This window comes from Tauraco erythrolophus, chromosome 13, assembly GCF_009769465.1.
Source record: "Tauraco erythrolophus isolate bTauEry1 chromosome 13, bTauEry1.pri, whole genome shotgun sequence".
In the NCBI taxonomy this organism is placed as follows: domain Eukaryota; kingdom Metazoa; phylum Chordata; class Aves; order Musophagiformes; family Musophagidae; genus Tauraco; species Tauraco erythrolophus.
In genome coordinates this window covers 1,942,762-2,048,581 of record NC_141477.1, presented here as the reverse complement: position 1 = coordinate 2,048,581, position 105,820 = coordinate 1,942,762, and the positions used below count along the sequence as shown (strand labels likewise).

Genomic DNA, 105,820 nt, shown 5'->3' with positions numbered 1-105,820 from the left:
AAAGTCCTTTGACTGCAGCTTTGTTGCAGTTTTCTAAGTAGGCATTAGTAGCACATCTGCAGTATTCTGCTGTTTCCACCAGTTGCACGTGTTCTTTTTGTTCTGCGATATGCCTTTCAGCAGCACAGCAGCAGCGCAGGCCAGTTCAACTCCGGCATTTTTGAGCTAATTTAATGGAATGCCTGTTTAAAATGGGAATTCTTTTACCCCAGCCGTGGCTGCTTTTATGTTACGCACTTCCCAGTAGCACATTCACAACAGAATAAAAGGAAAGCACTTCTCCTTGGGAACGTTCATCGTTGTCAGTGGGAAGTTCCATGTGGAGGAGACGGTTTTCGAGCTGAGAATGTGCGTGTGTGGATGCAGGGAGTGGAAATTAGTGTTCACCATACCACGGTCTGTTCTCTTAACAGAAAGAAAAGGCAGCAAATGATAAAAAGGAGGACAAAAAGGCAGCAACAAAAGGGAAGAAAGGAGCCAAAGGCAAAGATGAAACTAAACAAGAGGATGCTAAAGAAGAAAACCACTCTGAAAACGGAGATACCAAAACTAATGAGGTACTTTAGCTGCAGTAAACACGGGAGTAAACACAGAGGTGTTGGTAATACCTCTGCAGGAGCTAAGGATTGGGCCTCCTGTCAGAAGGTGGTGTGTTGCACTGCCATCCTGTACAGACAGACCAGCTGCAGGTTCTGCACAGGGCAACTCCCAGGGAGAGCCCCAAGGAGTAGCACTCTCCTTCAAACTCATTCCTGCTATTGTGTGAGGTAGAGCCCTGCCACAGGTGTTCTGTGCTGTGGTGGTGTCCCTCTCAGGGGTGGCACAGGAGCAGTGCAGACCATTTGGGGAACAACAGAGCTCAGTAAGATTGCTGTCCAACCCTGAGCTGGCTTTGCATATCCTCTCTGGACTGCTGGATTGCCTCTTCTGCTCAGCACGGGTTGGTGCTGTGCCAGAAATCTGGTTTTAAGTTTTACACAACTCTTTAAAACAATTCTTTGCCTCAAAACAATTCAACAAGAGATCTGCAAAATAAACTTGGTCTTGTCTCTTGATCTGCAAGCCTCCTTCTTACAGGTTCTTAATGCATCAGCTACTTACCTAAGAGCTGCCATTGGCCAGGACTAGCTCCAAGTGTCAGTGGGCTCCTGATGGCCTTTTCCTAGCAGATTTCATTTGCCACGGGCTCCCTTTGCCCCTGTCGGCACAGACCAGCCTGTTGTGTTCTCTGCTGCTTTTGATTTACAGTGATCTCTCTTCATGTGTTGAGTATCATTATCCAGCTAATGGGTCGTTTATTCTTTCGTTTTGAAAACTAATCCAGGAGCTTCTTTGCTAAAAATTAATGTGGGGCTAACGCACTTCAAAGCGTCTTTGATGGGAGCTTTGCAATTTTGATATGTTGACTTAAAAAATAATGGCAGATATTTTTGTAGAAAGCAGGTGAGAACGAATTTCCCAAAGTTTGGACAATAGACAACTGTCACGGTTTTGTGTGTAATTCTCACACTTCCCTGTGACTTACAGAGACGAGGACTTGAACTTTCCCTAGCGTATGATTGATCCTAATCTAAACCACGTTCTGAACTTCTGCCTCTTTGGAGGCACTCAACATTCCCAAATTAACTCCATCGTCACTTAACGCTCGTCTGCGTTTTAGTTTTCAGAATTATCAGCTGACCTGTTGTCGTGTTGGTATTTTCTGTAGTAGCTGTTCGTTCCTGTCCTTCTACACAGAACGTGGTCCGTGTGTGTGCTAACAAACCAGTCTCTCTTTGATGCTTGTTCCAGTGGGATCTGATTAGCATCACGAATAATATTTCTGTTCTTCCCAAACACTTTTGTAGGCACCAGCTGCTGAAGCATCTGATGATAAGGAAGCCAAGTCCGAGTAACGTTAACCCTGCCCTATATCTCCATCATTTGGTATCCGTACCTCCATGCTGTATTGTTAACAGAGAGGAATATTTTTATCAACTATTTTATAAATGCAGGTTTTTTTAGCATGAATTTAATTATGGAACATCTTCATCTCGGTTACTTGGGAATTAAATCCCTAACAAACAAAACAAACAAAAAAAAAATCATTGTTTTTAAATTTTGTGATTGTAATAGTTTGTATGGTACATGGAAAGAATAAGTGGTGGTAGCTTTTGACTTCTGTCAGTGTGTCCCTTTTTGTGTAAGTCATGCTTACAGACTTCAGATTTTAATTTTCCCCTTGTATGTGTTGTATGGTTTCTTAAAGTGGGGAGGTCTCAAAACAAATAACCGTGTTAAACATTCCAGTGGTTCTGTGGGTTGCTTTTATAAAGAAGGTGAGCTATTTTCATGAAAAACCTAAGAGCTGGAAATCTGTTGTTTCCCAAATGTAATTTTATTTTGTCAGTTTTGAAAAGAAAAAAGATAAATAAATAAAAGTGTAATCATGTTTTTAAATGAAATACAAACATTTCTTTTAAAAGGGCAGGTTGGTTGTATGTACCCACTGTTAGGAATTTTGCTGGATTTATCTTAATAAAAAAGACTCCTCAAAAGCTGATTGTGGTTTGTTGCTTGTGCTGCAGACGTGCTGCTGGAGAGCTACCAAATTCCAGAAGCGTTGCAGCAGCTCAGGGCCTCGGGCTGAGGGAACCTGTGGAGCTGGAAAGCTTTGGGCCACAGCACGGTTAGGGCTTGAGCCCACAGCCTCTTCGGTTGTGCCAACAAAAATGAGTTTGTGGCCGGCCCCTCGGCAGCCCAAGCGGGAGTAGGTGATTTCGGAGGAAACGTGCTGGCTTGTGCCAGCTGGGAACTGCAGCCAGCGCTTCCAGGTGGGGGCTGACCTGGTAAACTGGTCCTTCCTCAGGTGAAGGTGAGGTGCTTGGTGGTGTCCAACATGCCTTCAGTGTCGCTACAAAATGCTCACGGGTATAATCTGGTGTTCCTTTGTGTGCCCGTTGCGGTTGTGATTCAGAGGGGGGTTCTTTCCTCCTCGAAGTTGTGCAGAATCTTGGAGACTGCCACGTTTACATCAAACCCTTAACAGTTGGAAATGGTTTTCTGTTGATGCAGGAATGTTTGCAGTCCTGGTTAAAGTGCAATACTTCCATAACTGTTGTTTTGTCGTTTTCTTCTTATTGCTCACAAAATATTTTCGTGAACTCGTGTAGCTTCTCCTGGCATGACAAGGTGTGTGTGTGCAGAAGTGCTTTCCACGAATTCAAGCTCCATTATTCTGGGAAATGGCAGCTGGACTGGACAGTGGTTAAATGGGGGTTTAGTGGTGGTTTTCTCCAGCTTCATTTTTGTTGCTGCAGCTATTCTATGCAACTTTATCAAGGCCACTTCAAATCTTCCTCTTAAAACCTCCTTTTGTATGAAGGCTCTGCCCATTGATGGCCAAATACATTACCTATTTAATAAGAAGAAAAATGTCTGCAATGCAGAAACCTTCTCTTTTGCATTAACTTGTTTCGCAGCCCAGAAATGGGAAATTCCAAGAGCTTGCATATTTGACCTCACACCCAAACTCTACCTCAGCATCTCGGAGCACAGTGTCTCGTCTGAAGTGTGAGTTTCAGGATCAGCACCCCAGGGCGCTGCCTACTGGGTGATGTTTAACGTGGATTTAATTTTCAAGGCCCGAAGCACCGGGGATTTCTGTTCCTGCTGCACCACCGTTCGTTCTGTAGAACTGCTCTAGAAAGCAGCGGGGTGAGCTGAGCCAGGTCTTCCTCAGCAGTAAAGGTGACGGAGTATTTCGGGAGTTTATCCTGCCTTTTCCTTGGCAGGATGTTCCCTGAAGCCAGCGCAGCCTGGATACAGCGGCCGTCAGCCGTACTCTGTCCCGCAGTGAGAACTGCTGGAGAGAAGGAGCTGGGATCCCCTGCCTGGTGGAAGCGTGGTGAGATGGGGGTGTTTTTCACTTGCTGCTGGGATTTTTTGGACGTGTGTCGTGGACATCTGTCTCGATGTATCTATCTCGACCGTATCGCGGGGCAGCTGGGCTGAGGTGCGTGTTCAGCTGGCGTTTTTCCTCCTGGCATTGCTTTCCACGGGATGCTCAGATCGGTGTCTGGAAGATTTAGGGTAACTTGGTAAAACCAGGGAGACTCTGAATGTCCCAGTTTGAAGAGGATCCAGGTCAGATGTCATCCTGATGTTTTCACACGTAAAAATGACTGAATTTAGCCTGCTTTCGAGTGATAAAAGCTCGCTGGCAAGCGCCGCAGCGTGCTTCAGACGCATGGTACACTCATTTTTAGGGTCTGACCGAATGCTGCTGCTTGAAGTCGATGAGAAATCCCAGTGGGCTGGTACTGCTTCAGGGAGCAAACGCATATTGGGATGAAATGTTTTAGATTTGCGTGTTTCCGCCCCCCCCCAGTGGTTTCTCTAAAAGGTTTCTGCAGGGAAGGTGAGCTCCTTCTCCAAATCTGGGCACCGTCGAACCATTTCTCCTCGACTTCAGCCTCTGGTCACTGCGTGTTTCGAGTGTTGTTATTTAAATAACATCAGACACTACCAATATGGTCGATGTTTTTCCCGTAGCAAAGGACTCGTCCGTATGCCAAGGTGTAATCAGCCCGTCATACACTAATTGAGGTCATTCTGTACGTCAAGTCTCGTTTCTCCGTTTTAATACAGAGGTTGTTCTGCAGAAACATACAATTGAGTGTTTGGTTTTGTTTATTTCTTCTTCTCGTGCCAGGGCGAGAGTTGTTCTTAATTCTATAACTATTGTTATGATCGGATTCCTGTTTCAAATAAGTACAGAAAATTGCTTAAGAACTTTCCAGACAAACCCCCTTGCTCAAATTCATAACTTCTCTGAGCAATGGGGTATTGAGCGAGTTGCACAACGAAATAGATTGCCTGTCTCCTGCCAAGTCCTCCTCATCTCCTGGTCCGGGTGTCCAGGCGCTGAACCAAGGGCTCGCTCCGCGTCAGCTCACGAGCTTTGTTTAGTGTATCGTTGACCAAAAAGCAGAGATTTCAAAGGGAGAAGAACCTTTGTGGGGACCAGTCAATTGGGTGAACCTGCTTCCAGGTTCAGCTGGGATACGTGGAGAAGCTGCCTTCACCGAGATCCTCGGCTGACCGTTCAGCAGCGCTCTGGGTGCAAGAAGAGTGACTTTGGTTATTCTGATGGTGGTTGGGGAAGACTCAGAGGATTGCTCAGCAGGCAAAATCATCTGGAGTTCGATTGTCGTTACGAATAATAACAATTACGGACCTGAGAAGGCGCGACGTGGCGACTGCATTCATGAATCTCAAGATAGTGATGGTTTTAGCAGAGAGACTTAAAGCGAGGCGGACAACACCCCGCAGCGGTGAGGTGCCCGTGTAGCTCGTCAGCTATCGCACAAGGTGTGTGTACAGCTGCTGACTTGGATTTTGCAGTGAAACCCGAAAAAAAACGTTAATATAGTGAGACGGCGGTGAACAACGACCCGATTTTAGTGCAAGACTGGAGGGATTGTGTTAATGCTTCCGATGCCTTATTGCTAAGGAGGTTCATCATAATTCTATAATTCATTTTACAAGGGCATGTAGTGATAGGACACCGGGCAATGGATTTAAACTGAAAGAGGGCAGATTTAGATTAGATCTAAGGAAGAAATTTTTCACTCAGAGGGTGGCGAGGCGCTGGACCAGGTTGCCCAGAGAAGTTGTGGCTGCCCCATCCCTGGAAGTGTTCAAGGCCAGGTTGGATGAGGCTTTGGGCAACCTGGTGTAGTGGAGGGTGTCCCTGCCCATGGCAGGGGGGTTGGAACTGGATGATCTTTGAGGTCCCTTCCAACCCAAACCATCCTGGGATTCTGGGATTCTATGATAATGATTTTGTTTTGTAGCAGTCACTGGACAAAGCCAGGCTTTTCACTAGGGTTTGTGTTTTGTCGTTCTTGCCAGGCTCGACGCATTAATACGACTCATGATGGAGCTTTTGGGGCTCCTAGTGCAGCATGAGGCTGAGGTAACTCCAGGATGCCTTTAAATTTAGAGAAAGTATTGAGACTTCTCGTTCCTCTCAATAATGCATTCTTACAGGATCTTCAGCAGAACTTGGGCAAGCATTTGCTTATTGCTTTGTCAGAACAATGAAAGGTTTAGAAAAACACTGCTCACCGTCCCGGAAAGTGAGGTTTGAAATGGAAGGAAGCACCTCTCCACTTCTTCCTGGCATCCATCATCAGCAATGAGCGGGAGCAGCACAGGGAGAGGAACGGGAGAGGAAAAGCCAGGCTGCTGTCAGCAAGCAGAAAATGAAAACCATGGTGAGGTCCTACAAAAAAAACGGGTAAATGGTAGGAAGAAAAAAAACCAAACCAGTTCCCTCAAACCACATACAAGGGAGGCTTTTATTGGTACATCCCACATCCTCCTTTGCTCCTTTGCATTGAAGGGACTGCAGGCAAAAGTCAGAAAACCCGACGGGTCTGATTTTCAGATCAGGAGCGACTTCCCTGGTGGTTAATGGAGTTACATTGGTGTTAATGTGGTGAAGCAGAGAGAAAATTGAATCCCCTGAACAGAAACGGGTGGCTCCTCTTTCTGCTGGTCCCAGTGGTGATGTTCCTTCCCCCCTGCTCTGAAACCTGATGCCCTGGCCGGGCTCCAGAGAGCCGAGAACACCCCTGGGGCCCCGCGGCTGCGTGGCTTTGGAAGAGCCTCTCTCATTTTGAGAGAACAATGTTAACGTGGCTTCTGGCCAGAGACCATCCCCGTGCCCGAAGGAGAGGGGAACTGGTCACAAGCGGGCGTGGAGGTGGGGGACAGAAGTCACTGGTGTCTCAGCTGGCCGCTGTCCCCCCCACCCCGTGCTCGAAGGAGTGTGATGAGGATGGGAGCTGGAGTGACTCAGCGAGGGGATGGGGAGGGGACCACTGTGCTGCTCCTGCACCCTTTGTCTGCCCCGATTTAGCTGCTTGTGCCAACGCTGCTGGAAGAGGACGGTGAGGATCCGGCGGGAGAGGGTCCTGGAGAAACGAAACGCTGCCTTTCTGCTGCGGAGCCGGTGAGGAAATTGCTGGAAAGGTGCAAATGGAAATATGTAAGTGATGTCCAAACGCCTTAGCGTGCACCTCAGGTTGACGTGTCGCCCGAAAGCAGTGCAGTGAAGTAGGTGCTGATGGGAGACGGAATAAAATCGCTGTTAGAAAGTTCTGTTTCGGAAAGGGTGGGAATCAAGTGGACACCATGAAGCTCTCAAAGGCACGTTAATACAGTTGGACACGTCTTAAACATTTCCAGACGTGCTTAAAAAAAGGGGGGAAGCATAAATAACACGGGCAAAAATGCTGTATTGAAACCTGAAAATGGAGCGGTCAAGATTCAAACCAGGTTCACCTCACGGGAAATAGGGAATTTGTCTCTCCCTGGGAGAGCCCAGCTTCCTTTTACCCCTCAGCCAGGCTCCCCCGGAGCGGCGTCGAGGCTAAAATCCCTCCTGGGGCAGAAGCGAGGAGCTGTGATGCAGAGCCTGTCCCAAAGAGGTGTGAGCGCTCCGGCACAGCGCTCCCAGGGCGAAATTTCTAAGGAATTGCCCCAAACTGGAAATACCTTCCCACTTCTCCCTCCCATCGTTGGCATCCCCGGCGTGCAGCCGGTGGGTGCTGGTACCCTCGTGCAGTCCCAGGGCACGGCTCTTTGCTTTGCCTCCCTCCCGGCCAAGCGAGGTGCGTTGCCTTCCTTAGGGATGAAGGGTAGCATGAGCCTGGAATTCCCAGTCAAAGCTGCTTGTCAGTTATCCGGGAGCTGAAATCCAGGATGGCCGGGGTTTTGTTTGTTTAACATGGAACGATTCAGGGAGAGGGTGGAAGTACAGTTCCTGGAGCTAAAACCAGATGTGGGACATCTTAGCCACAAAGCTCTCTGGGTCTCTCCCGGTTTGTTCTTCCCCCGGTGGGATCAAAGGTTTGGACTGCGGCAACTCTGGGATTCCATCCTGGCTCCAAGGTGCTGCTCCGCGAGACCACGGTTACTGCTGCGGGGCTGCCGGTCCCTGCGGCACGTGTCTCGTCGTTCGAGGGAGGCTGTCGCTGAGCCTGGCACTGAGCCTCACCTCTCCGACCGGCCCAAAATTTGGCTTCATTTGGTTTTTTCCTTCCTACGACCGTTCCTGCCGTAACAGAGGTACCGGCCGTGGCTACGGCGCCGAGTCGCCGCTCCGTTTTGCGCGGGAAGCACCGTCTCTGCTAAACAGGGAGAGGCTGGAATTGCTGCTCCGAGCCTCGACAGCCCAGTCCAAGGGAAATCCTGCAACATCTGCCTTCCCCTAAGGCCACCTCCTATAAATCTTTCCCCGCCGCAAACAGAAATTTGCAAATCTAGGCCAAGCTTTCCCTGCTCCGGTTTCACCACCCGAGCGGTTACAGACCGGTTATATCAACGTGGCTCTTCGGAGAAAACGCCGAATTTTCTGCTCTGTGTTTGTGCCTACATAGCCCGGTGGGGTCCTCCTCTATACCTGGAGCGTTACCCTGGGAGTAATTAAAATAATTAACAAGTGTAATTAACTGTTGGAGGGTAAAGGAGAGTTTTAGCGCATTATATCAGCAACAATTAAATAAATTACCCTTTTTGTCTTGCAAAGAATTGACAGGCTGGGGGGGAAAAAGGAGGAGGGAGATGTATAGAGGCGTGCAGTGGCATGGAGAACGTGAATAGGGGTCGATGGCTCTTGTGTTGAAAGCGAACAAAGAGGCACCAAATGAAATTACCAAGTGGCAGATGCAAAACGAACATATTTCACACCACGTGTCATTAAGCCACGGAGCTCGTTGCCCAACCGGATCCCAAAAATCGTAATGGTTCAGTAAGTGATTAGACAAATTCTTGGAAGATGACTTGGCGGGGGCTGGGGAACAAGAAGACACGTCCCCAGTGCAGGATGAGCCGAAGTTGCAAACCGTGGGAGGGTGGGAGAGGACCTGGCACCGTCCCCTGGCTCTGCCCTTCCCCGTCACCCGTGTCCGGAGCTGGAGGCACGGGGGCACGTGCTGGTACACACCTTTGGTCCGAGCCCCTCTGCCACGCTCCGGGCACCTCAAGCAGAGAAAAACCTGCCCGCTGTCAAACTGCACGTGTCTCTGGCTGGTGGTGGGGTGACATTGCAGCGAGGGCCACCGCTGGGTTGGAGGAAGGTGGTCCAGATCCCCAGCTCTCCCTGTTGCTTGATTTGGGCTCATGGAATATTTGTAAGCCTCTTTGTGGCCCATCTTGACTATATAGATCTTCCTGGCTTCACTTAGTGCTCCAGCCTCTCGGCAGGGGTCATGGCTGAATATTCCCACAGAACTGCGCTGCAGACAGGATTTGATGATCAGGGAGGACCCCGAGAGCTCCAGGTCAACCAGCTGGTTGGGGGGGTGATGGATTGTGAGCGGGAGCACGTACAGCAGCTCCCGGGGTCTGCTGCTGCGGCGTCGGTGTACGTAGCACCGTGTCACCGCGGAGGCTGCTCTGCCGAGGTGGGACCAGCTGCATCCTGGCTCCTGTGCAAGGGCAGCCAGCCGGGATTCCATCGGGATGCTGGCCAGTGGGTACCTGGTGGGATGCCCACACTTTCCTGCCACCCCAGTGACAGTGGCTTGTGCCAGTCCCAGGGTGGGTAAGAAGCAAGGAAACACTCCCGTTCCGTGTTGCACGTCCTGCTGAATAAACTGTGTGAGCTTGGAGGAAAAGAAACAGTGTGTAGAAACCCAAGTGGACACGAAGATGAGGTCGTCGCTCTGGTGCAGCCAACAGAAGTTTCTCCATCAGGTTGAATAAGGTGAGGTCTCTATATCTTTGTATGAATTTAATGTGCTGGGTAAGTGATGCCAGTTACTGTTTGGGATGAGAACTATGGAAAGCCAGGCCAGGGTCACCCATGGAGATACCAAGGTTAAAGCACAGCAAAGCCCTCCTGGTGCCTCGCTCTTCTTCCAGAGGTTTTTCACCTATAGCAGGTGGAAAGCAGCACCTACAACTTGCTGTAAGTTCAAATCTAGGTAGCATCACATAGGATCATCCTAGATCTACCAGTTCTGCTTCAAGTCTGCCAGTTCGGCCCAGCTGCCTGTTTTAATTTAAACCCAATACCTCTCATGCGGTCCACATCTCATAATTACACGTGTTTTAACTTCTTCCTTGGACTTTTCAGTCAATGGGCAGCTGGAACTGGCAGCAGAAATGCGGTCCTGTCCCGCAGCCCTTCACCCGGGTGGTTAAACTGGTGGGGCCATACCCGCTGCCACCCCCGGGGCTCTGCGTTATCAGGGGACGCTGCGTTATCGCTCAGCCATTACAGCACTCGCTGATCTACATTTCTTTAGTGCACCTCCCATTTCTCTCCTAGGATTTGCATAAAAGAAACTGTTTTACTAAAACAGAGTGACTGTGCAGGAGCTAAAAGAGAAAAACATACAAAAAAAGGCTGTTGGAGAAAGTTCTCTTGCACGTCCAGCCCCGCTGCATCACGTGTCCTGGGAAATTCAGCCGTCTGATGTGAAAATAGGGTCGGAAGAATTGAAATAAGACAATATGGCTCATCTTTCATTAGAGATTTATTTTAAAGATCCCTGACTTGGCCTTAAATGAACTGCAGGTGCCAGCTTGCCGAGCTGTCCTTTGATCTTGGGAGTCGACTTTGTCTCATTTTCCGGAGTCGGAGCTTTCCTTCCCACATCCGCGGTGAGCCGTCGGGACACACACGGGGACGTGGGCGCTCAGCTCCGCAACCGGAGATGCACAGTCTGGTCTGAGCGTTGGAAGCTGTAATAAATGCCCTTTTCCTGCACCTGGAGAGCCTGCTCCTGCTCCGCGGTCCTGCCGGAGCAGCCTAACCCGAGGGGCGAGCGCTGCCAGTCCTGGTGCCCTCCGCTACGAACAACCAAAACGAAGCAACCCTCCTCCTTTCAGAACCCTCTCGGTGCCCTGCTGCGAGCCCGGCGGTGAATTTGGGCCAGATGCCACCCTGTGGGTGCTGGGCTGCTGTGAGCCAGGTCCGACCCGCCGCCGCCATCCCTACCAGCAAGGTGTAGGAACGTGATGCAGAAACAACTGGTGTAACGGCGTTGGGGCACACATGCCGATGGCTGGAAGACGCCTGGTTTGGTGTTTGCAGAAGGAGCCTCGGTTGGTGCAGAGGGAGGTGGTGGTCAGATGGGTCTGTGAAGGCATCTCACCAGCACATTTTCTAAAAGCCAAATAGGTTTTATGGAGCTGATTGATAAAAATTTTTCCATGTATCTCTTACAAGCCACGGGAAAGGCTACGCACGTTTTCAAACTGATCCAAATACGTGTTTGGACAGCCAGCAGCGCCAAGTGGCCGTGAGCCATCGCGGACATGGGATGAGGGATACGTGCTGCAGAAGCTCCCCGATTAGTGCAGGTGTTGGTTAGAGCCAGTGGCTGTCATCGACGGGGCCACCACGCCTCGCTTCCAACGGCTCCGGCTTCGCAGCAGGGTCTGTGCCAGGGAAGGAGCCATGCCGTCAGCCTGGAGAGTGTTCCCGTGTCTCCTGCTTGGCCTCGGCTCACCCCATCAGGAGCATCAGCTATATAATGTGTATATAGATAAAAGTATATTAAAAATATATATAAAGTGGTTGTAGGTCACATTTTTTAAACCAGGAGTGGCTCTACAGCAGGTGCTGTTCGATGCCCCAGGGGATGTACACTGGGGGTGCCCCTCGGTGCGGGTGCCCCCGGGCACCCCAGCAGCCGCTGCTGTGTCGGCATCAGCCCCGCGCCGGCTCTCCTCTCCCTCGGCACGGCCGGTTACTGGTTTGGGTATTGTCCAGTTGGAGCCCTCAGCTCACCGCCTCGCTCCAGTCGAGATCTGCATGACAAAACCGCCGCTCCAGCTGCTTTTGGCCATCGCTTGCACCAGGAACCTCATGAGTTTCCTCAAAAGCTCGGGTATTTTAGGGTCTACGTTTTTATTCATTACAGCATTGGCTGACAAAGCCCATTACATCATCTGTTTGGAAGAGAAATTCTCTGCAGCTGCTTGTGTGGTGCAAGGGGAGGTGTTTAAAAAATAAGACAGATTTTTCTTTCTTTCTTTCAGGGCAATTTTCTCACCAATTGCTGGAAAACTGTATGCTAAAAGGCTTAAGAAGTGGAAAGGAAAAGGGCAGCGTGCAGCAGTTGGAACCATTCTTTTTTTTTTTTTTTTTAATTATTTCCCTTCCAAAGACCTGGGGAGGGGGGAAAGAGCCCCATTACCCCGCGCATCCAGCGCACCCAGCCAGGCGTGAAAAGCAAAGCCAGTGTCATGGCAATGGCAGATGGCACGAAGCGGGAGGGAGGGCTCCGTCCCCGACCTCCGGACGGACCGCGCTCCTCGTTAGCTCTGGGGCAGAGACTAATTAAACCTGGAGGTAAGGCAAGTGATTACTTTTCCTCGGCGGGTGCTTGCAGGGACGGGCAGGGATGGGGTGTGGGAGCGGGGCTGCCCCGGGTGCCGGATGGAGCCGGAGCTGGAGCTGGTGCCAGTCCCACATCAATGCTGGGAAATAATTTTCATCTTGGCTCTGGCATCCTGCACTGCCGGGGAGCGGGGAGACTACGGCAGCTACTGCTTCTTGTTCTCCAAATGACCATGGGCTGCATAAAATGAAATAAAATATGGCCTTGCAAGGAAATACTGACGGAAAGGAGAAGGGCAGAGTCCGGACTCTGTGCCGGTGACACTAAAACTATGTTCTCATGACATACTCAACTCTACAGCATTGCTACGGCACCTGGCTGTTCCCCGCACCGAGCCCCAGGTCAGAGCTGTGCCTGTTCTCTCCTCCTCATCAGTTGATGTGGAGTATTTTCTTGCTCTAGATAATCTCATTTCTTTTAATCCACTTTCCCTGGTTTGCTCTGGAAGAAGCAGTTGGAAGTAAATTATTTTTGTTGCTGTTGAAATGGATGCAAAGCTCTGGCAAAGTGAGATTTACGGGGTAAGATGCGCACAGAGTACTATGAAAGAATATTTAAGTTCTTCACCGACTGTAATCGAAAGAGCCTCAGGGGAAAACCCATAACTCGATCGCTGCCCGTGGCTGGAAGCCACCACTGCCTTGAGACTTCACCTCGAAAAATGCAGCAGGACCCCCGTCCTGGGGAGAAGCACCAGCCAGTGGCTCCAGCCTGGGGGTGGGGGTCCCCCCTCCCACCGTTTGGCCGCTCCAGCCTGTGTTTCGCTGGGTGCCGAGCCCGGAGCTGGCGAGCAGCAGAGCCATCACGTGCATCCCTCCTGGGCGCCGGCGTCTCGGCAGCTCCCACCTTCCCTCACCTCACCGCCCGTCCCACCTGCGGTCCCTAGAATCACAGAATCACGGAATGGTTTGGGTTGGAAGGGATCTTCAAAGATCATCTAGTTCCAACCCCCCTGCCACGGGCAGGGACACCCTCCACTACACCAGGTTGCCCAAAGCCTCATCCAACCTGGCCTTGAACACTTCCAGGGATGGGGCAGCCACAGCTTCTCTGGGCAACCTGTTCCAGTGACTCACCACCCTCAGAGGGAAGAATTTCTTCTTAGATCCCATTGAAATCTCCCCTCTTTCAGTTTACAGCCATTGCCCTGTGTCCTGTCACTACACGCCCTTGCAAAAATTCCATATCCGTCTTTCCTGTAGCCCCTTTAGGCACTGGAAGGTGCTGGAAGATCACCCCGGAGCCTTCTCTTCTCCAGGCTGAACAGCCCCAACTCTCCCAGCCTGTCTCCATAGCAGAGGTGCTCCAGCCCTCGCATCATCTCCGTGGCCTCCTCTGATGCTCCAGCAGCTCCATGTCCTTCTGATGCTCCCGTGTCGCTGCGGGGGCTGCTTTGGAAGCACAGAAACGCCGCAGCAGCCCCTCCATCCCTGCTGCCCTCCCGGAGGTGCTGAGTGAAGCAGCAGAGCGCCGAGGAGGCGCTTTGTTATTTCAGATGTATTTCTTGTTTCAGCAGCTCGTCACTGCCCAGACCAGCAGCCCAGACTCGCTTTCGCAGCCGCGTCTGCCGGGGGCTGCTGGGGTTTCCTCGCTTTTTAACGTTCCCAAATGAATGGGAAAAATCAGGGCTCTGTGGCATTTATTTCCACATTTACAGCCGGGTGCTGGGAACCCAACACACACGGAACGGTCGGGTTTTGCGGAACGCCGGCTGCCTTTTCGCTTGGCTTAAAATAGCTCCGGCTCCGGAGCTCCTATCGCCCGCCGGGGCGCCAGGGCCATCTCTCCATCTGAATCATGATCAAAGTCCCTGGGGATAACTGTGATTTCCAGAATAACATCTACCTCTCGCAGCGTATCATCCGGATCGTCTCAAAATCAAACGTCACCAGATCTCCGCTTCCCAGCTGAAACGCTGGACAATTTTCATTTCTTTTTTTTTGTCCTGGATCAGCCAAGGCTTTACTGCAGGGCACAAACAGGGGTGCTCTGCTTTCCCGTGGCCTTGTGGTTTACCCCATAAATGCTCTTTGCCTGTGACAAGCAGGAGAGGAGCCCAACAGGACAAATCCTGTTGGCTGCCGGGGTTTCACCGAGGAGCTGCCGGCGCTGCTCCAGCTCGGCGCGGTGCGCAGCCTTGCCCGCACCACGGCGCGTCTCCCATCAAGGTTTCCTTGACATAAAGACGGTCAAAGTTACTCGCTCCAGCTTAAAAAGCAGCCAGGATTATGAGAAAACTTGGGAGCGTTTCACCAGCAGGGCTAAACCACTGCGGTCCCAGCCTGCTGGGATGCTCACAGGGATGGAAAGATAAAAAAAAAAATAGCATCTTTCTTTTCTGTTCTCCAAACACGTACGGTTGCTTTCCGATGCACATTTTATTTTAAGGTGAGTTATTTTGTTGCCATAGTAATATTATGGAGGTTTTGAACTGCCACCGTTTTGGTTTTCTCCCAGGCTCCACTTGTCACCAACGGTCACATCCCAGAGCCCTTCCCGGCAGCAGCTCCCGCCGTGCTGCAAAACACCTGGAAACTTCAGCTCGAATCTGCACGACGAAGCGTCACTGGTCTCGGCCAAGGCACGGGGGGGACACGGGACCCCAGGGAGAGGGGACTGTCGCGTGGGATGAGGATGGCCGGAGCAAAAATATTCCTCCTCTCATTCCTTATCCTTTCTCCTCAGCCTTGCAACAAGACTTTGAGAAGGTCACAGGCAACCCGGTGGCTTTGCTAATTAGCACTTATTAGCACCACTCATCTGGCGGTGGTGCAGTGGTGCTCGGCGGTCCTCCTCCGGGTCGGCACGCCGGCAGGGACCAACCTGGGTTTGCCCCAAGGAGCTTAAAATCTCTGTAAATCCGATTTGCTGCTGTACAGGTGTCTCAGTTCTTTACTCCAAGCCTCATGAATTTATTTTATTACTAAAACACTAAAGTATTAGTACTAAATAAAGTACAAAAACAAAGACTTTAAACACAAGGGTCCATAGTGACGTTAAGAACAATGCGGAGAAAAGGGATTCCCTGGTAAGGAAATATTTCTGTGGTCATTTGGGTGAAAAGGTTTCTGTGATGTATTGGAAATTAATATTTATTTTTATATATTTCTATATTAACCGTTTAAACAAAACGTGTCATTAAGATGTTAAACTATTTAAATTTAAATTGGAAAGGCTTTTTTTTTGCTGTAATTCATTTAATTAAAGCAAGCACAGCGTGCCACACAGCCTAAAACCTGTTACATGGGTGTCAGACCATGCACACGAGTGAGAGCCTGGGCACAAAGCAGTTTTAAAGGTTTTTTTTCTATTTTTTTTTTTTTTTTAATTTGAATAAACTGTTTCCAGATTAACAAATCAAGGCTACGCACACGTAGAAGACCTGAGACCCCATGCAGACCTTCCAGAGATTGATGCATCTGGATAAATCCGGCAGAGATTAAAGCAAAGCACTCCCCGAAACGAGCAGGATGCTCACGGCGCTGCTGTCCCCGGGAAAAGGACGGAGCCGGGAAGAGCGGGCGCTAAACGACGAGTGCCCAATCGGGGAGAACGATTCGGTGGCGGAGACACGGGGGCGACGGTGCCGCGCCGCGTCGCGTTTCTCTTCGGCGGAGGGAATTAGCGGCGCAGAGCCATTCCGGGAGCGTCCGAGCCGGCTCATCAGATTACTCCCGGCTCTCCAGCTCCCCGACAGAACCCCTCGGAAACACAACGCTGTGCCGGAACACAATAGCAGTCCAGAAGAAAGCAAGAGCCTTAACGACGAGTTTCTTCGCTCTCACGGGTTTCAGCGACGCCCATTGTGTTGTTCGAACCCCCTTTTTTGTGGCTGGATCCCTCCCGTCTCTGTCCAGGGGGAGGGTGGAAGGGGAAAGCAATTTAATTCCATAATCCCCCTAAGCCTCGCTTAACGCACTCACTCCCGTTTGCCTCCGTGAATTTTACAGTGGTATTTCGGGCGGTCGCAGCGTTGCACTGGAAAACGTCCCGTCATTTATTTCGCAGCTATTTGAGGGAAACGGTTCCCAGCGCCGGGCAGCCCCTTCATTGAATCCATATTGTCCAAGGAAACAAATTCCGTCGGCACGGATGTGGCTGGGCCCCCCGGCTGCCAGGCTGGCTCCTGGATAAGGGAGCTCCGAGTCTGGGTGCAAATTACCAAAATTAATATTGAACCATGAGCAGGAGATTTTTGCAGCTGGTGAAAAATCTCATTTTCAGCCGGGGGGGGCGGGTGGGGCTGCAGGGAACAAAGCAAAGTCCCCGGCTCGGGGACGCCTGCGTCCCCCCGGGATGGTGCTGATGCAACGGGACGGGTTCTCCTGCCTCCCCAAACATGACCATGGCCCACGCCTTTTGCCCTCGGGATGGATGAGATGAAAGTGCTGCAGAAGGAAAGTTCCAGCAAGAGTTTTTGTCCTGTTGCTTCCTTCTCCCGACAGGGAGGGAGTGCTGCAACGTGGGTTGTTTTTCCACATGCTCGTAAGAAAGGCAAGACGAGACTCTTAAGAGAGTATCAAAGCATCTCGCGAGCCTCTGTTCTCCTTAAATTCCTCCCCTGGAGCTCAGCTCCCAGCACTTCTCTGATGTTTACTCCAGCCTGATGCAGCTGCATTGAGCCAGCAGTGAATAAAAACCTGTGCCAAGAGGTTAGCATCGCTCTCGATGGGATTTCTCAACGCCCCTTTCATGGGTGCACTGTATCTTCCAAGGAAACGTTCCTTGGCCATCATAGAAGCATCCTGGAAAGCATCGCAGCAAAGACAAAAATGCATGAGGGGCTGGTACAGTCCATACGTGGAAGCAACAAAGTCAAGATGGGAAGAAGGGTCTGGAAGAAAGGTCAAGGTCTGAAAGACGTTCCCTGTAGCAAACTAGGTCACCCAAACAGGAGGAAGGAGCAAAGAACGGAAAAGATTAAGAGACTGGGATCTGCGAGATGCCACAGAAGCAGAGGAAAGGAGGGTGTCCAGAGAGTCATCAGAAAATATGCGGAGAGAAGAGGAACCTCAAGAGGAAAATGGCAGGATGCTTCAGACTTAATGAACTGTCCAAGAACGTGGGGAATAAATAGGAGATGCTTTTTTCACCTGTACAGGCTGTGCAATTGCTTTCCACGTTTATCTTACTATGACCCAGCAATAAGAATGCAATGCCTCAAGAAAATAAAGACTGAGGACAAAATCCTGTCTTTAGGGCCACCATTTGCCTTCACAGCTTCCCCTCCCATCTACTGGACTCGCCTGTTATTTCCCACCAGGTGCCAGCCCAGCACTCAGCCACACAGAACTCAGGGATTTCACAAACTCTGAAGAAAAGCGCTTTTTATTGGTGTAAAAGAAATGAAAGGGAACAGCCAAAAGGGCAAGTACTTACAGGTGCCGAAAAACACTTCATCCGAGATTAAATCCAACTGGTCCTTCTATCAAGAAAAGCTTTAAGAGACCTTCCAAAAATGAGAGTCATCTCCGAAAGGAGATGACAGAGAAAACATACAATCTAGAGAGCTGTATCTCAAGCCTTAATATGTTAAGGACAAAAAAAAAAAAATTTAAAAAGGAGATTCTGAAAATGGAACTCTTGAGGATATCAGAGGAAATACTTTTCCCAAAGATAAGAAGCTGGAAAGCTACAGGATGTGTATGTCCACTAAACGATGGAAGTATGAGAATTCAATGACATATGTAGATCACTGTTTACTACAGTGGAATTTAGAGGTGTCCTGGTTTTAGCTGGGACAGAGTTAGCTTTTCCTTTTAGGAGCTAGAAGAGCTCTGTGTTTTGGATTCAGTCTGGGATTCCTTGTGAGAAGAACGCTGACAGTGCACTGATGTTCATAGCTGGTACTGAGACATCAAGGACCTTTTGGCTCGCCGTGTTTTGCCAGTGTGCAGGAGCACACGGGCTGGGGGGAGCATGGTGGGACAGAGGGGCCACAACTCCCCTTAGGATTTGAACTTAGACCTGGGATCCATCATCCCCAGTGTATAGATGAGGGTGGACCGAGAAGATGAGGAATTATCTTCCAAGGGGTGTCTCAGACTCTTGGTCTCTCGGAGTTCTAGCTCACTCCCTCATTCTCTTTTTGGGCCTTTCACTCATCTGGGATTGCAGTGCCGGGACTTTGCTGTTTCGGGATCGCTTGCCGGGACGGGACAGGCATTGGTCACTGGGTGGTGAGCAATTACACTGCACATCATTTGTTTGTGCATATTTTTATCACATTACATATATTTTAATGAATTATTATCAAGATCACTTCTGTATTATTATCATAAATAATAATAATATTAATAATATTAACAATAAATTGTTCTTATCTCAACCCACGAGCCTCCTTCTCTTCTCCCCTTCAATTCTCTTCCCCATTTCCCAGGGGGTGGGGAAGGGTGAGCGAGTGGCTGTGTGGAGTTTGGTTGCCGGCTGGATTAAACCGTGACAGGAGGTTTCCACGTTAAAGCCTTTCTTAATGGGGGGTAAGATGGAGAAGTCATCTCAAACTGAAGATCTCTAGAAGAGGCTTTAAATTGGACAAATAAAATTAACAGCAACAAAATTCCTGTATGGGACTGTTTTCTGAGAGTTATAGAAAGGTTCTCAAACACGAAACAGTCTGACGACTTCAGCCTGGTTGGTCTGAATCAGGTTGAGATTTAACTGGAATGACAAATGAAACTAAACTTTGACGGATGCAAAAATCATGCAAATCCCCACAAACACACAGAAACGGGCTCCGAAGCACCATCGCTCGCTGAGGAGGTCCCGGCATCACCGCGCTGGCATTTTCGAGGAGCGCTCGGAGGCAGCCGGAAGGCAGAGGGACTGTAAGGAATTCGGAGGGAGGACACGGAGAATAAATAAAACCAAGTGTTGTTACGGCCCTGCATGAGCCTGCCACGTGCCCACAAGTTTCAGGGCTCTCTTTGCAGGACGGATACCCAGAAAAGGTGGAAAAAGACACGGGGAGGGAGTAGTGGTCTGCAAAAATCACCTTGCGAGGTTAAACAGAGTGATTTCACCAATAATTCTTATTTGGAAGAGGTGCCTGAAAGAGAACGCGACGGGGCAGATAAGGAGCACGGCCAAGGGGGATGACTGCTCCTCGATGTGGTTTTGGTTTCAGCATCCTGGTGTTAACGACGTGACTCACAGAGCCTGTTCCGTCCTCCTCACCGCTGAACTGGAGCAGCAGTTTCATCAGTGACTTAGAAAGTTCAGTATAAACTCACATTCCCGTGGGAAAACTTATAGAGGACAGTTTTCTAATCCATCACCTCATCCGGTAATTTATATTTAATTTCTATTTTTTTATAAGACTGTATTTACAAAGTATTAATGAGCTTACTTACAATATTTACAAGTTATGGATATCAGTAAACATAAAAAATACCTCGAACCATTTTTAAACTTCTTTTTATTTCAATAAATAAAAGCAGCTCTTTTAAAAGCTCTTGGGAACTCTGTGCACTCCTCTACAAAAATAGTTAATATATTGGTAAAACTGACAAACAGAATTAAAATGCAAAAATCTTCACAGCTTTAGAGAGAAAGGGTATGGGATACGTGGGGATATAATCCTATTTAAATTATATACTTAGCTGAGGGAGCTCCAGTAAGATTTGCATGCCCAGCTACGCAGGGAGAGAGGTGATGAATTCCCAGTCGCGGTCAGACACCGTGTGCGCAGGCTGCAAGTCTCCAGGGAGAAGTAAAGAAAGTGCAGGATTGGGCCCTAAAAAAACCCCAAACCACAAACCAAACAATAAAAGATTATTTAGAAAAAAAATCAGTGAGGTCTGAAGCTGCTGAATTTTAAAACTCCCCCCTGGGAAATAGCAGGTGGCACTTCTGGGGCAAGAGCCCCTCTGTGCCCCGCGAGCCCCCGGAGCTGCCCGCAGCCGCGGCCGCTGCCCCAGGAGGGCTGGGTGGGCAGCTGGGCAGGGCTGGGGACGGGGCTTCAGCCCAACAGGGAGGCTCCTGGGGCCACAGGATCAGAATCAGGCCCTTGGACACAGGGATGTAGCCGACCACAATCGTAATACCACCACCACCACCACCAAAACCCACCTGGGCACCTACAACTCGTATGAATATTCCTGCCTGTAAAACCAGAGGGGTTACGGGCAGTTTCGGGTATAACGTTGAGATTCAGTGATGCTGCTGTAGATTTTGCTGGAATCCTGGAATCCTTACAGAGCTCGGAGCGCACAGGTACACAGAGCACAGCTGCCCGTTCCCACACGCGTTTCATCCATCGCTGAAATTTTGCATTTCTACGTAAAACAGAGACCCAGATAAACGCTCGCAGACATTCAGAGAGAATTAATTTATTTGCCAACGACGCAAATAACAAGTTGCCAGGGCTGCAGCAGGGATGTACGCACCGTCCAGCCGCTCGCAGCCGGCACCAGTTAATGGCTGCCGTAAGGAATACGAGACACGGATCGGCCCACGGAGGAACGGGTGAGCCCGTTCCAGGCAGGCGGCGTTTTAGGCTCTAGGGAACGGATTTGAAGATGCGCAAGAGGAAGAAACATCATATTTACATCAGGCAGAACAAGTAATCTACGAACTCGGCTGAACTATTGTAAGACAGAATTTAGAAACAAAGGAGAGCAGCGTCCCGACTCCTTCTCCACAGCCTTTCCTATGGGATAGCGTTACACCCAACTCTTGGGTGTGCGGCACCATCTAGAGGAATGATTGGCACGATGCAGCAGGGAAATTAAATATTTTTTTTTTAACATCCCAAAAAACCCTAGAGCAGATCTTGTGTAACATCTAACAGCTATGTAATTATTATCTAACTGCTGTTATCAAGGGAGAAAAGAGTATGAAGGAGTGGAAATTTGGGGCTTTCTCCTGCAAGACAGGATGTTGATTTTCACACAGGACTTCTGCACTCAAGCAAAACTCGTGATCTTTATTACTGCTAATTATTTTGCACTTCATATTTCTTGCAGAATAGATAACCTATGAAACCAAAATTTGATTTTGAGGCTGATGAATTCAGAGATCTGGAAGCAAACCTTAAATGTTCAAAGTTGTATTTGCTTACAACTGCATAGCACAAGGCACCAATTCCTAAGTTCCTTCTCAATAGCACTTATTTTTGTATCAGTTAAACAAAACCTTGGATTTAATTTCTGTAACAATTGGTATCCCCGTGTACCATTTGGCTGCATATGAAAGGCCCAAGATGAGCAGGACGTATGTAGAAACATGCATGGAAAATAAAAAAAAAAACCCCAAACCACACTGAAAACACTGAACTAGCTCCAGTCTTTAAACCCAGATGGATTCAGACCTACACATTCCTGTCCACATTTTCTGAAAAGGAAAGGTACAGCCCAGGTACAACCCAGCACACCCACATGATTCCAGTCTAACCTTTCTTTTTTTCTGTTCATTCTGTCAGGTTGTGAAAAACTGCAGGCACGTTTTCACACTCCGTTGCAGCAGAAGTCAGAATTTGCCTCATCGGGACAGCGTAACGGCAAATGAACCGAGAGAGACGCGTTTACTTGGTGTTACAAGTGGACTCAGGGGAAGTTCATTCCATTTTGTGGTCAAATTAAACAGGGGTAGACCCTGCTGGCTTGCATTTACCTTCAACTTCAGCGATGGGATGTGATGGACCAGAGGAGGTCCAGGATGTCAGGGGTCAAGGAATTAAAAGTGCCTCGAGCGCCAGCGCAGCCCTGGGGGCACCAGAAAGAGGCAAAAATCTGAAAAATGGCTTTTTGTTAAGTTTTGGGGGTTTCTACAACACCAAAGAGGTGGAAGCGATGGGTATTGGAATATTCCCAGTGAGAGCTGTCAGAAGAGGGCTTTTCTGAGGGGTAAAGTGGGTCAGGGTAATCCCATTTGCTGACTGTTGGGAGGGTCTGGTGCAGTAGCAGAAGAATGAGGCAGCTTTTCCAAGGGCTTTTTTCCCAACAAGTTTTTGCTTGGAGTAAGACACATACATAGAGGGGATGCTACGCTGGGGACCCAGAGCCCTCCCAGTAAGAAGAGGGAGCGATAGGAAGGTGGAAAGGCAGAATTAAACGAGCCTATGGAAGTATGGAAAATGCTTAGACACGCATGAGATGACAATCTCACGAACCAGCCTCACCCGTGACCCGCCTCTGTAACCCTAGCAAGATCTCTTCCAGAGTGATGTTCTCCAAGATGTTCTCCCAGTACGCGTTCGGCACTGGTTATCCACCCTCTCAGGCTTTCGGTGGATGGGACAGGTTGCTGATAACTGCAGCCTGCCTCGGTGGGAGGTGTTGGGGGAGGCAGGTAACCCTGCAGGGTCTGACAAGCTTGGCCACAGCAGAATGGGATCGGTTCCACTCTGTGGGACAATCACAGAATCACAGAATGGTTTGGGTTGGAAGGGACCTCAAAGATCATCCAGTTCCAAACCCCCCTGCCATGGGCAGGGACACCCTCCACTACACCAGGTTGCCCAAAGCCTCATCCAACCTGGCCTTGAACACTGCCAGGGATGGGGCAGCCACAGCTTCTCTGGGCAACCTGTGCCAGTGCCTCAGCACCCTCAGAGGGAAGAATTTCTTCCTTAGATCCAAACGAAATCTCTCCTCTTTCAGTTTAAATCCTTTGCCCCTTGTCCTGTCACTATATGCCCTTGGAAAAAGCCCCTCTCCAGCTTTCAATGCGTGAGCGAGCATTTACCTAAAGGTTTCTACTCCTAAAACCCTTTAGAGGCTTTCATTTTTTTTTGATTTATTTTTCAAAGAGCAGTATGGAGAGAAACTGTTACAATCCTTAAATCGTCTCTGCTTCTGAACACCCATGTTGCTCATTAGCAGGGATCACCACGCCAGCCACGTTCTTCTGTGCTGCTCGGTGCCACCGCTGCTGTTGGCACCACCATAGCAGAGCTGTGCTCCGGAGAAAGATGAATAAGCACAACCATGAAATCTTGCTTGCTCTAGGAGATTTACTATCATCTCCCAGCATGCTGCCGCCTGGATGCAGCGGATCCAGAAAGAGATGAGTCACGGCACTGCAAGGTCTGCGTGCAGCTGCAGTGTGCCGTGGCACCGGAGTGCTACGCCTGGAGACCGGCGTTACTCAGATGACTCCTTAAGGGGAAAACCCAGGAGAAGTGGGAAGAGGTATTGATCGAAGTCCTTCCAGCAGCCTTAGGGGATAACAAAGCAGCTGGGAAAACGTCACCGATAGGAAGCTGAGGTGCTGGGGAACCAGCAACACGGGAAGAGGCTCGGGAGCCACTGCAGAGCGGCAAACCGCAGCCCGGATCGCGCCGATGGAGCCCGGCCAAGGGAAGAGTTACACAACGGCTGCCTTGGGCATGACTAGTGCTCTGTTTGTGCTTGACCCAAGTGCAGAACACCGTAGTCCTGCCGTAGCCCTGCTGTAGCCCTGCCGTAGCCCTGCCGTAGCCCTGCCGTAGCCCCACCATAGCCCTGCCGTAGCCCTGCCGTGGCCGAGTACCTGTACTCTGCGACACACACGTAACAAATAACCAGGAGATCGCTCCGTCCTTGCTGATGCACGAATCCCGCCGAGCTGCTGCCAGGGCGCAACGCGGGCACTTACAAGGTCCCGTGTTCAGAAGCACTTCAGCAAACACCATGTGTGGGGGCGTCCGGTCAGAACGGTGTGGGAAGGACACAAGCAAGGGAAAAGATGAGCTTATTTTGGGAGCGTTTTTTATCCCAGGCTTTCAGTTTGAGAGCCCATTTCAGTTTCCTCTATTTCCAGAGGAGGCCACGGAGATGATGCGAGGGCTGGAGCACCTCTGCTATGGAGACAGGCTGAGAGAGTTGGGGCTGTTCAGCCTGGAGAAGAGAAGGCTCCGGGGTGATCTTATTGCAGCCTTCCAGTACCTAAAGGGGCTACAGGAAAGCTGGAGAGGGACTTTTTACAAGGGCATGTAGTGACAGGACAAGGGGCAATGGCTTTAAACTGAAAGAAGGGAGATTTAGATTGGATCTAAGGAAGAAATTTTTCCCTCTGAGGGTGTCACCACTCTGGAACAGGTTGCCCAGAGAAGCTGTGGCTGCCCCATCCCTGGCAGTGTTCCAGGCCAGGTTGGATGAGGCTTTGGGCAACCTGATGTAGTGGAGGGTGCCCCTGCCCATGGCAGGGGGGTTGGGACTGGATGATCTTTGAGGTCCCTTCCAACCCAAACCTTTCTGTGATTCTGTGATACACAGGCCCTAGAAAAACAATCCTGCCTATTGCGGTGGTGCAGCCCCACGTGTTGGCACCTCCAGGCTCAAGCAAAAGCAAACCACGAGTAGTGAGGTTCAGTGAGACACTGGCCAACAGGTGCCAAGGAAACACGCTGTACCGTAAAGAAATAATTGGGTAACTGTCAGCACCAGAACACACCGGGCCGTGGTGCTACGCAGTATTTATGGCACTCTGTTTTCTCCTGACACAGAATTCCATTTAGCTCAGAAAGACTGGCAGGTGCTGCAGGGCATATGATAAAACATCACCCGTGGTTTTCTCTTTGCATTCCCGGAATGCATAAAAAGATGAGCTTGCAATTCTCGATTCCGAAGAGAGGTGGGAGAAAGATTACCTCCAAGGACAGTGAATAGCAGGATGCTCTTTTCCTGGCTGGTAATTTGTTTAGAGAACTGCGTTTTTACACCGTCCCTCTCACAGGAAGCACCCGTGCTGCAACCCCAGAGGCTCTGGTGTGCCGTTGGAAGGTGGGAGAGCTGGGACTGTCTGAAAGCCACTGGAATGGAGGTCTGCAGCTTGGCAACGTGGCACCTCACGTCTCAGCCGGTGACGAGCTGATCAATGAATCTGCCTTAAAAAAGATTCTGAGAACTAGGATGGTAAGCAATTATTCATTTTTAATATATATTTAAACTCCCATCAGCTGCTGGAGAACTTTAGAGGATGAAGAAGAAATGAGGTCTACACACCACCCAGCTAATCCGAGCTCCTGGCACAAAATAAACGCCTCCCACAGCAGTTTTAAGGCAAATTCGGGCGAATTATGCGGAACAATACCGCATATTTCGGTCTGAACAGCTGAATGCCAAGTGCCCGACTCCACCACGGAGCTACTGGCGCCCGGTCAGGTGCCTTGAAGCATCCTGAGAACAGGCTGCCAGCAGGAAGAACCGCATCCTGACGGAAACAGCAGGAAGAACTCCGAAACAGCACTTCACAGAAAGCCCAGTCATGAGTAGATGCTATAAAAATATGCTAAAAATGAATTTGTTCCTCATGTTTCACCAGCATCGACTTATGATGATTCAGCTCTTGGTATCCAGGGCATGAAGATGAGTTGTCTGGTTTTTATTTCCCAGTTACGACAGCGATTGTTACCCTGCCAAGGCCTGGGGGGTTCCAACACCCAATGCCAGGTGCTTATGGTGGCAAAACACAATTTTACACTGAAGAATGCTGTCAATTACTTAATATGTTTTAGCAACCCACTCCTAAACTGACATAAACTTCTGGAGCTTTGACAGGATGCTTCCAGTGGAAAAAATATTTGTTTCCCTTCAGAATATCGACACTGAACCCTCTTTTCTTCGAGAAGAACAGATGCTGTATCAATTGTATTTTCATTTCCCGGACACTGGGAACAAACAATTTTAATTTGGCTCCTACGGCCACCCGACGCCTCCACTCGGCACCCTCGGCAGGACGGTGCCCCTCGGGGTGCACCGCTGACCATACGTGCCGAGGCGGTGCTGGCAGCACCCCGCTCCACGCAAGATGCGCAACAGCTTCTCCGAACACGGAGACACTTCCCAAGGTGTTGAGCACCAGACACCTGCATCCCAGCGTTTTGTCTTAAGCACCTTTGTGTATGTGTATGCAAGCGTGGGCAGCAGGTCGAGGGAGGGGATTCTCCTGCAGTGCTGCGTTCAGCTCTGGGGTCCCCAACACAAGAAGGACATGGAGCTGCTGGAGCAGGTCCAGAGGAGGCCACGAAGATGATGCGAGGGCTGGAGCACCTCTGCTATGGAGACAGGCTGGGAGAGTTGGGGCTGTTCAGCCTGGAGAAGACAAGGCTCCAGGGTGATCTCATTGCAGCCTTCCAGTACCTAAAGGGGCTACAGGAAAGCTCCAGAGGGACTTTTTACAAGGGCGTGTAGTGACAGGACAAGGGGAAATGGATTTAAACTGAAAGAGGGGAGATTTTGATGGGATCTAAGGAAGAAATTTTTCCCTCTGAGGGTGGTGAAGCACTGGAACAGGTTGCCCAGAGAAGCTGTGGCTGCCCCATCCCTGGAAGTGTTCAAGGCCAGGTTGGATGAGGCTTTGGGCAACCTGGTGTAGTGGAGGGTGTCCCTGCCCATGGCAGGGGGGTTCGAACTGGATGATCTTTGAGGTCCCTTCCAGCCCAAACCATTCTGTGATTCTATGTTTACAGGGGATTAAAAAATTTCCGTAACACGGCCCAGTCACTGTTATTTTTCTGCACCTCTGGCCCTTCATCCTACACTGAACAACGTGTCTCCGACCTTCTCCGACAGTCAGGCCTTTCTCAGGAGCCAGCGCGGCTCTCAGCTCTCCACCCTCGCCCCCCTGTGCCCCTCCACAAAACACGCGGGGGCTCCATGCCCACCGCCGCCCCACCCGCCTGACAAGAAGATAAAACATTCCCGAATCCTTGCGCTTTTTTTTTAAAAAAACCCCACTTATTATCCCGGCTTCCGTGGGCCTCCGTTTCCCGGCCGGGGCCGGGCAGGAGGCCGCCTGGAAGCCCTGCAGCTGCGACCCAGCGGCGGCCGGGCCCCTCAGGCGGCCCGGCTCCCCCCGTCCCGCCGCGGTGGCGGCGGCGGAAAGGCCCCAGGCCCGGGCGCGGCCCGGTCACCTCCGCCACCTCACCGAGCGCCCGACCGGAAGCGCCGCCCGCGGCGCGGCACGTCACCGCCCCGCCCTTCCGGCCGAGCCCTTCCGCCCCCGCCCCGCCCCGCCGCCGCGCCGCTTCCCCTCGCGCGAGGCCGCGCACCGCCCCCGTGCGGCGGGCGGCGCGCGCTGCACCGCGCTCGGCGGCGGCGCTCGGGCCGGGATCTCTATGGGGCGAACGGCGATGCGATGAGCCCGGGCGGGAGCCGCGCCGGGGCCAGCGCCGCGCACGGGCAGCGGGGCTCCTCCATGGGGGCTCGGCCGCAGTAGGAGCGGCGTCTTCCCGGGGCGCGATCCGCCACCTCCCCTCCCCCTCGGGCCTCCTGAGGAGGATGGCGACGGCGGCCGCCCCGACCCAGCTCGAAGCCGGTGGGTATCGCTGGCGGCGGGGGGTGTCCCCCGCCCCGCCGGCCGCCCCTCCGTTGTAACCGTGTCCCCCTTCTCTTCTCCCGCCCCTCCGCAGAGCTCTACTACCTGATCGCCCGGTTCCTGCAGTCCGGACCCTGCAAGAAATCCGCCCAGGTGAGCGGCGAGCCGGGGGCTGCGGCCGGGGCGAGCTGGGACGGACGGGACGGGACGCGACGGGACGCGACGGGACGGGGCGGGAGGGCGGCGGGCGGGGGAGCCGCTGCGCTGCGGGCGCCGGACTCACGTCCTTTGTGTGTGCGTGTCCGTGTGTCCGTCTCTCCCCAGGTGCTGGTGGAGGAGCTGGAGGAGCACCAGGTACGGCGCCCGCCCCGGCGGGACGGGGAAAGCCCTCGGGACGGGGTCGGGGGCGGGGGGGGACACACGGGGGTTGCCCTGCCCCGTCTAACCCAGCCCATCGCCTACCGGGGCTCCGGGAGACCCTGCGGGAGGCGCGGGTTCCCCCGCTGCGGGCGGTGGGGCCGGGGGCAGCGGCGGAGGGACTCCTCCCCGGGGCGGGCTGGCACCGGCGGGGGTTCCCCCTCGCCCGCCCGGGGAGGGGTCGCTCCGCGCGGGGCCGGCTGCGGTCTGACGGCCGCCTCCGTCCCCGTCCCTCCTCCCCTTCCCCGTCTCCTTCCCGCAGCTGATCCCCCGGCGCCTGGACTGGCAGGGCAAGGAGCACCGCCGGAGCTTCGAGGACCTGGTGAGCCAAGTTTCGCTCCCGACTTCCCCGAGAAGTTCCCCCCCGCCGCCGCCGCTCCCCGTATCCCCCCCCCCGCCGGGCTGCGGGCTGCGCCCCGCGGAGGCCGCGACTGCCGCCGGGCCGCGGGGGTGCGGAGCGCAGGGAAGGGGAGGGGAGGCGCGGCGGGGCCGGGCTGGGCTGAGCCGGGGCGGGGGACGCGACACCGGAGCGGCGGCGGCGGCGGGGGCTGCTTGGTGCTGACCGACTGCGGCGCGCTATTGTGGGGCCGGGAGGGTTATCTGAGGGCACGTACCGGGGCCCGGCGCGGCCAATGGCGCCGCGTCTTACAAGCCGGAGAGCGGCGGGAGGCGATGGAAGGCGGCAGCTGATTGGCTGCGGCGCGGCGGAGGACCTGGCAGGCCGGGCGGGGGGCGCGGGGTGCCGGTTCTCGCGTTCCGCGCCCGCCGCTCCTCGGCCGGGGCCGGGTCCGCTCCCCTGCGGGGCCTCCCCCGCCCCGGGGGCAGCGGGGGGACGTCCGAAACACAGCGGCCCGCGGGCTGGAGGAGGCCGCCGGGAGCCAGGCCCCGGGGGGGCGGCGGCGGGAGGCCGCGGGCGGCGCGGCGGCCGGGGCGGGCCGAGCCGGGCCGAGCCGAGCGGGGAGATGGCATGTGGACGTGCCGCCGGGCCCGTCGCCGGGCAGAGCTGCCGGTCTGGTTCGGGGATTGGTGGCCTGTGGCAGCAGCCGCCGCTGAAACCGCCGCGACAGCTGGGCCTGCTTTAAAATAAAAATTAAATTATAAAAAAACAGGGGTTTTAGGAAGTGTAGCGTTGAAACTGTTAAACACCGATGAAATGCACGGAATGGCTACTTTTGCTCCGTACAAACCGTGTGAGCATCTGTCATTGAGGAAGGTCAGCTTCCCGCTGCGCTGCCAGGGGCCTGACGCGTGGGGATGGCCGCTCTCCCTGCGTGGCTGAGAGATCCGTGCGTTCCAAACAGAAGTCATTTCCATCTGTTTCCCAAGGGTGCGAACAGCCCTGTTCTCGTTCCGAGGGGCTGCGGGTCATAATGTGTGGTGCTGATGTAGTGCTTTGCACTTGGAATGCCGTAAAGTCACTGACAGCTTGTATAATATCGATGTCCCCTCTCCTGGGAGGAACTGAGAGTACGTCCTTGCCTTTCCCGTCTCGCAGAGTGCGGTGGTGATGTGGAATTTTGACGTGACTGTTGCTCAAACGGCTTTGTGGCTTGCTCAAGACTTAGTTTTCCACTTTAGCGACGTTGTAGAAGTCCAGATGCAGATGGGAGAGCTCCTTGCGCCAAGATGAGACGTTTGTACCTGCTGGCTTTCCCTTTCCAAAGTGAATTAAGAATTTAAGATGAATGTTGTGCTTCGTCATACCTCTTGTGAATAATTCCGGGACTATATGTTAAGTGAACAGATATGGAGTAAGTAGGACATGCAGTAAATTTTAATGCTTTATGGTCTTCCTGGAGAACCTGAAATCTAACTCCAGGCTGTTTCAGGTTTAGCTTGTGACTGCAGCCGGTACCCGAGAGGAGTGTTAACAGTGGCAGCATGAACTCTGGTTTCAGACATACTGATTTTCCTTAGTCAGTTACATGAACGTGTGCATTTTTTCCTTTCATTCTATGGAGCATGAATAGAAAACCCCTAAAGCTTTTTTTTTGAGTGTGTGTATATTAGGTGGCGCTGTTGAAACCATACACTTTTCTTTAAAATTTCAGAAACAGGAGACAAACCGTTGTAAAGTGAGGCTTGGAATTAATGGGAAATTGCTTCTCACTGTATAGAATTGTCAAAATTAAGTATAAGATTTTTTTTCCTCTGTCTTAAACTAGTCAAGAATAATCAATCCTTTTGGATTGCCTTCTTATCTAGTATTGTTTAACTCTTGAACGTGATTTACAGTAAGGAACGGGACTATAAATGCATCGTTCCAGCGAGACAGGTTGATGCCAGGTGGGATGAACTGAGCTTCTCACTGGTAATCCTCAGTCTGATGCTTTCGCTGTTGAGGGTGTTGAAGAAAGGTCCTTTTTCCTCTCGTTGCTCAGGGTCTGATGGCTTTGGAATTTGGACCTTGGGTTGCCTATGATTGTATATTAACCTGAACCACTCGGCTTCAGTGCTAGCTGGGTGTCTGAAAGTAACATTTAGAACAAAGCCAGGGTTGTGAAGAACACAAATAACTCTGACCTTCTTTTTTATTATCTCAGTCACGTAACGAACCAAAAATAAATTATAGATTCTAGCAATTGGAGATAAAGGGTTTTTTTTTTTTTTCTACCTGTTTCTCCTTTTTGAACACTTACAGAGAGAAAACCAAATTCAGTTACAGTCTCTGCTTAGTGTTGCATCTGCACTGGTCTGGCAGGCCTGAGATAATTGAACCCAATGAGAGTTTGCAATCCCAGAGAAGTCTATTTTGTTTTGTTTCGTTTTGTTTTTTCTTTATTTGCTCAATGTTCTGCTTTGGCAAATCTGGCAAAGTAGTTCTTGTTCTAATTGCTGAGGTTTCAGCTTTGTTTTTCGTTCTCAGTTCGACCGGTCAGGTTCGGATTGGTATTTTTCAGAAAATACGCCGATACTCTCGCCATCAGCTGTGTTGTTATTGCTCTTAGGGCTTTTGAAAACAATAGAGATGTAGCAACCAAATTGCTGACTAGGTGACTTTTATCTAGGGAATGTTTCCTCCCACTTCACTCAAGCTTTTAGTCCAGATATGAAAATTCTCTAGATTTTTCTTTTCTTTTTTTTTTCCTTTCTTTATTTGAACTTGGTCTTTTACTTTAAATGTCGGGTACCGCAAGGCAGAAGAGTAATTTAAAACACACTAAGAAGAATCGTACCTAGCAAGCAAAACCATGCAGAGAATACTAGTCTGTGTGCATTTATGTTCCCTTTGTCTTTCCTGCTTATTTCCACTTTGGAGTACTTTTTATGTGCAGCATGTGGCTGTCTGTCCAGGTAATTGTCCAGGTGTACTCCAAAGTGGTTTTTACTTTGTTATCGACTGCTGGTGAAAGGTGTTTGTAAAGTGGAGGGTCCTCACTCTCCTTGTGAAGGCCTGAGGTATGTCAAACTTGCACGAAATTAGTACTCCTATTGTAAATTAACCCTAGCAGTTCAGCGTGGAGTCAGTGGTTGTTCAGATGAGTCAAGCTGAACCGACTCCAGATTATCGGGACAGTCTCCAGTGGACTGCTGTTCGAAATGATCTTTGTTTATTCCTGGTACAGATGACTGGCTCTGGTCTGGTTTTCAAGAACTTTTCGATGGGCTGTCTCTTCTGGCTCGGCTGCTTTTGGCCTCTGTGCTGAAGATTTGTATAATTTCAGGAAAAACAGAAAATCAGCTATTATTCAGTGGAGAATCTGCATCTGTGAAGGGCCGTGCTGGTATGGAACAGCTTATGGGATTTGGCTTTGGGTTTCTGCCTTGCCCATCTGCGTTGATTTAAAACTAGCTGTGAGTCTGAGGTGCTGTTATTTATAGGTGTTGCCAATCCCAGCATTAGCCGTGGAGAGATGTTACGGGTCTGTCACCTCAGGAAAATGTCATCTAGTGGTGTGGTAGTTCCAGCCCGTTCTCCCTGGGGAGATGGAGTGGATAACGGCTTTTTAAATTCACGTGTGTTCGCGTGCTGTTGGTGCCCTCTGCAAGTCCAGTGTCTGAGCTGCGCTTTGCTGAGAGGGCAAAAAAATTATTTGAGATTTGCAGAAGCTTGCTCCGGTCCTCTTGGTCTCCTCTGCTACAGTTGTCAATTGATTCTTAATTGTTACTTTGGCAAATGAGAGAGGTGGCGTCCGACTGCCCAGAGGTTGGAAATCTGCTGCCCAGCTGCCCGCCTGCCCACAGGGACTGGGTACGGAGGAGCCTTCGCAGCAGCGTTTCACCACGCTTCCCAAAAGAGATGTTCAGAGATCTGGTTCCGATCTCTGGGCAGACAGACATCTTTTTATAAGTAATAATCACAAAGAGCCTTTTTTTTTTTTTTTTTGGTTTGTTTGTTTCCTGTTTATTGAAAGCTTCCTTGGAGGAGAAGCTGTCAGCAGTCATACCAGGGGATTCTGGTTGTTTCAGGGCTCAGCAAGCCTCTCTCAGCTGCCCAGCGAGGACCCTTTGCTCAGTAGTCCTTGAGATTACACAGTAATGCTTCCAACAACAGAACCATAAACCAGTTTAGGGGTATGACTTTCTCCTAGCCCTGGCGTGACTTCACTAATAGTGCTTTACTTGCAGCTGCTTATCGCTGCAGCAGCTTGTTTGCATACTGGTTCGTACTGTGTTACGTTCATCCGTGGCTGTTTATGTAGATTTTTTTCAGAAGGCTGAATTCATTTTACCCAGTTCTCGGAAGTTTTTAGGTCCGTAACACCTGTGTTGTTACTGTGTTGGAGAACTCTTTTCGTGGTACTGAGGCATTCTTGTGCTCTCACGTTTGAACCTGTATAGGGTCTTTCACATCTTAAGTCAACAAAACGTTTTTCTCTTTGTAATTTATCCCAGGGTGCAGAACTCGCTCTCACTCAGCATGTTTTCAGCTCTTCTGTGTTTTTTTAACATGCCTTTTTGAAAAGCTCTTGTTAAGCGTGTGTTTGGCCTAGGTTACTTGTCTCTATTTTTTTTCTAATTTTCTAATTATTTTCTAATATTCTAAAAACGTTTTCTAATATATTTGAGGAGGTGGTCGTATCCTTGCTGTTACATCCTTTTGCTGTGTGGGGTTTGGACTAGCATACTCTAAGAGGTGGCTATAACTGATGCTAAGCTTTGCCTTTTTCCTTCTTTCTTTTAATGAAAAACTGATTTGGGAGACTTTGTTTTTCTCAGCTGTATGTTTGAGGCTTCATGTTTTGGAAAGATACTTAGAATCCATTTGCAGCTATCTCACGCAGAGGTGAAAGGAAGGATTTTTGTTTCACGTTCTTTTGGGAACCTGAAAATAGAATTGCTTGTTTTGCTCTGGGCTGCGGTTTAAGCATTTTATCTGGAAGTTATTACAGAAAAAAATCTCCAGGAGAATTTGCTGCTATTGCTGCCTGCCTGCATAGCTGTTTGCTAATAACAAGAGTGATAATATTCAGATCGAGGGCCACTTCTTTGGGCTGTTCTGGCTTGTAGAAACATGAAAATGTGCAGGGGAAGAAGTGTGATACAGCCTTTCCTCTGTCCTACAGCACAGTTCTGATTGCAGGTGGCAAATCTGGTGAGCAGGGCGTGTTAATAAAGTGAGGGGTGACTTTGATATGTTTCTGGTCTGCATTAACCATTCCTTAGAAAAGTTTACAGTCTAATAAAACTAAAATCTAGGTGCTTCAGCAGCTCGCTTGTGCCGATTTAACTCTGGCTTCACGACGGATTTGTCAATTTTTCTGGTCTGGGCAATGATCAAGCAGATGTCTGGTATCCTGAGCTGCTTAACGTCTGGATGTCCCAGGCAAATTCCCACCAGGCATGTGCAGATAACTGCCACGTGCTCTGTGAGTCTGCCTCATCCATCTTTCACCTTCCAGTGCTGGCTGGTCCAGACACGTGGTGATGTTCACTCTCTTTGCTATTCTTTCCGAAACTGGGGCTTAATCTGTGGATCTTTAAGCAACAAAGTCCCTTTCCGAGTAGCTGCACTGAGTTAGTTGGGATTGCTGTCTCCACAGTAGGATATTTGCTGCCAGGCTTAATTGAGCACCTCTCTCTAGATGCAGAATAGCGGCGAGACTTCAAACCCAGCGTGCTCCGCAGTGAAAAGGGAAGTGTTTTGCTGCAGTGCACTAGGAGAATGGTTTGGGCTTTCTGTGAAATTTTATATTTCCAGAGAGAGTGGTACGGCTTGGTTTTTTTTTTCTCCCTGCCCTAGAAGTAAAATGTAAGATTCTACAGCTGCTGGATTGGTTACTCTTTTTAATCTTTTGATCTTAAGCTTGATAAATTGCTAGAATTGGCGATTGCTGACTGAGAAGCACGTTACTAGTTATCAGAGATGTAAAAAAGAATTTCAAAATACTTGGATTTTATTAAATTGCAGATTCTATCTTTAGGATTGCCTTTATTTCAGATCCGTTTGGTTCCCTTGCGTACTGAAGGGAGGCTAGCACAGGATAATAAAATATTTTGTAACATTAGCACATTTCTAATATTTGAGGAATGAGTAAGAATGATGGGTGAATACAAAAGTTCGGATAATCCTTTCATCTCATTTTGACTCCTGTTACTATCATGTAATTTACAATGAAAGACAATTCCTGCTTGTATGCTAAAATTCGCTGGCTGTACAGTTGGGAAGGTACCAATATAGTTTTGGAACTCTCTAATTTTTTTTGGGAAAAAAAAAAGTTAGAATGGCTGGAGAAACCAGTCAGTGCAGGAGAGCATTCATGGGCCAGGGCTGGTCATTCCTTGATGCTCACAGTATGAAAAGTCAAGGAGTGGGACCATGTTAATGCAGTCATCAGGTTTCTCTTTTGTGCAGAGGTGCGGTGGTTCTGTTCCCATCGAAAGGCCAGAGCTGTGTCTTTGGCATGCAGCGACTGAAGGGATGTGTGGAGAAACCTGTCTCTCTCCTGTAAGAGTTTCCACTCAGATTGGAAGACTTTTGGTTGGGTTTAATTAAATGATCATTTGTATGTGTCCTCAGAAGAGCTTTTGGTGGGTTTTTATTTTGGTTAAAACCTTATTTGTGGGATGGTGTTGATGCTGCTCGTGCTGCAGGTGATTACAGCACACAGCTCATGACTAAGCACGCTGAGCCCCGTAGCACCACTGCTGTTGCCCAATTGGAATGGCTGATTTCCCAACGACATGGAGTAATCACCTCTTGATGACACAGCTCAGTGAACAATGTTTTGGCAGCAGTTCTGAGCGAAGTGCTTACTTCTTCCTCCTTCCCGATGTGTGCCACTCCTTCCAGTGTGCTGGGGCAGGAGCTGGGCAGATCCTTGGGGTCTGGGTAGGCAGGACAGCTGGGCCTATCTGGTGATGCTCCACTGCTGAGAAAAGCGGTCCTGTTCCTTGCTTTCCACCACCTCGGACTCCTCTCTGAACCACAGCCAGCTTTGCTAACCCTGACAGAAAATCTCTCCCTTCTTTTTTGGGTGAGCGTTCCTGCCACGGCTCGCTCCGCAGCAGATGAGCACCAGGGCTGATGCAGAGGGCACACGGTCGTGGCTTTAGCCACATTGGGGAATCATTCTGGCACAATGCAGCGGCACAAAAACTTGTCCTACCTTGCCGGGAGGAAACTCCATGGGTGGTGAGCACTCACAGCCCTGTCACCAGTACTGGCCGGTGACTGGATGCATTCGAAGTGGTCATGCAGGAGAGAGGGGTGTGCGCAGGCACGTGCCTGCTATTATTGCTTTACTATGAGCACTGCTCTGGCCCTTTCAGGTCAGCTTTAGTATGGTTTGGCATTAGTTTGTGGCTTGGTAAAACATAAAACTGGCTTATGACGATCTCTTTCTTAATATTGCAACAGAACAAAAGTTGTTAACTAGCTCTAATACAACTGTTTTTTTTTTTTTCAGTTTTCCATCACGAGTGAGTGAGAGTTGAGTGGCCTGTTATTGTTGATCTTTGGAAAGGAGATGGATGTAGTAGCTGTATGTCCTGTATTGAAGGAGCTAAATAAGCTCTGACATTGAGTTTGTTCTGCCAGCTAGTAAATATAGTAGAAGTCAGGCAAGTGCAGGACATTTCTGGATAATGAGGCACAATTTATTTGCTATTTGAACAGACTGTCGGAAAAACTATTGTCTCTCCGTAGAAAACAGTCTCTGTCTAAAGGGGAAAAAGAAGAATGTCTTCTCAAGATGACAAATGAGGAGCGGAGCCTCCACATGTGGTTCTTAAAGATACTTATTCCCAGTAGCTAAAAACCAGAGACTGGGTATTGCTTTTAGGATAAGATTTAGGGTTTATTAGGCTTTAGCACATGTGCGGGTGTCTGGCAAGGGTGTTTCAGCTAAGCACGAAATACTGTATGTGAAAAGAATGAACCGAAGGGTAAAACAGGCTTTAAAAAAGTCTCCAGGGAGCACTTTGTTTGAGCAGAGTACTGCACTGGGAACTCTGAGTTTTGGGGTTTTTTTTTGTTATTAAGGAGTATCCTGAATTACAGCTGTAGTTACTGCCACCTGGAACTGACTTTTTCAACACTCCATGTCACTTCAAAAAGACAACTTTGATATAATTAATTTTGAGGGGGGTTTCAGGGGTTTTAGACTTGATTTCAGTAACTTTGACACTTGAATATGAACCAAACAAAGAACTACCAGTAGGAGCAAGAATAAAACAACTTTCAAACATCTGTGTTATTTATCTGTTTAGGTGGCAGTCAATGCACACATCCCTCCGGATTATCTTCTGAGGATCTGTGAGAGACTTGGTCCCCTTTTAGACAAGGAGATCCCACAGAGTGTCCTGGGCGTGCAGACCTTGCTAGGTGTCGGTCGCCAGTCTCTGTTAAGGGCAGCAAAAGGTAAGATTCTCAATTTATGTGTGATTGAATTTCATTTTAATGATCAAAACCCCTTTTGTTTCGGTTCATGTTGTGGTATCTGCGTGTGTTTGCCTGAACCCTTGTTTGTCTTCTGTGCTTGTTAGCTTTCTTGTTGCAGTTTTGCTAGAACATGGGTATTGCTGGCCCTGTTACATCTTTCTTTGGTTGAAAATGCCATCTTAAGCAGCTCTTGCCTACAGTTGCTTCCCCTACCGTCCCTTCTCAGCACGTTGGACTGTCGTGTGTGTAAATGATGTGATGAACTGGATGAGAGATTATGATCCATCTGAAAAATAGCCCTTTTTTTCATATGCACACACGCATGCCTGCGTCTGAAATAACCCAGCAGCCCGTGTATTTTGCTGGGCTGTGTTTCAGGCTGATGTATTCCATGATGTGATTCCTTGGCTGTGCAGACAGGTGTGTCAGCTTGAAGGGCAGGGGTGGCATTTGAGGCAGCGTTTGGAGAGTGGGAGAAGCTGGGACTGCTCCTTCAGTGATAATTCCTACCTGTCCTTGCTTCAAGTTAATTTGAACCAAAGGCCCTGTTCCTTTCATGAATAGAGCACCAGGCCTGTTTCTTTTGAAAAACTGCTCTGCTTGAGATAATGATCCTGAGAGCGCAATTTTGTGTTGTAACTCAACGGATCTGAGAGCCATCTGCTATTGGAAAGAGGGGTTCCTCCCTCTTCCCCTCACCCCATGCCCCTGCCACTTCTCCCCTGTGGGAGCCAGAACTTACTTGATCCTGTGATGTGCTGATTCAGAGAGCTAAAACGTTGCAAAATTTGTTCTTGCAGTTGTAGTGAATTAAATTAGCTCCTGGAAGGATCAGAGGGCTGGAGGTGACACAGGCGGCAGGAACATCATTCTGGGTGAGGAGGAAGGATGGGAGAGCAGGACCTTCCTGTTTCAGTGGCAGTTGAGCACTTAATTTACCGCATCCTGCTGATCCACTGGATATCACCTGGAGGATGTGCCGTTTGCAAACACATTTCCTTACTCAAAGCTTCGGGACTGAGTCTTGTTTTGCCTAAGCTTTGTTAGCAATAGGGTGGAGAATTTCAGGTTTGCAGGGAGGCCTGCAGAGAAACGTTTCTTCTTTTCACATTCAGTTTGCATCTTAGAAGAAAACAGCGACAAAAATGTAGAGAGAAAACATGTTTTTGTGCAGGGAAACAGAAGTTTCTTAGGTGAATGAGGGGACAGAGGCTAGATGAATCCCTGAAAGAAGTAGTGCTTCCTAAGCCATGTGATAAGTTTATTGTAAAGAGATTTCTACTAGATTTATGGTGTTGGTTTTTCCCCCCCCTTCAGAAAAAGGTGCTGTGACATTATGCCATTTGGTGTGTAAACCACACTTGCTAATACGAAACTGCGTGCCTTACCCCCCCAGATGTGCATCAGTATGAAGTTTCCATTTACCCTTAGTATTTATAGCTATTTTGTTCCATTTTAGAAAAGTGCTGTTTTTAATGTGCATCATTGTAAATACTCTCTGGTACCGTTTGGATTTTAATCAGAAGGTCCTCTCGGGAGTCTCTTTGAGTCACGTAAGCTTGTGCACTTCATATTCAGAGATCTAGAGGGTGATACACCCATCCACCAATCCGTGGCACTGTCCTTCTGTTCCAGTCCTTATTCACCGTGGAAGCTCGTTTCTTCCCTTCCAGATGGCCAGAAATGGAAGAAGTCCAGGTCTAATTTCTGAGGCACTCTGAACAGTCTCAGGAAAAATCACTATTGTTCTAGAGAGAAGGCTGTCCCAGGCCAGTTGGCAGCAGATAGCTGGAGAGTCTTTAAAAAAACAGTCTTCATTTTAAAAACAATGTTTTTTTGGGGGGTGGGGTGCAGAGGAGAGTCTGAAAGGAGGGCATATTGCCACCAGTTGCAGGAAAACAGATTTATTGGGGGGGGGGGAGGGAAATAAATCTCACTTCTCCTGCTTTCAGGGAGCAAATGTGTGTGTATGTGTATTCTCCAATGTACGGTTCATGAGAAGAGGTCTTGCATGTGTTGGGATTGCAAAAGGACTAAAAACATACCAAACCCCAGTTTTGCCTCGGTACAAAGTGCACCCACTTTTTTCATTCTCTTTTTTCTTTCCATCAATTTAGACTCCCTGCTTGCCAAAATGAAGCAAAAATAAGCTGAAACCATTTACAATCATATTGCTTAGGACCTAGAAATCAGAGTAGCGATCTTCTTTGAGTGTTAGATCTCTTTTGGACTCTTTACAAAGACAGATCTGATTGTGGGATGCTGGGAGTGGTGCTCGATGCTCTCGGTTCTAAGAAGGGTGGGTGGGTCGGGCCTGGTTTGGAGGATGGTTTCCCTGACCCGCTGCTGCTCTTGCTGGTACAGACTTCAGGCACACGCTATGGAAAGGATCCGCGTTCGCAGCTCTGCACAGAGGCCGGCCCCCCGAACTGCCTGTCAATTATGGGAAACCACCGAACGTGGGTGAGTTTGGAACACATCAGGTGTGGCTTTTTTCCTTCTCTCTGTTTTTATTGCTGTTCCATCTGAAAGTTACTGACTGAAGCACTACTCTGGGTTGGCGTTAATGGCTTTTTTTGACATTTCACCATGAATTAGAATCATAGAATCATAGAACGGGTTGGGTTGGAAGGGACCTCAAAGATCATCCAGTTCCAACCCCCCTGCCATGGGCAGGGACACCCTCCACTACACCAGGTTGCCCAAAGCCTCATCCAGCCTCGCCTGGAACACTTCTAGGGATGGGGCAGCCACAGCTTCTCTGGGCAACCTGTCCCAGTGCCTCACCACCCTCAGAGGGAAGAATTTCTCCCTGAGATCCCATGGAAATCTCCCCTCTTCCAGTTCAAAGCCATCACCCCGTGTCCTGTCACTCCACACCCGTGTCCAGAGCCCCTCTCCAGCTTTCTTGGAGCCCCTTTAGGTACTGGAAGGAAATGCCCACAGACTGGATAATTTCATGCTCAGCCTGACAAAACCAGCATTATCATCAACAACCCCCCCAAAAAACCCACCCCACAGCCCACAGCGTACGGAAACAGGGCGCAGGTATCAGCCAGGGAGGAGCTGGAAAGAGGTTTTACGGTTTTTTTAGAGGTTTTAGAGGTTTTTTTTTTTAATTAGTCTCAAAAAGGTTTCTTGCTGACAATAGAATAACCTTTTTTCTGTTATTCAGGCTTGGATCTTCCATAAAGTGCATACACATGTTAAAACATTGTGGCCATGTTGAAAAGCTTTGCACGTCAGCTTCCTGTTTGGAGGGCAACGTGCTTGAGTAATTTTTTATGGTACACCTCCGTAGTATGGACAAATGCTTGTAACATTGGACAAGTGTGATCACGGGAGCATGTAGCCCATCTTTTCATTCAAGAATCATAGCCAGAACAAAGCGCCTGGCTCCCAGAGAACTTTTTTGACTCAAGAATTCATTTTAGTTCGATTATGACAGAAAACAGACTGCTTGCAACATCGCTCTCCAAAAAGGAAATAATCACCAAACCAACATTTGAGTTCCTTCAGTTTCCCACCCAGTTAGATCAAGAACGTGTGTAAAACTCTGACACGTGTAGGCATTCAGCTGACGGATCGTCCAAGAGCTGCTCTGTTTTGCTTAAACTGACAAGTCTTTGCCTTGTACAGTCTGAGCTTTCATTAACCGTTTTTATAGCAAACAAATTTGTTTCTCGCAGGCAGAAGTTGAATCAGTCATGACTTGTTTTCGCATTAGGGTGTTTTATCTGTATTTGTGTGTGTTTGTGCAAACGTGTAGGCTTTTCCTGCTTTGTCAGGAGATGCGTCCACGTCTGTTTCTCCCAGCCCTGAGGAGATGCAGGGATGGCGATGGCAGTCTTCTCTTTCTGCCACGTCTGTTCCTCTGTTTGTGCCTCTGCACTTTCTCTCTAGTTACCAAAAAATAATCTTTGTCAGAAGTGAAAGTGACGGAGCCCGGGCTGTTTGTGGTCGAAATCGATAGGGCGCTTTGCATAAGGTCTGCGGCGGCGTGGCAGCAGCGACGGAACAGCAAAGTTAATCATGGGTCTTCTGTAGGAAAAATAAATGGATATTTGCCTGGAACTGGTGCACAGGGAACTATTGCGTTAGTACTCTTCCTGTTTCTGTCAGATAATTTATGAGTTGTACTGTAGACATGAAAAAAGAAAACTATTTCAATATATTAGTGTGGTTACTTCTGTGAATATCTGTGTATTTATTCTTTCAGACTGATTCTGCAGTTACTTTAGTGTTAGCAGTTGGGCTGATGGATTGCTGATAGGCTAGATTGTATTTCTGTAAGGGTTCCTGGATCAATTCTTTCATCAGAGGAGGATCAGACCGTGTGTTTTTGGAGTATGCAGTGTTAGTAATGAACCATGCTAGCAGATTGGACTTCAGCATTTGTCACGACAAAGGTTCGTGCTGCTTGCTTGGTGGCTGTTTAGTGACTTAGAGAACAGAATGATTTGTTGGTTTTCAGTGTTTTCCTATGAATTGTTTTTTAAGAAGTGCAAAGGTGTTGTATGGAAAAGGGTCTTTTATAGCTAGGAATTAATTTTTGTAAGTATTGGTTCCTGGAAGAACACAGTCCGCCTTGGTGTAGACACACAGACTACTGGTAAGAGAGGAAAATGTGTATAAAGATGAAATAAGAAGTTGACTATATTTAACCTCTACAGGAGGCAGGAGTTTGGTTTTGGGATTCTCCATTGTTAATCCTGAAGTGGAAATCACAAAGTTCTTAGTGCATATTTGTGCAAAATGGGTGGGTTTTTTACCTGGTGAGTAGTGACAGCCACAGATGCTGCGGGGTGTGTGTGTGTGTGTCTTGCTTTAAAATACAAGATGAAGAAGTGTGCCCGACCTCTTTAATATTTCAGCATGATTGTGAATTCCCATACTGTGCTGGCTTAGTCAGGTTTCTGGAATTACTTGCTAAAGTAGTTGGCTTGAAGCATTAGACACCCATAACATGAGTGAGGTGTGACGATTGCGTAACTGCCTGCGTAGACAGGTGAATAAGGTACAGAGCCAGCAGCTAAAAGTATTCTGATGTCATTTCCCTTCCAGTGATAAAGATTTCAGCTTGTCGCCATGAACTGGAGCAAGAAATCAGCCTTGCCTTTTCCCAGCGTGTTTGGGCAGAGCTGGGAATCTTCTGGCTGGTGGGGGCAGTCTGAGAAGATGCTGACCTGTGGGAGTCGTTCCCGGGAACGTGTTGGGTCCTGGAGGTCTGCGGCGATCTGCTGGGGGAGGAGGGGAAGGGAAGATGCTGTTGGAGCTTTCTGGTGGTGACAGGATAACACAGTGAATGTGGTGAGGATGGTCTTTCAGACAGTTTCTTTGCAGGTTTTGAAGTCGTGGTATGGTAGAACTCCCTTTATGCTCTTCCAGTCAGAAAATGGAACGGTTGGTCATACTGTGCAAGGGTGACTAACCTGCTTTTGGATACTATTTAGGTTTTGACAGAGGCTTTTTTTTTTTTTTCAGGCAGCACAAAGCAGATTAGAAAGAAGTTTGTTTTCTCTCTTTAGTTGATTACTAGAGCTATTCTAACCCGAGTGTGAAAATCTCAATGTGGCTAACTGTTGTGAGTGAAAGTAACACAAAATTTGGAACCAGAGAGTTCATAGCATAGTCTCAATGAACAAGCAGTTCAGCTGTATGGAAATTTAGAGTCAAGGTGATCCAACCACCTTAGGCCTGCCAAACAGCAGTGCTCAGATGAGGGCAGAAAATCGATGATGTTTCTCTGCTGTAAAGGAGTTCCATGAGGTCAGCAGCTATGAGAGCTGGGACACTTTGTTCTTTTGGCACTTTTACTGGGTCTAGCTGTCTTTGTGGCCACACATCCACTATCTGAGAAGATATTTTGCATGTGTGATCCAACTGTGTTTATTTCCCAGTGTTCTTATGGAATCCAGACCTGTGTTTCTTCCGCTCACCGCGAGTGGTACCCAATCTTCGTGCTTGGTCAGGCCCTGCGATGAGGTCACAGCTGACTCACCACGTGTCCTGGCTGCATCAAGTGTTACATCCTCATTATGAAGTTACAGTGCTTATTTCAGAGGGTAAAATGGTACGATGTGAAGTCATCACCCTTAATAGTAGAGAGACTTATTTTTAAAACAGACGTTTGTACCAGTATTCTATTTTCTACTTTTGCTTGCAGAAATGGAGTGAGGCAAGGTTTTCTAGGGAGAGGAAGATCTCAAGCAGTTTGAAAACTGCTGCAGCTGAGGGGACTTTGTCCACCCTGAAATGCTTTAATTCCTTCTGAAGTTGTGACTTTGAAATTTGTGGTGTCTGGTTGCTTTTCAATTTATTTTTTTTTTTCACTGAGGACTTATTGTTGTAGAGTTTTGGTTTTATCCTTCCTAGGTGAGCTTTCTCTCAAGGGTTTTTTACATTTGTGCTGTTACGTCTAGGAGAGTGGACTGATTTAAGAATTACCCTTGTACAGTGGATGTGACTCCCCTCTGCCTCCTGCCCACCGTCACAGCAGTGTCCCTGCGCCTGGGCAGCAGTCGTTTCAGCAGCTGGAAGTGAACAACTTCATCTGAGAAGGCCACCTTTCCCTCTGCGGACAAAACTAACTAACTTTTCTTAGCAGGAAGACTAGATATGCTCACTTTTCATGTGAAATAACATCAATACAGTTTTGAAAGTCTTTTCCTGGCAGGAATTAGTGAGGGGGTAGACTTGGCAGCTCTTACGCCCAGTATGGCATGAAGTACAGCAGCTAATTAGATAGGTTGCTAAAAGTTTTTAGGGCTACTAAGTTGCCAGTTCTCTGTGTGGGAATCAGGGTTTTTAATGCTTTTAGACTTTATGAGTACAGTAACTTCATTGTACTGAAGAAAGCAAACTTCACAGGGCTTTTTGTCATGTGTGGGTAATTCCCTATTTAGATATTGTGTATTAATCTTCTACCAAAAAATATGAGGACTGGAACTGAGGATGTTTGTTTTGTTTTGTTTTGTGGGGGGTTCTTGCTTTGCAGCTCCTTTGGAGGCAGTGATAGTTTATCAAGTGTGGGAAGACAAAGATCTCAGTCGCAGCTTTGTGTGTGTGACATACGTTTCTGGTATCCCCTAATTTTCATAGTGAGGATCAGCTACGTGGAATACTCGCTGCTTTTTGTTCAGAGATGCTGGTGCTTTGGTAAAGGCGGTGCTCCTTGTGGCACAACAGTGCTTCTGTATTTCTCTGGAACTCATGAGTGAAGCATTCCATAGGCAGTGCTTTTTATTTTTTATTTATCCATGGGAGACTGGAGAGTCTTGTCCCCATTGTGCAAATAAGGAAATAGACACAGGAAAAAAGTGAAAGTTACTTTCACGTCCTCTGAAGCTGAACTGGTTACAAGTCTGGGAATCGACTGGAAAAGTTGGGTGCCGAGTGCCAAACGAAAGGTTTTGTACCAAGTTAGGTGCCCGACTGTTCGTTCTACCTTTTAGTGTTTCCTTCGTGTGATGTACAACAAACAGCAGAGGTGAATTTTCGGAAGGAGTGCGTGGGAACACAGTAGTAGACAGAAGGTATTGTGATTATTGGGAGCATTTTTGAAATGCAACTATACCTTTTGATTCACACAGTCCTTTGTGTGGGTAAAAGGAATGTTCAAAGCCATTTGAAGTTGTTGAAAGGCAGATACACTGTTGTTATGTGTTTAAATGATTTAAGCATTGACAGGCACAGCAGAATTACCATATTGCTGAATGACTACATCTCTGCGTTGGCATAACATTGTCCATGGTGTGGGGGAAAGGGAGCTGTAATGTTTTTAAGAACTTGGCTTTTAAGCTGGCATACTTAAGTAGTAAATAAAATAATGCATGGGCAAACCTGATAGTACTTTTGTACAGTATTTGTCACTGTGGGATCTCTGTGCCCTCCTGTAAGAGGTGTGAAAAAGGGTTAAAGGTTTCATTTTTACTTTGCTAGGGGAGATAGTTTCCACTTAACAGTTCCTGCATAATATCAGGTATCAACAGAGTAGTAGGTGGGTAGTAAATGAATTTGGTTTAGTGTGTTTTGCTTTTTTAGTACTGTGGAATATGTGTTTTTATGTGAAAAACAAATATTGACTGAAGACTTTTGCAAGCATCTACACCTTTTATGCAACTTTTTTTCTAGTATGTAGTGTTTCAATTGCATTGAGTGATGAAAAACAGTCCAAATTTCGGAGTGTAAAACGGAGAAACAAAAATACTTTCTGTAAATCCGGAAACATTTTATTGTCCTTGCCCATTTATCTCTCTGCTTGTGTATAAATACTTGAATCTTACAATTTTACAGCAATGTGTTATGGGTTAGTGACCCTTTGAAATGACCCTTCTTGACTTTGTACTTTTTTTTTAACACTCCATAATCTTTTTCTGTGTAGATAGGCAATGATGTGATGATACAATTAAGGAAATGGGTCAAGTTGTCTGCTGTACTTTTAAACTAAAGGATTGAAAGGCACTGAAGAGCTTCCTGCTGCTCCTGTGAAGCCCTGCCTACTTCAACGTGCGGCAGACAAGATAAGAAGTTTCTTCAAGGAGCCTGCTATCGCGAGGACTCAACAAAACCCACCAGTTTAGCAATGTTAGGTCTTTGAGTGCCATTGGAAAAAAGCCTCAAAACTTCAAATTCAAAAGTTCAAGTGGTATAAATTAGGATAGATGAAATTAAATACCCAGAATGATATCAAATTATGCATCAAATCAACGATTAGAATTAGGACCTTTCTGTATTCGACAGATCTTGGTTTGGTGGTGTGTCCCAGCAGAGGCACACACGTGCCTGTGTTCTCCTTTGTCTGGTTGAAAGAGTCGGAGCTATCAGTGAAACTGCTACCAGTGCTTTTTTTACACCATGTTTTTGTGTATTTACAATTCAGACTGTTCTTGCAAGGACTCCACCATTTAGCAACATGAAATAATTTGTTGTCGTTGCAGTTTTTTCCTGCGCCTGCCATTCTTTTGACTGGGGCTTTTTCTGTCGGTGCCACGTACTTCTTATTCTTCAGTTACGTTATCATAGAAATGCAGTGATGTTGCTGCTGCTTATAGTGAGAGAGGTTTTGTGGGGAACATATGGAAGACTGCTGACCCTGACACGTGGTCTGGTACCCGTTCCAAAGAAAGATTTTTTTCTTACAAAAAAAGCACTTAATATACTCCAAAAATTAATTCGTTGTAATTGTTATAAGGAAATTATGTATTACTAATATCAAATTTTGCAGATCTATATAGTATAAATGTATCTGTTGCCAGTTCATGAATAACTCATGTCACTTGGAACAACTTCTGCTTGTGTTGGAACTCTTTATTTTGCTTTAATTTTTGTATAAGAAAGCAGATGCAGTGTGTCGTGTGGTAGGAATTGAAAGGCTTCATCAGGAGTGGGCTTTGTCTTTCTAAGAGTGTACAGAATGTTCTGGCAAGGTGGAAGAGGCTCAGATTTATGGATTATAATAATCAAGCTGTTACCAAACCTGATACTCTATTTAATTTTTATTTACTTTGAGTTCTGGACAAAATTCATGTCTTGGTTTTCTTCTTGTTTTGTTTTTCTCTCCCAGTAAATATAATTTCTGCCAGGCAATTAACTGGATGTGGACGTTTCAGCCACTTGTTCCCAACATCCACCTACCAACACATGAAAATGCATAAGAGGATTTTGGGACATTTATCATCTGTTTATTGTATAGCCTTTGATCGCAGTGGGAGAAGAATTTTTACAGTAAGTTTAAAAATTGTACCTTTCTTAGAAGATTACTTTGCTTGGTTTGATTTCTTTCTTTCTTGAGTCCCTCAACAGCCTCCTAGTTACTGACCGAGATGCAGACACGGCTTCCAGAAAAAGAAGGGAAGAAAAATCTTGAGATGTATGGAAAACCCGTCTCTTTCAATGCTAATTTTCACTTTTCACTTAACTTGGTGTTTTAAAATTGCTCGTGGCTCTGGTAGCCTGAAACTTAGTCAGCTATTTGCTTTCCCATGTCGAACCTTACAGCAGGGTTTTTCTGGAACACATGCTTGTTTTTCTTTATTTACCATCTTTCTTACTGAATGGCACCTGTAGTATTCTGGGATTTGGAATTAATTTGCATGCTGCTTGCTGGGTTAAAGCTCAAAATTTATTTTAAAACTACAGTTTACCTTTTGGTAACCTTGGAAATGCTGGCAATCCTTTCCTTACATTTCAGTAAAACCTGGTGATAAATAGAAGACCTCATTACTTTGTCTGCAATTTACTTCTCTGCTAAATTTTCTTTCTAGAATTCGTAGTATCTCAGTGAATATATGAATATTGTTTTAAGTTTTTCTCCAGAATATATTAACATACATTTCTGTGGTACTGCCCTTGCTTTTTGTTGCGCATATTTGAAAATTAACAAATTTTTTCAAATTAATAATGTGTCTTTTAACTGTTAATGTCAAGCCCTGTCTTGTCTCTTATGAATAGGTGTTTAGAAACAGATTACCTGGCAGGCAAAGTGTTGTCTTTGTGTTGTTGCTAGGTTCTCTACTCTTTAGAAATTGGTCAAATAGAGATGTTGTTATGATAATTATTCTGGGTCAGTGACCGTAGTTTTTGTTTATGCTATGAAGAAATCTTTCTCATCTGCACTTAAATGAAGAACTGAAAGTCATCGGTATTTGAATTTAGCTGCAGTTAATAAAATGGAATTTAAAGTCAAATGATGATGATATTGCAGTTAGTTTTGTTGTGTTACGTTTCTGAATATCTAGTAGCAATCCTAGCCACTAGGATTAGTACTTTTTGTAGTATCTGAATAGTGGAAAGGCCCATGAACTGTCTAGAATTCTTGGCAATATCGGGATAGGGTGTGAAATTCTGTAGCTGCTACTATAGGTGAAAGTATTTTACAGTGATCTGTGTTGGATTGAGTTGTGTCCTGTCATGAGCTGAAATCTTGCTGACACAGCATTTCAGTTGTACATGATGTTGCATGGTCTCTCCCTCCAAGGGGTCCAACTCTGCCCTTAACAGAAACTGAGCCTCATGGTACAGCTGCCTTGTAGCTCCAGGAGCATGGCAGAGGCTCAGAGATCCCTCAGCTCCTTAAGTGCTCTTTTTCCTTGGAGCTCAAGTCTTATGATCACTTTGATTTTACTGCTGGCTTGATCTGGCTCGTGTAGATAAACACGTCTTTTGATAGCACGTAATGAAACATTTTATCTTCCTAAATTTATCTTAATTATTACTGAGCTGTACCGAGAGGAGTTGTATTAGCAGCAAGAATCACATCTTAGTATGAAACATAAGACAGTGGCTTCTGTTTTGTAAGCATGTGGATCCCTAGTCCCACAAGATGATCCCCAAAGTCAGGTAGTTGCACCTCTCCAGAATCCCACTGAAATTCCTCTTCTGGCAGGTTCCCGGCGTGATGAACTTGTTCATCTGCAGCGTGCCTGTACGTTCTGTACCGATAACACATTCTTTTGTATAATCTGTGGCAATTTTTGTGTGGCATTAGGGGTCAGATGATTGTTTGGTCAAAATCTGGGCTACAGATGATGGGCGCCTGCTCTCCACGTTGCGAGGACACTCGGCTGAAATTTCTGACATGGCTGTTAACTACGAGAACACGCTGCTTGCTGCGGGCAGCTGCGATAAGGTAGTCCGAGTGTGGTGTCTTCGGACCTGTGCCCCAGTCGCAGTGCTGCAGGGCCATTCAGCTTCCATTACTTCCATACAGGTAAGGAATAACATTTTTTTTCCTAAACCCTTGAATTAAAACGGTTCTAAGAGATGCGGATTAGCAATCAAGGATAAAACTTATCTTTTCATCTCTGTTTGGCGCTGTAGATTTTCCCCCAGCTCGAGGGTGTTGTTTCCTGGCAAACCCACTGCTGTGCAGTGGCCTGAGGGGGTGATCCTGCCTCTTCCAGCTGCCTTCAACTGTGTGATCCCATTGCTTCTTCCTTAGATCTAGCAGATGCATGGTCATGGGGGGCACTGAATCAGCTATCTGAGCCAGGGAGAAACGACTGGCATCTTTGCCATTAGTCCTTGCGCAGCGACCAACCCAACAGTCATAGGGAACGTTGAATTTTCAGAGGAATACTGCAGCTAAACATTCTCATTCCACGTTTCTTTGCTCGTTATCGTAGCCTGTGCCCTGAGGAGCTGGTGTGGCTGTTGCAGCATATGTAGGCACTGCAGCAGCCCCAGTACAGCACAGGGCAGGGTCTGCAGAGGATCCGTGCCCGTGCCCGTGCCCATTTCAGCTGTGTGGCAAGTGCCCGGTGAGCGATAGTGAAGCAGGAAAACAGCGACTAAACTACCAGCACTCAGTTCTCTAGCAGTGGCACAGTCGATAATGGCCAGTAATTTACAGTTTATTTGCTTTAAAAAAAACTCACAACTGCCAGGCAGAAACCTCCAACACAACAGAATTCCAGAATAAAAAAGACAATCCCTGGGTTTTGGCAGGTTGTGCACATAGAAGGGAGAACGAGCGGGGATGTTTTGGCTCAGAATCCCTCTCTTCTGGAGCCTGGCTGCCTTTGGTTCATCATAGTCTTCTCCGTCATGCCAGTAGTCCCTGGGAGTCTCGTTTCTCCCCCTCTTGCCTACACTTCCAATTTTGTCTGGTTTCAGCAGTGTTGCAAGTTACTTACTTTAAGGTGATTGTTTTGGAAACATGTTTTACAACCTGGTTTTGTGTTTTGTATCTTACTTTTTTATGTATGTATACATTCCTCACAAGCTTTTTGTAAAACTCTGATAATACAGAAAATAATCAGTCATGGCTTTTTGAGGAAATGGTGCTTGATTCCTTTATCAAATTACCAGGTAGCCAGAGGAGTAAAGGTATTGCTGCAGTTATGAAATTAAATGAGAGATTTCAGGACGAAAAGCTTTCCAGCTCCTTAGAGAGGCAGAGGGAGAGGTTCGGGAAGAGGGCGGGAGTGGGGATCCTATTGTGCTGCTGTTCTTAGTTGGGCTTGGATGCAGAAATTCTTTTTGTCTTTGTTACCATATTTGATCCAGTTTATCCTAGAAAGAAGTATTTCCTCATCTTGTTGTCCCATTAAAAAGGGCCAGGCTTGTTTCATTTCTCCCATTTACTAACTTTTGTGTCACATGAACAAAGACTTGCTAGTTAAAATGTATTTCCCATTCCTCAGCTTTATTTTTATGGAAGTCAGATTCTGTGCCTATCCGTGCTCTCTGTACTCCTGGGAGGAAGGCTATGTTCATGAAAAAGATTCTTGTCAACGTCCACTTACAAGTTTCCAGCATGTAAGGGGAGAAAGAAATTAGCTGGTTTAACTGTTACAACTTTATTTTTAGTTCTCTCCAGCAAGGAAAGGAACAACACGATACCTCACTTCTACTGGTGCTGACGGAACAATCTGTTTCTGGCAGTGGCACGCCAACACCATGAAATTCAAGTAAGCCTGTGTAGATAATCATAATTATCTTAAATAAAGGACAAATTTATTTTGAGTTTTAGCATGGAGGGGAATGCTGAGATGATGAAATAAGGACGTGTCTTTTCTCAATAAACAGTTTTATCGTGCTGTGTTCTCCCATAGACAGGCTGGGCAGGAGTGCCATAGCGGCGTGTGGGGTGGGGAGGGCTTTGTTATGGGTGCTGGGGGGTCTGTGACAGTACAGCTCAGGGGGGAGGCAGAAACCAGGGCTATTATTTCTGGACTTTGTGCTCTGCTAGCCAGTCTTGTGGAAGAACTTACAGCTTTTATGTTTAGGACTAAATCCTTGTCCAAAACGTGCAGGCAGAAGAACTTCTTTTGCTTTTAATCTGAAGAACACACATATGTAGATGGCATCAAACCCATAGTTAATAGGGAGTAAATGCTATTAGAGTAATAGTGTGCCAGGTTCTGTTTTAAATAGATTTGAATGGGTGAGTATCATGATAAAAAAGCTAAATAGTCTTTTAAATTTAGAAAATGATGGTTTTCTGACTAAACTAAGGAAGGATATTACTAAAACGAAAAATAAGTTCTAGCAAATTTAGGTGAGAATTCTGAAATAAAGAGATTTAGGGTGGGTGTATTGACCTTAGCCTGCTGAGCTGCAGTGCACGATTCTTGTTGAAGGACATCGGAATAAAGTAATGAAAAGTAAAAATGTTGTGTTGTTGCATACAGGGATCGTCCTGTAAAATTTGCAGAGAGGTCCAGGCCTGGTGTTCAGATCTCCTGCTCATCCTTCAGTTCCGGTACGTATGCACGGTGAGGTAGCTGGAAGTATTTTATGAACTGTAATTCTTTTGGTGACAGGACTGTTATTTCTTTTTGAATACAAATGGTATTAAACCCCTTTTCAGTTAATTGTAGGACTGTCAAGTTGTGATTGTTTGAAATTTTCCATGCTAAGTGTCTGCCTCAAGCTGCTTTTTCTCTTTTTTCCTTTATAATTTAAGATAAAATGTCTTGATGACTTCCAAGGAAGACTATGCTTTCAGTCTGTTGTTTTGCACATCAGAGATTTTTCTCTGTAACATCCTTTTAAGATTTTATCTTGTAAAGTTTTGGAGTGAAAAGTTCTTCAAATCTGGCAGGCAGGTGGCCTCTGTTCAAAGGTTACTCTTTTGCTAATATTCCAAATTTGGCGAAGTTCTTGGAGGATCAGTTCAGTGCGTTTGGAAATATCAGCTTAACTGACATCCTTTGTTGCAGCTTTGAATTCTCAAAAATAGTGATTTTTACAAGCAAAATGATGTCATTTCTCATTAATTTTTGCTATCTGTAATTGAGAGCTCTTCCAGAGCAGTGTGAGCCACGTCCACGTTCCCTTTTAAAACCAGAAATCCTGAAATAACTAAAACCGTTTCAATGCAGTGAACTATACCATGGTGCCCTTTTTGTGCAATATTGTAAATAGAACAAATGTTACAAGAAAACAGCTTAATCCCTGACTCCTGATTCAGCAATAATTTCTCTGATGTGCTTCAAAGAGACGTTGAAGATGTGCTTACAGATTTTGTTTGGTATTTGCCATGAGGATATTAAACTACTCCCCATCTAATTTTCCTGCATAGGCTAATGGAGAGCGCAGTGATAATTTCTGAGGGAAAGCAGAATAGTTTCTTGGATGAATGTTGTAACTTGCAATATTCCCTTCCTTTGGTCGGAAGGGTTTGCAGCTGGAAAATATTGGGAAGCTCATAGTTACACTAAAGTTGATATAGTCTGAGAAAGCACAGATCAAAGCAGAAGTTGTCAGAGTTAACTTCTTTGTTCAGGACGTATGTTTTGATTACAGTGAAATTTTCTTTTAAAAACCGTGGTTTGCTGCTTTGATAATGAAGCAGTAATTCGAATTAGTTGTTCCTTGGATGGCTTTTTTTCTCACAAAACCCACTGTCTTTCTTAGGTGGCATGTTCATTGCGACAGGTAGTACTGACCACGTGATAAGGATTTATTATTTGGGCTCGGAATCTCCAGAGAAAATGGCTGAGTTAGAATCTCATACGGTAAGAGATGAATCAGAAAGCAAATCTTTTTTTTTTTTTTTCCCTGCTGCTTTACCTTATTTTAGGAACTTAGGTTTTGTACGTCCTATTTGACTTATTTTCTGTCTTTAGAGTTTAGTTGGCTCTCAACACTGTGATATTTAAATGCCTGGAAATGTGTGGAATGTTTATTTTTAAATTCCTCTGAGGCAGGAGATGTGTGCAAAACATGCTTTATGTATTCCATTCCCCCAGGAAACTGAGGGACTAGGTGATTTTCCCATATTCTTGAAGAAAGGCTGTGTTGGAATGAGGAGTTAAAGCAGTTTTCATGCATGATGTCATTTTTCCTATTAAATTTACCGTTGAGTATTTAAATTCAGTTGTGACCACAAATCCACATAACAAGAGAAAACCAAGTAATTCTGGTTTTAGTGTGTGAAGTCAAACTCTAGATCGTGATGGTAATTTCATTTAGGAAATCAAATAAGCTTAAAAGCATCTTTTCTCGGGTAACACAGAAGGGTTCTGGTAAAAATTCAAACTCTTTGAACGATCCGTACGATGACTTGGAATGTAAATTTTCAAGTTTGAGTCTTGGTAGCTTTTACTAAAACTGTTGAATGTCTCAGTTTTAACGAAGCCCCATGAAGAAGCATCACTGAAACAGCATCAAATCTGTCTTCATTTCTTAGCTGTTACTGAGAGCAGGTGATGATCGTGTTACTTATTATGTGTGTGGTAGGCTTATAGCAGCACTGAGAGGGCTGTCACTTGGCAGGAGTTTGGAGCATTTATCTTTGGACTTTAATAGCCCAGCTTGCCCACCTTAATGATATTTTATAGATTGAAGCTGAGATCTCAATTGATTCACTGAACTTCAGTGGGAGTCATCGGTCTCAAAGTCTCAGAGCTCCAAGCCAACAAATCCAACAAATGTTTTGCTCACAAAAGAAAAATATGTTTTCTATATCCAGCAGTTCAGGTTTGGAAAAAGCCCTGTAATTCCTTTTATTTTTTTTAAGTCTACTCTTCTTAATACTACAGGCTGCTGTCAGCCTGCCGCTGAAAAAAATGCCAAATTGGGTACTTGGTGATGAGGAGCTAGAGATGTCAGCAGGAGTGAAGATAGCAAGTGCATGTAGCCAACACAAGTGTTTAGTAAATTAAAAAAAGGCAAAACCACGTCTAAAACGTAACATCTGTTTCTCAGCAATTTAAAAGTGGAAATAAAGCCAAGGTTTGCATTTTTTTAATGAAATATTTCGATACACTTTAATGTTAGGTCTAAAAGCTGCAAAGCTGCTGTGATCAGTAGTTTGATTAAGTCCTTCTTTCTCCACCTTGTTGAGTGCTGTTCCTACTAGGCCTTGTGAGCACCTGGGGTTCCTTACTCCTGCTCGCTGGGGAGTCTGAGAGGTGCAGGGTTTCCCAGGCAGAGCTTACCCCGGGGTGTGTTACCCCACGCTGTGATGAACAGAGCTGCTGCAGCTTCTTCCTCCTGGACGTCTAAGTGCTGGGGAGACCACGTTGGAAATTGTTTCTGTCTCGGAGCTACTGGTGGAGCAACACAAAGCCATAACCTCTCTGAAGTTTTCTGTTTCAGTGTTTAACACAGTGTGTCTGGGGAAGCTTTAACTTCAAGTGTGACTCTTCTGCTTTTGAATTTGTAAGATAGTGTGTTATGGGAAATGTATGGGACATGCAGTTTGCTGAATAGAAGCTCACCGTTAAGATCTTTTTTGAATGAATGTCTCAACTTGCAAAGCACTTACTACTATTTTTTTCCTCCCTCCAATTTAGGACAAAGTGGTTGCAGTCCAGTTCTGTAACAATGGCGACAGGTGAGTGGCTGTCCTGGGTTTTTGACACGAGAAGTATGATATTTAATTTTCTGAATAACTTCTCAGAGAAAATTTGGTGCAACAGGACCAAATGGGCTCTGATTAATCTTAGACAAATTGTTTAGAGATATGTGTCATATCCACGAGCTTGGACTTGCTGTCCTCTGCTGTAACAACAAAAATGTTCTGTATCTGTGCGTTTGCTTTGTGTTTTTTTTAAACTGAGCAAATTCCAACCCCTCATGGCAGGGAAGGTTGGAACTAGATGATCTTCCAACCCAAACCATTCGATGATTCTATGAAATTGGAAACCAGATTTTGTATCCTTTCTGTGTAAGAGTGTCTTACCTCACAGGGAGCCTTGTTAAATACAGAAAAGGTTATTTCTGGAGTAAGAGCATTATAATAAATGTAGTTCTAAGCAAAAGTTAGAACTGTTACACATACACAGATGGTCAGACAAGAAAGTCTGCAAGGAGCTGTGGTCTGATTTTCATTAATGGAGTCTTTCTTGCCAGGCACTTTGCCTGGTAAGATGGCAATAACATCTGAGTATTCTCATTGTTTATAATGGGATCAAGAATTTGGTTTCTCAATTATTTTGCTTTCTTATTTTTTCTTAACTAGAATATCAGGTTGAACATGGAAGGGGAAAGAGGCTTGTTGGCTCTATCATTTCAGTCCTTTTGGAACAAGATGAAAAATAAGCACGTGTGCATATTTGTTTATCTGTGCAGCTCTTGTTAGTGATTTTTGGGCATCTTTTTTTCTGGAGCTGCAGGAAGCAAAGGGGTAGGATGGTGACTGAACCACACGAGTGTTTGCCAGCCATAACCAGGGCTGATGGCTGAGTTAGAGGTGAAGGGGAGGCCAAGCTACCGATGACAGTAGTGCTTTTGGTAGCTGTTGCATTCAGAGAGATACATTTCTCTTGTTTTATACTGGGGCACAGATGAGGAGGCCACTTTACCTCTTTATCAACTGCTCTTGCTCTGTCCTCTCTGTCGTAAGTAGTACGGAAATGTGACACACTGACTTCCAAAGAAATAAGCTCTTGGATCAGCACCTGAGCAGTGCTGTCTGCACTGGCCGAAGGGATGTGCAAACTCGGTGCAGTCGTTTATGACAAGAAAACAAATGTGAAAAGGGAAATAAGACTTGGTGTGTTGTAGGAAGTGAGATGGAAGGAAATCAAGGAAATAATGGCATTCTAAATGAGGAGTGTCATGCCTAATGAAAACCAGGAACTGTAGAGCTATCTTGTATCTTGGAGGGGCTTTATTTTCATTACTTCACTGTGCTCTTGTTTATGATCCGTATGAGAATCATGTTGAAGCTGATAGTGTTGTTGATAGATTATGTATATGTTGGGTTTTTTTTGTTAAAATTTACTTTTCTTGCATATATTTTCTGCATCATTTATACCAGCTGGGGAACAGAAAGCAACCAATGATTAGCATAATTTGAAAACATTTTCTGAATAATACGACATTGCTGATATGTTGCTGAAACGTAACGCCATCCACCCTTTACTATCTGTCTGATTTACTTCCGTGGCGAATGATTTCTTCTGCCAGGCTCTCTCTGGGCACACTGAATAAGCAAGTTGTCTTTTCTGGTGCTCAGAGTTCTGAAAAATACGGGAAGAGTGTTTGTTTTCATACACACACTCACAATTCATAAGAGCTCAACTTCTGTGAGGTTCTAGAGTGATGAACGTGATATGATGAATAACCAGGTCCTCATCTCGTATTTTTTTTAAACTCTGAAATAACAAAAAAACCCTCACCCCCAAAACCTGATTTATTTCCAAGGGGGAATAAGCAAAGAACAGCGCTTCAATGGATCGTAAAGGTGCAGCTGGTCCTCGCATCCCAGATTTAGATCTAGGCTACTTAGCAGATGAAATTCTCTTGCTTAGTTTGTCTGCATTTGAGATTAAAACTTTTCTTTGCACATATTCTTCTCATCACAATTGTTTACCTTTTCCCAAGGATTTGCACGTTTTACGTAATACTTCCGTAGCGCCCCACCGTATTTTTGTGGTGTCTCCTTGCAACCCACTATCTTTAGTCTGCCACCTGTCCAGAACCAGTTACAGAGGCCTTTGAGTCTTGATGATAATTTAATTGGTTTGCTTTATTGTTCATAATAATTTACGTAGCCCTGATGACATACCTGGCAAATAGGTGAATTTCTAAGCAAATATTTCTATTTCTAATTCGTTTAGATGATAACAGTAATTCTGTGGTCTTAAAATTTATGAAGTCAGCCATTCCAACCTGCAGAACTTTTAAAGTTCTACATGGTGAATAACATCAAGCTAATATATTAATAATATCAAGTTTTAGAACTGTACGTGTCAGGATACTGTCTCTTATGTAGCAATTAAAGTCAGGATGCTCACGATAAAACGTGTAAAGATGCCCGTAGGCATGTGTGCATGTGTCAGACTTCTGCAGCACCGCTGTGCTGGCCTGACAAGCTCTGATTAGTGATCAGCATCTTAATGTAAATGATTTTCTGCCAGCTTTTGCTCCTATCCCTTATTTTGCTTGGCAGAAGGTTTAATGGATGTGTGTGAGCAGGAGCCTTCCCAGCAAAACTGTAGCTTTACCAGTGGAACTGCACCTGTACTCGGAGATCTTTGTCATTTAAAATGATGTGGGAATGTACTGGGATAATTGTACCAACAGTTCCCTCCAAAGGTTGTGAGACCACAGGCCTCACTGGGGGTGTTAAGTCACACAGTCACTGAGAATTATATGCTACAGTGATAGTTTTAAAGGAAAAGTGACAACTTCCTTTTTATTTTAATATAAAGAGATAAAAATAGAAAGAAAAAAAATGTCACAAGCATCATGATGAAAAAATTCAGATCAGGGAAACTGAAAAGGTGAAACAAGCCCTTATTAAATTAAAATTGCATAGGCTTGCCTTTTTACAGGTAATTCTGTATAGAAATAGAATATGCTTTTAAAGATGTTGGCCGTCAAAATGTTTTGCTGGAAGAGCTTTTTCAAAAATTCTCAACAAAAATAATTTCTGTGACAGCCATAGCCAAGGCATTATGATGTAGGTAAATGCATTTGCTGGATGCTTCAGTTTTTTAAACGAGGAGGAGTTTAAAAACGATATTACTCGTGTTCAGCTTCCCAAGCAGGGCTACCTATTTGTGTTCAACTGGGTATTTCCCTTCTCTGTCTTCACCCTCTCCCTGAGTTAATGCATTATAATTTATGCTCGACTCTTGGCGTGCAGTTTCTTTTTCTGTGCTGCCACCATGAACTGCTGAAGAGATTTGCTGATGTCATTAAAAAAAAGGGAACGTGCAGCTTGTATGAATTACGACACTGAAGTCATTCCAAGGCCATCTGCTAGTTGTAACCAAATGTAATGAATGTTGTGGGATGTAAGTTCTTTTGTACCGTACGACGCCTGATACGAAAATTGTAACCTCACTGTCTGCTAATTACGTCCTCTAGATCAGAGATGCACAAACAATACAAAGAATTAAGTGTTGAAAAAAAGATGAAACACATTCCAGCTCCTGTGCTGGTGTGGAGGGGCGTGCTCTTGGCTTGCCAGCGTTTTGTAGCTGCCCGTTTCCCGGTGCAGTAGTTCCTGGGTGTTTTAGGAGTCGTTGAACACGCCGATGCGTGGGCATGGAGAGTAAGACGAGTACACAAGGGTGCACTTCCAAAAATATGTATATGTGTGTGCATGTTTGTTGCAGAGTGACATAAAGTAAGGGCTTGTAGTGACCTTTTCTAAGGTGAACCACAGTCTTCTGCCAAGCTCCTAAACTCTTGCCACAGGATTTAGTGGGCCCATGCGGTTGCTGAGGATGGAAAACTCCATGGCAAAGCTACTGAATGGCGAGAAAATGAGATCCTGTGATCTTATTTGGTACATGGGTATTAGACTAAAAGCAGTGGTGACTTATCCTCATTCAGAATTTCATGTCTTTTTTGTCTTTTTTTTCCCCGTAGCTTAAGATTTGTCAGTGGAAGCAGAGATGGAACAGCAAGAGTATGGCACTATCAGCAGCAGGACTGGAAGAGTGTAGTCCTGGATATGGCTACTAAAATGACAGGGTAAACCAAACCAAACCAGAACACACTTCATAGCAACATTTAGACACAAAATCTTCCATCACATTGAAAACTATTTATTTATTTCCATTTCGAGTTAATGTCAGTGCGTGGTTTTTGTATATTGTAAATGCCATGGCTCTGTCTGTTAAGTTATGCAGTTAATTAGCCCCCAAAATAAAATGTTCATACATTGGTAGTTCCCTACTCGAATGGTTGGGGAATGGTTAGTATTTTACATATGAAGAAAGAGTATCAGATAGAGTTCATCTCATGGAAAGAGATTTTAGTAGAACCTCATTGATCATGTACTGACCTTCATTTTTTTAAAAAAAATGCCCAAAACAGCTTTTGGTTTCTGTCATCTCTCAGCAAAGTTATAGTAGCAACTGCCATAATCAGTCTCCTCGGGTCATTAGTGTTTGTTTTATGTTATATACTCAACTATTTTGTTTTTTTGTGCTATGGAATACAGCTAAAATGATAAAGAATGTTAAAGATAAAATAGAGAAAAGTGAGCAAAGCATGTGATATGAATGCAAATATGAACATGTTCAACAGTGTCCAGCATCACACAGCCACTGTTTTCGGTAATTGACACCTAGTATGATTCCAGTTACTATTCCAGTAAATAAATTTAGTAAATAATTTTAGTTTAAAAAAAAAACATTGTGCATTACAGCTTGTTTATCCACCTGAGGACAAATGACAATAAGCAGTTTGTGACATAGATACTTTCTAAGACGTTTGTTCGTAAACACATTTTTGAATTTCTTACTTTGTTCCAAGGCGTGAGATGCCTGGAAGAATTGTGTAATATATATCCAGAATGTTTCTTAACATTGTGTTTTTGCTTAAGTTTCATGTAAGAGATGAAATATGGTGATTGGGTTCTAAAGTTCAGTTAGGATTTTGAGTTTTTCTTTGTGAGGTCCTCGAGCGACTTCTGTAAGTGACCTTGTAATTGAATGTGCACAGTAACAAAAAACAGAAATGAGAAATCCATTGGATGTTTTGTTTTGCAGATTTCTGTGTATTTCATATGGTTACATTTTTAAAGTTAGCTGTTGGAGTAGGATTTGGATTTGTTTGGCAGGTTCTTGCTCATTATAGAGTTTACTCATATTGATGACTGGTAAGAAAAATGCCTTGTAGGAAAAATCTTAATAGAACTGAATAGCTTGAAAGAAATAATTGGAGTAGGCAAGGATGATTGGTTAAGAACAACAAAAGTGAAACTTGTCCTTTTTAAGAAAATAAAACTCTCTATATAATCTAGTGGTCCTGAATATTTTCTGGTTTTTACTACTGCAGAAGCCATCCTTCATCCTCCTGCGTTAGCCTGTAATGACAGAGCCATGCTCTCCCTAATTTCACACTGAATTAGTGCTGTTTAATGTTTCTGTATGTAGTTACTGATTTATTTCTTCTTTAAATTATTTATTTCCTTAGAAACAATGTAGCATCTGGAGAGGACAAGGTGACTAAACTGAAGGTTACTATGGTGGCTTGGGATAGATACGATGCCACTGTCATCACTGCAGTCAACAATTTCCTTCTCAAAGTGTGGAACTCGTCCACAGGGCAGCTTCTTCATAGCTTATCTGTGAGTAAAATCCAAGTGGGTCATCTCGAATGGTTGCAGTTCAGCTCTGGAGTGGATTTGATGCTCAACTGCATCTTCGTTCCCCCTGACGAGGAGGTTTTTGTCCTGAAGTATGCCACTTGTCTTACGCTCGCTGGGAGGTGTGTGTCTCGTGGGGAGAGGAGCTGATGGCCACAATGCTGCCAGACCCTGGTGACTGCTGGCTGACAGGGAGCCCTTTGGAGGCCACCAGTTGTGCCCAGATCAGGGGGCTGCAGCTGTCCTCGCTGCTGGTTTCTCCTTCCTCCCCATCCCTCTCCATCTCAGCTCCGCGGAGCTACGGTCCGGGACACTTACAAAGTGGGCAGTGATAATGCCAAGCCTCTGACAGAAATGCTGAGTACAGACACAGTTCTAGGCTAAAATCCAGTAAATTGAGCTGTTGTGGATGACTACCTGAACCGAGATGTCCTCACGTGAATACTAGCACGTTTGGAGATACTGTCGTGGAGAAATACTACTTTTTCACCCTGTTTTCATTTCAGGGTCACGACGATGAAGTTTTTGTTCTGGAGGCCCATCCCTTTGACCAAAGGATTGTACTTTCAGCGGGTCATGATGGAAACATTTTCGTTTGGGATATAGACAAAGGAACAAAAATTCGAAATTACTTTAACATGGTAAGAATGATCAGGGAAGGGGCAGCAGCATGTCTTTCATGGGGTCTGTTACATCTGAATGTTATTCATGTGTTTGGGTATGGAAAAGATTACCATGACTCCCAGGGTAGAGCAATGAAAACCAGTAAGCCTGGGTGTTGTAGCACAACGCTGTGGTCTGGGAAATGGTATGGTTGGCTCTGTTCCACGCTGATCTTAATGGACCCTGTGCCAGGTTTGTTGGGCTGGTTCCAGTGCTGAGCAAATGCAGCTGTACTGCTTCAGGACCAGAACTAGCCTCCTGGCACTTGGGGCTGTGAAACCTGCTTGTACAGAGCCAATACGTGTCTGAGATCTTTGGTGTGGGCTTGCCCTACGTCTGCCATTACCATAAAACGTAGACTTCCAGGTGGTTGTTGCAGAACATACATTAGAAGTTGCTCTGAAGTTTCAGAACAAAGAGAAAATGCAAGGTTTTGGCTTTAATGTTTAGTGACGCTTTAGTAATTAAGTGGAAAAAATAATAAGTGTAAATCAGTCTTGAGGAAGGTGAGAATTTACGCAGAATTAGGATTAAATACTTGATGGAGCACAGGTGAAATTTTTGTAAAAATGCCGTTACGGAGGATGCACGATTGTGAAAGGAATACTCTGTGCTTGTATGTACAGATTGAGGGCCAAGGCCATGGAGCTGTTTTCGACTGCAAGTTCTCACCAGATGGACAGCATTTCGCCTGCACAGACTCTCACGGACATCTGCTACTATTTGGTTTTGGATGCAATAAATATTATGAAAAGGTGGGTTGGATGAATCTTAAACCCTTCTGTGTCTGGCCTGATTGTGTCTTGGAAGTATTTGTGTTACAGCTTATTCCCTCGCCCTGCCCCAGACAAAATCATAATTAGATGGTGAAGCAGTTACTGTTTACCTGAATCAAAAAGATTTAGACAAGAGAATCTCTAGACAGGAGAACAAAGCATTAACTTCTGTCTGTTCACCTCTGTTGGCATATTCTACCGTGGAATTTTTGCATCAGGCCTTAGTAATAAAACACATTTGTGGCAAGAATCTGTTCTCTGTCATAACATTTCTTCTCCTGATCCTAAGTGTAGGAATTGTGGTTTATGGCTATGGGAGCCATTCCAAAGCAGCAAGACAGCTGCAAATGGCCATTGATTTAGTTACTAAATTGCTTTTCTTGCAGATTCCAGATCAGATGTTCTTCCATACGGATTACCGACCGCTGATCCGTGATGCAAATAACTATGTGTTGGATGAACAGACTCAACAGGCTCCGCATCTTATGCCTCCTCCCTTCCTGGTGGATGTCGATGGAAATCCTCATCCCACAAGATTCCAGCGGCTGGTACCAGGGAGGGAAAATTGCAAGGATGAACAACTTATTCCTCAGCTGGGATATGTAGCTAATGGTATGCTGTCTAAAGCTCGTGCATAATACATGTGCTGTGCAGTATTGAGCAGCAGCTCAGCAGAATGGTACTGTAAGGATTTGTTTGTTTCAGTTGTCTTTTGAAACTAGTGGTTGACATTGAGTATAGAGGTAGAAGAGGAGATGGGGTGGCTTTATGGCATAAAGGAAGTGTATGGAATCAACTTGACTGGAGGGAAGATGAGGAGACTGCAGTATTCCAAAACTTGTGGAATTCTACCAGGTATATGGCAGCATGCTGAAAGAATTGTCCATAAACCTCAGTGTAACTATGTGTATGAGTAAGGAAGCAGGAAGATAAGAAAGACATTGAAAAAGTAGCTTTTTTTTCCCCTTATATCTATAAACTTCAGCAAAATGTTGATCTCCAGAAGAGATCTTAGAATCATAGAATCATAGAATGAAGAGAATCTTCCAGTATTACCTACTAGAGGATAATTTCTTTTTGCTGTTTCTAAGGGTTTGGGTTTATATTTTACGTGTGGTCTGTAACTTCAGGTTTTTGTTGTAACTTCTCTTTTAAACTCGACCTCCGTTTATTACGTCAGAGCAGAAGGACAGCTGGTGATCAGATGTTTTGCAGAGCAGACAAATAATTGCGCACAATTTTAAATTTTACTGTTTCTACGGTGTTTAGTAAACCAGAAATTTTACAAGCAGTCATGGCCTTGTTCTTGTCAAGGTGATGGCGAAGTAGTTGAACAAGTCATCGGACAGCAAACTAACGACCAGGATGAGAGTATCCTCGATGGAATGATCAGAGAGCTACAGAGGGAGCAAGACCTGAGACTAATTAATGAAGGAGAAACTCTTCCAAACCCTCCACTCAATCGATCCCACTCTGTTAATGGAGGTAAGTGTCCCTTTGTTACCTCTGTCATTTTCTTTTACTAAAACACAGTAAGGTACAAATCGAAGTGCATTGATGTGAGTTCCAGGTCTGTGTCTTTGAGGATGCTTTTCTCTCTTGTTCTTACACACATTGTTGACCTGTTGGGAGCAGTTGCACATTCTGCTGATGCTAGCAGAGGAATTAAAAGTCTGGGGTGCAGCTGAGGGCACGTAATGGTCTAACTGGGCTGTATATGATTACCTAGAGCTATTAGACTGTAACTATATCTGTTACAAACCTTTCCTAAAAAATAAAACGTCGAGTTCACTGTGTTGTCTTGATGTCACTTGGTCACTGCAGAGATGATACTTTGTAACTGCGTAATGTCAAGATAACAGGGTGTAATTAGAGAATGTCAATGGAATCCAATGTTGTGACAGACTAATGGCTTCCTGTTGCAGCATAAATGCTAAGGCTGAGCATCAGTGTTTATAAAATAAACATGTCTGCTCTGTCTTAGCGTTTCCTTAGAAAGCTTGAGATTATTCTTCTGGTAAGTGTTCTGCTACTGTGATTTTTATTTTTAATACACAAAGTGATTAAAAATTTAAATCAAACTCAATCAGATGTAAACAGCTGACTGTGAGGCAGCTGACTGAGTGCAGTTGGGACAACAGAGCAGATGCTCTGGGCTTGTGCTGCAAGTCATCCTGAATTTCTGAAAAATTTACATCCGCTAATAAATTCGTTCTAGGTTAAATGACTGATTACACATGTTTGAATTAGATTTCCTGGCAAAGCTCATGAGGATTGCTAGATTTGGAGTTGCTTGTCTTTAAATTCGAGAAGGAACAGGAAGAATAGTAGTGAAAAATGCTGAAAATACACTTTTGCTTTGATCTAAATTGGTATTGTCAAGAAGGTGGCCCAAAAGCCAGCTTCAACTCATAGAAAACTCTTTTCTGCTTCTTATGGTAGGTTGATGTGTTGTGCAGTCCCAGTTCTCAATTTTATTTGTATGTCCCTGTGGTTGTGTGAAAGGGAATGTCCAGATATGAGTGGGGTAGAAATTAAAGTGTTTGCCTTACAGAACTGGTATTGATCAGTGACTTTGCTACATGAACTGCTCGTTTGTGTGAGTTAATTAGAGTATGTATAAAGTACCTGCTATTTAAACAGCCAAATACTTTTATATAGGTTTGCACAACCATGAATGCAATTTATTCGTGTGGTTAACCATATTTAAGCATGTGGGAACTGTGTTGGTGCTTTCCCAAATGGTGAGATAAATTAAAGCAATGGTGGCAGCGATTCTCATACTATCAGCCCTTTTGTCTCACTTTGCTACTTAAAGTGTCTGTTCTGCTGAGTACGTAGCACTGCATTGTGCCACCTGATGAAAAGCCCGGAGCAGGAGCAGTGCCTGTGGCACAGTAGATAAGCATTATCAGTACAGAACAAATGCAGGTACAACAGAAACCTTAAACCTTGCAGCACTCTGTTACTTCGGATGCCATCCTCATCGCTTCGTGAACCGTACAGTTCAAGATTCATGATTTCAGAGCCTTGAAACATTTGAAAAGACTTTGATTTGAAGGTCACTTAAGTGCCTTTAAAACTTTACTTGTAGATTATATTCTTGCCTCAGATATCTCTAAGAATCAGCAAGCCACGGTGATGTTGCTGTAGCATATGCATCTCCAATAGTCTAAGGCCAGTACAGAAAATGTTCATCTGAGGCAAAAGACAAAGCCACTTAACATAGAATAAGTGTTGCTTATTGCCAAAAAAGAATCTCCGTGCAGTCCTCAAGCTTTAAATTCTGGATTTTATCGATGGGTTATAGAAGTGAAGAAAAACCTTTTTCCTCCTTAGCTCTTCGAAGTGCAGGTTTGGATGTTACATCTCCACCAAACGTCGGTCTCCGGAGGAGCGGTCAGATTGAAGGGGTCCGGCAAATGCATCACAACGCTCCCCGCAGTCAGATGGCAACAGAGAGAGATCTCATGGCGTGGAGCAGGAGGGTGGTGGTGAACGAGCTTCCTCCAGGCATCAGCAAGTAAGATGCTAAGTGAGACAGGAAAAAAGAGATTAAATTGTGTAATGTTTAGTAATTCTTCTACATACCTGTTATGAGGTTCAAAAAATGATTTTTCAGAAGGGTGTTGGCATTTGGGGGTAGGTTGGTTGGCTTCTTTGTTTTGAAATCCAGGTATTAGAGTGGTAGCCTCTGCTGGAGAGTTGAGAGTAATAATTCCTTCTCTTCACGATTTAATCTTTCTTCAGTTATTCACATACCACGTTTTTCCCGAAGCTTTATTTAAAAAAAAAACAACAAAACCAACAAAAAGCAACACACACAAACAAACCACAAAAGTAATTTTACTACATTTCAGTTTTCTTGAAAATAATGCTCAGTTAACAAGTTTGCTTCCTTAACTTGTGGTTCCAGGAGTGAAGTATGTGTGGGTGCTGCTAGAAGGACTTGTGCACAGATTTCTTGTAGCAAGGGAACCAGAAGTATTTTAATGTGTGTTTTAATGAGAGTGTCAAGTTGTATGATGATTTATTGAATGAAATGGATGTTTCCTCTGTATAATTAGGGTCCAGGAAGAATGTCGAGCTGCCAAAGGTGAAATTGAAATTAATTTATATACTGTTGAAAAGAAGAGAAAGCCATCCCACACCTTGCAACGGGTGAGTTAATTTGCTAAAAGAGAGAACCTGAGTGTGAAGCAGTTCTGAGCACTGTGCAAAAAAAAAAAAAACAAACAAAATCCCAAACCCAATTTTATTAAATGATTTAGAAGATCAATAGTACTAATTGTTTTCCTGGCTCTCTGTCTTCCTTCTGGAACTGTAATTTGTCTGTCTTTATACTCTAATATGTAAATAGCAGTGGTGAATCTCTTTCCTTGAGGCGTCAGTAGTGGGAAGATGCTGGGAAAGGAAAGGAGCAGGGTCACAATGGGTGTTCAGTTTGACTTGTGGAAACTAGGAGAAATATTAGAAGTGCCATACTTAAAATTCTAAGTGCTAGCTTTTGTCTTATCCAGAGACTGTAGGCAGTTTTTTGGAAAAAATGGTAGTTCTCCCTAACTTCCTTTCTAAGGACTGCTACTTTAAAAAGTACAAATTATATGGAACCAAGAAAACCCCACCTGCACGTGCACTGAAATGAACAGCCAGAAGTGTGTAAAAGATAATTTGAATTAGAATTGACAGGATTTCCTAGTTGTCATTTGCAAACGGGATGCAATGTGCAGTCACTTTAATGAGACATCTCTTAATTTTTAAATATTTTTTAAATTAAAAGTTAATTAATTAATTAACTGTGTAATTACTCATTAAACTCTCATCTTTTTCTATTTGTCCCTCCTGTCCTGTGCTAAAAGAACGATTACCAGCCGGGAAGTGGAAGGTCTTTGAGAAGGAACCAACGCAAACGCCAGCACGCCTACCAAACCCGCTCCACCATAGAGCACAGTCAGCAAGGAGCAAGCCAGCACGCACGTGCACGGGCAGAGTCCGACAGCTCCTCGGAGGTCTGATACCTCAAGTGATTCTTCCCGTGGCTTCCCTGCTCACAAGTAGGGTGGTTTGACACAGATGGGCTGAGAGCACCGTCACCGTTAAGGCTCTGAGTTCCTCCACTTAGGAGGAAACGACTCATTGAGTCACTTGGGTTTGTGGTGTTAGTGTAGGGAGTTGATCCTGGAGAGAGAAGGATCTTCCAGTACCTCAAGGGGGCCTACAAGAAAGATGGGGAGAGGCTGTTCAGGAGGGCCAGTTGTGATAGGACGAGGGGTAATGGTTTTAAAATAGAGGGAGGTAGATTCAGGTTGGATATTAGGAAAAAATTTTTTACCATGAGAGTTGTAGAACACTGGCACAGGTTGCCCAGAGAGGTGGTGGATGCTCCATCCCTGGAGACGTTCAAGGCCAGGTTGGACGAGGCCCTGAGCAACCTGATCTAGTTGGAGATATCCCTGTTCCTTGCAGGGGGGTTGGACTAGATGACCTTTGAAGGTCCCTTCCAGCCCTAACCATTCTATGATTCTATGATCCTTTCCCTCAATGCCAGTTCAGTACTCAAAGCTAGCTTAAAGCAGGTTGTGTATTTTGGGAAATCTGAAACATTTTCAAGTACATTTAACTGGATGGTGTTAAACCACTTGCTATTTTGGGGCTTCATACTGCACATATATTCTAGATCACATTCAGTACTTTGATTTCATCTACAGCTGTAGACTGCTGTTGAAAGAGATTGAGTAGTGGTATTAATCATTGATATTGGCAAGGGAAGAACTTAAAATATACTGGATTAAATATAACTTGTTCTTATTAAGGAAGCACACAAAGCAAAAAGGGACCGAACTTGTTGCTTTGGAAATGCGTTGGAAATACAGAATAGCTATAAACTGGTCACTTGGCACTGAAATTTATTAATCATGCACTTAAACAAGAACTCATTCTGTGGTTTAACACCATGAAAATTCACATCTATTTCTATAGAAATTATATAAACATATAGTATAATATTGATTAAGATACAGGAAGAAATTGTAGACTGACTTAAATGCAAAGCTTTCCTCAGGTGAGACAAGTCATACAAGTTGCTTGCAAACAAAAATGATACATTTTAAACTTGGCCCCAAAATGAAACCTTTTGTTTTCAATACAGGAAGACGAGACTGTTGGCACAAGTGATGCATCTATGGATGATCCTGTGGCAGCATGGCAAAGTGAAAGCAGCTCCAGGTAGCTTTTCTGCTCTCTTAATTGTTAGCATGAGTTGATTACATAATTGAAGTTGATATTGTGGCACTGTGACTATGAATCAGTATGGATTTGTTACACCTTGAGACAGATTAAAGCAAAATGTTTAGTACACTTAGGGGATTTAAAATGGTAACTAACAATTTGTGGAGTCTGTGAACAAACAAATACTTTTAAGTATTTGAGTGACTAAGTAATTCTGCAAGTTTTTACAACAGTATTTAACAGAAAACTGGTGTGAAAAATTCTTAATTTCAAAGACCGACTTTCCCCTCCGCCCCAATTCTTCATGAAGCATTTTATATTGTTGTTTTTTTTTTCTGGATTTTTTTTTTTTTTCAAAGTCAAGAACAATTTTGAAAGACCACTTGTAAGAAAATGTTGTATTTAATTAAGAACTGCTTGAAAAAATCAATGCCTGTCACCATATGCAATAGAAATATTGACAGAAGTGCACACATACCTCTTCATACTTCAGCGTTTCCTGATTTTTCTGTTGTCAATATGTATTCGTGTATGATTTCTACAGTCTCTTTTCTGATTTTTAATGTTATGCTTCTGTGGCTGGAAGGGCCATGAGCTGATATAAATACTGAATGTGTGTTATTTGGATATTAAAGAAGTCAGAACTGTATTTTTAGAAGTGTGCTCTAGTTTTCTAAATTTTTCCTGCATTTTGTGCAGTCAGTTCTTATGAAATCAGTCTATGAATCAGTGAGATAATTAGTACGAAAATAGTTATCAGCCAGAACTGTAGTTTTACTGTGAGTTTGCAATTGCTAAAATAATTTGCTGAAACACACATATTAGATAGCACATTTTCTTCGAATTCACATGAGAACAAAATTTTGTGCTAACCCTGACATCTGTTCCACATAACCAGCAGAGTAGGTTGAATGTTTGGACCTTTCACTCCGTTGTGTGAGAACTGAAGTGCTGTTTTCTTTCTTACAACTTTTTATTATCTACAGTGATTCATCAAGTGAATATTCTGACTGGACAGCAGATGCTGGAATTAATCTCCAGCCTCCAAAGAGACAAACCAGGCAGGCAGCTCGGAAAATCTGTAGTAGTTCTGAAGATGAAAATATGAAGGGAACAAAAGGACTGGAGCCAAAACGAAGGAAGCTTAAACAGCCTAGAAAAAAGGTCAGCATTTTAAAACTTTGAATATTTTTGACTTTATGAATATACATTTTTTTGGAGTGATCGCTTTCAAAGGAAAATTTTTCACAAATAAACAGTTAGAAGGATCTTATAGACATCATAATAATTGTAATACCAGAGTAATTTTTGTTTCGTTTTGGTACTATGGTGACATAGATGTACTTCCATTTTCAAGCAGGTAGTTCTCCATTACAGGGGGAATGTTTTCTCCTAGATTTATGCTCTTCACTGCAGGTAGATTTACTCCAGGCAGTTTGAGTATAAAATTATAACGCATCTGTGTTGTATCTATGCTGTCAGATTTCTTTTTCCTAGTAGTTTTTAAAGAAGACATGTAGCATATTTCTGAGGAAAGAAATATGTAATCTCTTTATTCATGAAAATTTTAATCTTCCATTATATTGATAACAAACGTGTCTTACTGCCTCTTATTTAGTTGAGGTTTTTGGAAAGCTGACGTTCCAGCAGTTGCTTCGCCCTTATATCTAGTTATGTTTAGTAAGTGCTGTATGATCAGTTCTGTTCATGTGCTCTGCCCTAGTAGTTACAGCTTGTACTCTAAATTTAATGTGATGTATTTAAGAAACCAAGTGGACTGCTTTCGATGGAAGGTGAACCCAGTGAAGAATGGCTCGCCCCGCAGTGGATCTTGGATACCATACCCCGCCGCTCGCCCTTCGTCCCGCAGATGGGAGATGAGGTAATGATTCCAAAATCCCACCTGGGCTGATGAGCTTCTTTCGGTCAGGGCTGTTAAATTTTGCAATATTTGCAGTGAATCGTGCTCAAGATAGGCTGAGTTCTGATAATTTTTTTTTTATTCCTTAGGTAATCAGTTGTTTACAGTTTACAGAGAGCTGTCCTATGTCTGGTTTTGTGCACATGTAACTTATGAATAGCAGGAAAAATTGACTGTGCATCTTCAGACAAACCTGCATGCTTCTTAGTGATCTCAAGGTTGACAGCACGTGGCAGGTGCCACTGTGGGGCTGATAAAAGTATTTTTAAGGAGAAGAGTGCCTTATAATGAAAGAAAGAAGTGTGGAGTGTGTCCTGAAAGGGATGATGCCTGATATGTTAATAGAAATTTTAGGATAAACAGGAAGAGAACTATCAGTAAAATAATTATTTTATTTTTTTATTTATTTTTCTTTTAAGATCATATACTTTAGGCAAGGCCATGAAGCTTATGTGCGGGCAGTAAGGAAAGCAAAAATTTACAGTATTAACATGCAAAAGCAACCATGGAACAAAATGGAACTCAGGGTAAGTTAAGCAAATGCTTCAAGGTCTCTGTAACGTTAAATTGACATTAAAAAACAGAATGAAAAACATGAAGAAAGCATTATGTTAAAATGTTAATAGCAAAATTAAAATTGTAAATCTTAAAATCAGTGTTTCCATTAACACAAAGCCTTTACATCTCTTCAGTTCCTGATACTAGCATGCCAGAAGGATATTAGAGAGTGTGAAAGTTTATCCAGTGTGGTATTCTTGCTTGATAGATTAAAAGATGTAGAATATTAAATTTAAAAAAAAAGTCAGAATGAGAGTAGCTCAGCACTGGAACAGGTTGCCCAGAGAGAGCAGGGAATTGCCATCCTTGAAGACTTGTCAAAGCTCAACAGGGCTCGATCTAACGTAGACCTTAGCCCTGCCGTGAGCAGGATTTTGGACTCGATGATTCTCAGGGGTCACTTTCAACACAGATTATTTTATGACTCTGTCTTTTTTTTTTTTTCCTTAACACTAATTCATGCAGAACTCACCACTCAAAAGCTGTTCATAGTTTGTCAACACTCTACAGTGACCTGAATATCTAAGTTCTGTTTATTGTTTTAAAGGCTGTGGTGAGAAGTAAGACATCATGGTGTAAAGACCTAAATGTATGCACATTCTCTGCTAAACTAAGCGTATAATTGTGTATCTTCTTAAATTCTTGGAAGGCAAGACACTATTTTACAAGATATTTTTACAAAATAAAAGTATTAGGGGTTGCTTGGGTAGATACCAGGTTTACAGTCTGTTGATTTTTCTTACCCTTTGGCTTTGAACCACTGAGTCTCTTAATACTTAATGCACAGTGTTGCCATATTTTTTTCTGCTTTATTTGGATTTCATATCAAGAGAAGAGCACACGTGTGCTAATATTCATATTTATATATGTATGCCAGTGGTTCTGTTAATGAAAATAATTGCTTTACTGGAAAAATACCCAGTTACTAGTCCTAGGTATTCAGTGATTCCCGCTGTGATCTTCAAAGGCATCATCAGTCTGTAAGGAAAAGGAAATAGTATTTCACTTAGGATTGAGATTTTAACCACCTGCTGGTGTTTGACAGGATGTGATCATACAAAGCTATTCTTGAATTTCCGCTTTAAGAGGAAGAGTTTCCTTTTATTTTCCCAGTATGTTGCTGTGCAAGGGTGAGAGGCCCTGGCTTTGGTCAGGTGTAACCTTTGGTGCTGCCAGTGTGGGTAAAGCCAGAGTGGGTATGTTCCTTAGAACCTTAGTACAAAAGTTAAATAATTTGTGGGTATCGTGTTCACAAATCTACCAAGGGAATGAGGGCTTTATATCTTTTTCATTTTTTCTTTTTAAGGTGGCTGGGATTTGATTTTTAGTACTTAGAAAAGAAAAGAAAACTTTTATGGATGAAATTACCTGGGTTGTAAAGTGGAAACGTATTTGCTTTTTATTAATGTGTTTGATACTTTAACATGGATGTTTTTGTTGTTTGCAAGTTAAAATAATACTGTTCCATGCTTTTTGAAAAAATAGGAACAAGAATTTGTGAAGACTGTAGGAATTAAATATGAAGTTGGTCCTCCTACGCTCTGCTGCTTGAAGCTTGCATTCCTAGATCCAATCACAGGCAAAATGACAGGAGAATCATTTTCCATAAAGTAAGTAACTGAAGTGCTGATGACATTCTTCAAGAGATTTTCTTGCAGTTTAGAAGCTTCCCCCCCCACCACCCCCCCTTCCTTTTTTCTCTTGCGAGGCGTGACGATGACATTAATTAGTTACTACGCCAAACTTGAAAACATAATGCATGAAATTTTGTGTTCTGTCCATGTTGTATGTGTGGAACTATGCTTATGGGTAAAAGAAACAATTTCTTTTGTCTGTTCCATGAAGGTACCATGATATGCCAGATGTTATTGACTTCCTTGTGCTGCATCAGTTTTATAACGAAGCCAAAGAAAGGAACTGGCAAATAGGTGACTACTTTTTTTCCACTTCCATATGTTTTGCAATATTTCTGCAGCTGTTTGATAGGATACAGCATCTCTATTACGTGATGTAAAGGACTATACCACACATGATATTACAACGGTCATTGGAAACTTTATTTGATGTTTGCTGCAATTCCTGTAGCAGGAAAAAAAAAAAAAAGAGAAATGAGAGGAACTGTTAGGAGGCCTGTGATAGCAGAAGAATGTCCTGTTATATTGTGATTTGAGGTGTGAAGACAGCTGTGACTAATTAACCAGAGAGGTGAAAGCCCTGCCTTTAGGGGAAGGGCTTGATTCCTGTAGTGCAAAATGTAAGAAGCAAAGTAGGGCATTTATGAAAGATGAAGTTGATGCTCTAAAAAGAAGTATTTAACAATTATTCATGTTATTCTTTTGCTGAATGGAATTGTTTCCCTTACAGGGGATAGATTTCGCAGTATAATAGATGACGCTTGGTGGTTTGGAACTGTGGAGAGTCAGCAGCCTTTCCAGGCGGAATATCCCGATAGTTCCTTCCAGTGCTACTCTGTTCAGTAAGTGTTCACATCACTCTAGTGTATCACTCACATGTCTACATGCTCTGGGTCTCCTCGACATTTATATGCAGCTTAAATATGTACCTCAAGAACTGGGATCTTTTTTTTCCATTTAAATACATAATCAGCTGCGTTGTATTTGTTTATTTAGATATGAACTTATTCATAAAGCAGCGCTTTTAGTGGTAACAGCAGTGCAGTGAATCTGTAGGAGATACAAGAGAAAAATAAGGAGCTGGAATGTAGCTAGTGACATGTCTTGTTTCTAGCAGGAATGACCTTTTCATTTTAAGTCTGGTGGAGAAAGAGCTGGACATAATGCTACACCTTAACTTATGCATTTGAATGTGTGGTGTTATTTTTTTTATTTAAATAGCTGGGACAATAATGAAAGAGAGAGGATGAGCCCATGGGACATGGAACCAATTCCAGAAGGAAGTAAGTGTGTATTGAATTTGTGTCCGTATACAAAGTAAAGAGCTTTTTTTGCCACTGCTGGTGCTTACTGTTGTTGAATTCTTCACATTTAGCTGCTTATCCGGAGGAGGTTGGTGCTGGAGTTCCTGTGACTCCAGATGAGCTGACAGCTCTTCTCTACAAACCCCAGGAAGGAGAATGGGGGGCCCATTCCAGAGATGAAGAATGCGAACGAGTAATCCGGGGAATTGAGCAACTGCTTTCCCTTGGTATGTTTGAAGAGAAAAGGTGGAAGGATTAAGAATATCAATGTGGTGACACATGACTGAAGAGTAGATAGGACGGAGTGTTGGGAGTTGGTGTGGAGTATTTGAAATGTGCTCAACTAAATCATTGAAAAGAGCCTTTTACATTTCATATGGTGTTCTTTTCAGTTATGCTCTCTTTTTTTCTGGGGTTTGACCCGCTTCCTTTCAAGTTAATGGGGATTCTCAGTGGGTCATATCAAAATATGAATGAATAAAACATTAAATTAAACCCCTCAGTAAACAACCAACAGATCCTCACCAAACATCCTCAATAACAAATACCTCATAACTGGTTTGTAGCTGTTTAATAACATGCTATGATTTAAATGCTATCATATGTTTATTCACAGGACATGTCTCTATTCTTAGTTGATGTTGCTTGTTGTAGTATTCCTCTCGTAAGTGCATATGCTGTGTTGCTTTTCAGCGATACAGTTGGCTGCTGGCACGCAAATCTCAGATGCAGTAGTTCAGCAAAAAATGCTTTTTCAAGAGTAGTTAACAGATAGTACAAGAGGGAGGATCCTGCCCTTTGGGTAATGACATATCCAGCTGTAGATTTATGTTGCTTTGGATGAATTCTTAGAAAGAAAACCCAGAAACCATTTTAAGGAGTCTCGTTATAATTTCTCTTCTGATATCTGCTGGGGCATCTGGATTATTTTGATCTTTTGTCTTTCAGACATTTCTAACCCCTTTGCTGTTCCGGTGGACCTTAGTGCCTATCCCATGTATTGCACTGTTGTTGCTTATCCAACTGACCTCACCACCATCAGGAGGAGACTTGAAAACAGGTTTTATAGGTCAGTTGGATTTTTATTTGTTTGTAATCTACGTTTACTATAGCCCCACCGAGGCCAATATATTTAGCTGCGTGCTATGTAAGGCCACTTTGATGGTATATTTCTTTGATGAGCCAACAGCATAAGATCAGATTGTATTTGGCCATCAGCAAAGTGAATCTTGCTGGATAATAGTTTCTTTTGGCCACCTCATTAAGGCAAAAGCTGGTATATCTGGATCTGGAGTGTCTTTTTTTTAACACACTGAGCCTTACTCTCTGGATACATTGTAGGTAGAGCATATTTGCTTCATCTGTGTCTCTACTACCTTGGCACCAGATGCTTTGCTTGTATTATTACTGTTGCCAGAAGTACACTAAATAGTGCTGTAAACTGGAAATCTCCATATTTCCAGTTAACTTGGGGATAAAGAATGTCTTGCTCTTTTTTTCCCCCCCTCTGAGGACCACTTTATCTCTAAGGCTTTCTCTAAGTGGAAACAGTCAGCAGTCTCCTTCAGTAGGTTTTCTTTCCTCTTCTCATTCCATTCATTGCTGATTTGGAGAGGAACATCTTTCTGCCACAAAGCTGTCGCAGCCTGGCACGCTGGGGCAGTCAGCAGTATGTGAACAGAAACCACTTCCTTACCTTGGTCTCTGGCAACCTGTGTCTCCTGGAGCTGAACTACCCAATTCCTGTATTTATTGAGGAATCCTGCTGACCTCAAAAGACAAATAATATACACCTTCCTCTCCATCCCTTTCCTGTTTTTTTTTTTTTTTTTTTTTTTAGGAGAATCTCTGCACTGATGTGGGAGGTACGATACATTGAACATAATGCCAGGACTTTCAATGAGCCAGACAGTCCTATAGTCAAAGCAGCCAAAATTGTAACAGATGTCTTACTTCGCTTCATCGGGTAGGCGTGTTTTTACTTTAGAGACCTGACATCTTGAGTTTCTGAGATAGCTGATTACATTTTTTTGGCTTTTGTTATCGCCCTGCAGGGATCAGAGTTGTACGGATATATTAGAAATATATAACAAGGTGAAAGCAGAAGACCTAAGCAGTACTGATGAAGAAGAGGAGGTAAGACCATTAAGCCTGATCATCAGAACTTCTTGCCTATTTAAATTCAGCACGTGGAAAACTTTTGTTGAGTTTCTGTTTTGTGGGTAGTTGCGCTGAGTTTTTGAGATGAGCCTGTTTAGGTCATTTGAGTTGCTCACCTGGGGCGAAGAGCTCCCTTAAGTAAAAACAATTCTTGGAACTGCCTGTCTTTAATCTTCTCTCAGCACGTGATGTTTTGGTGTGTAAGGAAGTGTTAGTAAGTAGGGGGAGTGTGAACTGGGGCTACTAACCAGTGCGCCGAACCAGAAGGACAGCAGCTCTCCTGTTGTCAGGGAGGCAGCAGAGCTGGTTTTCTTACGTAATTCTGTGTCATTTCCCGTCAGTTGTACCGTGGAGAGAAACAACAGGTAGAAACCAAGTCAGATATCCCTTCCTTCAACTTCTTCTCTGTCCTTGCACCTTCTCCCTTTAAATGCAGTTTGTAAACATCTTGAAATGTGCTGTAGTTTCTGTTGCAAAGAGGTGACCTCTTAGGTTATAACCTAAATCACTTGGGTTTGTTTTACTTTTTCAGTGTTGCTTTCCAATACATGAGCTAGCATAAGATTTAGTTAGGAGGTCTCTTCCTCCCTCCCTTCTCCAAGACACACTCCATTGTTGCAGTTTTGAAATATTTAAGTTAAACCTGATGCTGCTTGAACACCTATATGCTTATGGCTGGTGTTATTGTCTTAGATTTGTATTCAAACTTAAAATCTATACTGCAATGTAATAATTTAATTACTTTTTAAAACTGATGATGTAACATCAGCACCTGTTTTCACAAACTATTAAAAGTATTTTGAAGAAAATGAGGGATTTCCATGACTTAAATAGCAGACCCTCCTTTCCCACTCAACCTTCTTGTGCCAGTTGTGAATCTCACCTGTTCCACATCAAGCAGGGATCCGAAGTGTCCAAAATTGCTGCTATAGTGCCCTCCTTTCTCTGCAGCCTTTCGAAGAGCCTGTCTTGCTTTATAGTATGTTTTAAAACAAGAAAGAAGTTACTTACAGATTCTTTGTAGGAACTTTCAAGCAACCACTCCTCGTCTCAAAATTTTTTAATTAGTGGTAAAAAGCTGTGTACAAAGGAGATTTGTTCTGGTTTCTAAATCCAGATTCTGAAAAGAATATTACATACACTTAAGGCAAGTAAGGCACTACATGAAACTTGAATAAACTCAGCACAGCTGCTCAGGCATCGATATTTAGTCAAGGGAGTACAGGTGTGCAAGACTTAGCTGAGTCCTGAGAGCTGAAAATAAGTCATCCATATTTCTTACATGTTTCTGTGTAATTTCCATGGAAGCAAACTTGGAAAAGAGGTGAAACAGCTTATCCACCTATTTAAAAAAAAAAAAAAAAGTTATGTAAGTTCTACTTTGAAGCCAGTTTCTGTTTTGCTTGAACCATTCATTACATTTGAGTGGTTTAAAATTGTTTCTTGTTGTTGGCTGGTGGGTTTTAAACCTTTTTTCCATTGCTGAGGGTGCTCACAAGGATGCACGTGTGTAATCGTTACCTTTGCCTTTAGGTGGCAGAAGTAGACGTAGATTCAGACGCTCCAGGAACTTCCTCTGGGAAAAGACGAGTGAGTAAACAGTTCTGCTTGGTCTAGTGTGTGAAAGGAGATAGACCAGGTACTGAAACACTCGTTTAAGTCTGGAATGATTAAAATTTGTCAGAGCCTATAGTCTGTAGGACCGTGTGAATTCAGTTGCATGTGTACGTAAGTGTTGGCAGACCAAGGAAGTTATTGTGCAGGAAAACTTACTTAAATGGTGAAGAATTATTATTTTTTTAAATTTGATTAGAAAGATCCAATTTTCAATCAAAATTGGAAGAAAGTTGACAAAACCAGCAAGCCTGGATCTGAAATATTGCATACTTCTCATGGGTTTCAGTGTTTACGTATCACCAGAAAAGGCATATTTCTGCAATTTGCATACTGAATATTATTGTGCCATCAGCTATGCTTTAATCTTACTGCAGTTCTGGTTTCAGTTGTGGAAATCTGCTTTGAATCATAACACTAGTAAATTGATAGGAACTTGAAAAATGTGAATATTCTGAAAAATGATGAAATACATCTCCTTCCCTGCAGGTAAGACGACGAGTGAAAAGGCAGCCCATGAAGGCAAGTCCTGATGCTTGGAAAGAGCAGTGCAAGCAGTTGTTAAACCTGATCTATGAAAGAGAGGACTCAGAGCCTTTTAGACAGCCAGTTGATCTCTTCTCCTATCCTGTAAGTACAACTTCTGTATTCAAAATTTGAGAAGCCTGTGGTTCATCCTTTGGCAGAACATCCATACTGGTCATGTTTCTGACCTCTCCCCTTTCCGAGCTGGGAAGCACTGTGTTCTGTGCACTGATGTTTTCAGAGAACTGTCTGCAGTAACTCTCACAGAAGAAATAATTACTTGAGAGCCACTGTTGTGGATGAACACTTAGGTGTGTTTATTGCTGTAGGATTTGACAGCCTTTATTATTTTCTGATATGTCCTTACAGGATTATCGAGATATTGTAGACACTCCCATGGACTTCAGCACTGTGAAAGAAACCTTGGAAGCAGGAAACTACACTAGTCCCTTGGAATTCTACAAAGATATTCGTTTAATATTCTGCAACTCTAAAGCTTACACTCCTAATAAAAAGTCTCGAGTAAGTAATAAATTTTGATCCCTGGCCTGACCTGAATACAGTGCATGAGATAAGGTGTGGATCTGGAGAGCAGAGCACTGCATTGTGAAATAAAAACAAGTGGTATATGTCAGTTCGGGGACCTGTGGTCATAAATTTGCTTTGTTCTGCTCATGCAGATCACTCCTGAATTTCGTTTTCATCTGAACTTTCCGAACTTAAAGCTTCTGAGAATTTTTATGGTTACTGCTGCAACTATTTCTTTGAGTATTTGTAGCAGAAAACTGATAACTAGTTGCTTTTATTTTTTGATAATTTATCCCTGGAAACAATACTATCAGCTTGATAACTGCATATGCATGTAGTGAGATCTTTTTTTAATTTACTGTTAATGCAAGTGGTATGCAATATTTCTACTGAGAGCATTACGATACCTATTTTTTTTTCTAATTTACTTAGTATCCTTGGCAAGACTTTCACACAGCATTGCCTGTGTTCCTCAGGTGCTAATCTTGCTTTTTATTGCATGCAGGAATAGGAATCCCCTTAGGCAAAACAAATGCATTGGACTGGAGCCCTAAACAAGATATGGCAATGGGGAAAGGGGAGATGGAACTGTTAGAATGTAAATATTTTTGTGTGAGCTGGGGAAAATGGCTGTTAAGTGTGTGACTGCTCATGGAAACGTGGCTATGTCTGACACGTGCTCCTGTGCAGAGTGTTGCCTGTCAGCTTTTCCTGAGCTGCTAAGTGATCAAATGATTTTAAAATTGCCAAATGTTTTGGTAACAGATTAAAACCACAAGTCAGCAGGAGGACCCAGATGCAGTTTTTACTTACCACTGTTAATGCAAAATAGAATTCAAATGTTTTCTGTCTTCATAACACAAAAGTAGAAAGAATTTTGACTGTATTTCCAGACACTAAAGAGAATTGCTGTCGTAATGACCTTATAATAAGAAGGAAAAGATGCATATTAAATAAGTTGTGACAAAATCACATCTCTGACACACATCGTTCAGTGTAGATAAGAATGCTGGTGACAAAGTTGCCTAGTATTTCTGCGTAGAAACAGCAGCACTTGGAAACCAGTAAGAAATACGTGCTGTTTGGGACTAGACAGAGATACTAACCCTTAAAGCAGAATAACACATAGAATTGAATATTTCTGTAAAATTATGTGGCCCCTAATATGATGTGACACAGGATTTCGTTATGGAGGCACTGCCAAGCAGGAGAAGGAGCTTTCAGTGCACGTTTAAACGGTGCTGGATGGGAGGAAGCCGGAGGTTGTGCGACCTTACTCGTCACTTGAGGAGTGATAGACTTAGCTCCTCAGTGGAGTAACAACTACTGCGTTGTGTGTGAGCAAGATGATGAGAGTAAGAAGTAGGATGATGCTGTGGGAGAGGGGAACTCCAGCCGAGCATCAGCGAGTGTGAGAGGAAGCACAAAGTTAACGTCAGTGAAGGCAGATTGAGGTCTTGGTGTTGAATAAGGGCTGACAGGTGGGCTGTGGGGAAGCTCTGGAGATAAAGACCAGTAGCTTTTGCTGGCTTGAATAGGAAGGAAATCAGTGGAGGATTGCAAGAAGACAAGTGATTGAGGGTGTTTTATGTGTGCTTGGCGTCAGAGTAAACTTGGTGAGTTATTTACTGCTGCACACTCCCTGGGAACTTCCCTGTGTATTAATGACTGAACAGCTTGTGAGTCAACTCCCAAATTACTTTAATAGAGTGGCCCATCAATATCCATTTGCTTAAATACTGTGAAGTGCCTCAGTGAGGTGATCTTTGCTGGAGGGCTGGGGCACACAGCCGGGCCTTCTGCCGCTGCGGGTTCGCCTGCTGCCAAACGTGTGCCAAGATCCAGAGGTTTTCTGGCCCATTTTACCATCTTTGTGACAGTGTCCTGAATGGAGGCAGGAAGGGCAGGGCACTACCTACCAGAGCTGAAGAAAGAGACGTTGCTAAAATATAAGAGCCTGGGCAAAAATCGAGTTATATGGATTAAAGAAAACTATATCAAAGAGATTTTATGTTCAGACAGACTGCAAGAAATGGGCAGAGGTCTGAGCATAAGATGATGATAACATCTTGATGGTGTTTACACCATTTTCAGAAGACTGGATGCAGCAGAACGGGATGGGTATGAGGAAGGAGTCAGGAACTCAGTTCAAATTCAGCATAAATAAAACAATTAGTTTGTCAGAACTCAAACACATCCAAGGTAAAATCTTGAACAGGAGTAAGCACAGTCTGAAACGTGGAGAAATAGCCGCGAGTGAATTTGTGGATGAGGGTACATAGAGGCAAGGCCTGGAAAGAGGACAGGAAAATGGTTTAAGGGTTTTGACATCTGGTTTACAGAAATTAGAATCATAGAATCATAGAATGGCATAACTAGAAGATCAGAAAAAAATCTTCCAATAAATATGACCGTGCTTTCTCACTCCAGATTTACAGCATGACACTTCGACTATCTGCCTTATTTGAAAATCACATGAAAAATATCATCTCTGAGTACAAGTCAGCAATGCAATGTCGCAAAAGGAAAAGGCCACGGTACCGAAAACGACTAAGAAGCAGTAGCAGTTCCCCATCAACTAGCAGAGCATCTAGGTAACGTAGCAACAGTGAGACTTGCTACCAGTGTCGTGTGGGATGGTGGTGGTAAACGTGCCTTTGTCAATAAGCAGTCAGTAACAGTATTGCTCATTTCCTAATGCAGCTGCTCTTTTGGGTGATAAAATCATGAACACAAATTCCGTGCTTGATTTGTAGTTGGTGCATAATTCTGGCAAGTGAAAGACTATATAATTAGAAGAAAACAGAAGAGCAAGTTTCTTTTTGCCTTTGTTTAGTAACTGTTCAAAAAAGTGTTGTATAATACTTTTCTGACTTCTGTATGATACATTACCTAAGTAAACTGAGTATTTGTTTTAAAAGGTGAGATAAAATCTTGTTCTTGCAAGCTCATCCACCTTTATCAAACAGAGTGATATTGTCACTGTTTTTAGTATTGCTACGTCTGTGCAAGCACTGGGAAGAAATCATTGGTGTTATCCATTTTGTGCAAAAAAACCAAGGCACATTGCAGGGGAAATAGGTTTTGTGTTTGAGTCTTTTGATACTAACAATTTTATCTCTTTGGGATATTTTGTGTCTTCAGCCCAAAAGGGAAACAAAAGCAAATGAAGATTCAACCTAAACCCAACCAGAATACCTCACTGCCTTTGACTAGGACTAGTTCTTCAGTTTCATCTCATGGTGAGGAGAGATTTTTGAAACGCATCCTTCTTCTTGCAGCAACTTGTATGTGCAAAATGATGAAAATGTTGAAGGATATTTAATGTTCAGTTTAAATGTTATATTGATGAGACACGTGCAAAGCCCACCTGTTGAAAGAGCGAGTAGCAAGGTCACCTAAATCTGTTGTCTGTAGATTTTGTGTTAGCTGAACTGGGCCCTCCAGCTGTTGGCAAGTTACTGGTAAGGGTCAGAGAACAGGGAACCTGGGTCTGTCCTTGGTAAGAATTAAAGTAGTGACAAGTGCCTGGACTTTCTGTATGTGGGCTTCTCTTATACAGTGGTTATGAATCGATTGGGCTTACTTTGGATGGCACACTGGAGGAATCTGTCTTTTCCTGACTACAGAGGCAGCTGGGCGAGGTTAACCTCCTGACTTGGGCTGTTAACTCAGGAGATACAGAACTTCCCCAAAATGCCTTGCTTTACAACCCTGTAGATAGAGGATAAAAGTTCCTCTGTCACGGTAGTGGTGTCCTGTCTAAAGTTTCAGATACAGCAGAAGAACCTTTGGGTTCAGCCACTGGTGAAGAGATGGAAGGCCAGCCATCTTCCTCAGGCTCAAATGCACAGAACCGGAGCGGAAACGCCGTTGATCCAGGGAAAAGCCGACCGATCAGGAGTAAATCTACACCAGTGAAACAAGGTGAGAAATAATTAGTGTTCTGGTTTTTGAACAACTGGTTTCACTAGAAATGGAAGATGTCGCTTCTCTCTGATGCATTATACTATATCCCCAAACCATACTAAAGAACTGAATTTACCTTATTCTCACGGTTCTGTGGTCTGTTGTCTGTGGCATGGCATGCACATGATGCCACGTGCACTTCAGGGAAGTACTTTAAAGTTATTCTCCAGATGGAAAAACTTAATTGCTCTTAAACTTCTTAAGAAATACAGTTCTTCAGGAGTTACAAAAAGACAAACTAAACCAAAAGAATTCCCGCCCCAAAAGCTTGTCCTTTTATTAATTAAGTTGAAACCAAGGATGAAAACAAGTTACAGATTTTTGAATATTTTGGTCAGGATCAAGACTAAGTGATTGTGATTAGAAGTGGAAACACTCTATTGAAAAGCTTTGCTATTTTCTCTCTGGGACATGTTAATCAAACTTTCTACTGAGGTAGGCATCAAGCGAGCATTGGCTGAAACTCTGAAGCTTTTGTTGAGTCCTTACTACTGTGCTGTAGCAGATGTTGCAGGTGAGCTTTTCATATCCCATGATAAATCTAATTTAATTTTCATTGTCAGATCTGTAATTCTGAAAACACGCAGTATTTTGGGTCCCAAGCCATCAAAATACCTTACTATGTTTCTAAGTTAAGGTGTTCAACAGTTGTAGTGAGCAAATCATTTTAATGTATATTTTTAGGCTTGAAATGGCTTTTGAAGGTTTTTCTGCCTTGACACCCTCGGTAAGATTCCTCTGACTGCATGGCAGATGTTTGTGTCTAAGCTAGATGCTTTGGGCTCCTCTTACTGACTGCATCTTCACTGAACTCTTAGTCAAGAGAGTTTGCAGTCCTTCCTTCCAGATAAGATGAACTGTGTTTCCTTTGTCTGATAAGTTTTCCCCTTAGAGCACCTGTTGGTCTCCACAGCACGTAAAGGTCATCTGTGGTGAGCAGCTGAGAGCTGGGTCATCCCCAGAGCACACCTCAAAGGCAGATGAGGCAAATCCCACTTCTTGTGTCCTGTTTGGCTCAGGTATGATGATGATAACCGATAGGGTTATTTTGTGTTTGCTTAGATCACTCTCCTGATGGACCACTTACAAATGGTGACGGCAGAGAACCTCGGACGGGAGTCAAGAGGAAGCTAATGAGTGCATCAGAAGATGACGAGCATCTGGAGGAGGCGGAGGAAGAAGAAAAGAAGAAGAGAGAATTAAAGGAAAAGTCTGGTTTGTCTTCATCAGAAAGTGGGGAATCGGGATCCAGTTCAAGTTCTGAAAGCAGAAGCGGCTCTGATTCAGACTCGGAGTCGACATCTAGAACAGATCAGGATTACATTGATGGAGACCATGACTACAGCAAAGTTGTGCAATCCAAAAAACCCAAAAGAAAAATCAAAAGGAAAATCACCGGTGGGAAAAGGAATTGGCAAGGCAGAGGGACAGGGAGGAGAGGTAGATGGGGGAGGTGGGGGAGATGGAGTAGAGGAGGAAGAGGTGGTAGAGGCGGAAGAGGCTGTGGCAGAGGAAGAGGTGGCGGCAGGGGAGGAAGAAGAGGCCGAGGAGGCAGAGGAGCCTCGCGAGGAGCCACCAGAGCGAAGCGTGCCCGGATTACAGACGATGAATTTGAAAATCTCTTTGGAGGACAGTTTGGTGAAAACGTGTTTGGAGGGCGGTTCAGCAGACCGCCTCGGATCAAAACGAGGAACGAGGGCAGGAGAACCGTCTTGTACAACGACGATTCTGACAATGACAATTTTGTGCACACCGAGGATCCTTTGAACCTTGGTACTTCCAGGTCAGGCAGGGTGCGGAAAATGACAGAAAAAGCCAGGGTCAGCCATCTCATGGGATGGAATTATTGACAGGTGAAAAACTTTTGGAACAATTTTAAAAGAACTTCAATGGCCTTCTACTGCAGGGATTTTACCAGAAAATCTACCAAGCAAGTTGTGCGGGGACTCCACTCACGTCTCACAGTGGTGCTTTTCCATCCTGTCAGTTTGTGTTTGTTTTGAAAACTTCAGATCGCCACACTTCATTGGTCAGAAGAAGCCTTACCCATTAGGCCTTAAATTCCAGAAATTCTTCCCCACACACTACACGCTCATCCCATTAAAGAGGCTTCCAGCTTCTCAGCAAGAACATGACGTTTCGAGTCACGATTATGACTGCTCTCCCTTGTTTTGTTTTTGTATTATAGAAATAGCACCTTCTTACAGAGTTTTTATGTGGTCTCTGCCATGAATCCTTATACACAGTAATAATTATAACTTTTGCACAATACACCAATCCTAAAGGCAGCTATAAAATGTTTACAGTTTCTATATTGTAAGAAGGATCTGGATTATTTTAATCTTCCCAGGCCAAATGTTCATGAATTGTGCTGAACTGAAGTATGTCTATACTACAGTTACGGGGGTCCCGATGCGCTTTCTATCGGTTCTTTATTCGTGTAAAAAGTGACAAAGGGTTGGTGCCTTGTAAATATGTAGCAAACCTTTGATGTGGTGTGTCCTATGTGTGCATTAACTTTATTAAAAAGAGAATACTTGAGAAGTATGAATATCTAGACAAAAGGTGCCAAATGCAAAAGTTACTTGCATCTATTTTCTTTTTGTCCGCTCATATTTTTATAGTATTAATAGAGATTGTGCAGCTAAGGGGTAACTTCAACATTTGAAAGGTTCCTCCTCCTCAAAGCATAACGTGATTTTTAATTGTAGCTCAGCTACCTCTATTTACAACTACTGGAAACTTAAAAGAAAATAGATGCTCTTATTCAGTCCATGTCGAAGAAGAGGCAAGAAGGAGCGTAGAGGGATGGAATCGCGCGCCGGGTTGTAGAGTAGCTGTGTCTTTGTTCTGTTGGCGCAGTGGAAACACACCGAAGTGCTTAGCAGAGTTTTCAGAAGCATCATGTTTTCAGCAGGTGGTGGTTTGCTTGTGCAGATAGGCTGACTGTCTCCCACACGTTTCTGCTGCCTCTTGCTCGGTGCAAATCCGCTTCCTTTTGCCCCTCGAAGGTGACGAGGGAGGCGCGGAGCTCCGGTACCGCTGCTGGCTGGCAGCCCGGATAACCTGGTCCTCCAGGTGGACTCTTGTGTCTCAAGCTTCCGGAAGAGAATTCGTGTTGCACTGTACTCTTCTTATCCTGAAAAATCCTGACTTGAAACCAGAAATCGTTTTGGTGGTAGTAGTTCAGCACGTGGTGACGTTGGTAGTCTCGCTCCGCAGTCAAGAGAAGCAGGTGTTTGGCATGGGCTGAGCTGGGGATGAGCAGCCTCTTCCTTCGGAGGGTCTGGCTGGAATATAGATGGGACTTCAGTTTTCTCCCGTTGTCTAAGTGGATCTGACAGTTCGAGCTTGGTTAAGAGGGCGAGTAAGATTACACAGGGAGAAGCAACGAAAAAAGAGACTAGAAAGTTTTGGTGGAGTTTTTTTCAAGATTTTTTTTCTTTTATTTTTTAAAAAACTTTCATCCAATATCCTTAAGTTCTTCTGTGCACAGCTTGGTCAATAATTCTGGAAAACCTCAGGCAGCAAAGAGTGACCCATGTGTATTCTCAGATGCAGAAGGAATTTAATTTTTGACTTTCTATATTAAGCACTAGCTATTTTATCTCGCTTTCCAAAAATCCTAGTTAGATGCAAAATGACTTGAAAAAACGCAGAGGTTTAGTTTTGTGATGGAGGAGAGTATATCCTAAATCGCTCAGAGCATTAATAGCAGTTTATGGTACAGTACAAAAAAAAAAAAAAAATTAAAAATCACACTTTCAGTTTTTTAAGGAATGTTTCGAATCAGCCATAATCCATTTCTGGACTTGATTCAGTTGTGTTTTGCTGGGGGGGAAAAAAAAAAAAGATGCAGAGGCTCTCCTAGTTCTGTAATGGGCTTTAAAATATAAACGCCTGTCCTATCATCGCTCTCATCTATATGTATATATATACACACACATATATATTTATAAGAAACGTATTATTTCTTTGACTGATTGGTCCTTCTACATATGGTAACCAGGAATAGCATGTGTGCATCAGTTCGTAGTCGGAATCATACCCCTTTTGGATCAGTCCCGTTGAGCTCATGTAAACACTATGGTTTCTGTTTTAAAGCCTGAAAAATCTTGAAACGCAAAAGAAATGCTTTTCGTATATTTCTGACTGGCTGAAGATCCGCTCACTTATTTATTTTGTGTAGGGGTTGGGGAGAGATAAAACACGTGGATTCCCGAGAAATCATTTTATTAGTTTTGTGTATTTTAGCAGCAACTAGAATAATATTAAATATGTTCTGAAATGTATCTTTTCTATGTAATGAAGTACTGTGAAGACAACAGTGAAGCATCACTTTGCTGTGGCGTAAGTATTAATCAACTGTGTTACATGATTAAGAGGTAGACAGCAGGGTGTGCTAGAACAGCGGAGCTATTGCTTTTTGTAAAAAAAAAACATAGCTTTTTTTGTGCATGAGAACCTTCCTTTTATAAGCATGAAAGAAATAACTTGTTTTTAGAGATGTTATTTTTACTTAGTTTCGTACCTGGATTCTTTCTGAGTTAGGCAATTGGTTCCTCATCGCCTCGTTCTGTGGAATAATTATAATTTCATAGTAACTTGGGCACTTCCCCTCAAAACCCAGATCCTATCAGGAGCCACTTACGGTTGTAGAAAACTTAGTAGCGACCCAACAGGTGCAGCTGAAGCAGTAAAATGGTGTAAACCTGGTACCGTCGTGCTCCCTGATCCAAGCCCTGGGATCCCCCCCGGGTGCTCCACCAGCATCTGGCGAAGCTGCCAAGCCCCGCGCAGGCGGCGCTGCCCAGCGCGTGTTGCAGAGTCAGGACCGTAGTCTCTCTCCTTGGACTTTTAACGGAAAAAACTCCAGAACTCTGCCTGAGAAAGGAGTCTGAAGGTTGACGAGGTGTTGGATTCCTGGAGGCTAACAAGATGTGCAATCAGGCTGGGGTTCCTCTGCTGCCGTAGGATTAATTCTCGGGCATCGGTGCTTGGAGGTTTTCCCTGGATGTGTGGTGTTGCACCATCCCTCTCCCGAGTTGCTGGGGAGATGGGGGGGTTCAGACACCCCTTGGGAAAGAGGGTTGGTGCCCCGAGGGGTTTCACTCGCAGCAGAGATGGGGCTGAACGTCTGCTGTGCCTCCTGGTTCTTTCTCACATTTCTCCTGGCTACGGCCGCGCTGGTCCCGTAGTGCTCCCACTGCTTCCCGCACCAGGGCACGGATGAGGCAGCTTTTTTGGCAGTAGTGATGGCTGTTGTCTCAGTCCAGCCCCAGCTTTGCCTCTGCTTATTTTCCCTTCAGATCTTTTGGTTTTCTCTTTGCTGTGCTCTGCCCCTGTTTTTTCAGCTTCCCTTTATTGCCCCAGTAGGTTATTTATGATATTCTTTTGGAAACGTAAGATATCTTGATGAGTTTTATTTCAGCTAGACTGCAAGCTTTAATTCTTTCTACGCCTCTTTTTCCCCAAGACTTTCCATATTTTTTATACCTGCTTTGGTCACTAGCAGCATTCCCGCGTTGCGGGAGGTGGGTTTAATGAAGATGGAAAGTTTCAGCGCCGGCTTCTCGGTGGCCACCCGGACCCCGAGCGGAAACGCTGCCTGATCAGATGGGGTGGCAGGTGCATTCCCTGGCTCCTGCCTTGTTCCCAGCCACCAAAAACACCCCTTGGTTCCGCCTGGTATCCCTTAACCCCTGAGCTCCGTGTCTGCTGAATTGCTCCTTTTTTTCTTTTTTTAATCCCCTTGCCACGTGAATTGCAGTTATTGTAACTGCCGTGGAAGTTGTGTGCTTCCAGCCTCACGAGATATTTCTGTTTTAAATAACCCACGGAACTTCCGTGGCGGTGCTTGAACTTGGATGGGTTGGGCAGTTTTATCACTCCTCTCCATCTTTCTGTCGCTCCCTTCTCCGTAAACTAAGCGGAGGCCACCCCCTTATCCCAGTCACCCCCACCCTGCAGATAAACGAGGTAACTATACTCATAAAAAACCAATTTGTGGAGGATTTTCGGCTGCTTTGTGTTGCGTCTTGTTGTGTGTTTTCCTTTTCCCTGAAAGTTTTCTGACATGTACACCTGGGCTGCTTCTCCCGCGCAAAAGTGGACAAACCGGGTGGTACCCAGAGCACTGGAAAGAACTGGGTGCACAGGAAAGAGAGTTTTTGAGTAATTTAAAAAAAAAAAATGTGGGAAGACCAACCGCAGTGTGTTGTTTTTGACAATGTTTGGAGGCTCTCATGGCCACAAAAGCAAAGCTGGACCTTGTCAGGTGTCGTTTGAAAAGGCTGCTCCTGGGTGGCTCTGGAATGTTCCTGACAACCGTTCGGAATCACGCAGTATTAACATGAGCAGATGAGTTTAAATCATTTTAAATCATTTTTGATAAGAACTTGATTAGTATTTCATTGTCAATCTGAGGGGTGAGTGACGGGGAAAACGGAATAGCCCAAAGTTTGGGGATGTCTTGTCAGCCCTGACTTGGAGCATCCTGCTGTCGTTGGTCTGTGTCATGAATTCCATGTTTTAAAAATGTATCTGTGCGTTTACATTTCTTCATTTTTTTCTTTTTCTTTTTAAATCGTCAGGCAAAGTTTTATAAAATGCTAATTATTTACATGATAGGCTGAAGGAGCAGTTAACAATCCAAGGATAAATCTATACTTAGTATTGTAGGGAGCTGTCATTGTGTTCTTACAAGTCTGTATTATAGAAAATTACTGCGCATGTGCGATAGATAATTTTCAAATATTAGTATATCAGAGGTTTACACATTGGGGGGAAAAAAAACCCAACTCCTTTATGTACAGTAAGTAACAGCCTGCAAAATTTAGTCTAAAAGTTGTCTTTTTTAGTATTAGAAATGCAAAGACCTGTTGGAAGCTTGTACATTTTTAATGTGTCATGTTCAGCCCACAGCAAACTTGCACAACTGTGCGATGAATCCCTGAAAAATTAGATCTCCAGTGGAATTGCTGTCACAGCCTTAACTCTAGTATTTAAAAAATGGTGCTTAAATATATTTATGTGCATGGATGTGGGTACCTGATAAGAGTGTGTGAGAATTCAAAGTGAAACCGAGCAGCTTAGTGCTGCTCTTGCGAGTTCGTACTCCTGGTAGGTAACTGCAGCCACGGCCGGGACTCGACAAAGGTGTAAATATTTGGAAAATATTTAAACCAGTGGACAATTGGGAGCAGTTTCTCGGTTTTGGGGGTTTTGAGTTGGCAAGCACTGCCCATCTCCCCGATCCCTGGGTCTGGGAGGAGCAGATGGGATGGCCCGAGGAGCGGCTCCGGAGGCCGGGGGAGCCGAGGTCCTGCTGGAATATTGGCAGGAGGGGTTGGCGTTCCCACACCACTCTTTGGCCGATGAAATCAAAATCTTCCATTTCTCATCCTAAGAAACGCCTCCTCAGAGCGTGGTGGCTGCTCGGACACATTCAGAAATCAAAGTCTGGTGATGATTTTTCTGTAGAAATACTGATATAGGCTATTCCTTCCTCCGTGAGTCGTTAGAGCAGGCTTCATTTAGAAATACCAGTCGATGTTGGAGCGATGAAATTCACGTGGTTTAGGCTCTCCAGTTCATGTTCTGGATGATGTAATATACTCCAAAAATGCACAAAGCTATTAGAATTATGTCTACTTTCTATATTGATTTTTTTTTTTTCCAGGTGATATTTATGCCCATATCTTCACATCCGCTATCTCAGGTCCCTTTAAATGAATACTTCAGGGATTTTGATGCCACTTGTTGGCAGACCAAATGTAATATTTATATGCAATGAGCTGTTAGTTTTTGTATTGTACAAATGTAAATTTGTAAAGATTTTTTTCTAGAGTTTTTTTGAAGTCACTTATGTAATCTAGGATGTTTCATTTTCCAGCTGTGGGATTGTCTTAATAAAAAAAAAAAAAAAAAGATGAACTCTGACGTTGGTTTTGCATTGCTTACTAAATAGTTTAGACATCAAAAAGACAAAAAAAAAAAATTGAGTTTTCAATGTAAAAAGAAAATAGCTTTTTTGATTCAACTGGATCATTTTATACTTATAAAAAAAGAAACTTCTATAAACTGAATATAGAAGCTTTTAGAAACTGTGCAGATCTTGAGCAGGACAGGACGGAGCCCCTGACCTCGGCCAAAGGCAAGTGTGAAGGCATCACCCAAATTATCATCCAACCTGGCTCCAAAGTACCATTTTCCTGGGCAAAAGGAGAGGAACAGCTCGTGCTTTCTTGGGAAACTACAGGAAAAGTGCAGTCGGGGGCGACAGGTCTGTGCAGAGCCTCGCTGGGGCGAGGAGGAGGAGGAGGAGGAGGAAGTTTCTGGGTGAGGTCCCTGCTGCTGCTGCGGGACGAAGGTCCGTTCAGGCGGTGAGATTCGGCTCCAGGAGGAGGTCGTACCTATTTGTAAGGAGTATTTAATGCTAAGCAAAAAAACCTGCTCCTTTTTCATCACTGTTCTTGCCTTCTTGCTCAACAGCAGCGATAATATCGTTCAAACGGGGCTTTTCCTGCGCCAGCGGTGCCCACGGCCGGGGCTGGGCGGCACCGTGGAGCTGCCTTGGCACGGTGGGCAGCGCCGGCTCCACCGTCACTGGTGCCAAACTGGATAAGGCTGACCCTGCGTTCCCGGCCACGTGTGAAGCCACGAAGGCTTCAAAGCTTTAATACTCAGTTTCATACTCCACTCCATGCTGTTGGGCAAGGACAGCGTCCCCGCCGCTAGCCTGGCGCTCGCCGTTCGGCTCCCGCTCACGCCTGCCCCGCCGTGCATCGCACTCCCCATGTTTTGCCTTTCCCCCTCTTTATTCTCTTGATTTATTTGACATTTTGATTCAAATGGGCCAAATGGAAATTCCTTTTGGATGTGAATGAATATCTTCCGTGCTCACACTCCAGCTCCCAGGAACAGAAGCCTCAGAGAACAAAATTAAACTTGTGTTGCACGGATGCTGACGCCCCTGCTAAGTGCATCCATCAAATGGCATTAGTGAGGAATTGTCCTCTCTTAGGAGCTGCTTTGCCTTTGTCAAACCACCCCTCCCTGTCGCTCCTGTAGGTATTGTACCATGTAGTTTGTGCCATGTAGTTTGTGCCATGTAGTTTGTGCCATATAGTTTGTACCATATAGTTTGGATCATATAGTTTGGGTCATTGTATGTTTAGGTCATATATGACTACAGAATTAAGAGGAAAATAGCCCTGATTTGTGCTACGAGGACGGGTGAGAAGCTAAAGTAGTAGGAGAGAAAAAGAGGACAACTTTTGCACCTCAGAGCAGAGCTTCCCACCGGTGGCTTCAGCTGTTTGTGAGACTTTATGAGTTGATTCATCAGGTTTTTTTCTGATGCTCGGTTGCCTTTCGTTAAATGTTGGCCTGGGATGGAGACTGATCACTGTGTAGCAAAGTAATTAATGATGTTGTCACGTGGGCATGAACATTTGACAGGGTGGGGAAGTTCCTTTTCTCTCCTGAGTAAAGGTTGGGGCTTCATTTGGAGCACGTTTGCGTGATGAATATTCCTGGAGATGATGAAGCCGAGGTGGAGGACTTGCTTTAATGATTCAAAGAATATACATGAGAGGGGTGTTTGAATTATTTCCCAAATGAGCATCATAAATTTAGGAAGTTCACATTGAAGACGAAAACTAAGAGAAAGCCAAACACGTTAGGTTAAAATCAGGCTGCTCAAACCCCTTAGCTCTGCTCTGTGACAACATGCTCAGAATGAGATTCATTAAAAGAGGAACTTTTTAGTAAAATGCATTAAAAAAGAGCTGGCTTAAAAGTACAAAGCCTCTTCAGCTGTGCTGGCAGCACACCCTGGTTTGCACTTGCAAAGTCTTTCAGTTGAAGAAATATCACCGAAAATTATTTTTCTTTTGAAGAGTATAAAATCTTTCCCTGACATTTAGACAAGCAAATAATTCCAGAACAATTTTATCACCCTATAGAAGTCTTTTTTTAAGGCGAAGTAGATTATCACAGCTTGACAGCCTGTCGCTGCTGCTCAGAGCCCCGGGAGGACTCGTGCATTCCAGCCCAAACACGGAATTTTTACCCCTTCTGCACTGCTCGTTTTTCGTGTCACAACAAACACCCCCTGAACGGAACAATTTCTTGGAAAAGCAGCTCTTTAAAAGCCTCCTGAATGTTGGAGAGGAACTGAGATCCCTGAGTTCTGTTCAATTTGCAGCGTCTGTTTGGCCAAATCTCCTAGACACAGGTTTACTGGTCAAAGTGGGGGGGGGGGAGTTGCATCAGTGTTTAGGACTGTAATTCCATTCTGCTGCATTCCAGTAGCCCTTGGATAACTCACCTTGGCACGAGAGCAAGGATGAATTCTTAGTTCAAAATATTTATATGTTTTAATTCGAGATGGGAGATTTAATGAATTATATTTTCATTTTCCTAAAACTCTTCCCACTGAAAACCATCACCCAGTATTTCCGTTTCCAGAAATTTTCCAAAAAATGGGTTTTTTCTGTTTGAAAAGGCTTTGTATACCAAATCACACTTGGTATTTTTATTCTGAGCATACTTAACGTCAAATCAGAAATTCATTCTTCTGTGTGGGCTACCAAGTTACTGCGACGCTTCAAAACACTTTTTACATTTCATTCACCGATACAACAATGTGTCAGCAGTTTAAATTGGCTTGATTTGTTTTTCCCCAGTTTTTCCTGTGTTTTCCAGTGAATCAACAACTCTATTCATAGAGCTCATCAAATATCTGCTGCTGCCGCTTCGAAAAATCCGGAGATCTGGCTCTTAAGCCTTTCTGCAGGAGGAGGGATTGCTGCCAAGAAATTCAGGGGAGCTACGTTTTGTCTTTCTAGCAACAGGTTGGAAACTCCATCCTTGGTGTTCATGGGCAAATCGGGCTCATTTTGGTGTCGTTTGGGTGCTGCTTCAACTGGATGTCTTTGGTGTCCAGCAGCCTCATCTCTGTGGTCAGCGTGGAGCAGGTCACATCTCAATTTTAGATCCTTTTTAAGGGCGTTTCTCTAACAGGTATGAAATAAATAGTGTTTTCCAGTGTTAAAATACCACTATTGGATTTCCCTGGCAGGGATGAAGTTTGATCTCCATGCCTCTTCCTACAGTCAACTCGTGAAATCTACCAGAAATAATAGAGGATGAAGCAGTTCATGATTTTTGTATGGTTTTTGTCTTAGAAAATCCACTCACTTGGTTTGTTGACCTGCAGCTTTCAGAACGAGAAGTTTCTATGAAGTTTTCTCCAACCCTGCCTTCTAGTGGGTCTTCACGGCTGCGTTGCTCCAACTCACCGGTGTAGAGGGGAGCACTGCGTGAATCAGCATTTCAGACCCAAATTTGAGGGAATAAGCCAGGCCTTGCACGAGGTTGTTTTGATTGACCAGCACCGAGCAGTGTTCTTCTGGAGAAGAGCAAATTTGAAAAGACTTACAGAAAAGGAGACACCAAACTCCTGCCGAGGTGGTGCGTGACCGAGGGCTACGTCCTCGGTGGGAAATAGGGAAAGGAAAAACCACACCAGCCACTAACGCTCATGGAGATATTCCAGGTGTGGGGTTTTGGGCAACAGGCCAAGGTTTACATGGGGGTTGAGGTGGAGGGGATGGGGAGTTCTGCAAAGTTTGGACCCAGGGGTGCTGCTCGTTGTGTATTCTCGCTCCAGTTTGGGGGTGAAAGCCCTTTCTGAGTCCTGAAAGATGATGGCACAACGTCCCCGGGGACCCTGAGCATCCCTGCGGGCACACGGAGCTAACGGTGACCATAGTGATGGGATGCACGTGGGTGATTGGCAGCAACCCTCTGCCTCCTCCCGGTGAGACCAAAACAATTGTCTTTTTTTTGGTGATTTTCTTTGCATTCAGCACCTTTTCAGCTTCTCACCATTAACGATGGACCTCTTCCCATTCATGCAGTAAAATTGCACCGGCAGAGCCCGAGCAGCTTTGCATGAGAAAGATGCACAATGAGCTGCTGGAATAACCATGGAATAATCATCTTGCGAGGGCTGAATTCAGGCACCAGGTCAGGAGAAAAGAGACCTGTGGAGAGCAGAGTCCTCAGGGGTCCTTCTTGTGCCATTAAGCCTTGAAACCAGCAGAGCTTTGCCCTGCTCTGTGAGCCCAGGCTGCAGGGGCAGGGATGGGGGAGCCGAGACCTCCTGCCTCCACCCAGGGCTGGGAGGTGTCCTGAGATCCCTGCCCACCTTGGATAGAGGTATTCAGTTTTAAGGTAAGGTGAAACTGTAAAATCTCGTATTACCAGTGAGTAGGCTGGCTAGTTTGGTGGTTTTAATACTAAGGGCAGTGACTTCTGTTCCAGTTACTCCATCCATACTTCTCGTGGGAATGTGTACATTCTAAATCCTGTATTTTGTGGTTCTCATCTAAAAGGGTGTTGCCTGTGTGAACGAGAAGGTTGCTCCCACGGGCAATAATGCAAGGCACGAATGCGCACGTTAACAGCCTGTTCCGATCCTTCTGCTTCTTTCTGAAACCAAATCTGAGATTTTGATGGGGCAAAAAGTGGGGAAGCCACAGAGGCCCAGGTGCTTCCACCAGCGCAGCCCTGAGCTGCCCTGCTTGGCCCAAGCTGGATCAGACCATCAACCCAACAGCATGATGGGCAGCTCAGGCTGGAAATTCCCATTTATCAGAGCCTGAAGTTTTGTTTTCACAAATCTTTTTGGGTTTTTTTCCAGCAGAGACCTAAGAAGTTCTACAGTGGGGCTGATTTACGGTCTCTTCCCGGCCAGGAGGGCAAAGTCCTCATGATGGGAGAGAGAGAAAAGGGATTTGTGACAATTTATTATACTCACGACTCTCCCATCACGCCACTTCTGAGTGGAAGGGACGGATGCGCGTCGCGGTCTGCCAGGATCGCACATTAGCATCAGATGATGAGACGAGTAGATAATAGCTTCTCCGGGGATGATTTGGTTCTTAACTGCTATTTCTGCAGCTTCAAGACAGATCCGGAGGACAGTTTGATATTGTCACCAGCAATCTGCATTACTGGAGCCCGGGGAGGCTCGGGAGCGAGTCACGCGCGGGGACGGGACGGTGGCCGTGGTGTGATGTACACGCGGTGGCAATGGAGTGAGCAATATTAACCGAGGCTTTAAATGGCCCCTAAATTGAAGGTTTTGGCCCAATCCTAACTCCATAGGTAGTTTTTCGTTCGGCTTTTCACAACAAAGCAACCTCTCTGGGCTTTGTAGTTTGGATCGATGTCTGAGTCTCTGAAAACGGGTTTGGGGTAAGTAGTTTTGGGGATCCATAGGCAGCCTGGTAGCCAGCCACTACAGAATTGCCATTAATAATGGAAGTCTGAAACAAAGCCTCTCACTCACGCTGAATAAGTGATTTTTTGTGTTGGATAAACAGCGAGAGAAAAAAAATTCATGATGAATTTCCTTTTGAACATGGTGTTCCCAGTCCCTGACATTAAATTGCAGAAGCGTTTGGACAGGTGAGCAGGAGCCCCTGTCCCCTGTACCAACATGTGGATGCTTCTTGCCAGGGCAAGGTAAGGGTGAGCATCATCTCTTTAGCTGGTCACCTGGGGGTGCCACATCCCTGGGCCCCCCAAAATGGCCTCAGCCCATGGCATTGGCTGCATGCATGAGGGTCCCAGCTCGAGGGGATGTGGTATGGGACCAGGCACCCACTGCCCTTTGGAAATTATCTTTTCTACGGTGTCTCCCCATTTCTGCCTGGGTCCTTTGCCTGCCCTGAACAGAATTCAGAGCCAGGGCTCCGCTCCTGGCTCACTCCTCATTGAAACCTTCCTCAGCTTTGCTCATCGCTGTTTGAGCACAACCCGCTTTTTGTCTTCGAAGGGTGTAAATCAAGCCCAGACAAAGCAGAGTGAGTGCCACAGCTCTCAGCTGAACCCCCCGGTCATTTGCCATTGTAAAACATTTTTGAAAAAAATTCCTATTTGTTCACGAAACGCCGCGTGCTGGAGCGGTGCGAGGAGAAGGAGAAACATCTCCCACGCGATGAGATGCCTTGCAGCAGCTGCTTTTTGGGGTTAACTGAAGGATCAGAGCTGCTCTCCACCTGAGCTTTTTTTTTTTTTTGAAGTATACAGGTGTCAGGTCACCTCTTCTCTGTTGTTGTGACTTTATTTAGCTGCCCACTTTGAACACATGCGTTTCCTCAGAACTGCACTCGACGTAGGAATAAATAAAGTTTTCCTGCAATATTTTCCCATCCTAATGCAACGTGAAATAACGTGGCTCCGTCGGCTTCTCCGCTGCGTGTGCGGCTCAAAGCTGTACAAGCTGGAGCACTCCCAGGCTTTTTTACCTTTTTTTTTTTTAATTTTATTTTTTTTTATTTTTGCTTTTACAGCTGTGCACATCAACGTTCATTCTCAAAACACGGCTGCTAAGAGAGCCCGCTGGATCTTGAGACCTCAGGTTTTTTTCTCTCTCTCTATACATATCTTTGTTGTCATTTTCATTATTATTTCAGAAAAGGCAAAAATCTGGAAATTTAAAGGTAGCGCCAGGCTCGGGGCGGTTTTGTGCGCTGCTGAAGAGGGCAGGGGTGGCTTATGGGTGCTGATATAAATTTCTGGGACCCCGTCACCCCCTTTATGGAGCAAACACGCAGCCAGGGATGTGCTTTTGCTTCTCCTTGCGGCGTTGCCCGAGTGGCAGGAAGCTGAGATGTGGGCACGCTGCCCTTCGGCCGCCTGCCAGCCCGGTCGTCATCACAGCGAGTTGTCCCCCGCTGCTCCCAGGAGTTGATTCATCCTGACTCATACCTGCGTGTCCTGTTTGCCTGGGGGCAGGGCAGAGCTCGACACGAGCATTTCCAAACGCTCTGCAGATGTGCCCGCCAGCTGTGCGCGCATCCCGCTGCAACACCGGCTTTTGCCCTCAACGCAGAGCTGCGGTGGCAGCTGTCCTGTCACTACATGCCCTTGTTGAAAGCCCCTCTCCAGCTTTCCTGTAGCCCCTTTAGGTACTGGAAGGTCTCCCTGGAGCCTTCTCTTCTCCAGGCTGAGCAGCCCCAACTCTCTAGAGAAGACAGCAAAAGATCTCAGCAAAGCCAGGTCCTTAGACCTTCACTGCCTTTTTGCCTCCAAGCTATAGTCTTCAGAAGGTGGGTATTTCTGCATTTAATTCTGATGTTGTGCAAACGGGAAGAGAATCGATGGTGTCAGCACCTGTCTGAGGGAGGAGATGACCTGGGTGCGAGGGCAGCAAGTTGGAAGGCTCTCCGTGGCTTTCCACACTAGGATGCCATAACCGTGCAGTAAAAAGACTATTTTGCTCACTGTTCTACACTCAGCTCAGCTCTGAAAGGGCTACTTTTAAAATCATTTATCCAGTTTTTTGTATGGAGCCTGCCAGGCTTCAGAATAACTGAAGTGGAGAACATGAAGAATAGAGGAGCAGGGAAGATAAACAACCTCGGTAGCACCATGCACACGCTGCTTGTTCTGTGCTGGAACAGGAACATTCAGGCACTTTTTCCAAAAGAAGCAATTAGCACTTTTTAAATAGCTATATTATGCAGTCCAAAAAAATTGCTGTGTTTACTGGGGTTGGGAATGTATCTGGTTTAGTCACTATAACAAAACAGATTTTGTTTAAGACAGGGAACAGATAAAACTCCCCAAAATCAAACTTCTGTGGGAAGTTCAGTGAATAAATAAATCCGAGTGAAGAAGGAACCAGGATTGGTTAAGATGGACAGCAGATATTAGTAAGTTTGCTACAGAAGTTTGCATAGTTTTTTAAGGTTTCCATAGTTTTTGCCTCAGCATCCTCAGAGTTCAAATGTCTCCATATGTATTATTTCAACATTTTGCACCCACCCTCACTTCACAGGCAGCAGACATGCAGAACATATGGATGCGCTTCCTACTAGAACTGTATGTACTCTATGGGTGTAAGGCAGCAGTTAGAACTCCCAGAAAGCATCTGGGAAAGTTCCCCCATGAGACTAAGGTCAAGGAGAAGATAGGAACGGTTAAAGCAAAATGCAGTTTCAAATGTGGCATGAAATATGGTTGAAGTCAATCAGAAAGAAGTGAAAATTCAGCACAGTGCTTCACCTCTGCATTGCTGGAGGTCTCGCCAGGAGGAGGGCTGGAGCAGCAGAGCCCCGTGCTTACTCTGCTAGTCAAAAATCTTGATGAATAGACACGTGGCAAGTTGATCTCCCAGCAGCTTCTTCCTCAAAGCATGTAGAGTCAGAGCAGGGAGGACCCCTGAGCATCTCTGCTACTCTTGCACCAGGCCCTGGGGAGCTGCATGGTCCTCTGGACTCAGCCTTCACCCACCCCTGACGGTCAGGTTTCCATAGAAATAGTGGGATCCACTCCATTCTTCTGACTTCCCACCAACACCATAAACCCCAACACCATGAACACCTCCCTGTAGCAGATGCTCCTTACCTGCCCTCCCTTCTCCTTGCTGTCTTCCCTGCTTGTGTCCTGCTTTATCTTTGCTCACAATCAATTTCTTTTCCAGTAACACCTCTCTCTGCAATACATTTTTTCTAAAGTAGACTTGTTTTCCATTGAAAACTCTGTAGCAGAGACAAATGAAGATGCTGAAGCACCGAAGCAGCTCACACCGTGCCTCTCTCTGATCTGTTTGCTGTATCCACATACTTTTTAGCTTCTTCCACTCTTCCTCTGCTTGTTTCTGAAGGCAATCTGGAGTTTCAGGGTGGGTTCTTTTTCCTGTAAACGTCCTAAAGCAGAAACTTGTTCCGTGTATCTGGAAGATGCCCATCTCATCAGGCTCCCACTTTGGAGCGGACCATTGGAATATCCTTACAACACGGATAATAATAGGCAACACCATCATCTGGTCATCATAAGTAAATTAACCTTGGCTTCCCAAAGCCTACAGCTCCAACCTGCAATTAGAGTTGAGCGGCCAGGCCACTTCAGCACACCACATCTGCAATGCAGATGGGATCGGGGAGGTTATAACCATCAGCAGCGCACAAAGACCATGATATTTATAACCCACACACTTAGCAATGGTTTTGATTCGACCTTATTAATAACAGCAGCAGGAAATCAAAATCATAGCAACGTTGATTGGAAGAGGGACCTGTGGGGCTCATCCAGTCCAGCATCCTGCTGAGCACCCACCTATTGCCAGCATCATCCCAGGTCAGCTGGGGCTCTGCTCAGCCAAGTCTTGACAACCTTCAGGGATGGAGACTTCATAGCATTTGGGGAAGCCACCCCTCCGGGGGTCTATTGAACAAATTTCTGTCAAAAGTTTGGTGGACAGTGGGAAAATTCAAGCGCAGGTGCACTGTAGCCCGGGACTTGAGACATTTCCTCTATTTTTGTTCCATTTTCTTGTCTTTTAACCGTGGCTAGTTAAAGTTTAAAAAATGTAAATAGCAAATAGAGCAGATGTGCGTCAGTATCATGCACCGGAGAGAAATCCAGTATTTTTTCCTTTTGTCTCAGAGTTGTTGAGAAAGCACTGGAAGAAGATTTTGCAATAGGCACACCACATACACCCGGCCGTACGAGCAAGCGTGCCCGCTCTCTTGTGCTGTCACATAATGGAGTTAAAAAGGAATAAGTCTTATTTCCATACTGAGTCACTGCTCGCACTTTGTTTAGCCACCGTTGAATCGAATTTCGTTTCAGCTGGTTGTGAAGCAGGGGCAGGTGCAGAACATCATCTTTTTGTTTTCGCAGCAGATGCAGGCAGGGGAGAGAGCGACGCGGTTCCCGTCCATAAAGCAGCGACAGAATGATGTTAAATGAAGACTAAAACGCTTCTGATGAATAAAGGCAGAAGCACAGAGTTCCAGGAAGAAAGCGCGTTCCACAAGAACCTGAAGTTTTCAAACTCGCGAAATATGAATTTGTTATAAAACCAGAAATTTAGAATTTATTTTAACGTTTTTGAGACTTACGTGGCAACTGGCAACGGAGTCAGTAGGGGAAGGGCAGATTTTCTTTCGGTGCCATTTATGCCCCGTTATCAATTGACTCGGGCAGCCCAACGCAGCGTGAGAGCAGGGGAGGCTTTGGAGAAGCTCGAGGTACATGTGCTGTTTCCTCAGCGGTGACGTGGACACGGACACAACCTCTGATTTTGAGCTCTCCTCTGCTCTGCAGGTCCGATCCTGCAGCCGGGGCAAGCGTGGCCGGCTGGGATGTGAAAATTCCCATTTCTGGGACGCTATGGTGGTTTTAGCAGCTGTACCTCCCCCTCCCGGGCTGGAGGAGCAGAAAGTGGCTGCACGGCCACCAGCAGTGACTTCCTTGAGGTCCCTCAGCCCAGCACATCTTTGTGCCAGGACGTGCAGCCTGGACGACAAATGCTTTTTATAATTAATGGGTATGCAACAAGGATGAGCAATCCATGTCCTCCCCAGTCTCCACCCAGGCAGGAACCAGAAGAGCTGGTGGGACCTCTTCTTGCCTCCGCCAGCGAAGCTGTGGGTTCCCAGGTATGTGGGCGGTGTTATACAAACCTACGGACCTCGATGGTAGCACCGTGCCCAGCACACAGCGAGGTGGACCCCTGGATGCTTGAGCTGTGGCTATCACAGACGTTTCTCACCATATTCCCCCTTTCTAGACAGCTTCATCATAAGGCAGTTGGGCAGGTGCTAGTTTTCTCCTTCCATGAACCTTTCTAAGGTCTTGAAACGTCCCTGACCCATATCAGGAAGTTCAAAAAAATCCAGTTTCTTTCAAGTGGTTTCGTCATAATCTGTTTTTTCATGTGTCCGTTATTGCTAAATGTGTTCTCAGTTGGTTCTGGTTTTTTTTTTCATGCTTTAAATGGCTAGTTCTTGTTTAGAAAAGGCTGAAATAAAGAGCTTCAGCAATTTCAAAATACTGTTTTGAGAAAAACAATTAAATGGGAAAAAAGTAACCTTGAAAGAATTGATTAACTGATAATAAAAATTTTGAAAACCTCCAGAGTAAATCTAACTTTGGCAAAGCTGGACAATACTTTTCACTCTGGTTTGCTAAAGCGGCCTCCTGGGTTTGGGGCAGCCAATTTTGGGCAGGAGGATGTACCAGCACAGGCTGCGGAGTGAAGGAAAACCCGAACGGCGGCTTCTGGTGGGCTCCAGCCCGGGGTACACATCCTGCCTCAATTTATCCAGCCAAGGATAAACCATGGGCTGCAATTTCACTCCACTTTTACTGCTTCATCACTTTTTCAGCCGGCGACACGCGGTGTCCCGAAATTACTCTCCCATGTAGCGACAACACATGCAGCCACTTAGCCGCTTGGCAACGCCGGGGATGCTGCCGAGGATCCTCCAGCCCATCTGCTGCGTGGGGAACCGAGGAGGAACGTCTCCACCAGTGATGACACAAGGTATTATTTGTGTGTGGATTCACACATGCTCTTCTCGGAACAGCCGCGGCAGATGGACCGCTCCGGAAAGCCGCGAATCCCTCACTTAGGCACCTCCTGAGCCGAAGGATGGGGAGTGACTCTTTGGGCAAGGGATGCTGGAGCCACTCTGCTCATTAAAACCCAAACCGAAGTGGTTCCAGTGTATAATTAACCCCTGCGTGACGGCACCGAAGGCACAGCCCCGGCTCCCTCCTGTCTGCTGAGGGACAGGATGGGAGCTGAGCCTCCCGCTCAACTTCACCCCAAAGCAGCTTGTTTTCACCAGCCTTCAGTGCAATTAAAGTATTTTCTGCATCGTAATAGTTGCACTAATTAAATGTGGCTGCTGATTATTAAATAATGACACTCATTAGCATAGGCTGTGCAGCTGAGATGCTCACGGCTGAGCACCGGTGCCCAGCTCTGCCGGGTTCTACCCAGCCAACCTGCTGCTCCAAAACTTGAAGATCCCCATTTTTTCCAGTTTGTGCTGAGGATATTAAAGCATTTTTACTTGTTTGGCCAAAAGTATTTTGACTTGGGAACATTTCACACAGCGAAACATCCATATGCATGCTGGTTTGGGTCACTTTTGATCCCTTTATAGTGTTCCACAGGCACTGGAAAAATCTGATGTCTACCACAATCCCAAAGGGAACATTTTTGCATTCATGAAAAGCTAAATTGATTGCAAGCATGCAGCCAGTACTATGACAAATTTAAGCTTGTTATTTGGCTGGTACATCATACAACAATGTTTTTATGAAAGCTGTATTGTCGCTACCCAACAATTTTAAAATTTCCCGAGCTCAGATGAGCAGTGGTGCATTAAAGATTCATATATGGTGAAATATTCACAGTATAAAATCTTAACACACACCCAACACTAACTCAAAACATTCCAGCCATTAGGTCAAAACAGAAGCTGGGAAAATAACACCAGACAGTGCTGAAAACCCAACTTCTTTTTAAAACTCTGTTGCACACAGCCCTGGTGAATCAGAAAGTCCTGTTTACTCCTCATTTCAAGTGATTTATTATCAGAGGGGCCAGCTGGGACCACTGCAGCTAAAGGATTGTCAGCATTTCCATTACCAACACTTTATAGCTCAGCCATAAACATTTACTCAGAATCGTGATGGTCCAAGTCTTTGCTTAGGAAGAAATTTTGTTCCCCCAAAACTTTAAAATAAAGTGATGAAGAAACCATCAACTTTTAGGAAGGCAAAAGGAAAATAAAAAGTTTGATATCGCTGATGGCTGGTGCTTTTTTACACCCTTCAGAAGAAAGGTCACTGGCAATAGTGGAGCAAAATGGGGCAAAAATGTGACTTTCTGTGGTAGGTTTGTTTCTGGACATTCTGAGCACCGGGGCTCATGCTTCTGCGCGAAACCAGCCCAGGACAGGGGGTTCAGCTGGGGTTTATTCCATGTGCAATGTTTCCCTTGATGTTAATGCAGGCAGCAAGCTGTGATATGGTGCCTTGAAACTGCAGTGAAAGAGGGAAAACTGAGACTAATGAAATTGGAAGCAAATGCCCTTTTCCTGAAATCCATCACTGAATGCAATAGAATAATTACATTTGTCAAATGGCAAATAACTTCCACGTTGGAAAGCGTTTTGCTCAGAGAGTTTGTTAGCAAGGAAGCAACGCACACAAGTCCTACAGCAGCCGAAGAAAACACATGTTTGAAAGAAAAGAGAGTTCCAGGGACTCAGCACTGGCAGCCAAATGCTGCTTTAATTCCATGTACAGCCTCCAAGCACCGAACCGGATCACTGCAACACGTTACACCATGCCCTGAATCAACAGGTTAAAGCTTTCTCATTCATTTTGTGCTATTGGGTCCAATGAAGCTTATTTTTTCCTTGGAAACCACCTTTCATCATCCTTTTGTCGTGTCACAGAGGAAGGAGCTCCTTGCAACCTGTTATATTTGAAATTATTTCCTATTTGGTAGAGTACTATCAAATTCCTACCATTTCCATGCCTATCAAGTGTGATATTCAATCTCATCTGCTCTGCTTTGAGCACCAGGAGAAAAGGTTTGATTTGAAGCATTTGATAATGATTTTTCTAGATGACTCTGTGGGGTTTCTCCATGCACGTAGCAGGTCAGTTAGGTTCTTATGTCCAAACACAGTTTCATGAATTAACTTATCCCCTAGCAGTTTCCAAGCTTCTGGGCTAAAGGCAGTGTTAAGACCAGCTAGACATTCCTGTTCTGCCACCCAACTTGGCAATTCACAGAGAGTTTCATCACTTATATCAGCTCCTGTGGCCGTTATCACAGATTTGAAAGCAGACAATATTGTACTTTCTTTTGCAGAGTTTTGCCCCATCTTTTCAGTCCAAGCTCCATCCCTGGAGTGAAGTGCACATACCTTCTGAATTCAGTTGTGGTCAGATCACATCAGGGTCACCAAATGTCTCAACAAGAAGGCTACAGCTCCAAAGCAGGCTGATGCACCTCCAGCACTCAGGAGGGAAATGCCCTGCTTTTAGGAGGAAACAGCCCACCTTCTAAGAGGAAATGACCCACCTTAATTAATTACAAATTACATGGTTTGCCAGATGGGTCAAGGCTGTTGGTGGCTTGACCATCCACCTCCCAGAGCGATGGGCTGAATGCTACAGCACCTGTTTCAAATCAGCTTTCCCAGTTTAACAAGCTACAGGTGCTTCTCAGCTGGCCTGCATGGGGAAAGAACTTTCACAGGATGCTGCAGCAACTGGAAAATTTCTCCACAAGGAAGCACAGAAACCCCTGATGCTTCCAATCACTTCTCCAGGGAGAAGGTGAAAGACTACCTACTAGGTGGGTAATCCATCTGCATATCTCCAATTATGGATTAGAATGAGTTATGAACTATGTATATAATATATTGTCATATAAGTATCTTCTGCCCAGCACTGCTCCTCACCACCTGAAATTTATAATTCTGAGCAGTCTTTTGGGAAGACTGGGAAGGGAGTTATGCTGCAAAATTAAATCGATTTCTTATTTAAAACAAACTTTCCTGGGGCTTCGCTTTTATGCCATGTGTTAGTGCGCTGTACCACCAAAGCGTGTGGGGGTTTATGCTTTTGTTAAATAAAAAATGAATGAAAATCAGAAGCTGTAAAGTTGGAGGGGTGTAATGATTTGGCTGTCTCCGGAGGGAGGCAGTTAGCTCTGTCTGAGGCATTTTTATTACCTATAGCTGCAAAACGCTGCTACGCTCACAAAAACGACTGCGTTGTGGTATGGTAGTGCGCGGTGGAGCAGTGCAGTTGCTTGAAAGATAGGTTGATATCAGATATTTCCACGTGAAACTCAATATTTCCATGTGAAACTCAAAATGCAGAAATAAATATGAAAACTGAGACCGACTCTTTTTGCTTACATAGCATAGAAGCCGCCTCCATCGCCACCAACACCATAACAGCCATGCAGGAGCTTATCTCTTATTTTAATGTGTTTTTCTTGAGACTTGACAAAAAAAATGAATTTTTAAAAGATTTTCCTTTATCTGTACATCACGGTTCTGCATCCTGGTAAAACTGAAGCTACGTGCTCTGAGCCATTGGACTCTGGGAGCTGCTGATGCACCAGGATGCAACAAACATCTGTGGGAATATAAAGAAGAAATATCAGTTAGACAAAATACAAGAGTCGGGGTTACTTTTGCTAATATTGCCACAGATATCCTGAGGGCTCAGGGAATTAGGCAGTTTCCACAGAAAAGTTTGGGAAAGGTTTACTGCGGAGTTACTGCGTTGGCAACCTCCTTGGCTTCAGTCCTGCTTTACTATTCTACAGCACACAAGGAATACACATGAACACATTATTTCCACCACTATTTCCCCCAGGGGACGACAAGAAACTTAATTATAATTTTTTATATTAGCTCACAAGAAAGATGTTGCTTTCAGCAGCCCAGGCTGTACATGCTAATGAGAAAAGCAAGCTCTGCGTTCAGATACTGGGCTGTCACTCTGGTCTGCTTCTCCAGCCCATGCCTGGTCGGTCTTCATCCTTCTTCAGTGCTGAGTAACTGGCTTAAAAAGTAATTTTTTTTGTAGCAACGCCTCAAAAATTGGCAATGGGAATATTAAAACCTGTAGCAGGACTTTATTGCCTGGTTTTAATCTACTTTCAAGCCCCAGGTTCCAAATGCGTGTGCAGATCCACCCCTCCACCCTGGTCCTGGAGCCAGGTGGGATGCGCCCGACCGCTGACATCCCGCTGGCACCTGCTCTGTTTATCACCATCAGCAGGGATGTGGCTCTGCCCATCCAGTTTCTTGATGCATAATTGGATCAAAAGTGGGTAATAAAGGGGATATTTCAGGTGAAACCGTGGCCCTGGGTGGCTTGGGAGAAGCAATGAGGATACTGTTAATTGGGGAATTCCCAATTAGAGGATCCCAGGGTGAGCAAAGCTACATGGCAAAGAGAAAAGAGTGGAAATAGGCTGAAATCACAGAGCAGACACTTGAAAAATAATCCTCTGATGTAATTCTTACCCTGACATCAGTCAGGGATGCCGTGGTGAAAAAACAGCAGTAGACAGCACCGATTTTTCCGTAAGGATTACGGGTAGGGACAGGATGGTCCAGTGACATAACAGCATTAATTGGATCGTCTTTCAGAGGCAGGGAAAACTGCATAGAAGTAAAAAGATGTGGCTT

The 105,820-nt window shown here is 44.9% G+C and overlaps 2 protein-coding genes across 2 annotated transcripts in view; both read left to right on the top strand.

Annotated features, from left to right (window-relative positions):
- Positions 1–2,415, top strand: part of HMGN5 (high mobility group nucleosome binding domain 5) — an 8,852-nt gene extending 6,437 nt beyond the window's left edge. The window contains exons 5-6 of the mRNA XM_086619809.1: positions 414–557; positions 1,848–2,415. Coding sequence (XP_086475935.1) covers positions 414–557; positions 1,848–1,895 — 192 coding nt within the window. The 3' untranslated portion in view covers positions 1,896–2,415. The remainder of the gene's footprint in view (positions 1–413; positions 558–1,847) is intronic.
- A 25,157-nt stretch (positions 2,416–27,572) lies between these two features.
- BRWD3 (bromodomain and WD repeat domain containing 3) lies at positions 27,573–85,526 on the top strand. Its single transcript, XM_086619867.1, has 40 exons — positions 27,573–27,644; positions 27,739–27,797; positions 27,969–27,998; positions 28,324–28,383; positions 36,714–36,864; positions 39,250–39,348; positions 46,451–46,611; positions 48,374–48,595; positions 50,197–50,297; positions 51,021–51,091; positions 52,249–52,349; positions 54,132–54,172; positions 58,165–58,269; positions 59,719–59,872; positions 60,397–60,531; positions 61,180–61,308; positions 61,716–61,941; positions 62,644–62,814; positions 64,669–64,852; positions 65,397–65,490; positions 66,189–66,338; positions 67,478–67,554; positions 68,544–68,721; positions 69,323–69,439; positions 69,898–70,005; positions 71,522–71,646; positions 71,882–71,964; positions 72,401–72,512; positions 72,892–72,953; positions 73,046–73,201; positions 73,923–74,043; positions 74,815–74,940; positions 75,029–75,110; positions 76,668–76,724; positions 77,238–77,378; positions 77,643–77,795; positions 80,232–80,395; positions 80,946–81,043; positions 81,570–81,728; positions 82,833–85,526. Exons 1-40 carry the CDS (start codon positions 27,608–27,610, stop codon positions 83,618–83,620), a joined length of 5,388 nt encoding a protein of 1,795 aa, XP_086475993.1. The 5' UTR covers positions 27,573–27,607; the 3' UTR covers positions 83,621–85,526.
- Positions 85,527–105,820: the final 20,294 nt, after the last annotated feature.

What these genes read in the sequence shown, in the direction of transcription:
- BRWD3 (XM_086619867.1), top strand. Translation starts at nt 27,608, where the DNA reads ATGGCGACGGCGGCCGCCCCGACCCAGCTCGAAGCCG. An exon ending in CCTGCAAGAAATCCGCCCAG is followed by an intron (nt 27,798 to 27,968) that starts GTGAGCGGCGAG and finishes GTCTCTCCCCAG; the next exon opens with GTGCTGGTGGAGGAGCTGGA. An exon ending in ATCTACACCAGTGAAACAAG is followed by an intron (nt 81,729 to 82,832) that starts GTGAGAAATAAT and finishes GTGTTTGCTTAG; the next exon opens with ATCACTCTCCTGATGGACCA.